Source organism: Spea bombifrons, chromosome 2, assembly GCF_027358695.1.
Source record: "Spea bombifrons isolate aSpeBom1 chromosome 2, aSpeBom1.2.pri, whole genome shotgun sequence".
In the NCBI taxonomy this organism is placed as follows: Eukaryota; Metazoa; Chordata; class Amphibia; order Anura; family Pelobatidae; genus Spea; species Spea bombifrons.
The window spans coordinates 111183311-111327489 of record NC_071088.1 but is presented as its reverse complement, the minus strand read 5'-3'; the positions used below and the strand labels follow the sequence as shown (position 1 = coordinate 111327489).

The following is a 144179-nucleotide window of genomic DNA, read 5'->3' as shown; positions in this document are numbered from 1 at the left end:
GCATGTTGGCAGAGACACAAACTCTAGTGACCAAAAAATTAAGTAAACCATCTATGCTCTCCTCTTGGGCCCCTCTGTAGCCTTGCACACTGTTGAATCCCCATCTTATGAAAATCTTGTATTCCTATGGAATCCATGTGACAGCTCTCTCCTGGCCCAAATTCTACCTCTCCAACAGTGTCTTTAGCAACACCTTCTCTGGTACTTGTTTATCTCCCCTATCACTCTTTGTTGGATTTAGCAGCGGTTACAGAGACTTAGTACAATAAGCAAAATGACTGGGATGTTACCATTCCCAGGATGGAACATTAGAACTTTGTAACAAAGTGGTTGTTCGCATTGGTATAGCATATAAACCCGTAGACATGCAGAGGAGCTTCACCATCTGCTACTTGAAGAAATAACTAAGGTGTCAATGAAAGGTGAGGTTATCATTAAGAGAGACTTTAATCACCCTGATGTAGACTGGAAAGACTAAACAGCAGGGTCAGCCAGGAATAGAGACATCCTAATTTCTTACAGGGACTGTGTCCTAATCAATTGGTTGAGGAGCCAACAAGGAGGGGGCTGTGCTGGATTTGGTATTTACAAATGGAGACTTGATTTCAGATATCACTGAAGGAAAGTGTTTGGGGTCCAGTGACCCTCAATCAGTGTGGTTTAAAATAAGGAGAAGTTACATTGCATTACACTAAAACCAAGGTTTAGAAACGTGGATTTTCCTAAAATGGAGAGACTGGTAGGTGAGTATATGATGGTAGGACATCTTAAGATGGAGTCCAGGAGAGATGCAAATATTTAAGAGATGCTCTGCTAAAGACAGCAGAACAGCATTTAGTAAGACTAAATGAAAAAAGGAAACTACTCTGCAGATTTGCCTAATATACTGAAGGAGAAGAAGCTAGCATTTAAGAAATATAAACAGACTCAGTCACTAATGCCAGGCGTAGTTCGAGAAGACTGAATGTTGGTTACCGTAGCACCACTGCACAAAAAAAGGTAGTAGGGAAGACTCGGGCCAACTACAAGACCAGTAAGCCTCACGTCAGTAGTTGGCAAATTAATGGACGCTAAAGGATAGGATTGTTAAATATCTGGAAGCAAATGGTTTCTCTCAGAAACATGAGGGGTTTACTTCAGGTAATAACATACCATATTTGCTCTGACTACAAGACTAAGATCCAGATCCCCTGTAGCGCTGGAGGCAGAGTGACATATCAAGGATCCTCCTCTCTGGTAGCCGGTGGAAGTCTGTGCAAGGACAACCTCCGCTGCTGCCGGCACTTCCTCTGAGACTAGGGATGCAACGGTAAGTTGGTAAGTTGAGTGGCATAACGGTTTTCTGGAGAGTGGCATATATGGGGGTTAAAAGGCATATCAGGGAAGCAGAGTAGCGTATAGATGTGTATAAGGGATATCGTGGGGGGGGAAGTGGCAAATAGGGGGTTAAAAGGCATGTCAGGGAGGCAGAGTGGCATATAGGGGTGTATAAGGCATATCTGGGGCAGAGTGGCAAATAGGGGGTTAAAAGGCATATCTGGGAGTGACATATCAGGGAGGTATAAGGTATATCTACAGGGCAGATGTGCATAACTGGGGGCAGAGTGGCAAATAAAAGGAAATGCAAACAAAAAAATAATTTTACTCATAGTTTTTATTAAATATGAAAAAAATAGTTTACATGTGAATTAATATTTACTAGTAAACCTTTTTTTAGTCTTATATTCAGGCTTTTTCTTTTTTCCCAAATTAATATTCAAATTTTGGGTGGTCGTCTTAAAATCAGGGTTGTCTTATAATTGAGCAAATACAGTGATTTATTTTTCAAAATAACATTTTTTTTTTGACTGGGTAACTAGTCAGTTGATATAGCCTATCTAGATTTCAGTAAGGCATTCCAAACCGTCTCCCTTAGAAAACTCTGGATAAGGCAATGGTTGAGTGATAGGAGGCAGAAGTTTGTAGTTAACGGTGTATATTCAGATGGTGTATATGCTTCTCATCTACCAAAAAACAAACATGTTATGTATTCTAGCCATTTTGTTTAGTGCCCCCCCAAGTATGCTTTAGCATCAGAGCTGAATTAAGATCTTTTTGTCCTAAGTATTGGGATACCCTTTACTCAGGAACAGAAGCATATCAGCACCTGGCATTTTAAGCAAAGCTCTGTTAAATTATAGATGAAAAACAATACAATGGGGTTTTCAAGTACAATAGAGGCTCAAAAAAAAAAAAGCCTGAGGGCCACATGCGCTGCGGGCTGAACTTTAGTGATAAACAAGTCTTGCCAGGCTTGCTAAGCAACAGAATCTTACAGATGACATGAAATAAGGAACCATTACATAACATGCAGAATTTATCATCAAGCCATCTTGCACAGATTCAATTACGGGTAAAACAACTGACTAGTAACCTTTTAAACTAATTGAGATGCATTTTGTTACACTATTTTCAACAATTATAGAAAACTGCTGAAAAGAAAATGTGTACTGTCATATAGCTGAATACAGCAGTGAAAACCAGCTACATCTTATGTTATTTTTGTGAGAATTGTTTTCAGATTTAAGGACCAGCCTTGGCATAGCATTTTATGCAAACTTCTTTTCCTTCATGTCTCATGATCTATGTGTTCAGACTGTGTTGGATTCCAACTGTAGGACCCAAAAGGAAAGACACATACACCTGCACTGCGTGTGCAGTAGACTGAACGTAAGCTTTGGCAGAATACTTTTTCCCCTGTAAAAATGTTATAACAAATCATAGGATCATTTAATTTATTATAAGCACTTTCTGTAATTGTTTCAAGAGATATATGGTTTCATCTTAATTGGCACATCCAAATTAATTTCCTGCCCTGAAGTTATCGCCTCCACAATAATAAAGGCATTAATCAACCAGCAAATTAACTATAGGGGAAAGATAAATTAATGGGGAGGGATATTCCGGAAGATGCTTAGAACAGAAAATTAGCATGACTACTTCCAAGTTATACATACAATCTGAGTTCTTAATAGTAATTAAGTAACATACAATACATAAGTATTAATCTGTAAATATAGGTTTACTTAGTTAACAGAACTATATGATACAGTTTTTAGCGTATACTAAAAATGTAAACACAAAAATGTCTACATGCTGGCGAAACATTTCTTACACATCCCTGTGGCCAACTTCACAACTCTATACATTTCCCCTGGCATATAATTAAATAGAGGATTTAAGAAATCACAGCTAGGGAGCATCCAACCACGGGCTTAGTCATTTCCTAACACTTTATGTAGTTTATCCACTGAAAGGAGAGCTAGCCCTGTATAATGCATATTTTAATGGATGGGGAGACTGGTGAAATCTCCCTGATCCCACTATCTACATTATATTATACTGAGCAAACCCAAGCTCTTTCTGAAGCAAAGCCTTTTGGGGTTGGACCTTAATTTATAGTGAAGTCAAGGGGTAACAATAGTGAATCAGACCCCACTGAGAACTTGGAGACATAAGCAGTGTCTTTGCAGACAAAATTTATCAGACATTTTCCACACATTTGAGGCTGATTAAAAAAAATAAAAACACAACATGCTGCACTCTGAAAATTAACTGCAGTTTATTAAGATAAATATATAAAAAGTACAAGTGATTTGATGGGGACCGAAGAACAGGTTTTAACATTTTTCAATCTCAATTGCAGGGCACAGTTGTAAAGTTTTCTGAAAAAGAGAAACTCTCCAGCTTTACATAGAAGCAGCATTTTGGAAAGATTTTCTCTTGTAAAGGACTCCTTTTCAAAGCTTAATGTGGGAGGCCCATTCAGTTTGATTTTTGGAGAAGAGATGCATTCTATACAGTATAGCCATTCTTTTTTAAATATAGCTGCATCGTGTAGAAAATATTTTTATTCTGTATCATAAAAACAGAAATTACTATGGCTCCAAGTACTTTAGTTTTTTTAATGTAAAAAACGTGAACAAAGAAAACCTTGTGCTACACAATTGTATTCACATTCTCTCCTCCTTTGTAAACATAACATGAACAAGCATCATGGTCCACACGTACTTTAACACAGCAGGTCAAAGTTCATCATGCGTAATATGCACAGAATGGTCACAGAGATCTGTATGCAGAGAAAAGAGAACAGCTGGTTATTAGTAAAGCATACTACTAATCTATTAATCATGCAATTTAAATTAATTGCCTAGCACCAATGCGGGCCATCACAACTGTATAATCGGTAATATTGATGTATCTGATTTCCTTCAGTTTTTAAAGCCTATGCGATATAAAGCCAGATTTACATCCTTGGCAGAGCATGGAAATGTGTGGGACTCTTTGTTTTGTTCACCAATACATGATATATATATATATATATATATATATATATATATATATATACACACACAAATAAAACCAGCTTAAACTAGATTGTTTTGCTGAACTATATGCCTGACATGCCAAACAAATTTAAATGGTTTTTCCCAACATTTTAAATAGCAAATCTCAACACACATCGTAACAACATTAATACAAACCTAATACGTGTTTTAGTGTGTGTCTGTGTGTGTAAAGAGGAGTATTAACATCCTACTTTTTGTCATTTATTTTTGATTAACTAACCCAACCCTCCATTTATACATATACTTTGCACCATACACAATACTTATAAGCAAGGCACCACAAGCCTTTATCAATTTCCCTATTTGTACTTTGTGTTACCAGTCCCTAAATCCATCTACACTTCTACACTTTGGCCCCCATACCTATTGTTTCAGTTTGTCCGTGATGTTAGTCTGTAATACGCTATTGCATAATGAAAGTGTAATTCTTGGCGTTATAGTAGTGCAGAAAATGTTAAATTGATAAAAAAAAAAGTATTTTAAGGTATACAATACTCATATGTTTAATGTAAGATGAGCAATGGTATGCTAGCTCAATGAACCAAGAGGTGCTCCCCGAACTTGAGTTGTGATATCAGCTGTAACTACCTGCCAGGGAAAAAGCCTTATCTTTTTAAACCAAATTGGTTTATCATAACCAATTTAGATACAACTGCCCTCAACAACCTAAATATGTTGTATTTTCCTTTAGTGCAAACATGAATCCCATACCCCTATAGCTTTCCGCTGCCAAAATATTACCTGTACGCTTACTGCACAGTTTGTCTTTCACATTTTCAGTTTCATGCGAAAAGAATTCAATAAGTTCATCCTCATACTCTTCCACGATACGTTCACACTTGGAAATAAAAGAAAAAGGAGGAGAGTTAAACAATTCCATTTCTCGTCTCTCCTTTATGGCTTTGTCTGTTTCCCTTGATAGCATTTCCAGCCAAATGCTATTATTTGGTTATTTAACATGTTTTCATACATCCCCCTCCAAGCCACACTCATTTTTTGATTTACACTGAGCACTGTACAGATTATGATACAACTTCACACTGTGATACAAGAAGAGAGAAGACGATACTTGAAAGTGTTAGCAGTCTCCGGGCGATTTCTTGCATTAACCAGAGCTGTGGATATGAGTCGGTCACCGTAAAACTGACCTTGGGCGGCACCTGCCAATCATTTGCAGAGAGATCAATCTCAAAGCATTAAGGACAGGAATGTCTAGTTTTCTGTGCAGAATGGACAGCAAGCTTTTGGACTCTTCCAGCAGAAGTCGGTCAAGGTATTTATTATGTCAACAAGTATATAAAACCTGTTTTGTTTAAATGGCTTTGGCTCCTAACTTTAAAAATGTAAGTTGAAGAATTGTAAAATAATGTCAGGAGAGAAAACGTGGTCTTGTGTCTTGTTTTAATTGACAAATACTTAAACATGTGATGGTCTAATGAAGTAAGGTTTCCACATTACTGTAGCATCAGATCAGTACTTGAATATGCATATAATGTTCACTCGCAACACAAAGAAAACTTGTATAATTTTATATTAGGTAGCAATTTGGCTTACATGATATAAGCCTCTGCTACATGTGTATTCCTCAGCTCCACTTCAATCACTATGTTTATTGCATTTTTCCAAAGAAAGCAAAAGCGAGCATTAAAACAGAACCTTATGCACAAAGACCGCAAATGGGGGCAATACTGTCATGGCACATGAATAAAAGTGTACATTCCAGAGTATGCAGAATTGCCCACCGTATTACATCACGTGTGGTAGTCACACGGCAACGCAATAGTTTTCCACAGCAAACAGACCATTGTTCATTAAAGGTGGTTGAATAATTTCTCGATCAACTCTCATTCACATTTAGGGTACATTAAACCCCTGTTTCCGGCAAAAACATTTTATTCTTCTATGCAATATGAGGCTATTCCTACCTCCAAAAGAAGCAAAACAAAAATAAGATTGCCATAAACAAACACTTAACTTGGTATCATTTTGACTGCTAGGCATCCGACCTTCATACATGACCAAAAAGAAGGCCAATGATAAACCATTGTTGTTGGGGGGTGTAAGGCAAGTAAACTTTTAAGATTTCTGTTTTTTCCTATTTAAATAACCTACATTTTTTGCGGTGTTACTAGTTTGGAGATCTGCCTCTAGTCTCAAAACTATGAACCCGCTCATTATGTATACATTTGTACATTATGTACAACAGCAATCAAGCTTACCGTAAATTTTAGGTTTGATATCACATCTCTATCAGTGTTGGTTGCGGAAGCATCCATTGTCTTTCCATCACGCGACAATACACGCACATACATTTTGCGTTGTGTGTCTGGGTCTGTTCTCTCACCGTACTCTACCATCTTTTCACACACACGTTCAAGCACTTCCATCAGATGAGCTTCTGTCCGGGCATATGGTACCTAAAATGAATAAGACTCTGACATTATACATCCATCCCTGGCAGGCGTGTTCACTAAACTAGAGGACTGCAGGTGCGTCGAACATTTGAACTCACCACTAGTTTAGTCTCATATGTGCATTTTTTGCTCTTTTACTGTAATGAATATTCTAGTTGAAGGACAATGAATTTCTCTGCCACATTCACTACCAGCTTTTCCTACCCGAAAATTTTTCCCACTGTGCCATTTTTCTTTTTATTATGCAGTTTTAAAAAACACACAAATGGAAGCAGCTGACGTGAATGTTACCTAAAAAAGGTAAACTCTTAACAAATGAGAGCAATAAACTTGTTAATATTTGACTCCTCAAAATTCTTCAAAGCCATTAGCCAACAGTGGCAACTAAATGCCCTCAATATTCATCCTCGAGAAAACCCTTTTTCATTTTCTTAACAGTAAGTTGGGATGCTGGGTATACACACAATGTATGTATTGCTTATATTAAATGTATACACTGTTAAATGGATTTAGTGTATGAAAGTGTAAAACGTAGGATTTTGGATTGATCCGTTTTAAATATCCTGCAATGAAAACAAACACATCTAACTTTATTCGCAGAATATGGAGGCAGTAGCTTCAGCCGATTAAACATTACAATCTGTCTATTCATTTTCATAAGAAAACAATGGATAGAGCTGCATTAGCTAAAATAGCATCTTTAGTTGAAGCTGATACCTATTATTATGCCAACACCTTTCAGATGGTTACAACTTGATTTTCTTTACTGTGTTGTCAGAAAAAAAGTCGTCATCTTCAACTAAATACTAAATTTATCTCGAGATTTTAGTTAAACTTCCAGGTTGAACCTTATACTGTACTTGTATACTTGTAGTATATTACCCAGTTAATGTTACATAATCACCACGAAAGGAATGCGAGTTGCGTTACTATACAGAGGAATTCCTTTAGCATAAGGTTCAAAGTTTAAAGAGAGAGTGGGAAGTTAAGCTATAACGTAACCTAGTTATGGACACCATATTGTTGAAATGTTTAAGAAAAGCTTTGTAAATGAGCCCTGGTAGTTCATAGATGATCAGTCTAATAATATGGGATTCCGGACGCTTTTCTGTGTGTTTGGTGAATCTACCTTTAGTGTCATAGTTTCTCTGTTGCAAAAGTGTGCCGTTACAAGAATTCATGTTAGGTAAAAACATTTTTTATCCTACTGGACAAGAAAAAGTCTAGAAATAAATGAGCAGGCAAAAAAACTATTTATATAACATATCTGGTACAAAAATGAATTTGCAAATAAAAGTGTGAATTTTAAGAAATGTATTGTTTTTGAAGTGATGTAAATTAAATTGATCGAATCAACCCCTCTCCAGCTTAAGTCTGATCATATGTGTTACAGACTGTTCTACACAGCCTACATAAAAAACAATTACATCAGCGGTCATTATGTCAGATGTCCTCTTTATACAATGCTTCTTGTTGGACCAAAACCCATTTTTTCTAGCTGGGAATATCTGGTTGACATTAGGGTATCACAGTGTTCTACAGCCCCATGACACACTAAAATATGTATTGAAACCTAAAGAATTAGTTTTATGTACGGAACTGCATATAAAATATATTAGATTTTTCTGAGAATATTGTAAGGAAGTTTTACTTTACTGAGAGGCTGGTAGATAAATGGAACAGCCTCACATTAGAAGTGGTAGAAGCTAATACAGTGTAAGAATTTAAACATGCATGGGACAGGCATAAAGCTTTCCACAATCTAAGATTAGACCAAGGACTGATTATGGTCGCAACATCAGAAAAAATGGGCAGACTAGATGAGCTGTCATCTTCTGTCAAATTTTATGTTTCTATGTTATAAATGGTCATAAATAAGTCCTGATAAGGCCCCGACCCCTAGTGACACGTCAACCCCTAAAGCAAAAGCGTCTCTTTGGACATTTTGAGTGGTATGCTTTAACAGTTGTACAGAACTGCAATTATTCCTAGTAGGACAAGGCTGCAATTTACAATGAATGCAAAAACCTCTTGTGAGACAGCAAGTATGAACCTGCCATAACCTACCTGCCCCTACAAGGCTATTTTTCCTGGGTTATTGTTTGTGTTATTTTTTTCTCAAGGTTTTGTTGACTCTTAAATGATGGTGGCCAAGATTCTCTGGGGACTTGTGTCAATCATTAGTGTTTGAACCTGTTTTTTTAGGCATTTGCCACACTATGCAGTCTCACTAAAAGTTCTCAGAAAACCAAACTAAATGTAGGTCGTTGAATACAAGGCTGATATTGTATTACCTCCGTTACTGACTGTGTGCCATCCGGGTTTATCCGGAAAGATCCTTTCTGGATGGTTTTCTTAGGATCCACCTGAGAAATCTCCCATTCCAACTCATCGACAAGTGCCCTGCAAGCTAACAGGACAGATGTGCCATTATTTCAAATTGCACAAAGTTACAAAAACAAACAATAAAAAGACGGTAAAAGGTATAAATTGTATTATTTAGTCTCCTTATTTTATCTACTTAAAAAACTATTTTGAGATAGTTCTAGTACATGTACTTTTGAGTTCCTTAGTTGTATCTCCACCCCCTATTTATAAAGGCACAAGAACAATAATTATAGAAAAAAAAAGTACAAGTGAAGCATCATTAAACACAATAGATTACGTATTCCTAAAAAATACTTAGACCGTCATATTACAAGAAACCAATGGCAAGACGTTGTCTACCCCTTGGTCAATCAACATGCAAATTAATGCAAAGATTTCTGGTTTTGGTTCTTACCGCCACAATGCAAATCCTGCCCTCTCCTGGCAAACGCACAGCTGTGAAGACTCACTAAAATAATTGGGAGGAGAAGCCAGCTGGAGCCCTGAGACATCATCTTTATGATGACTTCACCTCCTGCAGTAATAGAGCACAACATGTTAGTTCATTCTAAGGCAGTATGGCAATAATCTCGCTGTCTTCTTGACATTCAACATAGCGCTTGATACAGTTCGATACAATCTGCCAACCAAACGTTTATAGCTTACATTTGTGGTTTGCATTTGTAATCTTGGAACTCGCCATGCTGGTATTACAGTCAGGGGCAAAGCAAGTTAAGCATGTTCTCCCCCCCCAGCTATAGCTTTGCATGTATAGATCCTGTTACAGTCTTACCTGTTTAGCTTCTGTCATACTGAAATATGTTCCCTAAAATCTACTAAAATTAAAAGACTTTAAACATACAGTGATGTGAAAAAGTATTTGCCCCTTTCTGATTTGGGCATAATTGTCACATTTCAATGTTTCATATTATCAAGCTAATTTTAATATTAGACAAAAGATAACCTGAGTAAACACACTATGCATTTCTTTTACATGGGTAAAATTAACTCTTTAATTTCAATCAATGAAATGTTCATTTAATAACGTATATTAAATTTGGTTGGATGACATATAAGCAAAAATAGAACAAATCACGAAGGGAAAATACTTTTTCACAGCACTGTATATATGGAAAATAGTTTGTAAAATAAAGTTATTAGATGTTAGCAGGTCAATGCCCATTTAAATGACTTAAATCCACTAAATAATACTATGCAGGATATGGAAATGCTGGACAGAGATCAGTTTATTGATGTGTGATAACATTTTGAAGGGAATAACTTGAGGAAGGTGGACTGAGGCATCAGGGGGTATGCGGTCAGTGCAGTTTAACCACGCTTAGCACAAAATTAGCTCCTCAGCTACAGTGAACAGTGAGAATTCTGAATACATCACAAAAATGACCTCAGTCAATAAAATCAGCAGTTCTGGGAAAAAAATGCATCTTTTAAAGGGGCACCAACATTAAATGAGGTTTATCTTTGGATATTTTTAGGATGGTGCAATGAGCGACTTTACAAAAAACATATGCTATAGTTTGCAAAATTTCTCCAATCCTGCACTAATTACGTAATCTACAATCTGAAGACCGACATGTCCTATAAACCCATAACTGAACCCATTTTGCATGTGCAAGCATTCCTAAATTATTGGAGTTGGAAAACGAGACCTTGGTGTCATTTCAAATCTACTTTTACTTGATGGTATCCCACTAACCGAGACTCTCAAGTAAAGCATGACCTAGCTCCATCTTTTAAGGGTCACATGTATAAATATTTTTTAATTCATCTGGGTTTCTAGCCTTCTTGCGTGTGTGTAGAGGGGGTCCAATAATGAGGATAAAATATCTGAAAGCAGTAAGGAAAAGCCAAGGTATCTAGATGAAGTATTTACACAATCCTAGAATTCAGACTATAACTGCCCATTGTAATGCACACTTACAAATCTTATAAACAAATCTTATAAATCTCTGTATAACTACAGTTTTTATTGCACCTCCTTTTTATTGAATTGTAAAACAAGGCTCATCAATTATTGATATATATATATATATATATAAACACATTAATTCTAAATAAAAATACCTTGCTTCTATCAAACAGGTTATTTATATTAATAAAAACATTTTTAATAGAGCTATTATAGCGACATTTATAGCTAGGGGTTCCTAAAAGTGCTTAGAGAAGGCTAAGCAGATATTTAAACAACGTATGTAGAAAGCTCTACAAAAAAATATTTTCGGCCAATTTGTATTAATCAAACAAATCACAAGTTGAAAGCCACAAGTGTTAGGTGTGAATTTAGTGAGTCACTAAAACTACCTGTCCTGCCAGCTGGAGATTTGTGTTGTTATACATGCTCTACAGCCCCAGGAAATTTACTGAAAAGGTAGACGTGTGGCAACAAAATTGTTAAGGAAAGGCTTAACGCCACAGGGCATACTTGGTACCCCCACTGGATTATTGCCTCACATTTCCGTGTTACCGGCATCACCCACTGCTCATTTCATCCCACCCCAAAACCCGTTATTTATCCCTGCGTTACCGGATTGCTGTTCACACCGGCAGCTCCGATTAAACTAAACCCCAAGGACCCTAATTCTAGGGCTACCCCATAAAGAGCCGTAATGCCTGATACTTTCTAAAGCTACTCCACCAAGTGCTGAATTGAATACATTCCCTACCGTTTATTACACTATCTGTAACTGACATGTGTTTTCTCGTCTCTCCTGTCCCTAACACACTTTCACAATAAGCTATATTGTAATACATTGCTAACAGGCACATGATGGGCAGCTAAAATAGGACTCACAAGGCCCTTCTGGAATTGCGTGGCGGGGATTCCACGTGTGCGGCAGGTGGGGGTGTGGCTCCAGGCGGGGCGGGGCTTAAGAAAAACCCGTGCGTATCGCTCAGCGCTAGGCAACGGTATCCCTACATAATTGTTTGCAGAGGAATGATGTCGAATGCAGGCATTACATTTTACTTTTTCTGAGCACAAACATTGTTTCCTTCTTATTGTTATGTGTAAAGTACCAGTTATTGATTAAAAAAAAATGTCCTGCAAAAGCTGTGGATACAAGCACCAAAAATACAACCTAAGCTTATAAGGACACATGCTGTATGAACCAGTGAAAAAAAAACAAAAAAAACAGCCCCATATATTTAATTGCGTGGCCAAGTTCAGGTGCCCACATGCCACACTAGGAGGTTAACTAGAAATCCCAGGTGCGTGCCGGCTTCACAATCAACATGTCCGACACTGCCACCATTTCCCCCATACAGCTTGTCTTTGCCATCTGTTGTTTGCATGTTTGCATCATCTTTGCCCATGGCAACTTCCTTGTGCCCCCAAATAACCTGCCTGTGCCACATCTGTCCCTAAACAGTCACCCTGTCATTTCTGCACCTAAAGAGCCTGCCAGTGCCGCCTCAGCCCCCAAACACATTCACTCACTTATTTACTCATTGGTACCTGATATCAAAGTTAAATTAACATATTGCAACCATAATATAGCTCTGCATTCATCAGTTATAGTATAGCTCTCCATGCCCCACGGAAAAGATTTGTGTTTATCTGAGCAGGGGCGCTGGGTCTCTGGACGTGGGGCATAGGGACAGCACGGCGGGCCCCACCAAACTAGAACATGGAGAACAAACCAAATGTCCATTTCAGGAGTTTGAAATCCAGCAGCAGGTGTCTATGATGCAAAGGACACAGACTCAAGCAGTTTGCTGCAGGGAGATTAATATTTCATGTGATTCCCTTGAACAGGGATTGAAACTGTGTATCCCAATAAAAACAGGCTTTTATTTATGATTTCAGTTCAGAGAACCTTACTTTTTAAATTAATATGCAGAGCTGATTATTCAGAAAAGTGACTTCCAAGAAAATGGGACTTTCGGGGAGGAAGCTGGAACTGGAAAGACTTGCTTTGGGATCCTTGTCCAAACAAAACATGATGGCATAAATAGTGCTTGTTAGAACCAAAAACATTGGGCATAATTGTACCTAGCAGTCTACCCAAAGGCACATGATAGCCTTGGTAGTCACCTCATACAGTAAAATAAATCACCCATACAAGAGATGAGAAAGTGTCACCAAGATATCATGGACATGTAAGGTTAAATTGACATGGCAAGTGTTTTGCCTATGCCGGGGATGTGTGCAATCAGTTATGAGAATAAGCAATTACATATTCTGTGTCCCACCCAAAATGAGTGTTCCTAGATGTCACAGCCCATGTGCTCTGCTTTGTGAAGATGTATGAGGCAGCAGATGATAGAGATCTGTACCAAGCAGCAGAGCTCTCCGTGATCTTATGAAGAAGCACCTGGTGAACACATTTGTGGTGCTTAAGGGTCTTCTCTCTGGCATTTAACCCTTTGAGTGGCAGAGGTCAGGACAGTACCCTTGAGACTTAAATATGCTATGGTGTATGTTTTAAAAAATAAAGTTATACAAAAACAGTGTGAGAAAACTAAAATATTTAATATTTCTTTAAGGGGAAAAGAAAGCAAGTACAAAATCAATTGTAGGAACGTTTGTGGCAATATTAATAGATGAAATGTACATTTAAATGGGGGAGGAATGCACAAGTCCAGCATTTCAGGCAACCATTATTGGAACCAGGAGTGCATCATCTAGAGATTCTTGATATAAAAACGCACCAACGTAGAGTAAGTCCCACAAATGTGCCATATTGTATTATGGTCTGTACAGACAAGTATGCACATTCCAGTGTTTCAATCTGCATCTTCTTCCGCATTGTAATGAAAATTAGATGGGACAGTCATAAATATGGATTTCCTGATCATCTCCGACAGACACAATTTTAGATCCATTTTTGTTGTACTGTACACCCCAAACCTGAAAAAAATGAAAACATGAATGTATCAAGCTGCTACCTTTTTGCTGTGACTTAATCCTAATACAGGGTTTAACAAATCAAAGGACATGGAGACAGTATTACTGAAACAGCTTACAGATATAAAGCTTTCCAGGTTGCTCTTGTCCTAACAAATGACAAGGGCTTTGCTACTTGAAAGTACCCTTTTAATCTTGAATGCCTAGGTGTCCCCAAATATCTTTGGAAATCTCCCCTACAGTTCGTAAACTTCTAGGTACAGAGCTACACGTATTCAAAGGATATACTGCCCTAAATTTACACTATTTTACTCTTTGCTAGACTGAAAAGAAAAGGTATATTCTACTCCAAGTCTGATACAAAAACATTGGCATTAACAATGTAGCTCACCTGGTCTTGATGGTCCAAAAACGTGTGAACACAAGTTCTGGTGGCTACATCCCAAACTTTTACACTTTTGTCAGATGAACTGAAGATAAAGAATTAGATAAAACATCAGATACTGCAAACACATTATACACATCAACATAGATTCTAGAACATCAGGGTGCTTCTCTCAAGAAGGGCTGAGCTGTCCCTGTGTAATGCATATTTAACATCTGGAGATTTCTTGAAAAGGTCTGCTCTCGCTCTCTCCTCCTATTTAAGTATATAAAACTATATGTATGTAGCTCAGTCCTTTCAGCTGGTAGCAAGGTTAGTGAGTTAAAATGCTCAATTTGTATGCAAGCGCATGTTTTAAGGAACACAAGTTATTAATATTAATTATTCAAAATTAACTCCTACCTGGAAACAAAATGTGCATTATCAGGGGAAAAAGCAACACTCAGAACCCAGGAGCCATGTCCGCTAAGAGTGGCAGCCAAGCTTGCATGTTGTCTAATAAAATAAAATAAAAGATAATTAAACCAATAGGCAAGTTTAGAGATAAACATTTTTGCAAATTAAAGAAGAAAAAAAAAAAGACTAGCGAACCCCCACTTTCAAAAACTTACACATCATAGATCTTGATATATCCATCATCAGAGGCAGTGACTAAAAGTTGGGAGTCAGGGGAGAAGGTAAGCGACCTAATAGGCATTGCATGTCCTAGAGTGAATTTGAAGGGGTGGGGAAAAAAAAGAAGTTATCACACAGCACAGGATAAAGGAGTGCTCCTAAAATGCACGTAAACACAGAAACTGTCACTACAAGAGCATACATTTTATATCGCAATGTGATGGCGTGTATAACCCCCCCCCCCATCAAGGCTAAAAAAAAATGCTGGAAGTCAGGCCTTTAAAATTCTGTACGCATCGCACAGGTGGATCATGGGGGCTAATCACTTTTAACATGCTGCAGTTTTGAACCCGAGGGAGGCCAGTGTGAGAAGTCTCCAGGTTGAGACTGGATGCCGCATAATGGATTCTCAATAGAACACTTAGGAGTACAAATCACCTTCATATGTATGAAGAATTGTTTTTATTTTATTTAATGACAATTGACAAGCTGTGAGTGTCTGCTGTTAAGAGACGGTTTCTTTGGCTGCAGAGTGAAATAAAACTGACTTTATTTTGAACTTTCTGTGTCCTGTCCTGCTGTGAAAGTACTTTGCAAAGGTACACACAGCAAACTAAAAACGTATGCATCTGAAATATAGATAAGATATGTAATATAATGCCTGCACAGCAAGCCTACCAATCTGCTAGCAGATCAGATCTCTTTTGTGTCGTACTCCAATGACATCAGCCACTGCTGGTGAACCCTGATTTCAACAGTTTTGTTGTTAGAACAGCCATGTAGGGAAACAGGAAAGCGTTGTCCCATCAGAGGCACATTTCTCCACTGTCCAGCAACGGTTGTGCTTCCAAAGGCAAGTACAGGGGTCTTACCTTCCAACGTGTGGAGGAGTTTCCCGGTTGCAACGTCAAAGATATTGATAATGCCGTCAATTGCACCACTTGCCAAATATTTGCCATCTGGACTCTGGTTTCAAGATGGACAAATAAATCATACTACAGAAAAAAATATTGTTACAGGCAGAAAAAAACATTTTGGTTACCCTCGTCTAAAACTTACGTAAGCAATGCTGAGAATAAATTTGCCTCTGGTATCCAGAGAAAATTCCTTCTTTCCTGTCTCCACGCCAAAAATGTTTACTTTTCCCACATGGCTTCCAGTAGCCAAGTGCTGTGAGTCAGGTGAAAAAGCTACAGACCATGCGTCCACTGTGAAAACATAAGGATTCAATGTACATAACAACAGAATTATTCTAATACAAGAGAAGACTCACTGCCCTAAAACAATACAAATGTTTTATTTTCCACTCAAATTGATGCTAGAAATTTTCACTGAACCCACATGGCATACATAGAATGTAATTTGAAGAAAATTAAAGTAAAATTTTGTTTGTTGCAGGAACAGCTTACCTGGACCAGCATCAATTGAGCGAATCTGCTTGCCGCTATCAAGATCCCAGAGGCGGATGTGAGCATCCAGAGAGCTGGAAGCCAGAATATTTCCAGAGGGACTAACATCCACAGATACGACTCCCAGCTGGTGTCCTTCCAGTGAGTACTGTAGCTCTAGATTTTCATCAGTCCTATACAAATGTATGCAATTATAACACACAAAGGAATTTAGGGCTGCTGCAGTAACCAATCAGCTCTGAGTGGCAATAAAGTGGAAAACAATTTTATATATATAATAAAACCGTTCTAGCAAAAAAAGGAACAGTTTTTTGTTAACTATGGATTTCAGAAGTCAACATCCTGCTAAAGACCTTGAAGGCCCACTCAGAAAGTAAGGAGATAAGAAGCTACAGTCTTTATAGCCTTCCTGGTGGGCACTGATCTGACACTTGCATTAATAGTGCCCTCTACAACATTCTCAAAGAGAGAGAAATCCCCACCTGAGTGAATATCAACATTTTCTAGCCTTGAAAATACCGCAAAATAGATTGTGCTATCCAAACAGATTCGTCTAAACTCACCATTTCCAGACTTTCACCAGATCATCCAAAGAACCACTGATTACAACCTCAGAGCCACCATTCAAGTTTTTGCCCCAGCCTACTGACCATATGGCATCTTCATGGGCTAGAAGGTGGGGGGAAGAAAATCAAGAAAAATTGTGGGCTTTATGGTACATAATGGTAGAAGAAAGAAAACTAGGTTCATAGACGTCAAGTATCACTGCCACAATATGTACTAGTCTACCATTACAAATAATAATTTGGTTGTTTACCACCTCTGTGAATCTTTTCACTCCTACAGCAAGACGTTCTGACGTGATTGCATGTACTAGGCCTGACAAACATTTTGGCAAAAATATTATATAAATATAGTGGGTAAAAAGCAATAAAGTTAAATGGCAATAGCTCTGGTATCTTTTCAGTAGTGCGACTAGACAGCATCTACTTTATTTGTAACATGAGTTCCCTAATCACAACATGATTGGCCTGGTTATATATCATATAATAAATATAGATATATATCATGATATAATAAACCATATTTAAAGCATTTAACTGGGATTGCCAATAAAAGTAATTAAGTCCCTGATCTCTTTCACACATGTGGTAATGTCTTGAGTTGTTCAAACCGGCTGGAACATTGAAGTAGTATTTGTATTAGACAATTCCAGGGCACAAGTAAAACCAAGAACCCACAATGGATTTTGACAAAATATGCGACATGCCCCACCGTCATACAGACACCAAAATAATAAATCTTCCTCTTCCAGTGTGGTTCTGAGGCAAGTATTATAAATAAAAATTAAAAAAAAGTATTTTAGTCTCTCGATAGCATTTTATGTTTTAGACAGTAATTTTGGTGAGTCCACTCAGGCAGTGTACAACTTTAAAAACAAAAGAGCATATGTTAAGCTACCAGAAACCTGCAATTATTTACACATATCCTAAGTGTGCAGTCTTCATATAAAATGCAACAATGAAGCCCCTGTACTGCTAAATCTGGCCAGCTTGATAAAAAAAAATGACACATTAAGATAACAGCACTGCATCATCATACGGTGTTTAAGCAGGATCCAATTCTCAAGGTATTTAAATTTAGAATTTCAAGCAGTCTTTGGCTTACCTTGCTCTTGCTTGAATAGGATGCTATACTGCAGAGACAAGGAAAAGACACTGGTCACAAAAGGGCCAACACACAATGTAGTGCAGCTGTCATCTACAGGCACTTACCTGTGTGCTCATGTCCAAAATTTAGGTGGCCAACATGCAAAGTACCTAAAGTGAAAGAGACAAACTCATGGTCAGTGGCATGCTCTAGTATTTAGATCAGCCTGCATCTTTCGTCGCCATGTGCAGTCAAGCGACCATTTATTTGTTTTAAAAAACGATGCCCTTTCCATAACTCCTTATTTCGTCATACACCCCATACATCTCACAACTTTACCTCCCAGCAGAGTTTCCACTATCTTTTCAAGAATCTAGCTGGGCTCGTCGCTGTTAGTAGTCGCCTAGTTGCCATTCAATGCGCGTGTCGATGACGTCACAATGCGGCAGACATATTGTGATTGGCGGAACAAATAACGTTTCAACCTCAGTCTTAGTAACGTACTAATGCGACGGCGCGGGGACGTGTAAACGTATTTTAGACCGCGGATTGTCGTGTATCCAGTTGAGCACATTTAATGTACAATATAGCAACCCGAGGTGTCTGTGCTTTCTTACCCTAATGTCCCTTTTTTGAGTAGCGGAGAATGTCTGCTGTTACGAGTTTCTCGCAGTGTCCCATAGCTGAGTGATCAGATCTGGGTTATTGAAGGGAGGAATTAAGACTTTTTTTTTTTTTTTTTTACACACGCTTGTGTCTCATAGGGGATTGTGCGGACATTATGCTGGTATATTTCATGAGTAAAAGCATGGGGTGGCCAGGTTGCCCATTTTGTTGCTATGATTTAAACATTTGGGCCACTACCTGAAGCATTACCACATATTTACCAGAGTTCCTAGAGTAAGTATGAGTGTAGACAGGGTGTCTTAACAGCATTAAATGCCCTGGGCAATGCAATTAATGCTGATGTACACATATACACACATGCCTACCCATACACAAACACTGCCCTTATACATGCAAATGCCTGCCCAAATACATTGCCCTAACACACACGCTCATACACACACTGCCCTCACAAACGCCTGCCCAAACACACACATACACTGCCCTTGCAAACATCTTCTAATTCAAATACACATACGCTGCCCTTACGAATGCCTGCCTGTACACACATATATATATATACACATACACTGCCCTCACACACGCTCGTACACACATACACTCCTCACCGGTCACCTTATCTAATGACCTCCTTCTATCCTATCTCGCATCTGATTTCTAGCTCTCTTTTTTGAAGGGCTGCCCCTTCACAGTGCCAACGTGCCTTTAAGGCCGCGGTGGACACCAGGTCCCCTTCTTCGTTTTTCCAGGGGTTGCACTCCACAAGGGATATGCGGCCCCTTCCTTTCCTTCCTGGCCAGATCTTCTACCTAACTCCCCTCCTCACCAGAAAAAACGGGCCTTTTAAAGGACCCGGCTCCACCACCTTGGCTTTTTAGTGTCGATACAAAAACAGTGTACTGTGTCAATCCATTTTTACATTTTTTGGATCAAACAGCAATAAATTAACAGATATAGGAAAGGCTGAACTTGATGGACGCATGTCTTTTTTCAGCCTATGTAACTATGTAACTATGTAACTATATAATATCAAATTCAAAATACAAGTGAAAAAAAAACATGCTCTGTGAAAAAAACTATATACAAAAGTGCTCCCCAAGGAAGCCAGCGCTTAACCTCACATATTCACCATTGTGCACAGCGCCCCATCTTGGACCAAAGACCGGGGACAAATTGCAACCTCGGGGCTTCATGCTATCCCATGCCAGAGGCCAGAGGACCAAGCTTTCCCTCTCTCACAGGTGGTCGACTGATCTTAGCCAAAAGGCTGAGAAGCGATATTTGGAACTAACTGCCCCATACAGAGACCTGGCAGAGATGGGGAAGAGGGGCAGTAAAAGCTATTGTTGTTCCATGTGCCTTTTTTTCCACAGTTGATGGAATCCTCCATGGGAAATGTTGTGGCAATGTCTTTGGGGTGCAGAAGTCCAGGGTTAGGGGCTGTTAAAAAAGGGGATCTTCTGGAACTGAATCAAGTGTAGCTGTACAGTTTAAAGAAGTTAAAATGTGCATTGAAGTACTTAATTTAATATGCTTTATGTTTAGTTAGGCTGTTTTTTATTTACTCTTTGTAGGTAAATTATGTAGTGTTTGATGCCCTCTTGTGGTTAGCCTTAATTCTGATGAAGAATAGTGGAAATAGCTAATCACAGTAGTATTAAAGGGTGGAAGGTAGTGTACAAGGTACTGCAGGAACAGAGAGTGAGGCCCTGTCACCTTTATGGCCTATGAGTATAGAAACAATAAGACCAGAAATACACTTATCACATACACTGCTCTTTATATATTGAATGACTGACCACAACATACACTGTTCATTGTAGGTGTATGGACTGAACATATGCACTTCTTTGTTTTGCAGAAGTAAAGAGTAATCATATATATTGCTCAAATAGTGATTTCCCCCTCATTATTTTATTCAGATTTGTTTTTCCTTCATTCAATCCTTTTACAAGATGCTTTCCATCTATTTCTTTTAACCTTGTGTTCTTTATTCCTCTTGCCAAGCTAATTTTCTTTACTTCATTTTGCCCAGGCTTTTTTTTAGATACATTTATTTATTTCATGTGTTTGAAGAGGGAGAAACTTGATCTCCCTCTGATCTCTCTGTCTGCGGATTGCACAATGATCAGGGAGAAGGACTATTGAAAATACAATAGAAATTTAGCATTGGTGAAACCCACGTAACTTATAAGGCAGACATCTATATATCACCTTTAGCATGTACATGATAGGTCATGAATATATTAAACTGATTCATATCAGTATATTTAACTGATTCATAGAAAAGTCAGATTTGTCAGCTGCATATCCATGATGTGAATCTCCCTCTCCAGCACATCACAAAGGTGCTCTATTGGATTGAGATCTGGTCACTGTGGAGGCCATTGGAGTACGATGAATACAGTGACATTTTTAAGAAACCAGTTTGAGATGATGTGAGCTTTGTGACATGGTGCATTATCCTGCTGGAAGTAGCCATCAGAAGATGGGTACACTGTGGTCATAACGGGATGGACATAGCAACAATACTCAGTCTGTCACGTTTGAACGATGCTCAATTGGTACTAAGGGGCCCAAAGTGTGCCAAGAAAATGTCCCCCACACCATTACACCACCACCAGCCTGAACTGTTGATACAAGGCAGGATGGATCCATGCTTTCATGTTGGTTATGCCAAAGTCTGACCCTGCTATGTGAATGTTGCAGCTGTAATCGAGACTCACCAGACCAGGTAATGTTCTTCCAGTCTTCCATTGTCCAATTTTTGTGAGCCTGTGCAAATTGTAGCCTCAGTTTCCTGTTCTTAGCTGGCAGGAGTGGCACCCGGTGTGGTCTTCTGCTCCTGTAGCCCATCTGCTTCAAGGTTCGACGTGTTGTGCATTCAGAGATGGTATTCTGCATACCTTGGCTGTAATGATTGCTTATTTGAGTTACTGTTACATTTCTGTCATCTAGAACCAGTCTGCCCATTCTTCTCTGACATCAACAAGGCAAGCATTGTGTTTCCTCTACACAACTGCCACTTACTGGATATTTTTCCTTTGCAGACTATTCTCTGTAAACCATGGGGATGGTTGTGCGTTGAAAACCCAGTAGATCAGAGATTTCTGAAATACGCAGACCAGCCTGGCACCAACAACCATGGCACGTTCAAAGTCACTTAAATCCTCTTTCTTCCCTTTTCTGATGCTCGGTTTGATCTTCAGCAAGTTGTCTAAATGCCTAAACGCATTGAGTTGCTGCCATGTGATTGGCTGATTAGCTATTTGTGTTAACAAGCAATTGAACAGGGGTACCTAATAAAGTGCCCAGTGAGTGTTTGTATGTATATATATATATATATATATATATATATATAACTAGTTCCTGAAAAAGAACACAGTACATCAAACTTCCTGTGTATTACTTAATAAAAACTTATATGGAAGGAGAGTATATGAGAGTTTTTTTTAATATGAGCTTTTATTTATATTATTCAGTACATGCATCGAATTAGAGTGGTGAATTTTTAAGTCATTATACAGGAAGATCCCAATTACAGGCACAATCAAAACAAGGCACAAAGCAATCAATGTAACCAAATGACATAGTTGGTGAAGGGTGGAGAGTGCCGCAAACCATTGCAGAAATGCATTCTGTCACATATTAATGTCGTCTCTGAAAAGGGTATTGATGTTCATTCAGTAAATATACTTTACAAGCTGATATGGACAAGCAGATTCCTGCATGCAATTTGTTACATGTAATTACAAAAAATAAATGTTTTGAGGCTTTTTTTTGTCTATGGGAAGACTCTCTGATGGCTTCATGTTCCCCTAGTGTCTGAAGCCATAATTCTTATTAAAGGGAGCACCAACCAGGGACCAGGGATGCATGGCATTGATATGCGTACACACGTTCTCTCGCTCTGGGTGGAAACCCTGTCTGATTACACAACCTATGACCTGCCACATAAATCCCAACAAGTTATAACGAGTTGTTTTAGGCAGTGACCGGCAGGATACACTCATCGCCAGATCTTCAAATTCATGTTCATTGTGACCTGAATCTCCTGCCGCCAGTTTCCAGACAATTCTGCAGATAGGATATTATCGACTGTTGCAGATTATACCTACTTCCTTTTGAAAGGAAGCAGTGATCTTCATCCGGATAAATCTATCAATCAATCAAAAAAATAATAAAAGAAAATAAGTCTGTATCTCAACATGAGCTATTTTTAACTAAACGGATTCATGGTAAACTAGTGATGAATTTTTTTTTTTTAACCATGAAAAGTAACTTTTGAAATTGTGTTCCGACGTACTGCTGAGCTTTACAGGTTAATTAATAATTTTAAATGAAGTTTCACTTATTTAGACAAGAGGACACCAATGGATTCTTTCCTTTATGACAGCCTGTCCCCTAAAATATTCACACCTTTCTGTTTTACCCCCTTAAACTGACCAATTATTATTGTATAATAAGTTATAAACAAAAGAGCAAGCAGTATAAACCAGATTCAGAGGCTCAGAAATAATGAGTACAAGGTGACCAGAGGCCACAGTGTTTGAATTCGGTGTTCCCTGTACTACCTTTAATTAGGACCCTATCTGCAACTTGACTATATACGCTACCCTCATAGGTCATTTGGCTGTTTTCATAAAAAAAACAAGGACATTTCTAGCTGTGCTAACATAATTGCAAAAGAGATTTCTAATGATCAATTAACCTTTTAAAATTAAACTTGGAATAGCGAACACAACATGCCATTGGAACACAGGAGTGAGGGGAGTGATTAAGAGCCCCTGTACACCTATATATTCCATATATTCCATTTAAAATCAGCTGTTTCCAGCTACAATAATAATTTACAACATTAATAACGTCTACAGTCAGTGGCGTTGCTACAGGGGGGCAAGGGGGGGCAATTGCCCCCCCTAGGTTATTCCTTGCCCCCCCCGCCGAATTTGTAACCCCTTGACTGCTAACGACGGCATGGTGCCGTCGCTAGCAGTCCCAGTCAGGAGCTAACGACGGCACCATGCCGTCACTAGCACTACCTTACCTTGATGGAGGTCTGTGGACCTCCATCACCACCTACCAAACTGAAGGGCATCACCGGAGCCACCCGATCTGCCCGGTGACTTTATTAACAACTGACAATTGTCAGTTAAAGAGGTATGGGGGCATGCTGCTTAGATGCCTGTATCTCAGGCATCTAAGCAGCTACAGACCCCCAACATATACCATTGGAAAGGTAATCGCCTCGCCTTTCCAACGGTATATAGCTTGTAAATAATAAAAAATATTAAGTTAAAAAAATAAAAATGTAAAAAAAAATATTTGGGGGTCTCTAAAGGCAGATAAAAAAGATCAAAATTGCCTAGAGACCCCCAAATTAAATTATTTAAACAAAGTAGTTTAACTTTAAAAAAAAAAAAAAAAAAGTTTAAGTATTCTAGCTAAATGATCACTGTGGTAGCCAATGTTACCACAGCGATCATATAGCTATAAAAAGTCACATTCCCTTTTTAAAAATGTCCGATACTAATTTTTAATCCTATGATCCCTTTGATCATGGGGTTAAATTTAGCCAACGGTAGAGGGAGGCAATTTTTGAAATCCTGATGAACTGCAAATATTATTAAAATCAGCCATGTAGCCTGTGCGGTACGTGAGTAACCATCTCATCGCTGGAGCGCCTTGCATTTTTACTGCAAAACTTATTTTTTACTTATCTCCCTTTCCCATCATTTCTTTGGGATTGTAAGGGGAAAGAATGGTGTGTTTTTCTGTGAGTAAATGTATGGAAAGAATGGCATGTGCTTCTGCGAGTGAATGGAGATATGAAAGGCGTGTGAATGATCAGTAATTAGGGTTGAAGCCTTGACGTGGCATTACTGCTCACGTAGGAAGTTAAATTATGGCACAAAAAGTGCACATTTGCAAAAACAACATCCCTTGGCGCATCAAATGAGGGGCTGCATGTGTTTCTAGTACAAACCTGGAGTGCGCAAGACACAAATGAACATGTCGCTATGGATAGAAAAAACATATTTTCTAGCCAAAGCGACGTATTCCATCATTATTTGTGCACTCAACTTTTGTCCTAGAAATACATGTAGCCCCTCATTTGAAGCTCCAAGGGGTGTAGTTTCTTAAAATGGATGAATTGTCTGAATGAGGGAGAGCATGAGTTAATATGTGGATGAATTGTCTGAATGAGGGAGAGCATGAGTTAATATGTGGATGAATTGTCTGAATGAGGGAGAGCATGAGTTAATGTGTTTGTGCGTATCATAGATGTATAATTGGAAGGGCAAAGATGGCACTAGCAGGATGTTTGAGCCTTGGGGACCAAGATGGCACAGGCAGGGTGTATATGGGACAAAGATGGCAAATCGTATGTGTGTTATCTGGGTGTGCAACCTGTGATCTATCCCTGTAATTTAGGGGGTTTTAAATATACCATTAATGCCGTGTTTTTATGTGAATTCCAATTGATCTATACCTGCAAAGCTGGGTTTCTGTGTTATTCTGTAGATCCATATCTGCTATGCTATGTTTCCATACATTATTTATGTATACCTGCAAATACAGGGTTTGTATGTCTTGTTCAGTTGATTAATACCTGCAATGCTGTTTCCATGTATTTATTTGATCTATACCTGCGATGCTACGTTTCATATATTATTATTGTATACCTGCAAATACAGGATTTGTATGTCTGATTCTGTTTATTTGATAAATACCTTCAGTGCTGAGATCACAAGTGAATTTCAATTGATCTATACATGCAAAGCTGGGTTTGTGTGTTAATGTGTTGATCTATACCTGCTATCAGCAGCAGGGTCTAATATTTATATATATATCGGCAGCAGGGACTAATATTAATATATATATCGGCAACTGGGGCTAATATTAATATATTTGGGCAGCAGGGGCTAATATATATATATATATATATATATATCAGCAGCAGGATCTAATATTAGGCCCTTAAATCATTTAGTGCAAAAGTTGAGGTATTGTGTTGTTTAAAGGATTTCAAGGATTAGTCTTACTAAATTGTGGCTTCAGGCTTCCCATGTTGAATGATCAAGTATTGTATTGTCCAATAACAAAAGTATCATTCCAAAGCACATTACTTTTGGCAATATATATATATATATATATATGTTTTTTCAGTGGTATGATTTAATGGTGGAAATTATTAATGCCCCCCCAGTTTGACTGTGGTATCTTGTGTGCCCCCCCTATATATTGTTTCTAGAGTCGCCACTGTCTACAGTATTTCTGATCCATTTGAATTTTTTTTTTTTAAAGGACAAAATTTGCGTGTTGCTTCAAAAACAAGGACTTGTCATTTTATTAATTTTAAGTACCTGGAATCAGTCACCTTATATACCCGTGCATACAGCAGACATGAGTTTAGAGATCCGTCCCTTCTGACTGGCACATATCTAATTGTCAATAAGACTGTAGCTCATGCTTGGGTTAATATGGGCTTTAAAAAGAGGACTTGTGCACCAGTGCTACAGTTTGTTAAGGGTATCAGGTACCAAAAGTTTCCTTGAAAAACCACTCTGTTATCACATATTTCTGTATCCATCACCTCTGCTTACTCTTTCAAACAATCTGGATATGGGATGGAAAACATGTTTCTATGTATCAAATAAACCTTTTTGCACAAAACCTTCACACAACAGTTATACATACTTATGAAATCGCTAGCCTTTAGTCAAAGGTGATACCTTCTATTAGATCAACATAGAAATAGGTATAGTCATACAAACTTTTGGGACTTCAGAGGTCTCATCTGCAGATGGGAAAGATGACACTGTCATGAAAGCCAGGGTTAGATTGGGGATAAAAAGCAGCCCGGCACTTTAAGGCCAGTGGGCCCTACAGACATCCATGCAGCCGCACACTACCTTGTTACACTGTTGTAGTGTGCAATCGTGTTTTCAGCTGGTGGACCTGCATTGCTGCTGGAGTAAAGGTAAGCGTGTGGCTTCATCTAATGAAGTCTGAGACTGCTGAAAGGTGGTTCAACTGTACAGCTTTTCCTATGTTGACCTAAAAGGTATCAGCTTCCACTAAATCCTATCTTGGATGGAAACAGATACCCTCATTTTCCTTCTTAACAAATACTGTATACTAACGTACTCTTAACCCTGTAACTACCTGGCGCTGCCACTCTCATACCAATACTGTTGGCTTAATTTAAAAATGAAACTGGTGCTAGTGTTTTCATTGTCATACTGTGTTATATTTACAACCAGACTATTTTGAATCATCAAAAAACCATAGCAAAAAGAGTACATATCCAGAAATAGCAGTTACGTGACATACCCGGCTAGTGACATTAGCCCCAGCCTGAATCAGACGACTTAGTAGCTCCGCTGTGTGCTGGAAATGTACTTTGGCTTTTGCACATATATTGGAGGCAAATAAAGGAACAGTCACACACACACAAAACGTGAACAAGTGGATATTGCAGAATTAAAGGGAATCTATTGTAACAGTTGTCTATGTGAATTTAAATATGTGGTATTATAGTGTGAATTTTCTGTACTGTGTTTTTTCTTAACTCATTCGTGTAAGTGGTACACGGATTCTGGACAAAAATATCATCTGTTCAACTGATTCGAATAGTATTTACAACCAGGGCTGCTTTAAGATCAGATGTCCCAATATGTAGGTAATGTTACTATAATAAAACATTTTGACATGGAATGCAACAAATATATAATTTATTATCTAATGGCAAATAGGATTGTACACCTAGGTAACAGATTCCCTTTAAATTCCCCAGTTTGAGGTTAGTTGGGTGATGAGCACGTGGACTAGAGATGAGTAAACCACTAGAGAACCAAGTAAGAGGTTATTCAACAAATCGTCCAAATATGACATCATTTATTAATTAGTTCTAATCAGGGCAAGACCAACTGTTAACTACTGGAGGATGAAAAATGACTGTGTAGGTGCAGTGAGTAGTGTTTTTGTGTGTGTCTGTGAATTGTGTGAGTGCCAGTCTGTGTTGAGTTGTGCTCTTCTATGTATTCTGCCTGTGAATGGTGGGAGTTGTGGGAGTATTGACTGCTGTAATTGGGATTGATTCTCAGGGTTGTCATTTGTGTGAGTGCTGTAACTGTCTGTGAACAATGTGTTCTGCTGTAAACGCACATCTATAAGCATTGTGCATTCTTGTGTGATTGTTGAGTTGTGTAGTAGGTGTATGTGTGTGAACCTGTGTGGGTGCCTAAGCGATATGAGTTGCTTCAGTATCAGTGTGAGTTGTGCGACTGCTGTGAGATTTAAAAGTGTCTGTCAAGCTGACATGAATTTTTTATGTATTTATTCCTCAAACAACTAACCATAGCTGTGAACTGGATTATGTCACGTGGTACCAAGTTTATTTACATATATGCAGCCCCTGACCCCCGATACAAGCCACATTTAAAAACATCCTGGGGCAAAGTATAAAATATGAAGCAATCACCATGGCAACAAATAGACAGTTCTGTTAATTGCTTAACAGTTTGCACTTGGCATCAAAATTCCTTTTTAAAAAGATATATCATTGACTTTCATGTAAACAGGCAGATTGTTTACCTCTTTTTTTATTGTTCATTGGTTTACTCATCTCTTCTAGTTTAATGGCTGACAACATGTTACTGTGCACAAGGTAGACATGCAATAATATTACAAGGAATGTGCCAAAACAGATCCAATGCGATAAGAAGGCCCCAAAAAGCATGGCGGACTAAGGCTTTCTAGTGCCCTACGTGAACTTTGTCTCTGGCTTCCCTGAATGCACTTCCTTACGAGGATAAGTAAATTATCTCGTGGCATATAGCTTGTCTATATGGTAAGGCCATCCACGATAAGTAATTAAATACATGAGAAATGCTTCTTATGAATATCTAAGTAAAAAAATCTTAAAGCTCTCTAAATGTTTGATAACGGCCACAAAATGTGATGTAAAGTAACAACTTGGTTAAGGAAATTAGGTTTTTCAAGGACTTATGTCACCAAATTCAGAGCACTTTTCCTTTAGTGTAATGGATCCTTTGACTTGTTCCCAGTAACATTTCCAATATTGCAAGCACATGCACAGTCAGTTAAAGCCCCTTGGTTCATATTAGATCAGTATCATTCTAGGACAGGTCTTTGGTATGTTTGCATGTGCCAAGCCATTGCAGGCTTACAGAAGCAACAAGACAGTCTGCACAAGAATGCAGACACACTAACAGATCTGCATGTAACCACTCAATCCTTTCTGCAAATCAACCATATTATTTAGGACATTACCATGCATTCTTATAACTAAAATGAGCTTCTGTTAAAAAGTCAAATGATTTTTCTTAGTAAAATGCTGCTAATAAGATGTTTGGGGGCTACAATGCTTTTCACACTTAACCAACCTTCTCTTCTAATTATCATTTGTGTTTCACACTAGCCAGTATAATCCTTATAATTGAATCCACAAAAACCTGTGATCCAAAAAGATGCAAAAGTAGGCTCTTTGGGGAATACATTGTTTTAGGAAGGTGAACTATAGGATAGTATAACAGCATTTTGCTCAAAAAAGAATTGCTCTTATACATTAGGATGTATTATATATATTGGTCTTCCATTAAAAGTGCAATTCAATATTACCTTTTATCATATATCATGCTGTTAGATCATGTCATACATGTTATAAATGATAACTTCACTCTTATAACATCCTACATGCACCTGCTGCTTCCATGGGAGTGAGCCTCACCATCTGCAGTTCCATGGACCAACAGAAACTGCTTCTCCTCCAGCTTCTGAATATCATTCAGCACAGAGGCCATCTGAAAAAATTACATTTTTGCCATTCAGGGACACACTACAAAGTGCATGATATTACACCCACAGGCGTATATTATATAAATCACGTATACACTAACTCACATATACACACCATCACATTCACATACAATGCATTTTATATAAATTATTAGGAAGCAGGAAATCTGCAATTCAGGTGGTGGAGTTTGTATGAACAAGTATGCGTGATTGAGGGAATGAAAGAGTATCTGTGAATGATTAGTATCTGTGAATGAGGAAATGAATGAGTATATGAAAGAGTGAATGAATGTTTGTGAATGATGTTTGCAGGAGCGGGCAAGATTGGACACATGTTGCTGGAGCGGGCAGCATGGGACACATATGTTGCGGGAGCAGGCGGGAGAGGAACACACACACGTTGCGGGAGCGGGCAGTAATGGTCAGAAATTCAGTGGGAGCGGGCAGAACCGGGATTAAGAAAACAGTCCTGCGCAGGGCTCTAGTCCCTACTACAACACACAATGAATTAAATATAATGGGGGGGGGGTGTGGCAAACCCTGAATAATTAACATACTGAAGTTACCCAGAATCAGTGTGTGTCCTATATCCTAAAGTACAGGCAGAACCAGGTTAGGCAGTCTGTGTTAAATAAGTTTTATGTAGTCTGGAGTAATTTTTTTACTACCAAACAGCTCTTTGTATGGCACCATCTGTCCATCTAGCTCCCTGGTACCTCTGATTATGGTGCAATGTTTCTCTTTGCCCTCTCCCTCCGTCACACAAAGCACAAACATGCCGTTGCCAGCTGAAACAGCCACAGGCTGCTTTCCTCTAAACCTTACACTTGTTGATTAGACTTATCACTAGACTTAGACTTATTACACATTATATGTTGTGCTCTTGGTCATTAAGGATCATTGTTTTGTGAACGGCATATAATGTTGTTTATTGTGAATGGGTTAATAAACATCTATGGTAAACTCCAGCTTACTTTATTTGATACAGAGAAAGACTTTAACCATGCTCTCAAAAACATATGCACATATATGTGCAGATATAGAGAAATTTATTAATTACAAGGAAAGTTGATAGAGGAATTTGTATGAGTTTTGTGGTTTCAACTCCAGGACTTAATTTAACACTATGAAGGCACAAGCCCAGTGATCTACTGCTACAGAATGAGCTTGGCTGGTCCTGAATAATGCATATTTAAAGCAGTGATAGTTCTTCACTAAATAATATATAATAATAATAATAATTATTATTATTATATGGAAGACTACTTGGCCCTTCTCGCTGGAGAAACTTGAGAATTGAGGCCACAACTCTCCTACCAGTTCTGCTTTTTGTGAAAACCCCTAAAGTTTGTCTCATACCTCACTTGTATACATACCATGTAGGCTGACGTCTCTTGAGATGGCAGTCCCAAATATCTTTCAGAAATGAGTGCCGCTGTGTCAAAATCATATATAATGCATTTATACATTTTGCATACAACACATGCTGTAACAGTAATGCTTGTAAGGCTTCCTCAGAAAAGAAGTTAAATTGGGTTAGATTTCAAATATTGCAGGCAAAGCTCAACTTTCCAAGTGTTCAGTAGGAGGTATGGAGCATGGCTAAATGTTAGCGAATCCCACCTCTGATCATTTTTCCCATCTACATGCATGTTTGATCATGCTCTGACACCATCCAGCCTCTCTTTTATTTATAAGTACTAACACATTTTACTGCGTTGATGTCGTCGAGGTCTACATATAGCCTAAACTGTGTAGTGTTAGTTCTGTATAGTATTTCTGTTTGTAGTTTCCTTTTTGTACTCACAGTGAAGATGGAAGTTAGTGACAGGAGCAACAGCTACACCACATGTAAACATATCTTCAGATAAAGCCAGAAACTTCAAGGCCAGGAACCCTCCATATGCCTAAGAGAGGAGATGGAACTGATAAGAACATAGATATGTGTTTAGATTCGTTCGCTGCTTAGTTCCATGTCTTGGAAATAGATTTTGCATGTACAAAACTATTCCTGTATACTGGACAAAAAGCTTTTGTCTATAACCACTGTTGCTCTCCAAAATATAATCTTTTTGTTGGCTTACTATAATTCTGAGTAACTAACTGAGCTATTTAATATAGCACAATACAGTAATCATCATACCTTAAGGCTAAAACGCAGCTTTGTGCTTTGAGTCAACACCCAACCAAAATGATTAAGTAGGCAGGCCTAAAGTACAAAGTAAAGCATGATAAAATAAATCTCATCAATAGTTTGCAGCTTCAGGCCATTAGGGCCACAAACAGACCAGGAATTATTTCTATCCTTGTCTGAAAGAAGCAACTTGAAATTTTTTGTAACTAAGATTGTGCTCAAGCTAGTATGTCAAAATCGTGGCCCGGAGTTCAAAACCACCGACCTACCAATTTTCAGGCAGGCACCTGGACAACACTTACTTAGAACAGAGTAATTCCCTGCATGTTTAGTCTTTCTCTTCCTAACTGGTGTTTGTTTTGTATATTGTTTTCTAAATGGTGCAAAAATCAGGCATGCCCTAAGTACCTCTAACATTCTTCCATGGTAGGTAGAGAGCTTTCATTACACAATGACCTTCAGCTACAAATTCCTTACCTTCCCAAAAACTCCAATTCTTTTTTTGTCCACAAATGGTAACCGCTTCAGGTGCCTGGAAAGAGAAAACACACTTAAAAGATAGTTGAACGCCGTCTGATCAAGTTTTATTTGGATACATTTACAGAAAGTAAAACTCATGTTATGTGACTGACCAGGCTACTGCAGATGTGCAAACAGCATGGTCAAGTAAAGCAAAGCCATGTAACCCCCAAACTAATAGCTCAGTGCCTGGCAGGTGCCTGGTCAGTACTGTGATATTTTGGATGACTTCCCCTGCTCAAACACCCCTCTGCGATAATTTTCTATGGCAAGGCGCAAGGTACGAAAAGAGTAAGAACACAGAACACAACCATGTGTAGTATGGGAGACAGCGGCAGGGCCGGCCTTAGGGGTGTGCGACCTGTGCGACCGCACAGGGCGCCATGGTTGCAGGGGCGCCTGACCGGGACTTAGATTAAAGCATCGTTTTTTTTTTGTTGTTTTTTTTTTAAACTTTATTTAACATCATTGATGTTAAATAAAGTTTAAAAAAAAAAAACGATGCTTTAATCTAAGTCCCGGTCAGGGGCGCCGAGCGGTTGCTCGTGAAGTTCTCGGCAACCGCTCGGCGCCCCTTACTCTCCGTGACTCCGTCGCGGTGCCAGCATCTCGTGTTGAGCGCCGGACTATACCGGAGCTCAACATGAAATGCCGGCAGAGCGAGAAGACGGATGCCTCCCGCTCTTACCGCAGGACTCCGGCAACAAGGTAAGTGGGGGGGGTAGTTTGAAGGGGCAGAGGGGAGGGGTAGTTTGAAGGGGTAGAGGGGAGGGGTAGTTTGAGGGGGGGTAGTTTAAAGGGGCAGAGAGGGCGTGTAGTTTGAAGGGGCAGAGAGGGGGGGTAGTGAGGGGGGGCGCCAGAGGAGTAGTCCGCACAGGGCGCCACAACGCCTAAGGCCGGCTCTGGACAGCGGCATTTGTCAGACCATTTCTTGCACATGTTCAGTAGCACTACCACCAAGCTTAGATCACATTAAATTAAACTGAAGTAGCAGCAGCCAACCATATATATCTGATGTATAGCATTTATGTGATTGGTTACCTTTACCTTCACTGATTTCAATAGAAAGGCTACAGAGCATGTTCAAGTTTTAGTAAAGGCAGCTAGAAGATGAGTTAAATTAGATAGGATCAGCCAGGGTTATGTGCTAAGAATGTAATTATAGATATATGAAACATTGTTATTAAATATATGTGTATATGTATGTACATATATATACATATACACATATATATATATATATTAATAACAATGTTTCAGTTGAAAGCCAGATATCTTCTTCAGATTGTGGTGCTTCTGAAACAAGAAACACCTCTGAATTCACCCTCCTTTTACAATTCCACCAAAAAAACCTTTGTTGTTGTCTCTTAAACTTTTTTTCTGCTAAAATGCTCAGGGAAAAACCTAGAATCTTGCCCAGAATCCACATATTACGTATATAGGCTTTTGACATACTGGGCCAATAGCTGGTAGTCTTTAATTTCAGCAGAACCCAATCTGTGGTCAATGTCATGAAGAAGCTGCATTCCACGGTTCTTGGACCCTCTGCCATCAAACTGAGCCAGAATAATCCGGAAAGAGCTGACAAGGACAGATTCCCATCCAAGAGAAAATTCTTCTGTGACCTGCTGTGAACCAAGAGCCTCTGGCCTGCAGAGAATAAGAAAAGGAAGAATAATCCTTACACAGACTTTCCACATACACCAGTTGGATGGTTTTTAGTCAACTATTTAGTCAATTACTGAGTTCCGAAGTGCCCAGTCACTCTGGAACTTCTGAGACAGAATAATAAGTGTTATAAAGCTGCTTCCATGGTGTTGAACGTGTGTTCATGACTGAGGATACCTACATTGCAACATCTCCATGGATGTGGACTATAAACTGACAAATAGTCCTCTCCAGTAGGAGATGAGATTCATACACAGGGAACAGCACAAAAGATCCATCCACAAAGTCCCAACTTGTTCACATTTATTTTCATATATTTGAATAAAGAAGGACAGGCACTAGTTTTACAGATTTTAGGACAATTACTGGTAGATAATATATTTTTTTCTTAATAACTGTATTTATTGGCTTTTTGACAAATTTTGCTCTGTATGTAAGAAAAATTCCTGGTTTCAATTTCCTCTATGTTTTCCTATATATACAATACTATGCAAACATTTTAGGCAGGTGAAAAAATGGTTTCAAAAATTAATAGTTAACATGTTAATAGTTTATTTTTATCATTTAACAAAATGCAAAGTGACTGAACGAAAAATCTACATTAAATATATGTTTGGTGTGACCACCCTTTTGCCTTCAATGCATCAATTCTTCTAGGTACACTCGCACAAAGAGACTGAGAAGAAAGAGTGATAGAAGAGAAGAAAACATAGACATGATAGTTATTATCTGCATCTATTGTTTTAGATATTCTAAAGATGTGTCTCTTCCTCTGTTATGTAAAATAAGGGCATCTGGGGGTGATAAGAATGACAAGAGGTAATTGACTGCTATATGACAGCCAAGAAAATCTGGGGCAGGTTCCAAATGCGAGAAATGGTGAGCTGTGGTGTTTATGGCTGCAAAACTGACAAATGTATAAACATGTATAGATTCTGTGTTCATAAATTTACATGCAACGTGTTCAGACGTATTAGCATTAGAGACGTATTTTCCTTATAACCTCACTGCCCTGAAGACGCTACTTCTGCAAAAAGCAGCTGGTAGAGCAGCTCTACTGGCACACGTTAAATGATGATTAGCAGTTACATTAAAAAATGAGCATGCTGGAAATGAATTAGAATAAGCAGAACACAGTGGAACATTAAAATGTACTTTTCATAATTAGATAATCTTTTTAACTGACAAAAGTCAGCTGCCGTTTCCAGGCAGTTTATACACTAAGAGGGTATTGAGACTTATCGTACTCTGGATATGTGGTTTAACACGCCTACTTCACAAACGTAAAACAATAAATTATTTACTCAGCAGACAGCTAGGAAAAATAAATACGTACAGCCACACAACCAAAGGGAATAGTGAGTCTTGGTACCCAGAGGGAAGAGTCAAACGAACCGTGAGATCTGGTAGACAAAAAAACCCCCCCAAGGTTACAAATGTACAAAATATTGAACAACTCTACAGTGCACTTTCAGATAATAATATTCCTTATGTACACCCAAAGGACACATTTACATAATGACTTGTTAAAAAACAGCGGAGAATTGGTGCACCGGCCATGCGTTTGAAATATTAAATCTGAAGGGTTCATCCACAGGCCAGTATTCACATACGGCTATATTGTTTCTAATTCCCCTAGGTTTTTATCTTAACTAATAAAATACAATGAATCAGACTTTAAATAATAAACAGTAATATAGTTCAAACATAATATATAACAGAAAAATTGTAATGTTTTGCAGCACAGACCTCATTCACAGCTCCCAGATGGCCTCCTCGTGACTGACTGAAGATTTGTGCTGGGATTTGACAACATATCCCTATGTTCTGCCTCAATGCATTGTGAAGTGGTAAGGTAAGTGCTTGGTCCTGCCCTGGCCTGCTCCTAACCACAGTTCCCAAAGTAAGTGTCCTGTTTGGGGCACCTGACATATTCTAGGGTATGGTTACACTATTTTACCTCACCGTAGTTGCCCACATACACTTTATGTCCAAAGCTATGCATCTGTCTTATTTATTGAATTTAGAGTTTCAGGGCTGTACTGAAGAGCTAAGTGACATTAAATGTAGCACTGTCATAGGATTCCACCTTTGCCACAAGTAAGTTCATGAAAATTCTGCCCTTCTAGATCTGCCCAGGTCCACTGTAAGTGCTAATATTGTGACATGGAAGTGTCACAGCCATGTAGAGGTAGATCATGCACACTGACAGTGTTGGGGCAGTTGAGTGTGCACAAAGCAAGGTCCATAAAGACACAGTTTGATGAGTTTAGTGTGGAGAAACTTATGGAGTCTGACCTTAACTCCATTGAACCTTTGGAATGAATTGGAAAGCTAATTTCAAGCCAGGACTTTCAAGCAAGGCTCTTTTGGTTATTTGGGCACAAATTCCCACAGACACACTCCAAAATCTTGTGGAAATCCTTCCCAGGAGAGTGAAGAGGAAATCCATATTAATACCCATGGTTTTGGAATGGGATATCTATTAAGTTTATATACTGTAGGTGTGATGATCGTGTCCACCTACTTTTGGTTATATAGCTGGATGTTTTATTCTGGTCTTCAAGAACTCTTGTTGTGCAAAGTAATAGAAAATATAATTTGAACGAAACATATACTTATGATCTCATCGCCCCTGTCTCTATGAAAAAAATCAAAGCAGCTGTATACAGACAGTATTCAAACAGTCACTATGTATGTACTGTGCTTACCATATTTATCAAGCCTTATGGACCTAAACTCTATCTCTGGAATATCCTTGGTACTCAGGGATTCTCTCAGCATCTTGTTATCTTCAATGACAAGGAAATCTAATCCATTGAGAAAAAACATTGGTTTACATTGTAAATCTATTTACAAACATCACTTACCCAACTAAACGCCCTCAATCAGAATACTATTTTATGCAGCTGAATGTATTGCAAACATCATATTAGGTAAGGGTATTACAACTTAAAAGGAAATTATGCCCAACAGAGTAAACAATGGTGTAATAACGAAATACTAGGTCACCCTGCAATGCTGCTGTTATATTATACAGTACATTATACTATACCTCGCATCACCCTCCACAAAAGACAAAGCAAACATTTTTCAATTTCCTATTGCATTGGAACCCTAATGTCAGTCTAACTAGGTAGCTGTAACATATACTAGACTTTGTATTTATTGTTCTGACTGTACATATACCATGTTTCTACATAATTAAGCCATTTGCCAGCAAGCTTTCTATGGGATTGCTCACAAATACATGCTGGTCCTGAACAGTTGTTGAACAACTGTATATTTTTGGACCATGTTGAAAGTATGTTTACATTGATGGCTTTTTGATCTTGTGGAAAATCAGAGTTGTCTTTATGTCTACAACATAGGTTGTCAAAGTACCTCTGGAATGGAGAAAAATGAGTTTTCAACTTACCTCTAGGATTTTGAGTATGATGTACAGACACCTGTGGAGTTCCTGGGCCTACAATAATACAGCACATTCACTATATATAATGACCTAAGAAAAGTTTGATTTGCGCTCAGACAACTACAGTTAATAATGTTAGTGTTGAAAATTTATTAAAGAAGGTGTAGTGTTAAGATGTAAGTAAGTCAAAGTAAAAAGTAGAGTAAGCTTCAATGAAGTAAATATTAAAGTATTATAGACCTTGTCAAAACATTAAGATGCAGGTAACTTTTGATTTTAGAGATTTGCACGTTTGCCTGCAATATTAGTAACATTTTTTCACCTGCAGTTCTGGATACAGAGGCAGCACATTTGGATAAAATATTTGGGCAGTGCTTCTCCAAATTCTGGATAAAGCAGTGACTATTTATATAGCGTCTTTCAAATTGTGGTCAATATGAATCTGCAATGTGAATTTGGAATTTGTTGATAAAGTCTTATTATTTTAGCTGTGTTCTTGGTCTACCTTTTTTTGTGGGAGATGTTGTAAGAGTTGACCACCAGCATGTTAATGTCCATCAATCTTTATGTCACCTTTGCAGTATAGGATGAAGTAGTTGCAATCAGAACTGAATATCGCATCCACAAAATTGCAGTCTGGGAACAGGTCACAGGTCACACAGCTCCGGTCTAGAGACCCTGATGTCTCTACACTAAAACAGATAAAGCAGATAACGAGAACAATAACCATCCATACCCTAGTTTTCGATGATATGCAGCAAGGAAAATCTGGTTTATGTATGTAAACTGTAAAAGCCATAAAGTCAACAGTGGCGTAACTACAGGGGTTGCATCAGGGCCCTGTGGTTTCTAGTTACGCCCCTGAAAGTAAAATATCTACTTCCATTGGTATATTTATGAGATGGCATCAAAATGATGGTTTTTGTTTTCCTATAAACTATATTTTCATTATTAAAAACTGGTATGTATAAACTGAAAGACATAATTTTGGAGAATGCTGTAGGGACATTTTCTACATAGATAGCTTACCAATTAAAGTAAATTCAATAGGTATTCAAAAACAGAATCATATAACCTCATATACCATAAAGGTATACAGCACAAACAGGCTTATCTTTGTGCGATCTGGCTCATTTAGCAAGGGAAAGTAGTGCCTCCTGGAGTAACTTTGAATGATCTACAGTTTACATGGTTCATTCCACCGATGATATACCAGGGGGCAGTATTGTACAGAAAAATCAACTCTTCTCACCTATACAGGTGTCTTCTTCTGGCCATTTCTTCTGTGCTCAGAAAGTAACTGATGAGAGATACATACATATATACAATGGTTTACTTTCATGTTATTTTTACGTGGTTAGGCCCATGTAAAGACTATATATTAAATTACCCAGGCTCTTATATATATATATATATATATATATATATATATATATATATATATATATATATATATATATATATATATGTCTTCCATTTACGTAAGCAAAACCTGACGTCCCCTTTTACCAGGAACCTAGTTTCAATTAAACACTTTCACTATACAAACTAACAATGACTTAAAAACAAGATACAGGGCTCTACATATACAAAATCTAAAGAGGACATACACTATATGAACAAAAATATTGGGACATGTGATCGTTACACCAACACGGACTTTTATGACATCACATTCTAAATACATAGATAATAATATGAAGTTGGTGCCCCTTTGCAGCTATAACAGCTTATGCTGGGGATCGTTTTTGGAGAGTTTCTGTGGATTTTTTTGCTCTTTCATCCAGTGGAGCATTTGCGAGGTCAGGCACTGATATTGGATGAGAAGGTCTGGCTCACAATCTCGGTTCCAGTTAATCCCAAAGGTGTTTGGTGGGGCTGAGGTCAGGGCTCTGTGTGGCCCAGTCACGTTCTTCCACACCAAACTCATCCAACCATGTCTTTATGGACCTTGCTTTGTGCACTGGGGCACAGTCATGCTGGAATAGAAAAGTGCCTTCCCCAAACTGTCCCCACAAAGGTGTCCAAAATGGTATGCTGAAGCATTAAGATTTTCCTTCACTGCAAGTGAACCATTTTCCCTCCTCCACCAAACTTTACAGTTGGCACAATGCAGGCAGGCAGGCAACTCAGACTCGCCCATCAGACTGATAAACAGATAAGCGTGATCCGTCACTCCACTGAATGTTTCCAGTGGCGGTGTGCTTTATACCACTCGATCCGACGCTTGGCATTGTACTTGGTGATGTGAGGCTTACATGCAGCTGCTTGGCCATGGAAACTCATTCCATGAAGTTCCCGCCGCACAGTTTTAGTGCTGATATTAATGCCAGTGGAAGTTTGGAACTCAGCTATGAACTCAGCAGCACATTGGCGACTTTTACACACCATGCGTCTCAGCATTCGGTGACCCCACTCTGTGACTTTACATGATCTTCTGCTTTGAAGCTTAGTTGCTGCTGTTACTAAATGCTTCTACTTTCCAGTAATACCACTTACAGGTGGCAGTGGAATATCTAGCACGGAGGGAATTTCACAAACTGACTTATTGTAAAGGTGGAATCCTGTCACAGTACCACTGAGCTCTTCGGTACGACTCATTTTTTCCACAAATGTTTGTAAATGCAGACTGCATGGCTAGGTGCTTGCCTTTATACACCTGTGGAAACGGGCCTCATTGAAACACCTGAATTCAATGATTATGAGGTGTGTCCCAATATTTATTTCCATATATTGTAGCTCACATAGGCCACTTGGGAGTCCTCCTAGAGTCAGCCCTGTTATATTGTATAGCAGTGGGAGGTATAAAGGTCACAACATAGCCTTCTCCTGCTGTATGCTTTTTTACAGTAAGAGACATTTTGTATGAGAGAAGGTGCATTCAACTTTAAAATTTAACCTGTACAAATTCTATTTCTATATGTTTTAATAACTCACACTGTTCGGGTCTGTAAATTATAGGCCACAATCCTTGTCACATCCCAGTCACCAGAGGTCAGCATGCGTAAGTTTTCTTCCTTGCTGCCAAGCTGAGGACACATGGAATTATACTTACATAGGACACTCAGACTTCTTATATCATATAGATAAACAATCCAACAGTTATCCATATACCTCAGAAGCATTGTAATGCGATTAGAACTCATATTAGGAAATTGTTATCTATAGAACAGATTGCACAAGAAACAGGGAAGGCATATACACTTACAAAAATGCCTTTGGAGAAGTGGCCTGTCGTGTAAAAGAATAACCAAAAGTGTGTTGACATCTGACCATTACACCTATATGAGCTTGTTGGACATCCCGTTCCAAAACTGTGAGCATTGATTTGGAGTTGCCCCAATTGTTCAATGGGGTTAAGGTCAGGGCTCTGTGCAGGACACTGGAGTTCCTCCACACCAAACCATGTCATTATGGATCTTGCTTTGTGCACTGGGGCCCAGTCTGGTGCCATTATACCTCCTCCACCAGACTTTACAGTAGGCACTATGGTGCTGCTTTGCGGCTGAGCTGTTGTTACTCCTAGATGCTTCCACTTCACAATAGTAGCAAGTACTACAGTGGATGAGGCAGATGTATCAGGGCAGAAACTTCATGAACTTCTGATGACAGTGCCATATTTAAAGTCACTGTGCTTAAGTTTATACACCTGTTAGCAATGGAGGTGTCCACATACTTTTGGTCATATAGTGTATAATTGTACAAATTGTTTTGTGGACTAATTGGGGCCAATGTATAGTTATACATGACATAAAGGTGAAAAAAGTCTTATTAATGGAATCTGTTTTAAGAGTGATCACCTTGTCTTTATTGTATTGGATGTTTACTATGGACTATGTTTTATAAATGTTGCCTTGTGTATTTGTAATTATTGACTCGATAATTACATACCAATGTGGTTGGAATTGGGGGTAATCTCTCTGGAAATTGATAAACCATGTATGTAATATATACTTTTTTTTATTTCTTATAACTGATTTGAGTTCAAAGGTACTTGATGTTTTTGCATTTTATATAAAACTAGGACTGGAGTGTTAGTTTAATAAAGAAGACAAATTACATAATAGCAAGGGTTTTCTCTGAAGCATTTACCATCCTCAAAGAAAAAAAAAAACAGTATTTCCCTTGCTTTATAGAAATTGTGCTCTACCTGAGTAGACATCATGGCAACATGTACAAATTCCCCCTGTGCGCCTTGTTTCACAGACACTGGGAGAAAAATAGCATCTTTTGAGAACACAGGATCACCCTGCAGAGAGAGAGAGAAAGCAAAATTTTTCCTGAGATTTCAACAGACAAGCAGAGACCGAGAGCCGCAGAGCAGCAAGAAATAAAAAGCATCTTGGATGTCCTTAAATAATACATGTTTTGATCTATTGACTTTACCTACCAAACTGCTAGTACCATTTTTGAATGTGTTCTCACATGTTTTTATGTATCAGCAGTAGAAAAAAATCATATATCAAAATCATATAAAACATAATATGTGTAAGATACATAATGACAAAATATAGTTCCCTCCCTGCTGTATTATTACATTCTCATGCATTGCAGAGGCGTCTGTGCCTGGGGACATTTTCCCCTTACATTGTCTGGGGTAACAGCAGGTTTTCCCTTAGTCCTGATTCCCCAGGTAGCTGCTTGAGTCACCTAGCAGTAATGCCAGCCTTATGTGTGAATGAGTCTGTGACCACCATCATACACTTCAGCCACATAAAGGTAGATGCTAACGGTTGCGAATCCTTTGGTATCATATGCCTTTACAGACAAGTGTCTAGGTATAGCCAATACAGATTTTTAACTAGCCACCATTATCCCAATATTATTAATATTTACAATCAATTGTCTCAGAATAAACCAGGAATCCATACACTCTCAACATCCGAAAGCCATGAGTCTGAATTAATTTACCTGGATACTGATCCATCTTTCTGATGAAGCTCGGTACTTCTAAACATAAAAAGGAATAATATTAATTTCCTATAAATGATATATATATATAAATGATTGAAGTGGTTGTAAATTTTACTTATTTTATTGGTATTCCTTTTTTTACAGCTTCATTACTGTCTCTGATGGGAAAACAATTGTGGTTCTATATGTGGTAATGTTGATGGCAGTAACTTTTGGTGATTAGTAACAGAGACAATGTTTTAATGACAGAGGGTAATGCTGGGTGTAGAATTTGAATTATGCTACTTTTAATGATGCTAACAGGATATTGGTTTGTATGTGACATGATTAAAATATTTTTGTAATAGTATTGATGAGGATACAAGAATAATATGTATGTGTAGAGTGTTGTTTATGTGCTGATGATATCTTTAGTCATGATAATACCAATTGATGAAAAGAAGCAATGATTATTTATAATGGCAGAGCCATAGATAACATTTAGCCACAATCACTAATCAACAAAGGCTCCCCTAAAACAGTGGTGCCCCAGAGAATTGCTTAGAAAATCATGACCTCTTGTATATGGGATCCTATACAAGAATGGCAAAAATCATTAGGTAACCATGCTTTTAGTGATTTTATAAACACGAGGCATCTCTTTCCATGGATAGTTCGAAAGTTATTAATAGGAAGTTTCACTGACCTCCATACAAACACCAGTGGTGGCATCACAGAAGGTGAGAACAGACAGGTTCTGCGGTCGGTTTAACCACTGTACAGCTAGACTATCGTTACTTATCCATCTAACCAAGGTGATATAATACTCCCTATAAAATCAAGAGAAAATGCATTGTTATTTTGTGGTGCCCTCTATGCTAGTAATATTTCCCCTAAGACGTTGTATATAAAAGAGCCTGCCACTAGTGACGTTACCCAACAAGTTTCACAATCATATGTTGGGTCATGTTTCCTTCCCATGTGCCTCCAAGAATAACTCATCTCCTATGCACTGTGGCATAATATTATTATGGTGATATTGTAGTTCCAGCCTCCTCACACTCATTGCTTCTTCAACATTGCCCAAGGACTATCCCTATAATGTGCTAATGCAAGGGTTCCACAATTTCTCTCTACTTTCTTATGTGGCCTTGGGAGAAGTCTGTATAGCACACTACATCCAGCGCTTGAAGGCTGCATACAGGCAATGAAATATGTGTATCCATGTGTGATGGTGTGTATAAGCGGTTCCCTGAAGAAAGGGTTAACCCAGGACTCCAATCTAGTTGATTGGTATTGTCAGGATCTGCTTTTCGCTGCCTGATACATGGCTTAATCATTCATGTGGTATATCCATCTGCCTCAGCTCCCCTCTCTCTGCCTCAGCTCCCCTCTCTCTACCTCAGCTCCCCTCTATTCTGCTTTCCAGTCCTGCTAATCCGTCTGTGTACCTGTCTGTACCTACCTACCCATCAATATGCATAAAGGGGTGCAGACAGAATCCCCAGTATCCCCTGCACATGGGCTCCTACCCGACCTGCTCGCCCGTTTCCTGACTGGTATCTGCTGCTGTAGCAGTTACTGGGGTTAAAATAAACACACCTTCACTTATACAGGGGTTTTCTTTCTTCCATTTCTGGATCTCATAGAGGCTGTGACAACATTAAGCAGCCTGGGTTTATGTTGTTTGGAAACCTTTTATTTTGCCCTTAAGTGGAGGTGAGGTTTTGTTATATGTTTGACCTGTATATTTTATGTCACTGTGAATGTAACAGTGTTGCATACTTTGTATGCTAAGAAGATTTGGGAACTCCATACAATTGAAAATAAAAGTCTGCAGAAAAGATATATTTGGCTGGTGTTCCATCCAACAAGGTCCACTCCGTTACACCATGCCAGAAAACTAGTAGTTTAATTACTTTTTAATTGATATGACTGTGCTCAAGCTGGGCTATCCACAAAGTGTTGTCTGTTTGCAAGCCTCAAGGACCTTTGTTATGCACTACTGAACTATGTCCAAGAAGAGAGATGTGCTCCTTCAGAAGCAAAGGTCCTTTAACGCAGTTAGACAACCAAATGTTGAAGCTGTAGATGAACTGAGGGAATCTATGGGACAATACTTAACTCCCAGTTTAGGGGAAGCTATCTTCTTTCTTTAACCACATAGTACATTTCCTTATGTAGTACCTGTGCTGAAACGTATCAGAAGGAAGGAGCTCTACAGAATGGGATGGACCATTCAAATTAACAGCATAAACCTTTACCCATGGAATTGGCTGTCCAGCCTGAAATAGAGAAGAACCATAAAAATGTATATTACAAAGGGCAGAAGAGTGAGTTATACGTGACATGAGTCGGTAATTCTTAAAACATTACCATTAAAGTCAGATCTTTTACCATTTATCAAGTACCAGCAAAGTAAAGATGACATGCATTATGTGTGTATCACCGAGACTAAAAGATACATTTCCATTGCAGATATACTACAAATTTCATATACATAATTCAGGGAGAACAGAGTATCTTTGGAGCAAATTTTAGCATTATTTTTAATAAAAAATATGTATAGAATGAAAATAAATGATTCCAATTCAGAAATTGAATCTGTATAAAAGCTTATATGTTAAAAGGTCATGCTTTTAGCTGAGCTCACTGCCTTTTAATTTTGGTTGAGTGCTTTTACTTGTGGGTAGACTGAATCACTGACCATTTGGTGTGGATGGTTCGTCCTTACGATAAAACTTGTCCACTAGATCTTAGAAAAAAAAACTAGATTCTTGCTGACCTTGTAATTTTAGGGGATGGTAAATAAATAGCAATAGTAGGGTCTTTAGCTTCTTTGTAACCCCTGGGGTTAAGTTACGGAGAGTAGAGAGATCTCCTACTCTATGGCTTTGTGGGTCTAATGCACCAGGGAGAGAGGGTACTGAGGAACAATGTCATATCCTGACAATCAAACCATATTGGAAACCATACTGTTTATTCCCAGAGAAAAAATATAGATATTTTTTCTTACTTTAGGCTATCGGGTATTGCTCTCCACACTTTTCTATTACCATGTCAGGTGTTAAAATTGGGGGGGGGGGGGTGATGAGATAACATGAAAAGGTATAAAAAACATACCTTTGGGTAGGCATATTTCTTGCTGGATGGGTAATCAGCCCCAACAAAATGTGGTAGCTCCATGTTGGGTACTAGCGAGTTATTGATGGAAAGGTAGGCAAGTCTAGTTCCATCAGGAGACCACCAAAGGGCAGAATAAGTGTGCAAAATCTCATCTGAAAGACACAACCAAGACAAGTTACAATTTCATGCTCTCATTTCATTATGGGTACAATATTCATGAAGGTTATCTGTAACTACATGAGATGAATAGTGCACCGCACAATACACCATCCCTGTGCTGAGCTCCCTGGTGGACCAAATTGGGTTCTGAGAGTACCTTGGGCTCAAAGACCTACACCTTAAAGTGAGAAGCCCAAGCTTTGCCTCTATCACATGTACTCGCTTGATCTTAGCCAAGCAGAGAAAACATGATTTTTGTTTATTTTAAGGGATTAACTGGGAAGAACACTTAGATATAAGAATTAGGACTGGGATGCACTTTTCATTTGGTGACCTTAGATTTGGTACTTTTTGATTATTGTTTTTTTACTTAGCTCCATCCTTCACCCGTTGTTATTGTCTACACTAGTTTGCTGTGCATTAATAAACAGCATACATACCAAGAAATAATGAAGTTCTTTTTTTTAATTTTAAAGCATGAGAGGTTGATGAGGACCACTGAAGTCTTCAAGGAGAGATGGAGTCCATAAGGCACTACTGCCTCTCCCTATATGCTTCCATATGAGATCAGCAACTGTGGCATCATAACAGACCACCAGAGTCTCCATTAAAAGCATAAATATTAGTCTCAACCAAACAAAGGCTGTGATATGGACTTGCTAATGTACAATGTACACAATCACTTGATAAATCAACCAATATCATCGTAACTATGTTGTACCTTGATAGGTCCAGTCAGTGATGCCATTCAGCACAGTTCCTGGCTTCCCTGATGATGTTAGTCGAAGTGCGGGACTTAAAGCACTCTTCTGATAGTAAATATCATTATCATAGACAAAAACCTAGAAGACAGGGAGAACACTATATCCATATATACAATTGTTTTGTTTTATCTCTCAAAAAGCCCCTAAAGGAAAACTGTCACACCTAAAATAATATGTAAAGCTTTTATTTAATGGATTGCACACTTGCAAGAGCATGGCATTTCTATCCTTATGTGTGCTAATTTGAATGTTATTGTTATGTTTCACTCCACTCTATTGTATCAGTGATATGGAATCTGCTAGTGCTCTATAAATAAAATGTAATGTAATATCAAAAATATTTTAGGTGAGAAATCACTCATATCACACAATAGAAAATAACAGATTGTTTTTTAATTAATTCGTTTTGTGATTAACTGGGGAGAACACTTACATATAGGAATTAGGACTGGGACGCACTTTTCATTTGGTGACCTTAGATTTGGTATTTATTTTTGTACTTATTTTTGTACACCAATATGCGATTGTCATAGCAAGTTAAAAACAATAATTTTTATTTAGCATACTGCAGAATGCAATTAATGTTTTGCATAAGTGTAACAGCGCCTTAAACTGACTTCCTCCAACATATATCTTCCATGGTCTTTCAAATGCAAGTTAAAGTTTCTTATTGAATAATTTGCCCCTGTATTTGTAAAAGTTCTCTGTGAATAAAGGCATACTGAATAAGTAATGTTCTCCGTGTACTCACCAGCTGACTTCCCTGAGGTCCCCATGCCGCATGCTGCAAGGTTGTTTCATTTGTCCGTGGGGGCATTAGGTCCCATAGCTCCCTGTGAAAAACAAAATTGGTAAAATGCATTAAGGGGGTTCAAAATGTGTGAGCTGTAGAAAAACAAACCCTAATGAAGAATGCATCATTTTAAAATAGGGGTTTGTTGTTTTTTATTAACATAAAAAACATTACACAACTATATTTACATTAAAACATTACAAAACTATTGTACAGTTAAACAGTGTGCGGGGTTATTGTGATGAGTAATATGCGGAGTGAGAGGGGTCATGGATTTATGATGGCAAAATTAAGATTCAAAGCAGGAGCAAAGAAAGATACACAGTACCTCAATACTTTGCTTGTGATTGTGTGTATACATAACAGCTAATATGATGCTTATGAAATGCTTATATATGTATGGAAATTTCCATGAAAGCAAGTGGCAAGTTTATCTTCTTCAGTTCCTCTATTGTGGTTGCTGCATCATATGCCAGTTAGATGGCCCAACCAAAGACCTATGTTTGCAAGTCTGACCAGATACTCTCAGGAGTCACCTGAACTTGGAGTGGCTGAATGGTCTTCCTTAACTTGGGGAAAAAGGTAAAACATTTCTACCCAATGTATCACCTTATTGGGAAGATATCTCCCCATTGTTCTGACATCTGAATTTCATGGGGGGCTTAATGCGAGCTTGCATTAAGGACATGGTGAGGCTTCACAATGGTGGTACATGAGTTGTGTGACTGTGTGTCTGGGTATGTTAGTATGGCGACTGTGTATGTGTGTGTCTTGGAATGTTAGCTTGTGTGTTTCTGTGTGGTTTGGGTATGTTCATGTATGTGTGTAGGCGTATGTGTGTGTCTGGGTATGTTAGTGTGTCTGCTTATGTGTTGGTATGAGTGTCTCAGTTGGTGTGTTAATGTGAGTCTCTGGATGAGTTTCTGTGTGTGTTAGTGGTGAATGTCTGGATGTATGAGTTAATGTGGGTGTCACATAATAGATGTTGGTGCATTTTTGGTGTGTGTGTGGAAGGGCAGCTTTTCTTTTTTGGACCCAGAAAGCACAATGTTTTGGACCAGCCCTGTGCTTGCCTGCACTACTTCCACTAGAAGGTTGTTCCACATATATATTACAATAAATAACAAGATACATGGGGTACAGATGGTCTATGCCTGTTCACCAAACATACCTCTGTGCCCACAGATACTTCTTCTGTGGCCATGTTCTTGTGTGGTCCTTCCTAGTCTGTGTAACAGTGCATAGGACTCCTCACTTAAAACAACTTGGACTCTGCAAGCCCTACCGGCAGAGCTAGGCATAGACGTTGCACCAGCAACCTCTATTTCCTCACTTTGGACCAAATGTATCAATTTCACTCCCCAGTAAAATAACAGTCCATCTTGCATCCCAGGTCAGGACTGGTACACTGAAGGGATGTGATTTTTTGTTAAATGTGTGGTGCACTGAGTGAAGAAGTGTGAAGGGGCTAGGACAGTGGACCCATTTACGGCTGTTCTCCCCGGGCTAATAGGATTAAGTTGACCATTTTAATGGCCACATCCACTCCAAGTTTCAGACGCCTCCCTTCACTCACCTGGTCATTCCACTTCCTATGAACAGCAAATTGGCCATCACCTAAAACAGGATACAAGAAAGAAGCAAAATATATATACCCTACACACGTATAGCAATCCTTAAATCTATGCTTGCTTGATTGGTACATTATTCTGACTGTCCTTTCTATTCCTATAACCACTTATTTGAATGTTTAAAAGTGGTGCAGACAATGGCGATCCATTTCAATACATATGTTCTAGTGTGCCAACCGAGTCTGATGCTCGAGACATAATTTGATTTATACATTGGTTCTACAAATATTTTCTGCAAAGTTCAAATTACAATAGAATGGGGATTAAGTTGTTGGCTTTCCATGCCAGCAAAGCCATGTATCTGTAAGATAACCCACTGATAGGGAATAGATGTATTAGAGGCTGGCCACTGCAGAGGAATAAAAAAAATACTATAAATTACTTGTACAAAGTGCTTCATTTAACATTTTAACTGCCAAAGTGTAAAGGTTAATTAATTTCTAGGAGTTGATTTACAAGCACCTGACAGAAAGGGTATGACTCTAACAATGGTGTGGCACTGGCAGACAGTGTAAAGAGTGGTCATAGCTGATGTAGCATTTCTAAAAACGTACATGGCATGTCTGTGATTAATTCACTTGCAGTTGTCACGGTGGAAGGGACATGGTTTATGGATGGGCAGTGGCAGGATGAATTAAACGGTTATGCGAGGAGACAGAGAGACGCGTAAGTAATGTTAATTAGATTGTCTCAAAAGAACATTACATCTATTCCGAAACTCTTACCTGGTCCTGATGTTGTACACGGCATAGGTAGCTTTGAAAGACAGTCCTACAACCTGTAGCAGAAGTAAATTAAGTGAAATATACAGCATCCTGGGTTTATACAGGCAGTGTGAATTCACAAATCTGTATAACAATAAATCGCTGTCATTGGCAATTTAGCTGCATATATATAGCTCAAACCCTACCCTAATGTGAGTTTTAGCATAATTGAATGAATTATAGATATCGTTGCCCAGCGGGCTGCAAGTATATCTGTGTATAGAGCTGTTTTACTGAAGGGCTAAAGGGGCAGCTACCCTGGGCCCAAGTTTACCTTAGGTGGCCATGGCAGTTGCCCCTTGAACCCCATCATCAACCATGGTGTAATTTTCCCCCAGTATATGTACAACACCAGCATGCTTAATAAAGAAAGGACAAATCACAGTGAGTTACAGGTTGCTAGTGGCATGTGCCATTGGGACTGATAGGCCTCTGAGGTGTGGGATTTGCCCAGGGCCCTGTCAATGCATGCCCACAATGCTATCATAGCCTAGTCAACAAGCTTTAGGTAAATGCCTTTTTGCATATGCATGCGGTAGTACATTTTGTATATTAAATGTTATACTTAACATTTGACGGGTCAAATGGAATAGAAGATGCAATAGGGAAATAACTATGTATTGATTGCTGGTCCCAGGTAATCTGGAATGTATGGTCACCCTAATTTTGTTGATTTTAAGGTGCAGTAGTTTGTTTTGACCTGATTAGACGCACATTGATTTTGATTTTTAATTTAACTATAAGATGTTGTAATACATTTGATTAAAAAAAAATAGAAAAAAAATATTGTGCACTAATATATACACTGCTCAACCATAACATTATGACCATACCCGGAGCCTACCCATGCAGGACGCGGCTAGGACTGTCCCGCTGATGTCAGTGGGCTGCCCCGTTGACATCAGGTGCGTTCTTGCAGATGTTAGGGGTGTTCCCGCTGATGTCAGGAGGCATTCCAGCTGACATTGCAGGAAACACCCCCATTTATAGGGAAATGGGCAGGGAGCGGAGCTTGTCAATACCCCACTGTCGCGACCCGGAGGATTCGGGTGTTGACCCAGAGAACCGGAGAAGCAGTGCTTCTCCCAGAGTTCTCTGGGTCAAACCCGGAGAGTTCCCATGTATGATTATGACAGGTGAAGTAAATAACACTTATAATCTTGTTATGATGGCACCTGTCAGTACGTGGGATATATAAGGCAGTAAGTGAACATTTCATCCTCAAAATTGATGTGTTAGAAGCAGGAAAAAAAAGGGCAAGCATAAGGATCTGAGCGACTTTGACAAGGGCCAAATTGTGATGGCTGGACGCTCTTATGGGGTGTTCCCGGTCTGCAGTGGTCATCAAAAGTAGTCCAAGAAAGGAAAAGCGGTGAACCGGTGACAGGGTGATGGGTGGCCAAGGCTCATTAATGTACATGGTGGTCAAAGGTTGGCCCATATGGTTAAATCCAACAGACGAGCTGTTGGCTCTGACAGAAAGGTGTCAGAACACACAGTGCATTGCAGTAAGTTGCGTATGGGGCTGCATAGCCATAGACCTGTCAGTTTGCCCATGCTGACATCTGTCCACTGCTGAAGGCGCCTACAATGGGCACGTGAGCATAAGAGCTGGACCACTGAGCAATGGAAGAAAGTGGCCTGGTCTGATGGATCGTGTTTTCTTTTACGTCACGTAAATCTCCGGGTACGTGTGAGACGCTTACCTGGAGAACACATGGCATCAGGATGCATCCATGGAGGTCCCACTTCACAATTTACAGGACTTAAAGGATCTGCTTCTAACGTCTTGGTGCAGATACCACAGCATACCTTCAGAGGTCTAATGGAGTTGATGCCTTGATGGGTCAGGGCTGTTTTGGCGGGAAAAGGGGGACTTACATAATATTAGGCAGGTGGTCATAATGTTATGGCTGATTGGTGTGTATGAATACATATACGAATCTACTAAGCTAATGGTAAAAAAGGTTCTAGCATCTGTGCAGTAAAAATTGACATAATATTTTGTGTTGTTACAGCCGAGGTCCAAAATGTAGTAAATAAATAGCACTGCAGCAGCATTTATCAGAAAACCCCAAGGAGTAGTAATAGCATGAAAAGTGGATTTGTTTTCCTTTCAAAATTGCTCGTGTACAAAGCATTACTAAGTAGTGTTAGAAGTTATATGATTTATGAATTTGAGCTGCACCATTGGCCACAAAGCAAATTATAAATAAGCAAAAAGCTGTAAGAATGTGTTTAAAAACGATGGCAGCAGCGAGAAGCTTTTGCCTTTCCTGTGCCAAAATCCGGGCTCTCTTTTATCCGATAATCAATCCAGCTAACAAGCCTCTTTCGGTTATGATGTTGCTGGTAATATCTCATTTGAACAGATGGGCTTTCCATATAGTTTAAGCTTTCAAAGTAGTGAGCTGTCGTTGAATCGGTTCCTCGGGTTAAAATTTGCAATAGACTGGAATGTGCTTTGCAGAATCTTTCCTTAAATTTACAAATAGCTTGGTCTGCACAAGCAGACGTTGCATCATTGCACCATTACACATGATCGCACATGAAGCATTTTTCGCAAAAAACAAGTCTTGAGCTTTCAAGGAATTATGTTCAGTAAACTTGCAAAACTGTTGAAGTAAGGTGTAACGCTGACATTTTAGCACAGACAACACCAAAAGAGAGATTTGTTGGTTCCCGACGAAGGCATTTTTACACTTGTCGACAACAGCATTTTCAACATTTCTACTATGTCTCTGTTCAAATGTAATTTCCCTCTATCTCATTTAGTATACCCACACAAATTATATATAGTATTTTTTTAGGACAAGTAAGGCTTTCTTTTTAAACTATATTCATCCATATAATCATTTAATATAAAAAAACATTATTTTACAATTTTACCTCTTATAAATTGTACAAATTTGGTATTCTGATTCTTTAGTTTCAACAGCACTCCCAGGTTTCAAAACTGCTACATAAAAGTATATGTTTATAAAACGTAGTCAATCCACACTATTGCACTATGGTCATTTTGACATGTTTCATGGATTTCTTTCGACAGCAACCTCATCCACAGTTAGCAGTAAAAAAATAGCTTTTTAAAATTGCTGGTTTGGGTTTCTTGCCCAGGGTGTGTCAATCTACAGAAACAACCACCAGTTTGTTTTCTGCAACATTTCGCAATTTCAACAATACCCCATATGCACAGGTTTGGCATATTTTGGGGAAGCTACTTGGCAAATTCGAAAATGTGCATTTTTTTTTATTTTTTTTACTGAGGTCTTACATGGTGAGTACAGAGATCCACATATTCCCTATCCATTACCCAAATTAGACCGTCTACCCACTTTTTTTATTGTACCCAAAGACTAGCCATGGTACGAAAATGCTTGTTTATTTTTTTTTTTAGAAAATTGTAGTGAGTGGCAGTATTTTTTTAATACTTTTTCATTTTACTTTTCTAAAACATTTTAAATATTGTTTTAACTCCCCCCCCCATTTTTTATTTATATATCTATATATTTTTGTACTTCTCCCTAGAAGAGAGCTGTGCACCATAACTAGAGATCCCATATGGGGTCTTCTCACACACCAGAGATCTCTTTTAGATGTGATTTCAATAGTGTGATCAGCAGCAGGGAATCATGCTAGGAGACCCAACTGCAGTCTCTACAGGCTCCAGGCCGCCATTAGGGTGAAGGGATCCCCTGGTGACATCACTGGAAAGAGAATGTCCGGATGGAATGTCTGAATGTGAAAGCGTTCCCTTTGAGCGCTGTGACATTCAACCATTCGGGCTGAAGCCATAGCCATCTTCTGGGGTCAACTGGAATTCTGGGATGTAGTACTATGTCGCAAAGAGGTTAAAACAGATCTAAGCAGTATGTAGTGATTAAATACTCCTGGTCTCAATTGCATTTTTACTTTGAGGGTTATTCATACAATGATTCTGGTGCACGGTTTTAAAAGTTGCCATAGCAATGAATGGAATGTTCCAGTTGACTGGAACATTCAAGTTGGTTGGTATGGTGATATAAACAAAGAAATAATCTAGAATATCACATTACTGACAATAATGGCCTGGTCTGCAGATAAAGGAGGTTTAGACAGTTCTTTATACAGTACTCTATTGTATGCTCAAAGATAAAAATGTTTTTTTCCATGGTCTTACCTTTTAAGTCAGTCAAACATTTACCTTTAATCAAAATTGTTGCCTTTGTTTTATACCAAAAAACGATGATTAGCATCTATAGGAAGCTTACTATAATCTTATCATCTCCAAGAAATGGTTGTTGCTCTTTTTGCTGCCTTTGTCTGTAAGAACCTCCCTGTTTTTTTGTTACAACGAAAAAGATCTTGTCTCTCTCTAGATTTATTGCAATTTTTCTACTGTCTGGACTGTGGCAGCTCCAATTTGACAGCTTTCTCCCCTTCATTATATCGATTTAAACTACAAACCCTATTTTGCTATTAAAATACATGCCACAATTTTGCTTAGTTACAAAGAAATAATGCAGTGATCCGTGCCCATGTAGTGCCAGCTGTATAATAATTTACTGAAGCTGTGATGTATGATCCGCCAATACAACCCTTTTTTCAGATGCCTGGAAAATGTTTAATCTATTGTTTCTATTCCGTGCCAGAAACATTGTTGTACCTGTATGCTCATAGACAGAATCAATTATAAAATACAGGACGGGTATTGTTTGAAGATCGAAAAAACACACACATCCTAATAACATTATTCTTGTACTTTCCAGAAACGTCATAGGTTACAGTTCTGTGATTATTACTCATCCTTCAAATACTTAATTATTGCTTCCATCAAAGTCCAGGTAGTTTTAAAACAATGACATGTTACATAGTTCTAGTAATTGCAAGAGGGTAAAATAATTACTCATTAAGGCTTATCATCAGGCTTATCATGAGAAAATAGGCTTCACTTTATTGCAGCCAGACAGGCAGGGGCAGACTGACCTATCGGGCACTTGAGCATGGGCCGAGGGCCTGCGAGGGTAAGAGGGCCTGCGAGGGTCAGAGGGCCTGTGAGGGTCAGGGGGCCTGCGAGGGTCGAGATGGGGTCTGCAGGGATGTCATATACCGGCGCCCAGTACTGGAGCCACTCCCACTGCCACACCAAAAGGCCTTTTCTTTAAGAGGAGAGAAAAGTAAGGAAAAGAAGAGGAGGAGGAGGAGGTGGCAAAACAGACTAAGACAGAGAAGAAGGGGGAGCTGCAGGAGAGGAGACAAACGCAGGAAATGTAAGGAAACATTGTGAGAGTGTTAGAAAACATGAAGACTGCACAATGGTCCTCTGGTGGTACACACTAACACACATCACCACAGGGGACCATGCCATTTTGTTACCCGGGGCCCTGGATGGTCTCAGTCCGTCCCTGCAGGCAGGGCGGTTTGTGCCATACAGGGGTCATTCAAATGTAGTGAATGATCCTCTTTCCATAAACCGTTGCATTCCTGCTGAAACAGCCCTCAGATCTCCAAAACAAACGATCCACTCAGACTTCCTTGCACCGATGCCTTTTCGACCAACCGTGGTTATTGTTTAAAAACGGGGTAAAACGTGACCAGCTATTCCCAAAAATAGGGTGTCCCCAGACAGCTGGGAACCCCAGCTATCTGTGTACCAAATTGCGCTGACAAGGTTCCACTTGGCCCCGAGTAATCTCCCTAGAAAGAGTGACATTATGAGCATGTGGGTATGGCTGGCTACATGTGTGTTGTTCAATAAACCAGTTCCTGTTCTACTCCAAAACTGGTGTTGTCTGGTGATTGGGGTAAATTGCTATATTTAGCTATTCGTGGAGGTTCCAGTTCAGAGTCTGATGGAGATACCCTGCTGGGGTATCAGCGAGTCCATCACACACTACAGCTGGATTTTGAAAAAACCATGCAGAATCTGCATTTAGTGTTAATGTGCACAAACTAAGTTATGCTCCATTGAGGAAAGAGATGGCAGTCATGGCAGAAAATAAGGCAAGGGGAAAGGGACAACACCAGATACGAACCCACAGCACACGATATAAACCCACAGCACCAGATCACTAAACACAACTCCACAGCACCAGACCTAACCCCACAGCACCAGACCTAACCCCACAGCACCAGATACACCACCATAGCACACAACATACAAATTGCACCCAAATGTCCTATATCCATGCAATCTCTTTTCCCTCTTTATGTATTTTCTTCTTCCGCCTCTGCTTCTTTTTCTACTTTTATGTATTTTCTTCTTTCATGCCTACCACCTCTGCCTCCCCTTTTTTAGTCTAATATGCCTCAATGCTCACCATCTCTTTTCCCCCTTTTTTGTCTTATATTCCTCAATGCCTTTTATCTCTTTCCACCATTGTGTCTGACATCCTCGTTAGTGCAGGGATGGGAGGCACATGACATTAGAGAGACTCAGCTGACCTGCCACTACCCCTGCGTAGTGTTTGTGTCATCTGAATGCAGCCAGCAAGCACAAGGTGGCAACGGCATGGAGAAGTGAACAATCCCCCCCCCCGGACACCCATGGTTTTCACTCATCTATATATATAAAATCTGTTGCACTTTAGAATAATCCTCAATAAATGTACCTGTTCCATCACTGCTGTTATCACAGTTCCTACTTAAAAGGTTAACACGACTCCTTATCCATCTTTTCACTGTTGTATGTTCTCAGAGGATTAGCCAGAGACAGTGAAGATAATCTTAATTCAGTCTATGACATTTCATGCAACAATGAAAACCTGAAGACTTGACTTCTAGTCAAGGTAAGATGATATCAGCATGTAATTGTGAAAATTGAACTCTGAAGCAGTAGAAGAGAGGTTGCAGAATGGAAATGTTCTACTTCAATCATTCCTTTTTTGAAAAGGTCAAGAAGGAACAATGCTACAGTAAAAACTGGCCATAACAGCTTTTCCTGGTTTCAATCCATTTATAGCTAAATTATAAATACACAAATATTTGCAAAGCATTTATAAATTAGGTTAGGATGCAACCAAATCTATCTGCTTGCCCTAGGACCCAGATTTCACCCACAGGACTTGCCCTAGCATCCAGATTGCACCCACACAGGACTTGCCCCAGTACCCAGATCACACACAGACACATAACTTGGCAAGACTGCATCCACAGTACTTACCCAGCACCCAGATTGTACCCACTGTGGTCTTGTTTCAGTCAGGGCTCCTCTCAGTCTGGCTCATGCACACCCTTTATCCATTCTATAATCTTTAGGCTCAAAACAGTATCAGTAATGGATAGACCGTCAGAATGCACATATATATTCTTCCCTTACAAATGCCTGCCCATAAGGACACATGCCTACCCAAACAAACACTCATCCACACATAAGCATCCTGGCTTACACTTGGCCTTTCATCCACACTTGCTTGCCTTTAGACAATACTTGCTCTAACATATAAACAAACACACACTCCCTATCCTCTTTCTCATAATTTCTCCCTTTTCTACCCATCTCTTCCCTTTTTCGCACTGGAAGCACAGACACAACACAAAATAGCTTTAGGTATAGAGTATAGTCATTTACCAGCATATATTATTGTTATGTGTAAACGCCAAACAACATCAAAGCTAATGATACAAGTAATTTAATTGCTTCTCTTTGCAACAGTTTAACTCTATATACATAACCCCATCATATTTTTGTTATCATTTTTTCAGTGTTTTCTTCTGTCCACTGACTGCCATGTACATGCTGTTTTGGTGGCTTTTAGTCTGGACGCATGCTTTATCTTTACCTATGCAATCTATTCATTGTTATATGGTAGCCAATATATTGAAACAGTAGTTTTGGCAGAAAACACTTACCTGCTGCATGTCTAGAAGCATAAGCACATTCTGAAGATCTGAGGAGACCTCTGCACTAGAGGCTTTTAGAGACATCTGCCAGGGACAGGAGCACCAGTTAGTACTACCTCCTAATCTGAATAATGTGCAATAAAGGAATGACTTTCTTTAGAATACATTTCCACATATTGCATATTACATATGAAATAGTTACATTATTAATTAGGTTGAAAAAAAAGACACCTAGTCCATCAAGTTTAACCATTCCACAAACCCAAATTAGTTGATCCTGAAGGATCAGAAATCCCACTGAGACAGTAATATCATCTCAAAGGGAACAAAATTCCTTCTTGACTCCAAGGCAGTCGGACTCACCCTGAAAAACATTACCTTATCTACTTTTACACGTTATAACCCTGTATGCATATCTAGAAAAACATCCAAAGTTTATTGAATATATTGATTAAATTGGCCAAAATGATTTCACATGGCAGTCTATTCCACAATTCAATCACCCTAACAGTATAGAAACCTTCTCTATGTTTAAGAAGAAAGCTCCTTTCTTCCAATCTTAACCCCTTAAGGACAATGGGCGGTCCCTAAACCCATTGAAAACAATGCATTTTGAGCCCGCACATGTACAGCTTTGTCATTAAGGGGTTAAGGGATGCCCACGCGTTGTCTGGAAACTATGATTTATAAAGAGAAAAAAAAAAATCTCTGTATCGACCTTGTACATTCTTGTAAAGGTTTATCATATCCCAATGAAGATGTCTTTTCTCCAGAGAAAACAATTACAATTTGGACAGCCTTTCTTCATAGCTGAAATTTTCTATTCATTTAATCATTTTTGTAGCCCTTCTCTGAACTGTTTCTATTTCTAGTGTGCTGTTTTTTTGAACTGGTGCCCAGCAGTCTTACCAAAAACTTATAAAAGATCAAAAATATCTTTTGATCTCTTAAACCTATTCCCTTGTTAATACATGACAGCATCCTGCTTGCCTTAGCAACAAATAAATTGATAAGTAAATTAAGTAAATAAATAAATATGGATGATATTAAGGTTTGATATAAGTTTAGGCATTTTTATGGGGAATTGGGTAATTATGCGGGTACTTAAGAGTAGAATATATGAAAGTTTTGGTTTGGGGTGAAGGTGAGAGTGAGTATTGACATAATCAGGGCCGTCTTTAAACCAAATGGGAACTGGGGCAAGTTTCTCCCATGGGCCACCCCAGGCCATTCATACTTGAGTACACAGCAGAGGTCTGTGCAAAGGCAGACACAAATCTCACATTCACGTTTCCTCCATCGTGGTCTGCATGTTGCCTGCTGCCTGTTCCACAGTCCTCTACATCCAGACTATGGTGGTTGTTGAGGGAGCCCAAAGATTAACTGCCATGGGCTCATAAGGTAAATATAGGCCCTGGGTAGCTGCCCCTTTTCCCTTTGTTAAATATGACCCTGGTTTGTAGTAGAATTAGTGCGTGGATGTCTTGTGGCCAGTTTATGGTATCCAAATCTGGAGAAAAGATATCAAAACGTTCAGGAAATTCTACCCTGGCTATAGATTGCGTTCATACCAATGTGATGTTACTCAGCAAGGTACTTGACTTCTTTGTCTCCACATTGAGCTTAATCAGATTCCTTTCTCTGCATTCCATGATTATCTCGGAATCTGAGGAAAGACAGGAGATTTAAGAAGTCATAAAAATAATGTTGCAAACACGTGAATATGTGCTTTTGGGACTGTGGTGTCCAAATTAAATGCTCAAGGACTGGAATGAATTTGCTCCATGTTTCTATTTTTCCATTATTTATTTACACATCAATTAGAGAGTTTAATGAGGACTTTGTTTTTTTATACTCTTAAGATGCTCTGGAGAAATCTACGAAAAAATCTAGTAAGCAGTTTTAGCACTTTTAACACATTTGCTATTATGTTTAATGAGTCTTGAAAGAACTTACACACGGACTTCGGTTGAGTGAAGATGTTCACTTCATGTGTCTATACAAGTGATAAGTTCATCCTCAATTGCAAATCAATCCACTGTCACAAATGCAGTTTGTGGTATCCAGTATCATTTATTATGAACAAAAATCAATAAAATGTTTAAATGCAATGGTCCTTGCCCCATCATCCCTTGATGGAATTGATCATTAAGTGTACTTAAAGTGTTTTTTATAGTATGGTATCTCCTTGCATGTGGCTTATTGTCATACTCACGACTTGTCCAATAGAGATGAGGTATGTAGACTTGGTATTCCATACTCTCCAGATCAGACAATGTCAAACTAGACTTCTCAGGTAGCTTTTCATTCTCTTGGAAGTGTATAGACATATAGACAAACATTACATTTAATGTCTAACCATTTAAGTACGTAATCACAAGTATTTTTCTTAAATGTGTTCCTATACGAACAATACGGACACTGTACTGTTACATTTCAGTATTTAAGAGGATCTGTCCCCTATACAACTCCAAATATGACTACCCAAATATTGTGCTTTTTTCAGTGATTATTAAAATGAACAGGACTATCTGACCCCAGTAAAACTTACCCTGGTGGCAGTTAGTGACAAAGCCCACATAGCTCATTACTCTCCCTTTCCCTGAACTCCTCTGCATTATCTTCTCCCCTTCCCTATATCCAGCACTGTGCTCAGTAATGGAACCCCTGAACAGAGTTGGTGGGCAACCAGGAACGAGACGGCAGTGTAGACTACCACAGAAGGATACTAGACCACACTCAAAACAGACACAAGGTGTCTATAGTTATACCCTATGTTGGATCTAAGAGCTAATTATTAGTAAGCTCATCCCTTAGACAACTAGAAACAGGACTCATGTCTTGCTATTAACAGCATCACAAGGGCAAATTCAAGAACTCACCTGGAGATAGAAGAAAGATGGATAATAACACAAGCGAAAGCACTACAGAGATCACCACCATTGCCAGGCCAATCCCACGCCAGTTACGAGGTGGAGCACCTGAACTACTCAGGTCCTGTAAAAATGAAGAAACAATACACTTCCACATAAACAGTAATCATTGATACATCTGATCAATCCTAAGTATCTTGAAATGCAAGTATACAGGGTAATCTGAGATCTCTATGTGTTTTAAGGCATTAAGTTGCAGGTCAATATGGCTGGCCGTTAAACCAGCAGGCATAGCCTGTCAATGGTGGGAATGGTCACAAGCAATTCCCACCATTGACAGGCTAGCAAATATATGTTGTTTTCACCAAACCTCACACTTACGAATAATCTGCATTCTCCATACTTTGCTTCTGTAGATGATTATACTGTAATGAGATGCATTCTGGAGAGTTAAAATAAATATTACAAATTGAATTTTGCTCTTGTGCACCATGGGTAATTGGGACAAAGACATCTAAACACTTTAGGCCACGCAAATTGTACATTAGATTCTGCCAAGGTCTACATGAAAGTGTAAATTTGTCTATAATTTATTAAAATAGTCAGCAGGGTTCCATTGATTTCATATTAAGAATTATATGTCTAGGGAAAAGGAAGAATTTATCTGAGCTTAGCATTTCTACATAGAGGTAATATTAAATTACATTTATTTATATAGCGCCAGCAGATTCTGTAGTGCTTTACAATCAGACTTGGTAGGATAAATGTAAAATCACAAGCAATTAACAAAGTGGTACAAAAGGAGAAGCTCTTGGGAGCTTACAATCTAGTCAGTTGAGAGGGAAGTGAAACAGTAGAAGATCGATTTTGCCCACAGCTTTTGCTTTCAAGCACTGCATTGTTGAATGTGGTTACTATTAACATCATTTTTATATTAAATCATCACAAATTAAGTTGAATTGATAAATTCATTTCAGGGGTGGATAATCATCAGAGTCTCCCTCACCATCAATACTGAATGCAATTTAATCTTGATTACCATGTAGGAGTCATTTGTTTCAGCTATGAATAGCGTGTCAAGCCCTACCAAGGTTTCTCTCAGAATTATACTATATAAATCTAGCATGTGTGTACAGACCTTATTTTATTCCTTGGGTGTGATAGGTGTAAGGTGTGACTGGAGCAAGGTTTGAATGTGTGAGGGAGTGAAGTGTGATGTGGGGTGTGAGGATAGAATGAGGCTGTTTTAGTGAAAGTGTGAATATGTAAGTTTATAAGTGTGTTATGGTGAGTGAGTAAGTCTGTTTTGGAGAGGGTATATTAGTCGCAATGAGGAGGGGACAAGGGACTGGGGGGCCACTTGGCTTTACCTCTTCTGCCATTACCTCTTCCCACTCCCGTATCCAGAATTTCACCCATGCTGCACCCCTTCTCTGAAATTCCCTTCCTCATTCTATCAGACTTTCTGAAAATCCACTTTTTTCGACACACCTACAACCTTTCTTCCTAACACTCTCAGCCATCATCCTAATGAAGCCATCTGAATGACCAACAAGCTCTACAGATCATCCTGATTTGATGAACTCATCCCCATCCAAGCAGTCCTCTCCAACTGTTTCACTTCCCCTGAACCAACTAGATTATAAACCAGCGAGAGCATGGCCCTCTTCTGCTTTTGTACCAGTTTGCTATTATTTTAATTTATTTTACTGACTCTGTTGTAACAGTGCTACGGAATCTGCTTGTGCTAGCCCCCAGGCCAGAAGGAGCCAGTCCTCTCCTGGTTATAACATATTAAATTAGTACTACTTTCTCATTCACTTAATGAAATTTCAACTTCACTCTCATGAAAAGATGAACCTAGGAGTCTTACGTTACATATAAGAGTGCTGTTCAACATCGATAAACGGTTAATTGCACTCTGTGGTATGGTAAGCACATAAACAGTGGTTCTGTCATTCTATTCCTCCCTCGAAAAGGTTTAGTCCCATAAAAACGGCAAAAAAGGGACTGTTTAGTTTCACATGCATCCTCACCAAGAAAGAGTGCATACTTACAAAGTACTTAAATAGTCAAATAAAACAGGCAAGAAAGCACCTCTATTGAGTACAATGGGAACTCTAGACTTGGTAAATATCAGTTACTATTTACAGAGTCCGGACTCTTGCACTGAGTCTATATACAGAGCCGCAAAATGTTCCAGTTTATCACACTATAGTTAAGTTACTCCTAGCCTCGATTTAATGATTGTCATATAGACTTCTAAATAGCAACCAATGAGGGGTAGACAAGTAGTGCATAAAAGGACATTAATGTCCATGATCAGGTTTGTGGAAGTCATTGGTACCTGTGGAGAGCTTACAGAAATACCTCCTTTATTACTGGGTGAAGTTATGCTGTGGAAAAAATACTTTATTCCAAAAACCATTCCTACCAGGGTCTATCACTATATTTTGTTGTGTGTGCAGGTAATATATACGTAATACTTAAATAGCAGAAATTTAATGGAAACTTTTTTAAAGACACATACTTTCCAGTTTACACTTCCACTATTTTACGTTGACCCTCCTTGAAAGACCCAGGGATCATTTATGGATGGGTGTTTTAGTATTTCTGTTTTTAAAGAAATTGTCTGTGCATCATCATTTAAATTAATTTTATTATATGCTATTCATAAGTGATACTTCTACTTAAAGGAAATAAACATTACTACTTTTGTTATACATTAGTATTAGTGTCAGTAACCATTAAATGTTAGCATTTAATGGAAAACTGGACAATATTCAGGGCAAGAAACACCAGATATATTTGTCAGGCTCCCGGCCACGTCGGTACCCAACGCGGGGGGTACTCACGCGTCTCAATAATATAATACTATTGTTAACATTCCCACTGCAAAACTATTATGTGTTTTAAAAACAGAGGAAACTACACTTATTTTATTAAGTTACATCAGCTACTCCTTTCAGTAATTTTATTACATAAAGTAACATTATCTTTCCTTATAGGGTAGAAATGGTGATGTTTTAAAGCCAGCCCTTGCTACAAACACACCAGAACAAAATGATTTTCTTTGCCTTAATAACATTTAGCTGCCGGATTGAAATACATGCTGCATAATGCATATTGTTTTCACTGGGAACTCATAAAATGACAAAGAAAATATGCTGCAAGCAGCACTATAATAATTCTAAATAATAAAAAGCACTGGAATCCTTCCCGGAGGTGTCATGTTATAGTAATACATGCTGTAGGGTAGGATTATGATGCAGCTGGATAGGGCAAAAACATCAAGTGCGGGTTAAATTATAATGGGATGCATCCAAGCTCTTTGTGTGTATTTTAATCTGCATTTATTAGTAATGAGTAATTTTGCATTATATACTACTATGAAGCACAAGTTATGAGAGTTCAACAATGACAGGATTGAGAAGAATCAGTTGGGAGCAGGACCAGCCCTAGGAGCCTACAGCTGTAGGCTAACCATGTCTATTACCACATGGGAGGGAACCTGGATGACTTCACCCCAATCATTTCAGCACCCCAGTTCACAGGCTGAATAATGGAGCTACCTTTGAGCTGTCCAGGTACAGTCGCGGCCTGAACCGTGGGGCACGTGTGACAGACTCAGTAAGAATATGCTTATTGTGATTCCAAGTTAAACCATTAGAATTTTCTACAAGTGGCCAAGCTAGCTATAATGCAACATGAGTCAAGCTGACCAAAGCCACGGTCTGGTAAGCCTCACTCAAGCCGCCATGAGCATTGCTCACTGGGACCAAACTCCTGACAAGGAGAATGAGTTTAAGCCTCTCCTCTTACCAAACTGTGGCCAAGCTAGGCTGTGGGCTTGAGACAATGCTGGTTTTGCATAATGGGAGAAGCGCAAGAGAAAAACTGTGAGTTAGAGGTAGGTCCCAGACAGGTAGTCCCTCAGGCAATCTTGAATTATGCACAGTGACCGCTGACTACTGAGAAGCACCTGGCTAAGCTTGTTGGCTCCACAAGCTGTTGCTGGCTGTGTCTTGAACTTGGCTTCCTGGCTCACCTTTCCATATGGGCTTTCCGTTTTGAGTGATGTAAACTAAAATTGTATCCAGCGTTGTAAAAAGACTATTTTTGTGTCTGTTTCTATACAATTTATATTATGCTTACTGAGTTTTAGGCGTTGGACTTGGTTTAAGTAGTATCACATGTCAACCAACTGTCCTTGATGTTTTATCTAGGGAGGAAAGAGAAATTTGAGGTCTAAAGTGAGGATGTCCCTTCTAGAGACACTAGGGAGTGCCACATTCTACTTGGAAATTCCATACAAGGTTGGGTTGGCTTCAGGGCCCAATAGCCCCAGGCTGATTCACATTCTTCATGCAGAACCAGGCACCCGATGTTACTTTGCCCACTCTGGAAGGTGCTCAGTGGGGTATTGTAGCATGGCACCTTCCATGCAACTGCATGCAAACAAAATCAAACTCAGACACCAGACAAGGTAAAGTAAGCTCTTATTTGGGAGAGTGTGTGTAAAAGGGTTGAGTATCTGAATGAGAGAGATTGTGTATGTGCAAATGTAAGTTAAGTAATTAGGGTGCGGGCTGATATAGGGTGGTGGGGGTTAAAATAGGGTGGTGGGATCTTGAAGCCACTTAACTGTTCTTGTCCCCCAGGTGAGCTATAGGTCATCATAAAATAAATTGATGTTGTGGTTGGGTTTGATCTCATATCTTGATCTATAAAAGCTAGGTACTGCACAAGTTGGGAAGAGCTATGTTATCTTGTGTTGGAATGGTTAACGGACCATTTCTGTTCTCTGCAAAGGAAGTGTACCAGTGATTGAAAGCCAGTGTTTTATTGCTCCAAGGTAATCTTGCTACAGTATTCAGTGGGACGTGCTGCTTATCGATGATGTGCCAGAAAGTGTTGGAGGAACTGATGACTATTAAATCAGTTCTGTCTGCCTTTCCTTACTCAGCGGTTGCTTATTAGCGAAAGACGACAGTGCTGCATAACAAAGGCTATCTACAGCGCTTACTAGAATGGCAAGGCACACACGCTTTATCCCCCTGAAGTTTATATAAGTAGGACAATTACTTTTTATGCTTTTTTTTAAAATCAGAACATAGATGGAGGGGGTACCTGGGATCTTCTCTTTCCAGGGATGAGTGATGACAAGCATATCCTCTGTCCCGGAGACCATAGGCCTTCCCCAGAAGCCCTATGATATCATATGATACTATGATATCTGTATCACCTGGGAAAAACCCAGGTAGACATGCAGGGCAGTCCCCCAGTCAAACTGACTGTGAGTCTCCAGCACGTTAGGTCAATCTACAATCGAGCTGAACTTGACTGCTGTCAATTTAAACAAACCAGTCAGTATATTAATGAGTTTCGGATTGTTCTGAATCAACTCGCCTCCTTCTGAGAAATCATGATGACTTCTCAGAAGGAAATTTGCCAACTTGACAAAATCAGCTTTTTGTGCATAAACCAATTGCATTGTTTTTTGTAGCAACTCGCGGCTGTCAGGGAGCTGTCAGTCAACTTGGCTTCAACTGTGGTCAAGTATACTTTAGTGAATAAACAAGTTTCTCATTTTCAACCAACTCAGTCCAGCTAAACAACTTTCCATGAATACATTACAAAGGCCAACCCCAGTGAGCTTCTGTTGCAAGTGGAGCTTGGCAGATCCTGTATAATACATAGCTGAATAAATGAGATTTCTTAAAGTCTCCTCGTCCATTGAATTATACATTGTACAGGGAAAGCTCAGCGATTCTTGCTGGAGATACTTGGCCCCTCTTAACAAATAGTAAAGTGAGGGAGTTGAAACCACAACCTTCCTGCAAACTCAGGAATAAACCCCATTGTATAAAGCTAGGCAAATATTTAAGCTATATATGAACATTTTGAGAATAACTAGGCACTGAAATTGTGGGAAACTAAAAACTGTGTAATAAGTGTATGTGTTGGCATGCAGTACTGTGTGAAAACAGGTATCAGAATGTAAGCGACCTGTCACCATTTTATAATAGAGATCTGCTTGGCTGGGCTAATTGGCTGTGGGTGTAGTAAACATATTGGAAGGTTCATATTGGAAGATTCAATTTTAGATATTTACTAAAACTAGAATTGACAAGATTTATATCTGACCCTATTCTCAATCGAGATGCACATTACTAGGTGGTAACCTGGGGCATCTGCTATATCATCAGATGGCCGATGATATAGAAGAATGTCAACTAGGTCTCTTCAGCTGAAAATCCTATGGACAATTAGAACGTAAGTAGAGATAATGTGCATGTTAACGTTTTACTACAACTAATGCTTGAAATATATCATCAGTCCAACAAACACTCTAATGTGAAATAGACATGTTGATAGACACCATAACTTCAACAATAATGGTTATGTGAAGTTTTGAGAAATCACGGTGGACCCAAATCAGAACCTTTCTTCTTTGTACACATGTAGGTGCAAAACACGAAATCCACAATGGTTCTTCTAATTCATCATTGAGTAAAATTACTTTTAAATACTTAGCATTATCTGAAACTAGTCACTTGTGATATTGGATATTTAATTTAACAGTATTTTTACACAAGGCTGGACCACATGACTATGTGAACACACTGGATTGTGTACTATTGTAAATATATTTGGTATAGTCAAGCAACATGAATAAATGCCTAATACTGAATTAAATTAAATGTTGGCACTAAGACCCACGAATACTTGGGTCTGTTGGTACATATTCAAGATGGTGTGAACCCCAGTGTTAAATTCCATCATTTTCTCAAGCTTTATATTAAACCTCAGCATTGTGTAAAGATTTGTGTGAAACCTCAGCCTTGTGTGAAGCACTGGAAGCACTGGCGTAACTACAGCGGTCGCTGCTGTGACAGGTCCCGTGCCTCTAGCGGGCCCAGTGCAACCCTTGCTACCCCTTCTTCCTGTCTCCCCGTACCGGTTTAAAATAGTTTAGAAAGGGCCCCAACTTCACAAGCCACAGTGCCACCTTTGCCCCCAAACAGCTTGTCTGTGCAACCTTTTGTCTCCAAACAGATTGCCTGTGCCATCTGTTCCCCCAAACATGTATGTGCCCCCAAACAGCCTGCCTCTGGCATTTCTGTCCCCATAAACAGCATGTCTGTGCCACCTTTGCCCCTTAAAAACAGCCTGCCTGTGCCATCTCTGCCCCAAACAGCCTACCTGTGCCACCTAAAAAGCCTCCTTGTGCCAATCATTTATTAATTCATTCATTCAGTGTTTCTGCTGATTGCACCATTCCATTGATTGTAATGGTGATAAGAACACTTCTTAAACTGTGCACCAAATTCATAAGACAATTTGTATTTAACCATTGCATTTTACATTGCATTTGCATTGTGTTACACAATAGCATTCTCTGAAGGTTTGTGTTGCATCTAAGCACTGTGTGAGGCTGTGTGTGTGTGTGTGAAGCATGCTGTTAAACCTCAATGTGGCATTAAGTCTGGTTGTTTTGGAGGATGAAGCAGAAAGTGTAGACAATAAGGGAATAAATGGAGTATCGATGTTTCATTTAAGAGGGGGAAACAAGTTCATCCTTTGCCTGTGGCTCTTTGAAATTCTGTAGTGGCAGCTAAACTGCATTTCAGACATATGAATCACCTGCAAACACTTGTGCTGACTGTTAACCTACTGCTAAAGGACTGCAGTATATTAAATTATTATTTAATATAATAAAAAATAATAACCTACTTTTTGTAGGTAATGATGATTGTATTAGCCAGCTCAAATGTTGTAATTTCCATACAGATAAAATTGTGTGTGCTAATAAGAATATTCGGTGGTAGTACACAGCATACATTCTAGTAACAGACAGACAGCTAGAACATTGTTATTTGTATCGTTGCTGTGTGTCTGGTAACAAAAGCAGTTATCGGTTACAGGGGGTAAATAACAGAACCAGGTGATTGATCTTGCAGTTATAGGGGAATAAATGATAAGATGCATTTAGCAGGAAGGTTGGTCAACGTATAATTAAGTTTATAAGGCTGCAGAAGAATAATGGGTGTTTTCCATCTCACAGACTAATGGTTCCTATTTAATATGCTGTAAAGTTAATTTGCCCTCGCTCAAGTAAACTTCCATTCAAGAATACAAGAAGAATGTGCCAGAGAATGGCAGTGTTAAAAGCATGCTAAACAGAAGCCGCTGAGAGAATGTGCGGTATACAGCAATGAGCGACAAGAGCAATCTACAACCAATATCAGTCACGTTTACACTCTAATAAGAGTTTACTAGCTGTATAAAAGGGCAACCGGGTCTCAAGATCCAGCTGGTCATTGTGATGATTAGTAATGTAGGATTAGAGTGATTTAAGTTGAAAGATTCATTGGGATAATGTATCACATACAAATCAATCTGTGGCAATCACAGTGAGCAGTAGAGGTATTGGTCCTACAATATATTATATTTCTTCCCTTTGAGTGCCAGGTGGACCATATATATATACCTTTAGCAGTAGGGGTTAAACCTGCCTCAGCCGGTAACCCTGAGCTGATATTATGGTCAGATTCTTTATAAAACCATAACATATTAACATGCAATGTGTCTTTAACCCATTAATTGTGGTATTCATTGTAATATATTTCTCAATCGAGTAGAAAAAAAAAAATACCCTCATCTTCCAGCCTAATCACAAACACATTTTATGAATGGATGAATGAATGAATGAATGACCACCAATACTGACCAATTCTGGACCAAGGTTCTGCTGAGTGGTGACAATCATCGCGGCAGAGTGGCTTCTGTGCTGTGTTGTGTAGTTGGTGTTTCTTGTCTCCTTTAGCTGTGCAGAGAAAGAGGATTTTTAAATGCAGCTCTGTGTGTGCGTGTCTCGTGCAACAAGCGAAGGCCAATCTTATATTGACTAAGGGAATTAATCAGAAAGCAAAAAAAAGTACTCTCTCAGCGAAATTACCAACTGTGAGGAGGAGGGGAATAAGACAGGAATCCTACGCGGAGAAGATGGAAGGAGGGCAAGAAAAAAGCATTATCGCAACATAAATAATAGTATTTGCGCTCCCCTTTTTTTTATTTCCAAAAGCAATTATTATGCAGTTGTAAAAAGCAAAATACCACAGCGTATAGTAACAAAAGGTTCATTCTCAATGTTTACAATTAGAAGATACTAGTATAATACATGTGCATGTTTAACCCTTTCAGTGTGTTGCTATATTGACCACCACTCTCGTATTGAAAAAGGTTCAATTAGCAAAATCAGGCACATTTGGATGTTAAATTTACATTTTTCTGGTACCATATTTTGGTCGTGAAAATAAAGTTTGGGTTTGAGCTAATATTTTTCATTTGTAACTCGAAACATGTATTGTATAAAAGGTATAAGTATGCTTTCATAATAATTTTGGGGTATGTCATGGATGCTTTTTATTGTGCATACATTTAAAAAATGAGAAATATTTGGTATTGGTTATAGGAAAACCTTACATTGGTTTAAAATTCTAGTGTAATTTGAATTTCTTTTTTATTTTATTGTATTGCGTTTTCCTTGATTGTTACAGTAGGTGACTTTGTGTATTTTGCTGAGATTGCTCATATTCGCTCACATCTATAAACCTAGCAAATCTCCTGTGAAAACACACTGCAGAGCTGCTAAGTCCCTATCCTTTGCTGCTTCTGCCCCAGCCCATGTAGATGGCTACAATTCCAATGGCATGAAGAAGCAGCAATAAAAACGGCGGGGCCCTGAAGCAATTGCTCCGTGTGCTCCGCTGTTAGTTTGGCCCTGTGTAGGGGATAAGGTTGATGAGTTTAATCAAGTAGACTTCAACGTGCATTACAAAGCTTCTGCTGTAGGAGTAGCTTTGTCTCTTTTCTTTCTTGTCTCCTAAATAGATACGTCCATTTCGGGAGAATGTAGGATTTAATTCTCCCTGCCCCACCAGGCAGACTTTCTATAACTTATATGTTGCAACAATAATCTATTACACACGTACATACCGGAAGCCCAAAGTATATGCAGCTCTCTCACAAACACACTATATTGATATTCCAGAAAAAAATAACATTTATTTACTATACATATGTGCCGGGTGTCCAACATACCGTACTGTGCAAAGGTTTTAGACAGGTGCAAATATATGCTGTAAAGAAGGAATGTTTTAAAGAATATACAAGGTGGTTATACCTAGAGTTGGGCGCAGGCCAACTCTTCGTGTTCGTGTTCGTCTTCGTTTTTTGTAGAAGGGGTTAATACGGGGTTAACACGGTAGGGACTACGCAGCAGCAACGAAGAAAAAAACAAACACGGAAAAAAATCTACACGAGTATTCGCCCAAACCAAACAGAGGAACAGGTGAATATTCGCAGAATACGAAGATTTCCCCCCCCCACGAAGACGAACACGAAGACGGAGAGTTGGCCGGCGCCCAAGTCTAGTATAAACCACTGGTTTCTGGAGCAGTGGAACCGTGTTCTCAGGAATGAGAACCTCCAGAGGTTCTAAAAGATTATGTAATTTCGTATCTTTTTCTGACCTCATCTTGTGTATCTCCACTGTGCTCCAGTGACTCGGCTTTCCAGTCCTTCAGCCTGTTTTTCTGTTCCTGGCCTTCTTTTTTCCTTCTTCTGGCATCCAGTATCCTGCTTCTGGTCACCGGTAGGGTCCATCTCTATCGGTGGGTGACTGCAGGTTGTTGCCACTACTACTTCTTGTAAAAATAGCATATAATACATATATATATATATATATATATATATATATATTATACACAAAATTTATCTTTGATGAATATGATTGTTTCTTGTTTCTTAGCTACATTCCTTTGCAAACTTACATGTAGTTGCTTTAAAATAAGGTGGTATAAAATAAAAATAGTTGTTTGAAAGCCATCTTAGTAAGTGAGGCACCCAGAGGGGTCACTTAACTATATATATACATATATACATACACTATATACATATGTGTTCACACTCACTGTGTGTGTAAACACATATTGTTGGATAGTGGTAGCATGTGTATAAGAGTGTAGTGTTGGCACTGTGTGAGTTTATTGTGTCCTGTATTGCATTAATGTGAGGGTATGTCAGCATATGGAGTGTATGTATTAGTTTATGGTGTTACCCATAAACTAGGACAAGGAGCTTGAGGACCCCCACCATAAGTCTCAAAGGGGAGCCTCAGCATTTTTTGTTACATCACTGTCTGTTAGCTATGGGGGCGAAGAAATACCGCACCCAGGCACCACAAACACAAACGCCTTATGGGAGGCAGATCATGGGCGCAGAAATAGGTGAGACAATAGGGTGGGCATGTGACAGGCTGACAGGGGAGGCATGAGGCCCAGTTGTTAAGCCTGTATTGGGCCCCAAGATTTCTGACAGCGCCCCTACTCATTTGTATTATTACACAAGAAAAATTCAAAACATCCCGGTCAACAGTTATAATGCCATTCATTTTAGTGTAGTAATTAACATGTAATAGGAATTTTCTGCTTGGCTTAAAATTATTAAAATAAAGTTGGGTGTTTAGCGCTCTCTAGTGGCCGAATCAATAAATCTTAGCCCTGTTTTTATACTTCACATAGAGTATACGTGCACCACTGATTGATAGCGCTTCCTGAATGTTGAGTCTGCTGAACTGGACATACCTACTTCTACCTTTAAACGATAGCAGCTCCAGACATTTTAACATGTGCATCTAGGAAATAGTGCAAGCAGAAATTGTAGAGGCTAATACAATGCCCATTGGATGGGCATTGGAAGACCAAAGGACTTTACATCAGGATAAATGGGCAGACAAGATGGGCCAAATGGTTCTTATCTGCAGGCAAAGTCTATGTTTCTATACTATCATACCTGGGAACGCCCAAATCTTTCTGGTCGCTGACATCAGCGGGACCGCCCACCGACATCAATCAGGAGGGGGCAGTCCTGGCCGCTTCCTGCAAGGGAAGGCTCCGGGTAGCTGGTGTGAAGAAGTTCCCAAGATTTTTTTTTCTTAAGTACATTCTCTGGTCTTGATATCTACAATCTGACTGTAAGGAGAGTTGACTTTCCGTTAACTGATGGGAGAATGGTGTCCATACCTTAGAATTAAAAGTTTCACTTGAGTCTTGAGTGTCTCAAGGAAATTGCTTGATTCAAAGGCTTAAATGAAACAAACTGAGGTAAAGGTATTTAAGTAGTCTTGGTTGAATTGCTGGTTTCAATGCAGGTTACTCAGGACATAACAGGAAGGATGCCAGCAACTACCTAACCCTTATAAACACCCTCATCAGGGTATTACTTCTACAGAAAAACATTTTAACTGCCTCCCACTGTTTTCAACAGATGATATACACCGATCAGACATAACATTATGACCACCTGCCTTATATTGTATAGGTCTCCCTATTGCCCCAAAACAGTCCTGACCCATCAAGGCATGGACTCCACTAGACCTCTGAAGGTGTGCTGTGGTATCTGCACCAAGACGTAGCAGCAGATCCTTTAAATCCTGTAAATTGCAAGGTGGGGCCTCAATGGATGCATCCTGGTGCCATGTGTTCTCAGGTAATCGATGCACACGCACCCGGCCATCCACATGATGTAAAAGAAAACGTGATTCATCAGACCAGGCCAACTCTGAGGGCGAAATGTTCACTTGCTGCCTAATATATTCCCACCCACTGACAGGCGCCATGATAACAAGATGATCAGTGTTATTCACTTCACCTGTTAGCGGTGTATATAGGATGTATATCAAACCTATTGCACAAACATATGTGTCTGGAGTTCTTTGTATTCAACTATTTCATATTACAGCAACGGTATAAGGCAGTGTTCTTTTAAAAACCTGCAGCTGTAAAAAAAAAACAGATAACAAAACTAACATACCACTCCCTTGATACACTTCATAGTCATGAAAACAGTATTTGTATAACCAGCCTTAAAATTATACATTTAATAAGGTGGACAAATCTTCAGGATCTACAATTATTAAACTCTCTCTTAAATTTCAAATCCAAGAAGGGAATATCTGTGTCTGATATAATGTTCAATACATTCCAAATGGTGAAACATAACATTACAAAACGTGAAAATAATTACTTTGTGTAATATACCCTAACTCATTCTAGATTGTTAGCTTTTTTGAACAGGTGCCTCTTCACCTTTTGTTTCTGAAAATCCAAATTGTTATGTTCTGTACTAGCCAGAGTCGGCACTCACTAAAATTACCAACAACCTCCTCACTGTTAAAACAAAAGGCCACCCCTCACCACTTATACTGCTGGACCTCTCTGCAGTCTTTGACACAATTGATCACCCCTTCTTCTACAAACCATTTACGCTCATGGCATCCATGACACAGCTCTTTTCTGGCTTTAATCCTACCTCTCTGACCGTATGTTAAGTGTCCTCTTAATTGGAACTTGTTCCTTTCCTCTACCATCTATCTGTTGGGTGTTCCTCAGGGCTCAGTTCGTGGGCCGCTACTCTTCTCTATCTACATCTCTTCCCTATACACAGATGACACCCTAAACTACATTTCCTCTCCTGAACCTTCAACCTCTCTTCTAACTCGCCTCACGACTGTATTATTACCATCTCAAAGACTGAGCTTATGGTTATCCTGCCATCCCCTCTGTCCACACTTCCTGACATCTCTGTAACTGTTGAAAACGCCATCATTCACTGCCTTGGTGTCACACTTCCTTCATCCCTTACATCCAGTCTCTTTCCTTCATCCCTTACATCCAGTCCCTCACCAAATACTGACGCCTTCACCTAAAAAAAACATCTATTGAATTTGCCCATTGGCCCATATTTATATACCTTGTGATATACCATCTGGATTATTGCAACTCTCTACTAACTGGTCTCCCCCTCTCCTGCCTTTCACCACTCCAATCCATCCTAAACACTGCAGCTAGACTAATCATTCTCTGTCACCTTTCCACATCTTCTGCTCCACCGTGCCAATAGCACAATTGGCTCCCTAAAGCCTCCACAATCAAATTCAAACCCTTGACAAGAGCCTTGACAGAGCTCTTAACAACTCCGCACCCCACTATATCTCTGCCTTCTTATCCAAATAGGCTCCTAACCGTTCGCTTCCTTCCTCTGAAGAGCTGCGTCCCTTCTTCTACCATCATTACCTACACTATCTTTCTTCTATATAACTGAAAAAAGCACACGTTGTATGTTGTTCCAATAAATTAATTTGCAGTTTAAAGTTTTGATGACCTCCCTTTGACAAATGTCTCACTACCTGAGAACTGACAATTTAAGATGCTGTCTATTCTGTCATTTCACACTGAGGTTCTGCATATCAAAGTGAGGCACAAGTAGTCTATATGTAAAACATGGGGAAAATACTCACAACAGACAGTTCAACATCTATATCTAAGAGCTACGTCACCTTGGTATATGACCATTAAAGTGGTGTTCTTTATTGACTTTGGTTCCTATATCCCTGCATTGCCCATAGGATAAAGTGGTCTTGCCAGTAAATACAGGCAACCTTTGATTCTACAGCTAGTGTGTGCATATTTATATTGCTAACCTCATTCCTACCAATTTAAGAATATTTTTAATAAATAACATTCCCATACAAATTACATACACTTTTAACAGCCGAATGTTCTGAGCTTTTAGAAAACAGGGTACACCACAGAAGAAAGAGGGACGGAGAAACATGGGCACCAACGAGGAACTGTCCCTGCTTAAGGGAGACCAGCAACAACAGGTGCCAGCCCTCCTCTGCATCTAAGCCAGATCTCCACTTTGGAAACATGCAAATTATAACATTGATACGTGATCATAAAGTAAACATAAAATGTCAGTATCTAAATGTCAAATTAGAGAATGACAAATGTAGGAAGTGAACGAAAAAGAAGAAAACAAGAATAAGTAACATCATCCTATTAAGAAAACAAGATGATGTTGAGCTGCAACACAAAGCCATATGTAAAAAATGTTTTTTGTTGCATTGTGGTCTTGAATGTAATCTGTAGGATAACTTTTTGTACTGGGAGGAGGAGTATCTCCTCTTCCCAGTGCAGAAAAGGCTCATGAGATTTCTGTCAGCCTTAACTCATGATGCATCTTAATCACATGAGTGTTAAACTACACCCTACATATTAACCCTTCCATCCCTGTGCTGGTTAAAAGATTCATAGATCAATATGAATCTTGAAGATGAACAATTGTATAGTAATTAGCACAGATTCCCCTCTGCACATGTAACTGGCGCTCCTGCTCTTCAAAAAGCACTCTATTACCGGTCCCAGGATACACAAAGATCACTCTGGATCTATGAATTCAAATGTGATGTCCTGAAATGTGGTAGTTTCTCCCAAAATAATCTGAACATAAAAAACTTGTAATGCAGAACAATGCATTGCTCAGTCACCGCACCTGCACAGAAAGTATTAAATGTGCAGAAGAGCCCTACGGTACATCTATACACCTCTTCTCACTCCTGCATTCAGGATTTCACCTGTGCTGTACCATTCTCTGGAATTCCCTTCCTTGTTCCATCGGATTTTCTCCCTCTGAAAACCCACCTTTTTTGAGAAACATACAACCTTTCCACCTAACACTCTCAGCCATCATCCTAATCAAGCCATCTGAACGACCAACAACATCTACAGATTATTCGGACCCAACTCATCCCCATCCAAGCAGTCCTCTCTTATTATTTTACTTCCCCTCAACCACCAACTAGATTGTAAGCTCACAAGAGCAGGGCCCTCTTCTCCTTTTGTACTAGTTCATTATTGTGTGTGATTTTAATTGTAAGACTGATTGTACCATAAATAAATGTAATGTAAACACAATATAGATCAAGGGTTATCAGTGAGCGTTATTATATTGTATTTGGAAATATATATGTTTTAGGCACTTTTGCACGATTGCCTGTGAAAACGAATCAGCTGACAACCCTGTGTATCACACAGTGATAAGCTAGACCGTTCCTTGTCACATGAACTAGCATTCCTCCCAAAATCAAAGAGGGGGTATTGTCTGATGTGTGGCTTTGTGGCAGAGCTTGACTGAGGCTTTTTACATGGATTTATGACCTACTGGTAGCTGTAAAGCGAAAGCTATACAGTATCTAAAAAAACACCCTGTAGAACATGGTATGTGAAAATGCACAATGTTTTGAAAGGACTGCTTCTTCTTTGCTTATTTAACCAACCTTCCTTCCTGCTATGTTTGCAAGCAAACACTGCCCCTTTTGCTGCCCTGTTAGTCAAATTAGCAGGTTAATGTACTATCGTGCTAAACGGTGCCAGCAGGGTTCAGTCTACTCGCCCCGTGTCTGTATATCATGGTGACATTATGCATTTTTTTCCAGGACACATATACATTTCACATGTTGCAGACCAACACATGTAAAGTGAATTTGGGACTATCATCTCCCAAAAAGGAACCAGATACTTAGTAGTACATCCCATATACTACAATGCAGCGCTTTATATATGCTGGCCCATACCCCTAAAAATTAAATTATTTTGTTTTATTTATATAGCACCAACAATTTACGCATCACTTGAAATCAGGACATCTGTGTTGGTGGGCGTGACAAGAGGCCTCGTCAGCCCGGGAAATGGGAGTACCGGGAGGCATGGCCACCTGCCCGTGTTACCCAAATAGTCATCTAGCAAGTCAAAGTGAGAGCTGTAATGTTGGTATGCGCTGCAGCGTAACTTTCACCGATTCTTCATCTCCCTGGTGAAACTGACGTGACGCATGCAACATGTGTTGTGATGTCACGTAACACATATGCATACCTCTCAACTTCCCAGGGTGTATCAACTGGCGCTCTTCCTCTTCTAGGACTGTAGAGTAAGTTCATGAAGGGCAAGCCTGGGACTCAAACAGCCATGGTCTGCTTGTGGCAGCCTCCTCAGGCAAGATGTCCTAACAGATAGGTTAAGGTGTGTCATAGATACTCTGCTGGACACAGGGCAACTGTCATATAATCCCAGTGGGAACTGACAGAAATAAACAAAATGGCATTTCCTTTACAACTATCCAGTGAGTGGATGATGTACAAATTGAAAGGAGTTTTGAGGACACTGATGGCAGATTTGCCCTTTCAAAACTTGACACCTATGGATTCTACGTGTTGCTGGACAGTTTTTTAATTTATGACAAATTCATGACACAGAGCAGGTCAGGGTATGAATTCTCCGTCCCACCAAGCCAAACTTGTCATGGGCACATATACTATACGGACAAAAGTATTGGGACACCAGAATTGGAGGCATAGTATTGAGACATAACAAAATGTTTTGTACAATGCTATGTTTGGGAAAGACCTTTTTCTATTGGGTTTGGTGTGGAGGAACTTGACTGGCCCGCAGAGCCTTGACCTCAACCCCATCGAATAACTTTGGGATAAACTGGAACGGCCTGACCTCACAAATGCTCTACTGGATGAATGGGCAAAAACTCCCACAGAAACTCTCCAAAATCTTGTGGAAAGCCTTCCCAGAACAGTGGAAGATGTTATAGCTGCAGAGGGGGACCAACTTCACATAAATATCTATATATTTAGAATGTGATGTCATAAAAGTCCCTGTTGGTGTAACGGTCAGGTATCCTTATTCTTTTATCTATGCCGTGTATCACAGCTCCTAAAACTCACAGGTGTCCTAATTGGGAAATACTGCAAAGCTATTTAGGACTGTTAAAAATAGAACTGCAAGTAAACAGACAATCAGACACTCGCCAGTGATTTCAGTCTGTGTTGTGATCACAGGAGTGTGGCCTTTGGTTTCATTATGCTTCACTGCAAATGAAAAGGTAATAAAGCCCCTTAAGGAAACAAATACCCGTATTTTATTTCCATACTAATGCTAATCAGTGTGGGGTTATTCATCATACTCTGAGTGACACACAAGGCCCACCCTGTTTGATCACAGATCTAATGTTAGTTACTAGGGGGTTCCCAGCATGAAGCCACCCTAGGTAAACACTTTCACACACTGCGGTGACGTCAGCATCACATGACCGCTCCAGCGCTGGCCGCAATCTGCGGGGGCTGGAAGTTAGGCTCCAGGGAGGGGGAGGTGCGATCATAACCATTAAGTGAGTTCACAGTCGGGTTTTGTAACTAGACGAGAAGCAACAGTTTGCAGAAGGTGCTTTCTTTTGTCGTTTCGGGGAGGTGAGTAACCCAGGGATTTATAGACTGTTGGGCGGTTTGCCACCCTCCTGTTGTTTGCACCCGGCAGAAGCACGGGGAGGGTGTATATTTACGGTAGTGGGACGGGGCAGCGTCCCTTCTGTGCTGGATCACGGGGTGATTTTTCACCTGAAACCGATGCTGCGCAGTGCCGTTTCCTCCCTAAGATTTGAAGGGTTAATCTGTCGGTTACTGGCCGTTCACAGCTGCGTTTCTTTATAGACTCTGCTGCGCAACACGATGGCGGTGGAAGGCGGCATGAAGTGTGTGAAGTACCTCGTGTTCATCTTTAACTTCTTGTTCTGGGTAAGTCGCTTTTTATTTATTTTTTGTGTAGGTTTAGATGACTTTTTTTTCTTTCTTTTATTCCTCCCCTCCCTTCTCCTCGTTGTCCCGTGATCCCGTGTCTTGTTATAGTGGACACGTTGCAGTCTAGGATGCTTGTTATTGGTCTGTCAGGGGGGGGGAAGTATGTTGGGATCCCGCAGCTATAATCAGCGCTTTTGCCTGTGGTATTAACCATTTCCCTCCGTACGCGCTGGTGGGCATAGAGCCGGCCAATCACAGCGCTTCTTCGTACACCCTGCGATAAGGGCGGGGTGGTAAACGCCCGAAGCCTGGTGCACGCTGCTGTCCTCTGGCTGACACCCAGCCGTGGCTCTGCCATAACCGTGACAAATAACATGTGTTTCTGTCTCTTTAAATCACCCTTCCTCCAATAGTCAAATTAGTTGGTTGCCTGGCCTTGTCTGATTAAACTAGTCACATGTTATTAACTCTTCTTGGGTTTTAAGCTTCTTGGTAGTAAAGAAGTTAACCGTGTGCTCTGCTGGTTTAGTAAATCTCTCTAAGCTTGCGTGTGTGATCCCTGTTCCTCCATTTATTAAAGGGAAGTAGCTAACTGGATGTGATCTTGTGTAATCTCCTGCTGATCACTAAAGTATGGCCCAAGCTTACCCGCCATCTCTTGTGGGTCAGGTTGCTGTAACACAGGTGAGTCAGTGAGGTCAGCTGACTCGACTGCACTCCAGAAACCATCTGTCTTAATCTCAAGTATTACCCTTACCCAAGTCAGACAGGCAGGGCTCACCTACAGTATTTATTATTGTTGCTAGCGCCTGTGGTGTTTAACCGTTTAACTTTGTGACACATCTTAGGTGTTTTATATTGCTGTGTGGTTAGTGTGAAAAAAATGGAGGTCGATGGTCACCCTGTATTGCGTGCCTATAACAATGGATTGAGAAAGCAGGATACTCGATTGTTTGCCTCCAAGCTTAACAGAATTAAAATAAGGGGCTACCGGTGTACTTCTATGTGAAAATACCATTAGTGCTTGTGTTGTAATGTGACTATAAAGTCTCTGTAAATGGAACAGTGGGGTATTTAGACTTGAGCTATGGCAAGAAAACAAGGTGTAGCTGTTCTCCCCTTTAGTAGACGGGAATATGGGTGTGGGCAATTAACCAGTATGCAGACAGAGTACACAGACAGAGCCCCAGCTGAGAAATTATAGTGACTACACAGCACAGTAACAATATTCTTGAATTATATCTCAATTACTGTAATAGTGTTGTTTCACGCATGACGTTTGTGGGTGCACATAATACAGAGGGCTAAAAGCGAGTCAGTAGCAAACTTAATGATGGGATATTTCCAGGCATCCAGCCGCTGCCCACCCCTTCCAGTTACTTATTTTCAGCGTAGTCCTTCATAGAACAGGAAGTTTCTTAAACGTTCCAACTCCTTCAACCAGAAGAATGTGCGAATGGTCTAAAACAGTACTTCAGGCTATAGCACTAATATGAAACAAACACTCCAGCTTAATGTCCTATGTGAAGGGTCTGGCTACTGGTTTAAATAAACCTTTTAGCAACTTTATGGTTATTGGTAGTGCTGTGTTTTTTCTTCCGTAACCTAGGTATTTTGCCGGTTTAGGACTAGATTGAGAATTTACCTTCTGATTGGCTTTTAAAAATAAAATTTGGTTTTTCCATTTGGTGTCCGGTGGTGATGTCTTTTACTCCAGTGTGGCATGGAAGGCATCTACTGATTATTTTATATAGCACCGTCGTATTCTGCGACACTGTAGAGTTGACTTAAATTTAAGAACTGAATTAGAATCTGAAAAAGGAATATCTCTGGTCTTGGCACAGCAAATGCCATGGCTCAGTAAAAATGTGCCTAGTGTTGTCCTGGCTGTTAAATTAGAGGTAGTAAGGATTTCTGATTGGAAGCTGGAAGGGTCTCCAGTTTGGGTCTAAATGTTTTAGTGAGATGACTGTTCAAGGGACAGTTTAATGTCCCTGGCAGTCCTAGTAAAGAAAAATGCATATTATAGTACTAAAAAATGGGCTGGGGAATGATAAAGCGCTTAAATAAGTAGAAGCTACAACTGCCCTCTTCCTCCATGGTCGGATTCTTGCCACTGATAGGCTGCTTCAAGTAGCCAATCAATAGCAGGAAAGCAGGGCTTTCCGAAAACTCGCACGGGGGGTACTAGCTGCCTGCAGGATTGGCTCAGCCAGTGCCAGTGCTGGAGCTGACCGGCGGTTAGTATATCACATACATGGAGATGTGTTTGGCATTAAAAAGCTAGAGTGGGGGGAAAGGGGCAAATACACATGGAGGGTTCTGCATCAGCAGAAGACACAGAGCAAATTTAACAGACCCTGCCAGCAATCGAATGCATTCAGGTGCATATGATGGCTGGAGCTCCCCTCTAAAATGCCTGCGTTCCATAATGTTGCTTGCTGTGTAAGCCACGTGAACGGCTTTAGGGGTTCCTGCTTCAGTCTAACAGTCAGATTTTAATTCTGATGACTGCCAATACTTAACCAGAGCTATACATTTAGCTTGTGGCTACAAAAACCTAAATCGTTGCCGACGAGAGTCTGTTTTATGTAGTTTACATTCATGGTGGGGAAAACAGATGCTTTATTTTGTGGACATAGTTTCCTAATTCTTGAAATGAGGAAGTCTCTTATCTCGTTGCTGCACTGTCACTAATGACATAATGTTGTCATATTACTTAAAAGGAAACTGTAGTGGGTACAGGAAGAGATAACTGATAACTACACGTTTAACCCTTTAAAGGCCATGAACATATAGCGCACAAAGCACTTACATTCTAAGCATGGACCTTGAGCACTAGCCTGTTGCATTGTTTAAGGCTTGGCAAAACATGTACGGCATCTGCCAAACCATTACTTTTAGAGATATCGACCATTTAATTGCTGCTAACTTTCCAAGGACCATTATGTCTTCGCATATATTGTGCCCTGATAATTTGTTACAGGGGTTCGAGCGAGCCTTTACTTGAGGCTTTACTCCTCGCACTGTTGGATGCGTACCCTGCCTTCTGTGCAAGGAGTTTGTGTCTAGATTCGGGTATTAAAAGGCATGAAACAAAGGGGGTAAGATGTGTCTGTGGGTGGATGATTAAGAAGTTAGGACAGGAAAGTGCTGAGATGTGTTAAAATCTTTCATATGATAACATTGTAATTTGATTTTGTCGTTGTACAAAAGAGCGTGCTTGTGCACTACATAGCTTGTCTAATCTTTGTTTAACAAAAATTGAGTTAGAGTAACAGCGCTAGCAGGTTTGACTTACTACAGACCTCAAGGGCTGCAAACAGACTAGAAATCCTGTTCAACTTAAAATCCGGGTTGTTTGGGGTCCCAAGGCTTGTGTATGAAACTCAGCCCCCCCTTCATGAAATAGGTTCTAATATGATTTAAGCTTTACATGGATGTCTGGATGCAGGGTCTACCTTTTTTTATGTTTATACAATCATTTTTTTAGGGGTGATCTCCTCTTTACGTCTCAGTTATAGGTCTTTCCATAAATGTCGCTGTTAAGATGCGTCGGTGTATTTGTAGTTTTAAGAGGAAACTATAGTGGCATCTTGGAGGCTCAGATGGAGAATCAGCGGCACCGAAAGCTTACAGCATAAGCTTGCTTATAGAAATGTAACAAGATAATTCTTGTTTGTTTCATGCTAAATAGTCCCCACTGAGACCTGATGTCGTCTTTCTCTCTTGGCTTCTGCACAAACATACTTTTAATGACAGGGTCTGAGCGTTTTGGCAGATTGAAGCTTTGTAGCAAACTGCTCGCTGTATTAGAGTTGAGCCCTCTGTATTCACTCGTCAACAGAGCCGCATCATGCGCTCCCTGGCAGTGCCTCGATCCCCCTTCATTCTTTTTCCCAGGACTTGGCACTGCCATTGTATGTATGAGTGTGAATAATCTGCCTTGGAACAGAAGCTTGCAGCCTGGGGTCTTGCGCTGCATGGATAGATTGCCCTGTATGTAAAGGCATTGGGGGGGGTCAAATTTGAATGTTGCCCAGCTTCCTGCATTTAATCTGGCTCTGTTGTCAAAATATATTGTGTTTTAATGTTTGCCAGACTTGCTTGTTGCTCATCAGGCGTTGCAGCCTAGAAGTATTAAAGGGTTCTTCAAGTATGAAATATGTTCTGACCTACCTTGCTAAGCACTTTACATTTTATTCTGCAAAGGAAAGCTCAAATGTTGTCTTACAGTTAGATTAAGGCACCCGCTCTCAATGAAAAATGGCAGGATGTTGGGCAAATGTTGGCACTGGGAAAGAAGACAAGCTTTACTTTGCTTCACAGATGGTTGGAAAAAAATTGCTTCTCTTTAATTGCCAATATGATCACTTGACAAACTTTTCATGAGAAGCTGTGCTGGCAGTCTGGTTAAAGAAGTTTCCATATTTGCTTCTGAAACCATAATTTATGTACAAACTTAAATCTTTAGTTCCATCCTGAAGTTAAAGGAAATGACGCAACCCGTACGTCACTATGATCTGATTGGGAAACGTACATAATGTACAAATGTGCTATTACTCACTGCTTTGGTGTCTGTCATGTTGGCATCATATGACAGGTTTAGTTTCTGATAAAGGCGGTTCGTACTCCCGTATTTTCTCCCTTCCTGGCGAGTACAGTAGTTTGCCTCCAGGCATTTACTAGTTTTCAGTGTTATTTTTAAAGTTAACTGTCTATTGCCGTTCTAAACGCAGAGTAAACCCAAGTAATAGTTTTTTTTATTGATAAATAAATGTTTACATAGGCCATAAAACCCCACCAGATGTCTATTGCAAGATGACGGGTATCTTCCTGTTCTCAGGATTTACATGATTATTTCTCTTCTTCAGCCCTTTTTTGGCTCATAAAGCTTTTGCAAGGGTGGGCATTTTATTGAAGGGGATACCTGTTATTGAGCCAACATAGAAAAAAAAATAATTACATTAATCAGTGTAAAACTAGAAATTAAAAGAACCCATACTATGTGTAGCGTACTCACTGTAGACCATGAGCTGAGGTCCTAATTAGGGTCTTAGATGTGTCCTCCATACCCAGAAATGGCTTTTATAGAAATCTTAATATAAATTGTTATTTCTGTTTGTAGAATATTACTGGCGCCTAGTTCTAAATTATTCATTAATCCATTTCCAGTTATCCTTTGCTTGCCTGCATTTACAGAGCTACAAAGACTCCATAACTCTTCCTTTAACTTTAGACGCCCCTTTTTGACTGTAAATCGGCAGGGTTTTTATCTGATGCTGGCTTCTACAGAGCATATTTTATCTGTGTTGGCTGCATGGATCAATATTTACCTATTTAACCAGCTGGCGAGTGTGGAGAAAAACCACCCAATGACTTGACGTCTCCTGCAATCATATTTTAACAAATATAAGTTACCTGTCCTAGCATTATAGGTATACATAAGAAGCAGGTTAAACGTCCACACAGTGTTTTTAATCTTGTCAAATGTAAACTTGTTAACATGTTTTTATTGAAGCCTCTGTAACCTTATAATAAAATTGCTAAAGGTAGCTTTAAAAGAAACGTGCGATGGATCATTTTATGTAAAATGTGTGGACTTTAAGAAACTCACGTGAAAGTTAACAGAATTATTTTTGCATGTTAAACAGACCTTTAAATCCTTACATCCTGGTTATATGCTAACGTGGGTGATTCTGAAAGGTTGATGGATACCACTGTACGCCCTCATGGTGGGGTAGATGGCTTTTTTGGGGGGCTTTCAGTCCTGTCCACTGGCACAGAGCCAAGTCCGTCGCAGTACAAAAGAGCTCAAGCCAAAGCTTGGGCAAACGGCTTCAAAAAGCTTTACATTACACGCTCTACTGGCTTTTGGCAGTAACTTGCAGGCCGCAAAGGGCTTGTCAGGCCATTCTATAAAATGCATAAATTTTAGTGTGTGTGTGTCTAGAGTATGACTTATATTGCGAGACTGCTAAATGTAATTTGAGTATTTGTATTGGTGTATGTTTAAAAATTTTATATTTATTTCATATATGATTATTGGTGGCCTGACACAACCTGTTTGCAGACAATTTCAGCCAAATGCTTGTAATCGCTAATCTATAGAATGCAAACCTAGGGGTTCAAAATGGATTGTTTTCAATGGGTTTAGGAACCGCCCATTGTCCTTAAGGGGTTAAATATCTTCTCCCATGAACGCAAATCATTCTCCACTCTACTCCCTAGTTTCTCAGTATTACATGATATATATTTCAATTTTGTCCCCCACCCCTGAATGGAATTTACTGGTATCCCCCAGCCCACTGGACAAGTGACATGTTGGTTGTGATGTCCCTTGCAGCTATGTAATAACATGGTAATTTAGGGTGAGAAAAGAACTAATTCCATCAACTTCATATAACATTCACTTTTGTGACTGCTAATCACAAGTGTAGGCATGTGATGGTTCTTACATTCTTTTTGCATCATGGGGTTCTTTTATGCGTTGGGCTAGTCTGACCAAAGATTACTCCTCCCCAGCTAGTGGAGGAGTTTTGTAATCACACCAGTCCATCTTAAGCTGTGTTCTCTCTAAAAGCACCGGGTACTTTGTTCAGACACTCCTTCAAAATACAAAATTATTAGTTCCGCATTTCATTGGCACGGTGCTTGTGACTTTCTGGAGCTGTCATGTAAGAGCATGACCTCACCTGATTCAAGGAACCACTATTGGTTTGTGTAATTATTGCCTCTTTATTTAACATTCTGACTTGAAACAGTGGGAGGCATTGCTGTAGTTCTTAATTCCGACTATCTAACTTTCTGTAGTTCAATGTACAGATCGTGTGCATTATATCAGGACAGGCTTGACTAGTCATGGGCTTGCAGTTCGGCATGCAGGTGTTTACATGCTTTGAAGATTGCTTTCCTCACACCATTCTAGGAGACTATATAAAAAGAGCCGCTGGAATGTTCTTTTCAGAGCTCTTCAGTTATCTCTGCGCTGGACTTTCGTCATCCAATTGATACGGATAAAAATAACTGATCTAATGGTTCGAAGTCTGAAATTTACCATGAGGTTGACATGCCTGCTTTAGGGTATACATGGTTTTTATAACCAGTCATCTGGTCTGAAACAATAAGTGGTATTCACACAGGGAGTGCGTGCGGCAGACTGCCCTCTTCACTGCATTTAACTAACACCGTTTTGTAGAACCTTCCCCTCTGTCACATGCAACAGCTTTGCTATGCTTTACTGTCATTCCTTATTAAGGTGGAAACATGTATATGATGTTGCTCTGCTGACCCATCTGTTCATCTTTTGGCAGTTCATTAGCCTGAAGGGAGGTGATTATCTGTCCTTAGGCATATCCTTCTCTATACAATATTTATCTTGGACTGTTAGTGGTCATTGAGGGAAGACATGATTCTAGAACAGTTTTTCCTAGTGAAGTTTGAGTTTGGATATTTTCTTCTGGGAGCTGCTCTTTAGACTTCTAGATATGGTCTCTGTTATCCACATTTTTTGAGATGATAGACCCTAGAATGTACTTTGTATCAAGTACATGCTCACCTGCCTGAACATGGGTGGTAGGCTGGGTACATGATATTCCCATCCGCTAGTGATAGGCTACATGCGGCACCTTAAGAATTACAGTGGAGTTCTAAAAATGCCATCTGAACTGCATCAGGAGAGCATGAAAAGACAAATGCTGTGTTTCTGGGCAAGTAGTTACGTTTCATGTGCCCTTGGTGGATTCTTGGTGTGCGTTTTTGTAGATGAAGCTGTAGGTAAACAGTTTGTAAGGATGTTACCTGAACGCCATTCTTGTGCACGCACTCCCAGAGGGCTGTGTGGGTTTGTTACTGCTTTGTGTGCTAAGAATCTAACATTGCCCTCTATACGGTAACTCTTACTGTAAATGGAGAAGCTGAAAATGTCAGCATACACCACAGTAAAACATAATTGTAGGAAGGTGAGATCTTGCTAGGGCCATAAAGGCCTGGGGAGAATTCATGGCATTTGGGGTGTGGGGGGGGGTAGTGTCATATTCTGGTTTCGAAAGGTTTACTAAGATGTGAAAGGTTACAGTAGCTAGAAATGTAAAGGATGCCTGAAAATATTAACTTGTCAGTTTTTATATCTGAGTTTTGTTATGTAAAATTAAAGCGCACAAAAGCAATTTTACAGAACAGCTATATCTGTCCACTGCCTCTTAAGACAGGGCTCGACAAATCCCAGGCGCCAGGTCGCCATGGCGACAGAGAATTTTGTCCTGGCGCCTAGGTTTTGTCAGCCTCTTACATCCAGAAAAAATTGTGGATGTAAGAGGCTGAGTCACCACACGGGGGCGCTGCTGCTACTGTCTGCCCAGAAGTCTGGGCAGACTGCACAGCCACTCAGAGCCCGCCCCCGAGCCTGAGATCACTCCCACGGAGTGAGCCTGTAGGCTGAAAACGCGGTTGCTGGAAAAGCAGCACTCATGTTTTCAGCTGCCACAGGCAGCCTCAGGGAAGGGGTTTGTGTGTTGATTGGGTCCCCACACAAGTCTGGGGACCTCACCCAACACCCCCCAGCTGCCTGATCGCTCCATGGGAGCGACAGCGCAGCGTTAACCCCTTCAATGCCGCGATCGCGGCATTTAGGGGTTAATTCCCGTTTTGGGGACTTTGCTGCTGGTGGTCTGCCTGGAAGCTCAGACAGACCAGCAACAGCAAAAACGAGCCCCCACAAGCCCTTTGATGACTCCTGTAGGTATGGAAGCCTACAGCAGTCATCAAAGAGACTCCCTCTGCAATGGCTGGTCCATAGACCAGCAATTGAGTCCCAGCTGCCAGAGGCAGCATCAGGGACAGGGGAGAGGGTTCTTCGGTCTCCACATGAGTGTGGAGACCAGCCCCAACACCCCCGCTGCCTGATCGCTCCCTGAGAGCGACAGTGCAGCGTTAACCCCTTCAATGCCGCGATCGCGGCGTTTTAGGGGTTAACTCCCATTTTGTAAGGGGCTCTGCTGCCAGTGGTCTACCTGGAAGCCCACAAGCCCTTTGATGATTCCTGTAGGCATAGAAGCCTACAGCAGTCATCATAGACTCCCCCCTGCAATGGCTGGTCTATAGACCAGCAATTGCTTCCCAGCTGCCAGAGGCAGCTTCAGGGACAGGGTGAGAGGGTTCTTTGGTCTGCCATGAGTGTGGAGACCAGCCCCAACAGCCCCCTGCTGCCTGATCACTCCATGAGAGCGACAGTGCAGCGCTAACCCCTTCAATGCCACAATTGTGTATGACACATTTGTGGCATTGCAGGGGTTAACATTTGTCCCCACAAGCTTTTGGGGACTAAATATCTGTCAATGCTGTGCTCCAATGGAACATCAGCATCGAAAGAGTTAAAAAAAATGAAAAAAATGTATTTAAAAAAAAAAAACAAACAGCACTGACCTGAAAGCCCAGGGTGCTTCCAGGTCAAACGCTGTGAGTTTAGTAAGTGGGCTGATGATGATCGGATCCCTCCTGACCAACTGTTAGTTTAAAAAAAATCCTGGCTCCTAACTTTTTTACCTGGCGCCGAGATTCACAACAAATTTGTCAAGCCCTGTCTTAAGATGTACCTTGTAAAGCAAACTTTACACGTTGGGATGCCTTAAATTGCTTTACCATTTATCTGCTTAAGGTAGCAAGTAGATGAGACTGCACTTCTGTGAATTTACAGTCCCCTACAGATGTCTGTTCTTATTGGTGCTAACCCAGGTGTCTTGTTTTCTTAGATCTGTGGAATTGCTTTGATTGCCCTGGGAATCTACGTGCAGATCCAGCTGAACAACTCTATCATCATCAAAAATGCATCATCTTCAGGCGCTCCGATAGTTATCATTGCCGTGGGAGTCATTATTTTCTTAATCTCGTTCTTCGGCTGTTGTGGTGCAGCGAAAGAAAACTACTGCATGGTGACAACGGTAAGACGCACGGTTGAAGTATCTCGCCTTCCATACTGTGACTTATGATGTATAATACGGCCACTGTGATATTTAGTGAGGGGTTCTGGTATGGCCTGGTCATACGAATACCACTTTGTAATGTTTAGAAGAATCAGATGCAACTCTTGTGTGTGAGCAATGTAGCTAGGGCTGCCACTTCCTTGAAGGTTGTGTTACATTACTGTATATTTATATAGAGCGCTGTTAGTCTGTAACTTAATTTAAAATCACACACACTAACAAACCGTTACAAAAGGAGAAGATGGCCCTGCTCTTGTGAGCTTCCATTCTAGTTTTTGGGGGGGTTTTTTCTTAGTGTTTTTAAGCTTCTGGGGGCTGCTAAGTAATTTGTAAAGCTGACATTTTATTTAAAGATCAAACCAGATGGGTTTTATGTTAACTGTCTTTGTTTGTTTCATAAGAGTCAAAGCAGTTTGGTGCAATACGTTTTTTGTTTTTTTTTTGTCAGTTTGCTGTCCTCATGGTCCTGATCTTCCTGGTAGAAATTGCTGCTGCTATCGCTGGATATGTTCTCAGGGACAAGGCAAGTCCAATTTCATTATCTATATATAGACACACACACACACACACACACACTTTAACTGGTCTGTTAAGGATGTGCTTTTCTGATGACATAACAACCCAGAAGTTCCACAATAGGCTTGAGTCCAAATTGAGGTCTTTGTCTTATATTGGTTTAAAAGCTGGAACTGAAGCAGAACAATCTAAAGTTTTTGTCTTGTGGTTTTTGAGTACAGCATTATTTATCCGCAGACCTGACTTTGCAAAGAGAATGCACTTAAGAGTCCTTTTGTAAATGACTTGTAACAAAAATACACTTCGAAGACTTCTTGAACCACCCTTCTCAACATTTCTTAAAATGTATTTCTAGCACTGCATAATTGATGGTGGTCTCTTAGACCAGGGCTCGACAAATCCCAGGCGCCATGGCGACTCAGAATTTTATCCTGGCGCCTAGGAGTTTGTCAGCCTGTTACATCCAGGAGTCTGGGCAGACGGCACAACCACTCAGAGCCCGCCCCCAAGCCTGAGATCACTCCCATGGAGTGATCCTGTAGGCTGAAACCACGATTGCAGGAAAACCTGCAATAGCGTTTTCAGCTGCCATAGGCAGCTTCAGGAAAAAGGGGGTTCAGTGTTGATTGGGTCCCCACACTTGTCCCCCTGCTGCCTGATCGCTCCATGAGAGCGACAGGGCAGCGTTAACCCCTTTCAATGCCGCGGCATTTAGGGGTTAATTCCCATTTTGTAAGGGGCTCTGCTGCTGGTGGTCTGCCTGGAAGCCCAGGCAGACCAGCAACAGCAAAAACGAGCCCCCACAAGCCCTTTGATGATTCCTGTAGGCATGGAAGCCTACAGCAGTCATCAAAGACTCCCCCTGCAATCGCTTGTCTATAGACCAGCAGTTGCGTCCCAGCTGCCAGAGGCAGCTTCAGGGACAGGGGGAGAGGGTTCTTCGGTCTCCACATGAGTGTGGGGACCTGACACAACACCCCCCCTGCTGCCTGATCGCTCCATGAGCGCGACCTTAAATTCCACAATTGTGTATAACACATTCGTGGCATTGCAGGGGTTAACGTTTAAACATTCTTAAAAACAAAAACACAACAAAAAATAGCACTGACCTGAAAGTCCAGGGTGCTTCCAGGTAAAATGCTGAGTTTAGTAAGTGGGCTGATGATGATCAGATCACTCCTAACCAACTGTTAGTTTAAAAAAAAAAATCCTGGCTCCTAACTTTTTTTAGCTGGCGCCTAGATTCACAACAAATTTGTCAAGCCCTGTCTTAGACTGTTATATCCTAATGCTCAGTATCGCTTGGGTATGGAAGGAAGATATTGCCATGTATGTAGCCAGGTGTTTTATCTTAGTAATATACGTTTTTCCTCCTCATAGGTCCGTGTAGCGTTTGAGGACACGTTTATAGACAGCATGAAAAAATACAATACAACGAAAGATGTTACAGATGCTGTTAACTCATTACAGCAAGAGGTGAGTTTGTGCCTTGAATTGTTTTTTCCCTCTGTGCTGGGATATCTAAATGTTTAATGTTAATATTCTGTGTTTGACTTTAGTTTCACTGCTGTGGTGGCAACAGCTCCTCAGATTGGGCAAAGTACGGACCCTATGCCAACTCATCTGTGGTTCCGGATTCCTGCTGCAGGACGCCATCCGTTGGGTGTGGAAAGAATGCTTCCAATATATACACTGAGGTAAGTTTGTTGTACTGCTTTGGTTTCTCCTTGTAAATGCCCTACCACATAGTTAAACTAAACTAGTCAGGTTATTTGCTAAGCAGAAGAAAACTAGCTTATGTAGTCAGCTTCTATCTAGTGTATGTAGCTTGTTTGAAGGGGAAGCTTACAGCCCCATAGCCCTTACTAAAGATTTATTTTAAAATACTCAAAGTACTTGAACATTGAAAGATACCACACAGCAATTGTACATTAAAGTGCATATGATAGTGTCCCTTAAGTCCCAAAGTACTTGTGATATCGTGGTAGAAAATGCAGAAAAATTTGCCATTTCATTCCCTTGTGTGCCAAAGTGAGGGGGAAAGTAATGAAAACCAATTTTTCAAACTACCTGCCCCCCCCCCCGAAATAAAATTTAACCAGGTCACATGTTCAGCCTGTTCTTAACAGGGAATACTTCGTGTCATGGAATAGGTTCTGACTTGGGCTTGAGCTTTTTGTCTCTGTAATGAACCTGTGGCTTTGTCCTTTACAGGGTTGCGTGGAAGAAATAGCCTCCTCGATTAAGAAAAATGTAGCTATTGTTGCTGGAGTGGCTCTAGGAATTGCCTTCTTTGAGGTGAGAACTTTGTATAGATGTGGTATCTGTTCAGCACTGACAGCCAGTGTCCCTATGTGGTACTTGGAGTCTTTAGTACCCTTGTATTGTTATTGGCATTTGCAGGTTACCATGTCAAGTTTCATTAGAGATGCATGATGAAATGTGTGCCATTTATCATTTTTTCTAAAAGGCTTCTGGTCTTATTATAAAGAGCTTGCGGGCAGTTGTGGCTACACAATCCACAGGCTTCCATTCCATAATTCTGGAGGAACTAGAGTTTGCCGGAAATTTTTAAGCCATGGAAATTTTTTTTCTAGGGAAAAATTATTTTCAGAAAAATTGAAAAAGTGGTTCTAAAAATTTAAATATTTTATTACACTGCATTTCATGTTCCCAGTGTATGTAAAAGCATCATGCTTGAAATAAAAGTACAGCTTATTCACTAAATAATCAATTTGCTTTTTAAAACTTTTTTTTTTTGTGTTGCAAATGGAGCAACACGTAAAAAACAGGAACAACCCCCCCCCGATCTTCGCATCTCTATTTGCAGGCATATATTTGTAGTTTTATATCTCGTGTCACACACAAAGATTTTTCTGACAAGACTGTTGAGGGCCGAGTAGATGCTTGAATGGAATCTGTGAGACTACTCCATGCAATTGAGTTGGGCAGAGAATGAACCAGACTTCCATTTAGCAGTAACTACTGCCTCCTTGATCTTCTTTACCCCCCCCTTTACTATCACCCCCTTGTGGATTTGTTTGTAACTTTATTTTATTTTTATTTTAGATCTTGGGAATTATCTTTGCCTGCTGCTTAATGAAGGGAATACGCAGTGGCTATGAAGTTATGTGATCTGACTTCTGCACCGTGATTTATGCCGTGATCTCACTTGCAAAAGAGACAATGATAGAGTCTGTCATATCCATCTGAATGTAGCAACGTCCCGGACACATGCTACTTTTTGATTTGATATGGCTAGGCGTATCTTGTGTATTTGATATAAATACTTCTGTCACCAGTTTTTATATTATATATATATATATATATTTGTAGATACTTGGCATTGCGTCTCTCCTTTGGATTAGGGTTTCGTGTCTTTCTGTTTGATTCATGGGTATACAAAATTCTAATTTAACAATTTTATATTCCTTGTTAAATTTTTTGAAACTACACACTGCTGTCACCTGTTTGTGGATATAGAACTGTTGAGAATGCCAGAGAATGTGTATTTTATTTTGAACCACTTCCAACCAGTTTTCACTGCAATGCCCCAAAAGTTCCTTTTTAAAAGGATACAAAATGAAAATATTACTTAGTGCCTTAATGCATTGTTGGCATTTTTGCCTAATCCGTCCAATACTGTAGAGCTGAACATTGCCCCATAAGTGCCACCAATTCAGTGACCATAACACATTTGCAGCACTGTGTCCATGATGTCGTTTTTAGTAAAGCAATGTAAATGATTAAAATAAAGTGAAACCAACGGCTCCTTAACACCTATTTGTCTCTTGACTATCTGATGCAAATCCTATAGAAACGGGTTCAGCAATTTGGAGAAACTTCTGTGTGTTGAAGTTTGACAGGTACAGACTATCTATCTTTGAGGTGGAAAAGCTATATATAATTTTGTTTTATAATGCATAACAAAGTTGGCGAGTACAAATGTTCCCTTCGAACTCCAGAATTGGTGAATAACCTCAGTCTATGTTTTTTTGGGAATTTCAGACACATGAGAGCATCAAACACTAACCCGCGAAATCCATATCCACATGTAATGCACAGTAGACCCCACACTTTTCTTGAATGATTTCAGTTAATCGGTAAACCATGTTAAGTTTGCTGGCACGTTACCACAGTGGGCTGTGAAACTTCCACCTGCGTATGGATTCCCCTGGATATTTTCTCATTCTAAAATAACTCATCAGATTATACTTGAGTATACGTTATGAACATTACATTTTGATGCATCTGTTGAGTCAGTCTTTAATCAGTGTTTTTTCTACTTGTAGGTATTTAAAGCTCAGGTATCATTATTAATTGCAGATAATCCTGTGATGAGATGCTTGTCTTTGGTTAATTGCACCACTAATTTACGGGGTGTGTGTGTATATAATTACACAATTCATAAACTTGATACTATTGGTGAAGTTCTATATTGACTGGTCACTTTTTTGTGCTGAATTGATGGCCACCTTGTGGCTTTTTTTTCCCACCTAAACAACTTTATGGTTCATGTCATATATAACCCTACACCTGTGTTGATCCATTATTACAGTTAAGCCATTTTCCATCTGCCAGGTAAGTGAGAAGCACATTCAAGTTTCAGAGAATGGAGTGACCAGGACTATAGCATCATTGGGCATACAGTTACAATGCTTGTGACGTCCTTTTAAATTCAAGGAAATTGATAGATGGGATAAGATTAGGACGTTGTAGCCCCGTTGTGGGTTTGCAAGTTCTTCTCTCATTAATGGAGGGAATGCTCTTTTCTCCTGGTAAAGAACACCCCACCCCCTTCTTTCCATGCAGAAGACCACAAAGACATTGTTACTGTACCACAGTAATGCCAGAGACTCGCATATCAAATTATTTCACGTATGTACCAGATACTTATTCAGTTTTCTTGGCTTGATGTTTTTTCTGTAAGACAACGGCACAAAGAATATAAATGTGCCGCTTGCTTCACTAATATACGATGTCCCAGTGCCTTTATTGTGCCCTCTGTGATACCACAATTCCTCGGTCTCAATGAGCATCGTATCTTACTCATTGCTTATCTTTAACTAGTTAATGATGTATCACAAAATAAACATATAAGTAGCTATCTGTCTTATTATTGATCTCTTAACAATGGATATATTATGTAATGTGGAAGTTAATACTGTAGCTGTATTTAGATATGATTGGCTGAAATCTGATAAATATGTACTTTTCTGGTAATTGCTGATTTTCTTTATCTACCGTATTTCCCTTTAAGTAAATTTGATTTATTTAAATTATATAACAAACATTCTGTACTTGCAACAAAAAAAGAGCTTGACGGCAGTGTATATATAAAGTGTTACATCATAATGTTAAGTAGGTAATGATATGAGTAGTCTTCAGTATTCAAGCAGAGATTCCCTAGGGACACTGGCTCTGTATTATTGCCTGCAGTATACTCATCTGGCAAATTAACGCTTCAGAAATAATTTTTTGAAATCTTCAAAATAACGGCTGGTGGAGAAAACTGAAGAGCTATGAGCTATTCAATTAAGTGCTGGACAGGTACCACCTAATAAAGCCAAGATAAGGATATGTTAAAAAAAGAAAAAAAAGGAAATGACTCCAACATTATGTATTACATTTATTTAGAGCACACCACCAGATCATATAACCTTATTACAGTAGGGTGACAATAACATTGAGACCTATTGGTACTGTGAGAGCAAAGGGCCCTGCTCTCGTGAGCTTACAATCTATTGGATAACATACTATTGCTTGGGACAACCTTTATTGAAAAATGATTTTCAGGCACTTCCTGTTCAACTCTGCTATGCTGTTCACACATCAGGGTGCTCTTGTTTTGAAATATATACCTATTGCAGGGTGTTTTTTTGTTTTACACACCTTTTTAGACTCTTATTGGCTAAATTGAACTGATGCACTATGAACAGCCAACCTGGCAAGTTTTTCATACACAAAAGTACCTGGGGGTCCTTGTACAAGGGCTGAAATCTCCCTTCATAATGCCTCGGCATTGCAGAGTTAACTCAAAGTTTCCTACATTGGGCTAGAATGGATCTTCTTGCAGGTGAACTTCTATAGGCTTATTTTGTGTAACTAACGGTGTCACCTGTGAATGTAAATGTTTCACCCTACATGGCTCATATTAACGATCCCCTCCATCTTGGGTCAAGGCTAGTTGCTAGTGGACTTTCTGTTCTGGTTTGGGGAGGACAAAACCTAGCACTGCATCCACTATAAAGGCTGGCATATAAGAGGCAGGTAGCCAGACTAACTTGGCGTCCCAGCCTGGGCTGTATCTTGTGCGGGGGTATGTTGCTTGTAAAGCATGCTCAATGCACTTTGGCACTTTGGAGATGTCAGCATCACAGATGAAATTCATGATCAGTCTTTGCACTTTAAGATCTAAAAGAGAACACAAGGTAAACAAAATGATTATTGATTGGTGATGACAAATCAATGCCGCAGCTATTTTTGGCTAGTAATTAGAAGGGACACCCAGTTTTTTGGGCCCATTCTACATGGGCTGTAATATATCACTTAAACATAGGACTGGTGTCTTGATTGGGAATTTTTTTTTTTGTTTCCTCTAGGCCTAGTTGTACCATTTATGCAACGTATTAAGAATTTTAATGTAATTTAGAGTTAATTATTTCTGAGAAAACTGGTTACTAGTTTGCATAGTTATTGGTGACCACATCCAATTCTGATTTGTGAACATGGCTATGACTACAACAATCTTGCTAGCAAGACCACGTGAAAGGCCTAAGCAGCCACTTGATATGCTTCAATTGTAGCAAATCCACTCATATACTTGCTGCTCATCAGTATTTTGGGAATAAGGTTTCTTGATTATAGGACTGTCCAGGGCTTTCTGAGCTGAGGTGTTTTGTATTTGCAATCACAGATTTTTGTTTAAATGAAATTATCATGGATATAGTTGTTTTGAATGAGCCACAAAATGTACAGGCCCAGCATCATGTTTGAACCTGGACCCATCTGCCATAGCCCATCCTCTCTTCTGGGTTTTGGGATATGATATCATATGCTGGCGCCCGCTTTAGAAGGACATGCTGCACCAGGTGCATGGAGTGTGTGTCTTTGCAGCAGGGTAGCTACCAACCTCCCTAGAACTTACCGACCTTGGTCACGTTAGCCTAGGGCAGTATACACTACTAGCGTTCAAAGAACCTTGGGTTCAGGTTAGCAGTGGTGTTACATGTCATAATGAAACATACACTTTTTAAAATAGTTCTCTCCATAGCTTCTCTGTGTTTCAGGGGTCATGCGGTCCCAAAGCTGCTGCAGGGATCTCTCAATAGAATCCAAATTTGTCACCGCGGTCTTAAAGAAGCCAGGTTCTATTATGCAGACCTTGACTCCGAAGTGCTGCATGTCTCGTCTATGGTATAAAAGAGAAGTAATAGGTAAGCTTCTTGTCCTTACCAGCCACATGATTATATACTGAACATGCAAAGCCTAAAGATAAGTTTTCGGATTAGGCCCCAATACCTTGTTAACAGTTCATAATGCCTCTTTGTTGTAATGTTGACTAAACAATGCACGGTTTATGTTCGCTGAATGGGCTCCCACAGCTTTCAATGCTTTAGTGTTTTGGCCAATTATAATTTTGTGTAAAAGGAAAGTGTTTTTTAAAAATAGAAAAACCCGATTCTTTGACTTTTTTTTTCATATCATCCTTTCAATCGTGAAGTACCACACTATATTTTACCTGTCAATCTACCGTGATATTCAGGTTTGAATTTCCCATAAAACGGGCTAGATATATACCTAAAAAACTTTTTGCTGTGGGAGACAAAGGCATACCTCCCAAGTGTCCCTCTTTAGGTGGGACACTTCTTTGTGTGCCAAATTCCAAGTCCCCTTTTTCTAGGTGTTCAATGCTATAGTGAGGATAACATCAGGAAATGGTTTTATAAAGTACGTGTAACTTTTTTTTTCTTTTAAATACCTTATATAATAGTTATCAATAGTCCACATACTGACACGTCTTAGTAAAGCCCTGCCCTTGGGCCGGGCCTGTAACCAAACCATCCCTTTGAAATGTTGAGAGATGTGCTAAGGGAGAGGGGCTTAGGGAGACTCTACCCACTCCTACATATGATTTCTCCATATCTGCCTAGGCTATGGCCAGATTTTATAATTCTCAAGCCAGGCATGTTCATACTTCAGATTTATCAGATATCACTCATCTATATATGCTGTGTATTGTGTGCATCAGAGATGGAGAGTCTAGAGATAAATCCATCTTTTGTTACCGTAATATCATACTAATTTAAATACATACTATAGATGTAGTATGTAGTGATCTGTACCTCAGGCTGTCTGAGAATGCCTCCACCGCATATTTCGACACACAGTATCCACCTCCATTGGCTGAAAGCCTCCCAAGAATACTGGCCATATTCACAATACGTCCTTGTGCCTTCTTAATTAGTGGCAGAAAGTCTAGCGTCACAGCAATTGTCCCAAATGTGTTAACTTCCATGACTTTCCTGTAGTCCTGTACTGTCATCCATTCAGTGGGTCCTATAGGATTGGCAATGCCAGCATTGTTGACTAGCCCATAAAGACCTATAGTATGGACACAAAGACATTCATGCTGACACATCAGAGTCTAAATCAACTGCCCCCAGGGCTAGTGAAACATTAGGCAGGGTATAGCTGGGTTGTGATGAGACATGGAAAGAAGGTAACACTGAATTTTATTTCTTAGCCTCTAACAATATGGCACCAAGGAAACTGCTTATCTTGCCATCAAGGACAATTTGTTTTCATTCTCATTATGTATTTGCACCATACATTGACAGACAAGGTGATAAATGATTCTAGTATTTTATTTAAAATAAATGGGGCGCCATTTCCTACCTTTGACTCCCACCTCAGATGTTACCCATGCCACCGCACTTCTGATGCTGTCTGGGTTGGTAACATCAAGTAGTGTAGACTTTAACCCCACAGGACAAGCTTTCTGAAGCTCATCTGCCCCTGCTTGCGTGAGGCAACCTGCCAGGACCTGGAAGCCCTTCCTGCTCAGTCGCTTGGCCAGCAAATTCCCAAAGCCTGTATCACAACCAGTGATGAAGACATGTTTGTCTGAGAATCTTGATATTGTCTGCCTGTCCCGTAGAAACCACCCAATGGCCCAAATCATGGCGAACAAAAGTATATAGCACCACATCGGGAGTCACGGCAATCCTGCAATGAAGAGAACTGTTAACAATTTAGGTGATGGCCAAATAAATCATTCAAATCTAACCCTTTATGACCAAAGGTCTTTCATACCATAAAGATCAGAGCTTTTTTGATATTTATACCAGATGTTTTTTCAGCTATGATTCCCCTTATGCAGATTATAGGGGTTTTTTTTCTCAGGGAAAGCTGGGCTTTATTTTTAAACCATATGCATGAGGAAGCTATTTTTTTCTTTTTTTGTTTTAGTGGTAGGTATACAAGGTGCTGGAGCTCTTTTTTTATAGTTTATATTTTTGATCACTACAATATATACAGCACTCTTAGAGATATCTTTGGGGATCTGTCCCGCATCTAGAGGATGCTGATGATGGTCTCATGATGATATAACTGTGGTACCACTAATTAGTTTTTTTTTACTTTGATTTTGGATATTTTTTTTTGTTACTTCTGTTCCCCACTGTAAGTGATCAAACAATGATCAGGAATCAGGGTTGCACAGCACTGTATGTCCAGTATTTGTGATCAGCCATAGAAACTCCAGCATTGTCTATACAGACCTTGTGTGGTCACTACTACTCAGATCAATGCTTTTGGCATTGACAACTCTGTAAAGGAAAGCCCATTTCAAGAGTAAAAGCCTACGGGAGTGGGATTAACCTGAAGCCGAAAGCAGAGATGCTGCTAACAGAGGAAACACCAGCCTGTCAGCAAATGGCTCGGGACATACTATTCTGTCCTAAGGGTCATCTTGATGAATTTTTTGGATGTAAAAGTACATCCAGAAAGTTGGCAGGTATAACAAACACAATTGTCAACATTTCCGAATTGGTCAGGACAACCCCAACAGCAGGACTTATGACCTGTCAGACGTGCCACGACTACTAGGAATTGCACATACATGACATCCAATTTGGGATGAAAAGATTAAAGAAAAAAAATTGCACAAATCTGGTAATGATGGGATTCCCATTAAAGAGAACATTTTGGAATATGATAGGTGCATTTAAATAGTCCTGATTTATTTACAATGAAAAGTTATGCTAAAAAGGTGGGCAGCCACTTTCCACTTATAATTGTATGCACACAAAACATTGTTTTCAGGGATTGAATTATTTAGGAGACAATAAAAAGTCAGGTTAAATGTATAATTTACAGGATGGAATACGACTGAACAGAGAATGCATTTAAAGGGGCACTCACACTTTTTTTTTTTAGCAACGGATAAAAAAAAAACCAATGTTTAAGAAAGTATTTTGTTCTTTCTTTTTGTAAACAGGACTGTTTTTGTATAACCCACTAAGGACTGGGCTGTTTTTACATTTCTGCGTTGCTCATATTTAGCTGTAATTTTCTTCTCTCTCGTTCACTTTACCCACACAAATTATATATTGTTTCAGGACATGAAGGGCTTTCTTTAGATACCATTATTTTGATCATATCACCTAATTTACTATAAAAAAAAAACACCTTTTCTGACTTTTATTTGAAAAAATATTTTACTCATCTACAAAGGCTAATGAAAAATCCTGCTAAATAGATTGTAATATTTGTGCTGAGTTTTTGCAACTTCTAGAGCAAAATATGTCACTTCCAAACAACACCCAAATATGTGTCCAGAACCATCTCCTGAGTACAGTGATACCACCCAAGCATGGGTTTGTCAGATTGTTTGGGGGCTAAAAGGCCACATTTGGGGCATGTGCAATTCAGTTTTTCTAGGGTGTCTGGTCAGCCTGCCTCCATGCCCTATTTGGGACACTATTGAAGCCGGCCAATTCAATTTACCCCCATCAAACCATTTTGAAAATCAAACACCCCAGAGTATTTTAAATGGTGGTATTTTCACTTTTTCCATGGTAGGATTTTTTTTCGAACATACAGCCCTAAATTTAGGACTTGCTCATAAGCTTTTTGGACTCCCCCCCCACACACATTTTGTGGAAGTGGGTGGTTCTCCGGATGGTAACATCACTGGAGAATTATTTTACATGTTATCACATCTTTGTTTATTTTTTTGTAAGTATTTTTATCTTTTTCTTATTTTTTATATATTTTAATGTGAGTAGTAAGCTGGGCTTCATTACCGTGCATGATTGAATGCAGTTCTCCGGAGGGTCTGGGGTCTCTCTAAGCTCATGTAATGCCATGATGTGCCAGGTACGTCATTGGCCGTTAACTGGTCATTTTTTTCGTGACGTGTCTGGCATGTCATCGGTCGTTAAGGGGTTTTCGGGAACGTGCTTAGTTGCTATTTGTAAATGGTTTGCGTTAGCCCAATCTAGGCAAATACCTTAATTCATTCTCATAGTTCCTGTGGTAAACAATAAAATGGCCCAGTCTCAAATAATCAAAATCAATGGAGGAAGTTAATTTTCATTACCCGGACTGGCAACCTTATCTGTCGCTAAATCACTCTAGGTTCCCCAGAAGAAAAACATTCCAGCAGTCCCAGCAGGAAACTGCATAGCCTTGTTTTTATTTTATATTTTGCGGGTTCAATGACATGGTAAGATAACTATCTAATCTTAAAGAAAACCATATTTAATATTTCAGACATCTAAATGAAATGACCATGTATATAGCACTTGTATTATTTTTATGTAATAAACCTTAAAGGGAAAGACTAAAATGACAGATCTGCTCGGGTTTATTAGCTTAAAATGCTAAATAATGCAATATTAAAATATACAAATTCCAGGGTAATGTACCTTTAAAAGACACTCAAGTTTGCAAATAATATAAAACCAAATATTTCTCAATAGCCTTTTCACTGTCGACATCTAATGCTTTGGCATAAAATGTCTGAGCTCTCAAAACAAAGTTAACACTACAGATCTACAGAGATTACATGGACTCCAGAAGTGGTGTAATATAAACTAGAATGTCTGAATGTGAGAAAGTATTTAAAAATTAAAATCATATTTCATGGTGAACAGGACCAGATTATCCAAAAGGCAGACTAAATAAGCACCCACAAAATGCTTTTTACAAATTCAAAAAGGAATGGGGCCAATTGACACCTTTTACTTTGTTGGTTGTTTTTTTTGGTAACTGAGTTTGACCCAGAGTCTCTAGATGAAGCCTTGCTTCCAGGGGTCTCCAGTTCAATTTCTTCTTTTGTCAGACAGTAAATCAGTCTTTGGTCATGCCCACCACTTCACCCTTTAAAGACTTAGTGTTGCCGTGTTGCTACACGCAGCAACCCTTTGCAAAGCCACTTTCCCATAACACGGAGATCTTCATGCCTATGGGCAACTGGAATTCAATTTTAGCCCTAAGGATGAATATCTTCCAAAAAAACATATAATGGTGGCTGACATTTTATTTTGCTGTGGAGAGTCTATCGCTGTGGCTCTGTCCTTTTGTGGAAGTGCACAGAGAGGGCAGAATAATGCAGATAGATTTGCAGAGAAAGCGAGATGCAGGAAAGCTTCTTTTGCTTCATTATTCTGGACTCCCAGTGAACTTCCACAAAAGGGTCACGGAGACAGCCTATCTCCTGATGTCCGGAAAAAAATGGACCAAAAAATGGAAGGAAAAATTAGAATTTTTTTTGGTTCACTTGCACAGGCCTAATAATCACATAGCAGCCAATGAATGTGTCAGCTCATTGGACCATCCCATCGGTTTTTGTGGCGATAACTTTTCAAACTTTGTACCAGCATCACTGTTTTATCCCACCACCCATATTTGTGGACCATTTGGGTGTGGTATCAGCTTTACATTTACATCAGCTTTAACTTTACATTTTGTTAAATAATTGTTTTTGACAGCAACCCCAAGATCTAAAAACTGTCTGCTGCCGTTTCACTTGGTCTATCACGACTAAGCTATTCTGTGTGGTTCTGATATTCACCCTATTTCTATTTTTGTTAATAGAAGAGGGTCATTACTGGTACCACACAGATTGCCAGCACAGCCACCCCAGATCCTCCTGTGACCACTTCTAGAATAGAGTGAAAACCCTACTTAGAGAAACAAAAGAATGTTATTCCATTAGACTGCCCCCCTTTCACCTTGTATACCCACCAAGGCAATTATTTTAAGAAGGTGCCCCTTTTTCATATATATAAATATGACAGTGCAGGCACAGGAGTATTGGACTGTATGGGTGTAAAAATCCCAGAAACTCCCAGGAGGGTGACTATTAAACTTCTCAAGCAATCCACACTTTATATTCTAATATAATAATTTTGAGGATTGCATACCACACAATGAAAACATAGTAGTCCCAAATACTAATCTATCCATATATTAACTCAGCTTCTTGATTTGGCATTTTCACTGTTGATCTTAGTGCACATCTGTATTATGTCTATTAATATTTTATATGGCAGATACGCTATTACATCAGACTATTTATGTGGCAAATTATTAAATAGTGTTAAGATATGAACCCCCTAGGATCCCAGGGGGATGTCGCGCACAGATCTGGTGGTTAAAAGGTTGCAATTTTTTCCTATTAATCCAATTCCTTTTAGGCAGCACTTGTCACTGCTTCATTTCACTTAGTGGAGCCAAGAGTAGAATATTAACAGATCGCTATGTTGTTATTTTTGTCTGCTAGTGATAAGGAATTGTAGCAATACATACAGTGCGCTGTGATATATGTGTTGTTTATTAAAAGACTTACCTTTCCAATTTCCAAGCTTCCTGCAAGAAAAAATCCCAATGTTTGGGTGCAACGGACCCCCAGCACACCGTCACTGGATGTCAGTTATTCTTCTAGATTTTAACCTTTCTTTCTAGTGTGGAGCCTGAGCTGTTCAGTGAAGACATGCAGTGTTTTGTAGCCAAAGTCCATCAGCTTTAGGAGAGATTTTCCTAGACTTATTGAAAAGAGAGGGAGGTGGGGAGGTGGTTGACATTTAACACTTAACGGTGTTCAGCTATTGAGATTGTATAAGCTGAAGAGAAGTCATGGTAACCTAATGTGGTCAGACTCTGCTGTTTCTAAGCTCTAGAACCGATGTGACTGTGGGGTATAATAAAAAACACAAATTGTCATATAATCAAACACTATAAATTTACTGAAAAATTGAACATCAATGAATAAGATACATGTATAGCATAGGCAGTCTATATATATATATATATATATATATATATATATATATATATATATATATATATATATATATGTGCCAGTTTAATGGCCATCTGTTTTAATACACTTCAAATCTTAGAGGGGGACCATTGATGTCTACAAGGGGAATTAGTAGCCAAAGGGCCAAAAGTCTGCATCGACCTGGCTCCACTGTGTCATTTCTAGTATTTTCAATAAATGAACTCAATCAAACAAAACGCACACAAAACAAACGTACAAGCTACAAAGTACACATGTACCCAGCGAGATATGATTATTTATTTATAGCAATTGCAAATCAAAACCCACAATAGCCATATGCTCTATACAATCAAAATCCCTACAACCATCTTGGTATTTGTCTTATGATAAAAGAACATGCAAGAGCTTTGAGACGATTGTTGATTGATCATTAGTCTCCGTAGGTAACCTTAGAGCAAAGACTCACTTGTTTACACTATCCCTTATTGACGGAGACATATTGTTCATCTAAAATTGGCCATAACATGGAATATTGTGCAAATACTGTTCATTAAGATGCACACAGGAGAAGTAGAGCTCTTTGTTCTCCGGAATATTCACTGAAAAGCCTCTGGCTTCTATTCAACTGCCCAGATTGGAATGAGATGTGGTGTTTACATTCTCTGGTTTCCTGGTTATAGAAATGTCTGAATGAAATGTATCCTTCATGATAAAAATGATATATATAAAGATATTCTGCCTATGTATACAATGGGTATGACTGGGACGGCTCACAATACAGATCTTGTCTGATCCAGTTGGGCCTATTACACACAGAGCTCAGAGCAACTATTACAAAATCCATGAGCCTAGCCCTCCATAAGATCCTCGGGCCCCTGACAGACAGCGTGGTTGCCTTGTGCACAATCCAGATTGGTTTGCAATGCATAGTGAATTGAGGGAGTTTGAACTACAACCCTCCTGACAACAACAACTTTAGGGAATAAACCCTATCACAACTTCCACATCTGCCATCCGTAAGGCGATGGTCAATATTTTTTCGAATAGTGAAGTGTAAGGAAGTTTTACTTTTCTGAGAGGATGGTAGAAAATTGGAACAGCCTCCCATCAGAGGTAGTAGAGGCTAATACAGTAAGGGAATTTAAACATGCATGGGCTTAAGCATAAAGGTATCCTGAATCTAAGAAAAGATGAAGGACTGATTAAGATTTGAGCCTTACTTTAGGAAAAATGGGCCGAATTGTTAGTGAGAACCAAATCTTCCTAAATGTTATTATACTGTTTCTTCAGGGCCGGACTGGCCCACCGGGATACCGGGAAATTTCCCGGTGGGCCGGCAGGTCCGTGGGCTGGGACCAGGGGCGGGCTGGGACCTGAGCGGCCGCTGGGTGCCGATGCGGCCGGCCGGCGCTACTATAATACTTTTTTCTTAATTTAATATGGCAAGCTGGTCCGGCTTGCCATATTAAATTTTAAAAATGTATTACAGTATCGCCGGCCGGCCGCATCGGCACCCAGCAGCCGTGTGCGATGGCCGCTTAGTGATGGGAGCAGCGTGAGGGGTGAAAGCTCCGCCCCCTCGCACTGACCTTTCACCCTTTCACCCCTCACGCTGCTCCCATCACTATGCGGCCATCAGACCGCCGAGAATGTAATCTAAACGGCCAATGCGTGCTGATGCCGCCGGCCGCCTCTGCTTTAATACTTTTTTTTTTACTTTATATGGCGAGCCGATCCTGCTTACCATATAAATAAATTAAAAAAAAGTGTTAAAGTAGCTCCGGCCGGGGGCATCAGCAGCACCGGCCGTTTAGATTACATTCCCAGCAGTCTGATGGCTGCATAGTGATGGGAGCAGCGTGAGGGGTGGAAGCTCCGCCCCTCGCACTCAGACTGCTGCAGCACCGGATGTCAGGTCAGTGACATCCTGTCAGGAGAGAAAAGAGAACAGTGTGCGGAAGTCAAGAGAAGTAGAAGGTGAGTAAAGTAATGTATTTTTTTGTACAAAATGTATAATATTTTTTTGAATGTGTTAAAAACAAAAAAAATCGGCATGTGTGTGTATGTAAGTGTGTCCCCCTATATGCCACTCTGCCTCCAGAAATGCCTTATACCCCCCTATATGCCACTCTGTCCCATGACATGCCTTTTAACCCCCTATATGCCAGAGTGGTATATATGGGTATAAGGCATTTCTGGATGCAGAGTGACATATAGGGGATTAAAAGGCATACGATGGGACAGAGTGGCATATAGGGGAACATAAGGCTTTTTTGGAGGCAGAGTGCCCCATGATATGCCTTTTAACCCCCTTTATGCCACTCTGCCTCCAGAAATGCCTTATACCCATATATGCCACTCTGTCCCATGATATGCCTTCTAACCCCCTATATGCCACTCTGCCATATAGGGGGTTAAAAGGCATATCATGGGACAGAGTGGCATATAGGGGTATAAGGCATTTCTGGATGCAGAGTGACATATAGGAGGTCAAAAGGCATATCTGGAGGTATAGTGGCAAAAAGGGGGTTAAAGGCATATCACGGGGCAGAGGGGCATATAGGAGGGTTGAGGCATATCAGGGAGGCAGAGTGGCATATGGGGGTTAAAAGGCATATCATGGGACAGGGTGGCATATAGGGGGGCATAAGGCTTTTCTGGAGGCAGAGTGCCCCATGATATGCCTTTTAACCCCCTTTATGCCACTCTGCCTCCAGAAATGCCTTATACCCCCCTATATGCCACTCTGTCCCATGATATGCCTTTTAACCCCCTATATGGCAGAGTGGCATATAGGGGTATAAGGCATTTCTGGATGCAGAGTGACATAGAGGAGGTCAAAAGGCATATCTGGAGGTATAGTGGCAAAAGGGGGGTTAAAAGGCATATCACGGGGCAGAGTGGCATATAGGAGGGTATAAATCATATCGGGGAGGCAGAGTGGCATATAGGAGGGCATAAGGCTTTTCTGGAGGCAGAGTGCCCCATGATATGCCTTTTAACCCCCTTTATGCCACTCTGCCTCCAGGAATGCCTTATACCCCCTATATGCCGCTCTGTCCCATGATATGCCTTTTGACCCCTATATGGCAGAGTGGCATACAGGGGGTTAAAAGGCATATCATGGGACAGAGTGGCATATAGGGGGTATAAGGCATTTCTGGAGGCAGAGAGGCATATAGGGGGTTAGAAGGCATATCAGGGGGGCAGAGTGGCAAGCCTGGGGGCAGATGTGCATAACTCGGGGGTAGGTTGGCAAATAAAAGGAAAAAAAAAACATGTCTCAATCATAGCTTATATTAAATATGAAAAAAATAGTCTACATGAATTAATAAAGAAACAAAAGTTTCTTACCAGAATATCGTGAAGAATAATGTGATCACTGTTTTGTTCCACTGAACTTTTTCATCTAAAATGTTCGCAGTAGTAAATGTTTTGATCCCATTATGTGTAATGTATTTAATTTATTAGGGCCTTTTAACACTTTTGCTTTCTGGCATTTTAATACAAATAATGAGATAAAAAGAATGGCGAATAGTGTGAGTCGGGTATGTATAAGGGGTGCGTGTGGTTAAAGAGCGCGACCGTGAGATAAACTATATGGGGCTGGTCTCCAAATTTTTCCAGGGCTGCTTTTCAGTCCCAGTCCGGCCCTGTGTTTCTTTCTGTATTTGCTATAAGTTTAGCTACAAAGAAGATGTATCTTCAATAAAAGGATATATGCCTAACACTATAGACATTAAAAAAAATTCCCATCAAGTCTCTCAGCATGAAAGTGTTTGCAAAGAACCAGAAAATTATGTTTTATGGATCCGTAATCTTGCACAAGTTTTATAGCTCTTTATGCAAGCTTTATGCATGTATTGTGTGTTGTGGATCAGCTATAATGTAATGTTAAAATGAATGTGTTCATTAAAGTCCAGACGCAAAACATAATCTTCTTCCACACAAAAAAACCACAGCAGGGGAACTATATTTAATCAACACCTTTGATTACAAAGCGGCTCCCGCTCCATGCCTGGTTGGCCAGGGCCTGCCGAGACAAAAAGTGCTCTTCATGTTGGGTATTTATTTGCTACGGCTCCCTTGTTTAGCCCCACGGTCATGGTTGCAGTGATCAAAGTCAGACATAGCGTAGGACCCATAAGTTAAACTATTTATCACGGCCATATTTAACACAAGCAATAAAATGAATATGTATACACAAATTAAACAACACTATGCATCAAATGTGTTTGAAGACAAATAAAAGTATTTACTTAAAGAGCTACTAGTTTCATGCTTGTTTAAATCTCCGCCCCTTCATCCCCTAAAGTGCCACTTTGGCCAATAAGGCTGAAAGCAGCCAATCAATTAGCCTAACCTCAAGTACCCCACCTTAAAATAGGGGTACAGGCATATCACATTACAGGAGAAATGTGTGGTACTGGAAACACGGATCTCCCCTTGCAATGTAGCTATTGGGGGCTAATGGGTCAAGCCCAGACCCAGTAATCACTTCAGATGTAGATATTAACTCATAATGCTAAAGTGTGTGAGATCAAGGTTCACACACAAAGAACAATTCACTCCAAGCTCTAGGCCCTTCATGTGACCAGCATACCAGAAGTTCACTGATTATCCTGGAGATTTAGGGTTCATTGGCTCCTACTTTTTCTGCTCAGCTGCTTTTGTTAAGTTCTCAGCCTGATGCGAATCAGGAGGGGGATTAGCCATAGAGTACAATGGTACAATTAATCTTCTCACCAAACTGGAACAGCACCTCAATTGCATCTTGCAAAATCACAAGAGCATAGATTCTTGCTTTGTCTTCCTTGTCCATGGAGCTGTATGTACTGTAGATCTGCTTCAAAGGTCCCAACACCGATGCAGAACAAACATAGAAATGGCTGGTTTGTCATTTCATATGGTGGTTTACAAGCATCTGTTGGTAATGTCACCTGCTTGACCATGTAATTGATGGTCCATCTGACACTTGAATACATTTATAGGGATCTGTCACTTTCCCAAAGTGGAATATGCAAAATATATGTACTAGAAACCAACATCCACAGGTGGCAGTTCCTTTTAAAGGATCTTCAACCCAGACTGATTTAATTGGAGATGTAAACTGAATGTGTAATGTAAAGCAATGTGTGCAGCAAATAACGTAATTGTCTCAATTAATGTTTAAGAGATGGAGAATAATTTTCTTCTCAGTTGGGTCTTATAAACAGAATTTGACTGCGGATAAGCATTTAATCCATCTAGTCCGATCACATTTTCCAGCTCTGAAAACTCAAAAAGTATTTGATTCCCTGGTCTTGTCTTATAAACAGGATAATCTTAGGTCTATCCCATGTATGTTTAGGTTAACCTCTGTAACCATTTTGGTTAAAACACTGTCCGCAGCAGTGTATTTTGACCTTGGCTGACTAGGTAAAGGGTGGCTGGTCTCAGATGTCCTGTTGGATGATCAGGGCTGGTCCTTCACATATTGGCGCAGGCAAAAAACCCCTTCATCACTCCCCACCACCAACATGCCATGTCTTTTTTATACGGTTCGAATGGCAGTGTAGGCGCAGATCACTTGTGATCTCCCACACGTTGTGGATGCTTAGTGACTGCCCATGACCCCCTAAGTTCATTCACCGATATGACACTCCTTTGAATATACCTTTTAAAATTATCCAGGGACATTCTTCACACTGAGGTTGCATTAGCACTTGCAATAGAATGAGACATTTTAACGCTTCCACACATCTGAATATATCACTTGAAGAATAACTTTGAGGACTTTGAAGTAGAGGTTATATTGAGTCATAAACTGATACAAAACTGTGTCACTCTAAATATCTTAAATGGCTTGATTTAAGATATTTGTTTTTTAAATCATAAATAGGGTACATCATGAGTAGCTTCTCAACACGTTTAACCACCCAGGACACTTATGTATGTTCAGTACTGTGTTTTAGGCAGGTGTGAAAAAATATTGTAAAGTAAAAATGCTTTTACAAATAGACATGTTAATAGTTTATTTTTTTCATTGATCAAACAGAAGAAAAAGTAAACAGAAGAAAAATCTAAATCAATTCAATATTTCATGCAACTGCCCTTTGCCTTTAAAACAGCATCAATTCTCCTAGGTAATAATACAGAATAACTTAGTATGGTAACAATAATGCTAATCATTATTAATACACTCAGAAATTCCTTTTTAAGAAATGAGCCGTCATTTCTATGGTTATTAACTGCGTTTTTTTTTTACTGTATCAGAAACTTGATGGGTCATTAAGTCAGACCCATTATTTCCTCAGTGGCTCTAAGAATACTCTGCACATATTCACAGTTATCAATCCTGTTAAAATAGTCAGATGTTATGCAGAAAGAATCCATCATTTTGAAGTGGCTGTGAATTGTTAAATATGACCCTAGACTGATAAGAAACAAACCGGAAACCAGATATGATGAAGAAACAGTATTAAGCTGCTGCTGCTGCTAATTTACAAGTTAGTGGAATGGAACTGAATAACAGCCAACACTTCCATACTTGTTGAGGGTTTTATTTGTCCATGTTATAGAAAAGCAATAGTGAAGGATCCTAAAATATTTCAGAAAAAGCAGGAGTGAGGTCAGGGGTGACCTAACACGATGTGACCCGCAGTAGTAGTGCAGCAGCTTATACTGTGTGCAAGGAGAGTGTGTGAGTGTGTGAGAGAGAGAGAGTGTGTGTGTGTGTGTGTGTGAGAGAGAGAGATGGCCCCTGGTGCAAAAGGTGCCAGCTCTCCTCTGTTAGCTTTTGAGATGCCTATATGGGAATAGGCCTCAATATGCCCCTAGGATTTCAAGCACCTGCTTTCTGGTTTGCTATGACGCAGCTGTGTTAGTAGCACATTGTCAACACAGGGGGTCTGGTGTTGAGACAACCAAAATACTCCAATCTCACCTTATGCGTATACAATATCTGCAGCCGTCATAACTTCTTGTTCTCATGATTTGCATGATTATTCCTTCCCATTATGCTTTTATAAATGAATTTAGTTAAACTAATCGATGTGAACGTGCCTGTACTCCTTGAAATAATAATACTTATTCATGTTTTTTTATTTCAAAAGCAATAGCTAAATGTTATAAACGTTATCTTAGATGCTAAATGGTAACTAACTGGCCCGGACTAGCCTCCAGGCACACAAGGCAAATGCTCGGTAGGTTGGTGCCTGTCAAAGATTCCTCCCTAACTTTAGCGTCCAGCCCCATGCTGTAAAAGTGCAGCTTGCGGACGCGCGCTTGTGATTTCTAGTCCACTAGCCTGAGACTGGCAGGGTCCATTTTACAGCTCCGATCCAGCTCCTTTGTGGAAAAGACAGCCCGTATCTTATATACATGTTACGGGCAAGTACATGTAGCTTTGCTTTTGATTGCTGTCATATCTAACGACAAGCGAGGAAGCTGCCTTCATTACCACGAGATAAACAGTGACTTTGTACAGCAGGGCAATGCAATAATAAAAAACATTAAAGTGAATCTGCTACTTCCTGCATTTTACACTTCATAAATCCCGCCATATTTATACATTAACAAGCCACCATATGTGAAAGCTGCCATCTTAAATTTCTATATTTCTCCCATCAGCATATCCGTCTGTTGTTAAGATGCTGGTAGTTGTTGTTCAGGCACCCTTGCGATTCTTGGTGGAAAGAAGAGATTATCAGCTTAAATGTTTTTAAAAGGACAACCCAAATCCCTCTCTTTGATTTCTGAAAGCTCCGAATGTGTGCTGGGTATTAGTGTATCACGGCGTTCCTACAGTTACTGTCTCTTTAATGTCTATAGAAACAGCAGAAACGAGTAGGCCACAAAGTTTCAGTGAAGTCAAAAGCTTCTGTAAAACCTTGTCCCCTAGTCATGGCCTAACAATAAGTGCCCCCCTTTGACAATGAGAACTCTTGGAAGTTAAGCATCAGGACAAGAAATGTATTGCATAACGCTGGATTTGCCAGTTCTTGCCACAGATCTCATCTTTCATAAAATGAACTTTTACATTAAAACAATTATTTTGATTGACAAGCATATAGGTACTTGCAATAGATGAATTTATCCACAGTAAACCCATGAACGCAACAGTCGCCTTAAGCAACAGAAACAAACTGCTATTTTGTCACGTCGGTTGTGTAGCCAGCAAGCAGATGGTTGGAATAGCTTCTTGCATAATACCAGCTGACTTTCTTATCAGTGTATAATTTCACCGAAATGACAACAAAAGGACGTACAGACCTTAAAATTTGTGTTGACAGAAAACAGCAGGTGCTGTAAAATAAATCACCCCATGATGCCACTCAGCTCCTCCCGTCTGTTCTTAAAAATGAACAGAGAACAGGATAAAATGCTTAACAGCAACAATAGACATCTGCCTTCATACTGTATGAAGACCTACAATGACACATGCGAATCTCCAAAAACTGAGTGCCCCGAGGCAGCGCCTTCCTGTCTCTGTCCTCGGCTGGCACCGGCATGTTACCATTATAGCAACATGTCAAACAAAGCGGGAGGAATATAACTGAATACTGGGGACAGGTTTTAATTATCTTCTAGAAACATATACACAGAATCGTTAGTATGCAAAGAATTGTTGTGCAAGCTAAAATCATAAACAGGGGCCACTTAAGGCCTTCGTTTACACGCCATATGGTACAGGGCATAAAGGCCACTGACAACTCTACACATGACTGTAGCAGGGGCTTAGGTTGAAACCCTCTAGGAAGTGGTGAAGTCTCGACAATGGTTGGAGCTTAGTGGGAAACGCAGTAGTGGGGCCACTCCTGCATCGTCTCACTGTTGCCCATCAGGTTATAAAGTTGAGAACAGAATTGGGGCTAAGCAGTTACTAAAGCAGATCATAAAAGTGACTCATGCAGTGGTGTTAATAACTATTTATACAACAGTGAAAACAAGGAAATGCAACAAAAGACATGCCACTATACAAATCCCTCTCCCAAGCATTTTGTCAAACAACAGGTGCCTTTATCTATGGAATGGATCCCAAGGCAATTGTTGCTTGAAAAATATATTGCCAATGCTGCCCCTAATATCTGAAATTCCCTACCTCAATCCATCAGACACCACTTTGCTGTCCTTATCCCCCATGCCATCAGGTGCCTGCTCTCCCTGATAACAACAACAAATGCGATACTCTTCCCTGAGATTACATTGTTATGTGGAAATAGCTTTCTTTGCTATGATTTTCTGTGTTGGGTTGGTGTGTGATAATGTGTATAATAGTCCTTGTGAACCAGAACAAATATATCTTTAAGGCATTGGTTTAGCATGCTGCACTATTTTACACTGCTGTTTTTTCCCATTGTGTAGTAGATGTAATTTTGTTTTAATAAGAGACATATTAACAGAGATATCACAAAGTAGAAATGATTACCTTTCTTTCCAGGCGAAGCATGTCAAAGTATCATTGCCCCACTGCAGCCTTCCGCTGTTCTTCTTCACTTGTGTGACGTTACTGCTACTTTGACTGCCTTTTGGAGCGTTTCTTTGGAAGGCATGGAGGCTCACACTTCCTATGTATGCATAGCACTCAGCAAATAGGAAATAGGATTGCTGACAGTTTCCCACAACAACAAAAAGTAGCAGTGACGTCACCCAAGAGAAGAAAAAGAACCTTGAAAAGCTTCAGAAGTGGTTAACCTGGAATCTATATCTTTATTTCTAGTTTGTGATAGTTCTCCGTTAAATAACCTATATATTATGTAAAAACCAACAAAAGAAAATAAACATTGACACACATGTTCAGTGCTTTTAATACTTTTATACAAGCTTTTTTTTTCTTGATCTGTGCTACCTGAACCTTAACCAATCTCCCAGTGTGAAGTGGTTTAGGGTCCTTGGCACAGAAATTAAAAGCAAAGACTAAACAGTATTTCTATAATATAGAAGCATCAACATGTTCAGCTACCTTCACGTAATACTGTTTTTTGGCTTTTCAAATAAGAATGTCCAAATCCGAACACCTAATAATTCAGGAATTCCAGTTTGTTCCATGGCACATGCAGACCATGAAAGGCTTGGTGTTAAGGTTTATAAGCCATATTCCACAGTTATCAAATATGTCGGTTTTTATGATGCAGAAGGCTGCATCTGGCCTTTATAAACATATTCTAGAGCAGTTGCTATAATGCGCATGTCTTTCTCAATACTTCTGGCCCAATTCTCCACGTCGCCAATTTCCTACAAAGAAAGAAACACATTTTACATTATGCAAAGATTTTAGAAGTAATATGTGGTTATCGACTGCATTTTTTTTTTTATTTAGCCCTCAAGCCTATAGAGTTTTTAATGTTTTCCCTGCATGTTGTTCTTGGTTGGATACAGATCTTATCTACTAGGTTTGCTTCACTGCCTCCCATTACAAATATACATGCTCATTAGTATAGTGCAAAGCCAATTATAGATACTATCTATTGTTATTTGGACCTCTGGGAAACTCATAATAATTCCATTGCATCTTTTCACAATAGGTACAATGTTTTGCAATTCCTTAAATGTGGTTTATGTTTATAACAACTGAAACTGAGGCCAGTAAAAAAAAAACTTGGTCAAATAGCAAATGTGGTGCTTTCCTTAAGCATACCTGGAAACTTCTGGGCTCCGGCTACCCGAAGCCTACCTTTGCGGGACGCGACCAGGACATTGCGGGGAAACACCCCCATTAAAAGGGGGTTATGGGCAGGGAGTGGGCCTTAGTTCTCTGGGCCAGACTTGGAGAGTTCCCAGGTATGTTAATAAGTGACAGAATAGGACCCCACATGTAGCAATTCCCAGTAAGTATATGATATGGAGCCAAAAAGGCATGCTAATATTTATCTGAAAATACTCAGAGAAGGCTATTACAACTTTCTCTTCAAAGGGGAATCTCTTCTACAGAGGTGCGGAATTCCAGTCAATAATGGCTACTTAGAACATACAACATATGCATCAGCTAACAACTGCACATCTACCTCACAGCTAAAGTTTTGTGTATCATCTACTGGTAAAGCCATAGTTTATTTCCATAAGGATGGAAATTAAATATCCCCTATGGAGCTACCGGAGGATACACTGGAACTCACACGCCTGAAAACAAAACTGTTTATAAAACAAAGGCAGCGTTAAGAATAAAGAGAGAATTAAACGCTATGTGCACTTTTACCTCTATCCAGCAGAGGGAACTAAACTATAATCTAATGAGTCTTTTAGGTGACCTGGACCAAATGCTATGTTACATTACCCACATTTTCTTCAAATAAGCTCGTTATTTAAAAAAAAAACTTGCCAATTGTTAAAGCATTGATAACTTATGTCTTGTACAATTATTGTACTAAAACAACTCACTATCTGTGGAAATAATTGAAATAATTGTGCTGTTTTGTGAATAATAGTTTTTTGCACAGAACTCACTTTCAGAGCTTGGTTAAAGTTCTCCACCAGACTGATCCACTGTGTTGTCTGCTTCGCAAACTGCGCAGCCTGAGTCTGCAGTGTTTTTACTTCATGGTCCAGCTTTCTTTGGTTCACGTAAGCTTGTGCCACACTAAATAAAAAAGGGGAGAGAGGAAGGGTTTATAAATATAAATAAAAAAGCAATAGTGAGGAGACAGAAACTATTTACAATCTCACGGTGGATTGAGCGTTATCCGTTATCATTCATATTTAAACATTGAGATCCCTTTCCTTCGTAAAGCTCTAGGTAACTTTAGAAAGGCTATAGCAGAAATACACCATATGAGCATCCCTGGGAACTTCCCAGGATAGGCTACGTAGAGCTCTCCTTCTTCCAGGGAGCGGCATGATGTGGAGATATGGCTACCACCAGACGGCCTTTAATTAGCTGGAAGTGGGAGGGGACTGCATGGGGAGTGGGTGTGGCAAAACATTACTCCACTACCAAAGAGAAAACTGACCCAGAGACTGTGAGTCAAGTTCTGGAAAGTTCCCAGTATGCCGGTCTAAGCATATGCTGCTTTCTTAAACAGTTTAGAATAGATATGAATGGGAGAGAAACCCTCAGTCTTATGAGTAGTAAGTGACCAAAGGAAGGGGGAAGGGCACAATAGCAGCTGAAAACAAACTGTGTGTTAAACACATGACTTTTATTAAGTATCCCCATTGGAACTATGCATTACAACAGTTAAGGCCTCTTGAAGGAGAAGCTCAAATGGATAGTGAAATAAGGGGGTAAAAATGCTAGGTAAGCCCCTGTGTTAGTGAATAAATCCCATGTATCAGAAAAAGACCATAAACTATGCACTGGACTAAAAAAAAGCTAGTTAAAGGCTGGTTGTATGTTGCTAAATCTAGAAGTGATCTCAACAACAGAGTAAGGCAGCATCATATGTTCCTCTTTCATTTCCTTCCCATTAGGTCTCACCCAAACAAACACGTCTTGACACACTAGTCCTCACTGGAAGCTCCTAAAGGAAACTGACATCACGCGGCTCGGGATACATGTTTTCCACCTCGAGCACAAAAGCATTATGTGCATATACTGGTAAGAACAGTCACCTGCTGACAACCTCTACTTAAAGGGACAGTGAAGCTTTGAAATTTGTGTAAAGTTTCGCATATAGTACTAATGTTTAAAAATAAGTGTATGCATTGGTATCACATCATGATCTGAATCATGTGGTATACACAGGGGCATAACTAGAAACCACAGGGCCCTGGTGCGAAAATTCCCCCAGGCTCCCCAACAGCTGGTATGTACCATAACTTCCCCCAAACAACTTGTCTGTGCCTTATTTGCCCCCCTTCCAACATACACTCTGGCACATACATGCAAACAAACATCCATGCCCCCGCTTATCTCTCACTGCTCCTGCAGCTTCTCTCCGGCTGCAGCCTCAGGGTCACGTGACATCATGTGACCCCGATACGCTTCTATCTCCTCGTACCAGTTTAAAATAGTTTGGAAAGGGCCCTTCCAACCTGGTGCAGGACCCTTTCTAAACAATCTTGAAAAGCTGGGGTCTATTTTGATCCTGGTGTGCATGTGTTAATGGGAGCGATTTTTCTTTTCCACTGACTGGCAGCTTCAAGTGGTGAGAATCATTGGACCACAAGAGAAGCTGCAGCTTCATTTTTTTTCTTTTGTTTTTAACAACTGCATATTAAAGTACTCATAAAGTACTCTAATATGCATACTTCTTTGGTGGGGCTGTCAGTGACAGTAAACTGCCCCTTTAAAGGACATATGTATGACTGAGGAAGGTCACTAGAGGGTTAAAACATGTGTTTTTATTCAGATAAACTACAAACTGCATTAAATGGCTGAAATTATGGCTGAAATTATTCTAGTCGAGTAGTCGTTATAGTGATACGGAACACATTAATCATCTTTTTCCAAAGTATTTTGGTTCAATTTAATGATGCAGGGAGTGGTGCATTTCGTGAGTCTGACTGTGATAAACGCCAAAGCGCTCGGGATAACATTTCCCCTCTCAGCACCCCCTATGTTTTGTGTATTGCTGCCAGCCCGGACTACACAAGCCACAAAGTGTTGTAGGGTGTGACCATCATACTCTGTAAGGTGTGGGCTATTTCTGACAGCCAGGGCCGAGAAACACACAAACTGCAGGACTGAAAAGATTAATGGGAGACATTCCTGAAGCAGGAATCGGATTTACACTCGGAAATTTTCTATGAAGAGCACTTACTAGACAAGAGGCACCAAAATGAGGTCCTCAAAATCACTAGTGGTGCTGACTCTCCCCCAATGAACACAACAGAATAAACAAGCTGCTTAATAATTTCATGTGTCCCTACTAAGAAAATAACACAAATGTCAAGAGGAGAGAATCTAAAAACCGTTCCGCTTGATAAATAACTTTTAAACTATATTACCTATGACTCTAAGCCAAGTATTGGTAGGATGAGTGTTATCAGAAATATCTATCAAGAACTGCTGGAGAGTCACAAGATGGCATTTCATTGTAGATATATTTGAAAGTATTCTTACAAGGTATATGTTTCTTCAATGCAAGAATTTTGGCAATGCATGTGAAATACAAATAATAGTGCGTTACAAGTAAGCATTGTCGGGTGATGCCCTATGCACGTTATTGGGTCTATATCTTTTTACAGAATTGAGAGGTGACTACACCCCTCTTTTATTATAAAGCAATGCTGTCTTGCATTAGACTATATAAAAAGGAAATATGAAGAGCTATAAAAGAAAGTTATTATTGGCTTAAACACAATAGCAGATCGACAACTTGACATGTTATAAAATGTTTGTTGAAAGTTCTTAATGTGTGGAGAATTGTACAATGCATTGCAAATCACAATGCTGCGCCCAGTATCGGTACTTTTGAATGCAATTTATATATTTATACTGAATGATGCTAGCAGGTCGATATATTATAATATAGAAATTACAATTAAAATCACATCATATTGAAGTGTTTTTACCAATACACAAATGGGCATTAAAGCCTGCACTGTAAAGTAAGTGAACTTGCATTATTGTGTTGATGATGGCAGATGTTTTTTTTTTTTCAAAAAAAAAGGTATTCACCAATCCTACTTTAGTGAACCATTTCTTTTAATGTAACCAGGTATCTAGTCATCATCACTATACCCAGGACTAGAGAGAGACATTCATATTATAAGAAATTAAACTAAGAAGTTCAGTAAAACTAGCTAGGAAATTCCATGGGCATGTACACCCAACTAATTCTTTCTAGGGTGGACGAATCTGTTTAGTTTTTTATGCTTTTGTATATTTTTATGTATATAGGGCCAGCAGGTGGCTATACAGTATAGGGAGGTACAGTAAGAGCTGTTGGTATACGCATAAAAGGTGGATAACAAAGTATGTGCATGTTAAAAAAATCTACGTAATCTTCCAGCCTAATCACTTCTTGGTTCATTACATTGCAGAGTGGCTAAAAAATATGTCTTTCCTGCAAAGCCTGCATTAATAACCTGGTAATGGACAAGTTAAAAAACAGTATGTCTGCTGTCCCCACACCAGCTGGCTTACTACAACTCACCCCACATTCAAGTGATCTACCAAAGCTTCTGTCAAAGTGGTAGCTGCTGCAATGGCTTCTTTTCTTCTTTTCTCTGTGGTTAAAAAATATGTATTGGTTACGATTATGAAAACATATGTTGAACTTAGTTACCAGTTATTTGAGCTGTTGTCACTTCTCAGTTCATAAGACACCTGACATATAAGGGAAATTAAGAGGTGAAACAAAGTTTACAATCTTATGGACATGCCGTCCGTGTCTTTCAGGAAAGGAACCCTACAGGTAGGCCACCCATACAATCAACCTTGCGCACACTGAATGGGGAAGTCCCAAAGAAAACATACAGATTTGCAGCAGGGTTGATGTTCTTGGAGGGATAAGCCAAATGGCAAATGATTTAGGTAAACTAGAAAAATGATCGGATCAGCATCAGATCCGGCCAGGAAAAAAAAAGGCGAGTAGGTGATATACTGCGCCACTGGCTCGTGCAAGAGTTCAGTAGGTCTAGATTGTAAGCTCCTTTGAGCAGGGCCTTCCTTACCGGTTGTCTCTGTAAGTGAAATAAGTGAAATTGTTATGTTACATACTACTTGTGTCCGGTCTACCCACTGTACAGCGCTACGGAATTTGATTGCGCTATATAAAACAATAAATAATAATAATAATAAGAGTCTAACAAGACCCCTGTGCACTTGCGCAGAAAGCACCCCCATTGATTCCCAGTCACTGATTGGCTTTGTGTGAAAAATCATGGAGGAGATGTGCGCTGCAGCTTCTCCTAAAGGTAAGTAATTACATTGAATTTTATTTACAGGTTGAAGAATGCATATTAAATGTACCTACAACATATTTGTTGTTGTTGTTTGTAGGGCTATGTGAGACACTTGAGAGTCCCATTAAGTTGCAGACTAGGAACATGCGACTTTACTTCAAGGAATGGGTGCCAACCCTACTGCACCCCAGTTTTGACACAAGAAGTAAAAAGGCCAGTAGGGACACAAATCACTTAATTGTCTAATTCCACTGCATTGCTTCTCCCATTGAGCTGTGAGTTCAGAGGTCGACTAACTACAGAGTTCGCATACAACCATGTCTTTTATACAATAATACCGTACAGCCAGCTGCTTTAAACTTGTTATACGTGTTATACGGCGCTTTCCATTTCGAAACATATTACAAATGAACAAAATTGCTTTTCATGGGGAAAAAATGCTTTTACGTCACTGGGTCTGGCTTTGGCTATATCTAGCGGTAAAGACATACAGCGTTTTTATTAATTACAATAAGTAATTTTAAAAATAAAAAAGTATAATAAACGCTTCCTTAGCATTCACTTCCGCCATCATCCGCGATTGGCATAGAGAAGCACCAATCAGGTGCCGAATTAAAGAATGCGTTACTCGCGTTACTATGGTGAATTCTATTGTCTCAGCCACTCATGAAGTCCCCAGCCGAGGCCAAGATAATAGTATGCGGTTGCGGGCAGATAGTTATTCCTCAAATTCGTATGAGAAGCCCGGGCTCACCTTGCAGCTCTTTCCGTTCATTTTGCTTGGTCTGGTGCTCTTTAAGGAGGCGGGAGAGCATGACGGGGCCGGTAATGGACCGAAGCTACGGGAAGAAGAAACACGCCTGCTCAGGCGAAATCGAGCGCTCTGATAGGAACAAGCGATGGGCGGAAGTGAAGAGAGTATTTTCGCAGACCGTAACTTCATCATCGTGACAACGATGGCGCCGCCACTGCTACAGTAGTCTTATATTGACCATGACGGGCCGGTGTAGTACATCACAGCAGACGCACAGCTACTCATAAGGGGTTCTGAGAAGTATTGTATACTATTGGAAGGTCTTTACTTCCCTGTAGAGGAGAGCGAGGTATCCTGTATTTAAGCATCGCTATTGCAATGAATGGGAAACGTTATATATTCTGTGTGTTTCTACAATTAAACCAAACTATCTTCCAGCAATTCCGTGTAACGTCTATTCCCAGTCTGTCTGTCCGTCTGTCTGTCTCACGGGTCCCTGTCTTGCAAGGTGAAGGGCCAAACAGTTCTCTTAAAGTGTCTCCCTGACCCCTGTAAGAAACTATTGAGCAGGACTGCTCCTTAAAGACAGGATTCAACAGGAATGGATTTTTATGACTTTTATAGTTTTTGTCCAGCAGTATTTTTTCTCTTCTGTATTTAGAGTACCTCCAACGCTCCTGCCTGGAACAATTACCCTTCTGTCGAGCTGAAATGTGTACCAGTTTGCTGTTGTCATGCAGACATCCAGAGTTGGCGCATTGGTTCGCTCACTGTCCAAAAAACATTCCACTCCACACATAAATGTAATGTGCTACATAAAACTTACACATCATCTGTGCATAGAATCCATACGAAACATCTCCTTGGAGCTTTACAGTGTCACAACATATATTGGATAAATATGGGATGGGGTCTGTTTTGCAGGATAAAAAGGTATTTAGTTTTGATGATTTCATTATTTGTTTTAGCATACACAGAGAAACAATGAAGAAAAGATACATTTTTCTAGATTTACCATTATAACCTGTGATTTATACATGAATCACTAGCTTAGCTTGAAAAAAATAACATAAAATATATATATATATAGGTTTTCATTGGTAAAGTGTGTGTGCGTGGTAAGTGCCGCCTAGCTATATCTATGGCAATTTGGAATGTGGAATGTGAGGATAATACTGTAGTGCTCTGGAAAATGAATATAAGGTAGAAAAGAAGAAACTAGAAAAGTGGGTGTAGGCAAAGTACTATGTACATGTTGTCAATCATCTCCAAGTATACGTACCACCAAAAATACCCTCAGACGGATATGCAGTTTATTAAAAGTGGTGTGGAATAAATCGAAGATTGTTCATATATTAAAGGGCCGCTCCTGCAATCATATGTGTTTTAATGGGATATCTGACTGTGATATGTATTCTTCACTGGTGGGGCTGTAGGAGGCGTTGGAGTGTCTCTTTACTGAATAGGTGCAACCAGAAACTCCTGATTGTAGCCCCTGATGCATGGGAGCAGTGCCTGCCTATATGTGTAGCTCTGAGCAGATGGATGTCATGATGGAACCCAGATAGAGTGGGCCACGGATTGGCCTATGGTTATGCAGATATATTACTTACTAACAAAATTGCAGAAATGAACATCAACGTGGGATGAGATGCTCATCCGACATATGATGGGGTGAAAAATATCAAACAACATAAAGCAAATTGTTCTTTTTTTTCCTGGATTATTATGTGTTCTTGATAAGGCATCCACAACCTTTCACTGGAGGCAAAGGAGACAGTTCTATTTAAAGGGATGGTGGAACATTCTGAATGGAAGATGATTAGCAATCTGGGTGACTGGCCATGCTATGTTTAGTATTTACAAGTAGTATAAATAAATAGTAATTCTGACTCACATGGGACATAAGTCTTAAATTTCTTAGCTCAATTATACTTGAGATCATAACAGGGAAATGTACACCAGCACAAAGAACTTAATTTAATTTAACTTGCAGAAAACCATAAAAAGTATAACATTAGGCTTTCAATATTTAGACATATTGAATGCATTAATTTACTTGTCCTGACGCCCCTCTCTCTCCTCTGCGAGCCCTCTAGCTCGGTCTCGGTGCCGGCTTGTAATGCTGAGCACCGGAAGTGACGTCAATTTCCGGTGCTCAGCATTACAAGTCGGCACCGTGGCAGAGCAGGGAGACTCGCCGCAGGACTGTTTAACGGTAAGTACAAAGGGGGAGGGTAGATAATTGCGTCAGCGAAGTTTAAAACTTCGCCCCAGGCGGCATTACGTCTTGGACCGGCCCTGGTACCACCTATATGCAGACAACATCCTAATCTATATTTCTTCTCCTAATCTTTCACCTTCTCTTCTAACTCACCTCACTGACTGTCTTTCAGAAATTGCATCATAGAAGGAGTCCTATTACCTAATGCTTAACATCTCCAAGAGTTTATGGTAATCCCACTGTACACTCTGTCCACAATACCCGACATCTCTCTTGCTGTTGACAACTCCACTATCCAACAGTCCAAGTCCTTGTTGTCACACTTGACTCTGCTCTTTCCTTCATCCTTCACATCCAGTCCCTCACCAAATTCTGCCACCTTCACCTGGAAAACATCTCCTGAATTCACCCATTACTCACACAAGAAACACTCCCTACTAACTGTTCTGCCCATCTCCTGGCTTTCACTGCTCCAATCCATCCTCAACACTGCACCCAGACTCATCTTTCTCTGTCACCATTGGCCATTCCTCATCTGTTGCTCCCAGTTGCCCTCCAGGCCGCCCTGAATCCGGGCTGGCCGGGCAGCCGGCAGACGAACATTCATGGCAGCCGCAAAGTTAAAAACTAAGCGGCTGCCACCAAAAACGATGCGTGCGGCAACTGTGGCTGTGCGTCGGGACTTGATGTCAAATCTCGGCGCACAACACTGAAGCCACGCCCACTGTCTTCCGCACCCGGGAAGGACAGGACACAGAAGAGGAAGAATGAAGAGGAGGAGGAAAAGTGACAGTGCCAGAGGAATGGTAGGAAAATATCAGTAAGTGTGTGAGAGTGATGGGTGTTATGCTGTAGTTTATGATGAATGTTTGTGAATGAGGGTTTCAGATTGCATGGAAGTGTGGGGGGATAGCATGGCATAGGGAGGCTGTCTAGGCATGATAGGAGTGTGATTGCTGTTATCAATTTTTTTTTCCGTCCAATAATTCAATAACAGTATTAATAGATATATGGCTGCAAACAGCAATCACACGCCTATCATGCTAAGTCAGCCAGTACATGCTAGAACCTGGGCATGATAGCATTGTAATTGCTGTTAATTATATGTATATATATATATATATATATTAATATTGTTATTGATTTTTTTTGTCTAATTTTGTTGTGTTACTTTTAATAAAGAATTTTAAACGTTTTTTTTTTTCGGTTTTGGCCAAATTTATGCTGAATTTCATTAGGCGCCGGTGGAGTGACTGCTATCAATGTCGCTTGCAGCCGGTTTGGTGGTGCAATGGGCCACTTGACTAGACTTGCCCCCCAGGCCTTAGGCTGCCAGCCCTCCCCTGGTTGCTCCACTGTGTGAATAGCTCCATTGACTCCCTAAAGCCTCCAGAACCGAATTCAAACCCCTGACCTACAGAGCCCTTAACCACTCTACACCCCCTATTACTTTACCCTCTTATCCATATATATATATTCCTAAATGCCCTCTACCTAAGGAGCTGGGGATGGAAAAAGAGGCGCTATTCTGCAGAATCTATCAATGCATTTGGAAGGGTCAAAACTGATCATTTAAAGGGGCCACTCAGCTCTCTTATGTATTAAAGTGTGTAAAATGGCTGGAGCGTCCCTTTAAGACATTTACCTTGTGTCTTCGAAGACAATGCCTGGACATGCCCTTATTTTTCCTTCGATTGTAAACAGTTGGTTATTGTAAACAACAGTTTTGCCAGTAACAACACACATCAACCCAACACCAACAGTGATGGTAATTTGTGTTACTTTTAAAATGGAAAGGCCAACATTTTTCCTATGGCGTGCAGGTACAGAGCAAACCGACTGTGTGCTACGCAGGAAAAAATAAATATTAACGGTTCTAATTCTGCTGACTGAGGATCATAACATTTGCAGTTTAACAAGAGCTGGAAACCTACCTTTTGTAATCCTTGAATCTAATTAAAAAAAGAATATTGTAGCAAAGCTAGATTCCATGCAAAGTGACATACTAAAAAAAAAAAAAATGCTAATTCTATCCAAATATATGCCTTCCTTCACTTTGCAAATGACAAAATGTTGAGAAACTAAACAGCGTTGCTTAGTATCCCCAAGTATCTTTACCTTTTCATTGTGAGATTAGGAAGTGATTTAAGGTATTCCGGTACTTTATCTACATTTTGGCAGGGTTAACATAAATTCTTGAGGAATGAATATGCTACGGCACCATAAAATTAGTACTTCACCCCTGTGATCGGAAGTAAGGCTCCCAGATATTAAAGGTAAGGATGAAGATACGTGCTCTGGTTTATGGCTAGTCTACTTGGTGACCTCACCCTGTTGTGAAACCCCACACGACTTTTAATAATCCAACTGTATTGTCTGGCTGAGGTCCAGCAGAGCTGAGGTGTCCTGCCAACAATTCCATGTCCTCAAGTCTTTAGAGAGTTGGAACAGTTAAAAATAGCCAGCTAGGAAAAAGTTACTAGGCTTGAGACCCTGTGAAAATCTCACTGTCATTTGCTCCCAGGGACCTTATCTAGAAGAGAGAGATCCAAGTCATCTTTTCTTTGTTTGTAAAATACTTACTGCAATAAATTAGAACAAGAATTAAAAAAAAACTAAAGAAATAGAAAAAAAAAGTTGCCTTAAAGCCACGGTTTATACATCTCCTCAATGGAAAAATAGCAGAATCCCACCCCATTTGCATGGAGTACAGCTATCATATAACTAAATGTACATATGCTGGTTGGAGCGTATCCTTTTAGATAGAGAACGTCTATAAATTATGATATATTGCTGAGTTAAAGGCATTAATGCAAATGCATTTATGATAAAGGTTTGTATAAAATTTCATTTATACAATGAGAAAATATTGGAAGTTATGTGTGTGAAACTTTGCAGCTTAAATACATGATCCAGTCACAGGTCATCATTCCTTTGAAGGCCCTGGATCCATGGGTAGTGTAGAAGAAACAAAATAAGTAAAATGAAGTAACAATGAAGGTATAAGCAAAGTAAGTCAAATTCAGAGGTTAAGCGAGGTTAAGAGGTTAAGTTCAGAGTAACTCGGAGTAACTCGGAGATCTTGACTGATGGCTTCAAACAGAACTTCTGATATTAGGAACCTAATGTAATGAGGTCACTAAAAGGTGTTCAACTGAAATCCTGCTTCTTTTCATTTCATACCTGGTCTAACAGGTCTAGCAGAAATAAAATAGGAAATGGTACCTATTTGAAAGTATTTTGACTTTCGCACATTATTCGCAATATTTAGGTAACCAGGACTAAACTAAATCGGGAGCATTTTGTTGGTTGCAACAAATTAGACCTTGCTTGTCTGCGGCTTTGACATTCATTAGTGATGACTCCTAAGCCTTCCCGATTTAGCCTGTCTGGTGCAAAATGAAGGTCATATCAATAACAATTTTTTGTGGCTATTTTAGTTCTTGATATATTTGTTTAAGGTAACATGAAACCAGCCAGAGCTGTCATGTATAACACTTAGGAAAAAAAGTCAATAAAGACCTAAGTGATCGTTCAGGCTGCTCATAAATGGGAAAGTGCATTAACTTCTGAGAGATGCTTCAGCTGAGTATTTCAATTATTTAAAAAATACTTTTTTCATTACCATAAGCAAAGCTTTTTAGTACATACATTCTGATTGATACCAAGTAAGCTGCATTTTAGCAGCCAGTAAAATGTTAGCTTTATGGCGAATAATAAGCCTAAATAAGTAATATTTTTGTCATATCATGTGCCTTGTGGACAGCTACATATGCTCCATAAAAGCATATACTCACACTCACTTTGTGTATATACATATATATATATATATATATATATATATATATATATATATACACACATACATACATACATCATGGATCCATCCTATTTAAGCTAAATATATATCCAACCACAATATACTATTTATAGATTTAACAAGATGAGCGCAAGGTGTTTGCGGCTTCTCAGATAAAACCCATGTTATGCTGCTGCCCTTTTCTTCCTTAAGTAAACATGAGAAAAGAATTGTCGAACATTGTCATTAAATGTCAGAGATGACATCGGGGTCTGGATAAGACCCTCTTGGGTCTCTATTCATCCTCAACAAAGTTCAGGCATTCATTCAGCACGATAACTGGTATCTGCACCACTGCCAACACAGTGCCGCTTATATGTTTGTTAAAGACCAACTTATGTGTTTAGCTACATATTTAACATTTGTATGTCAGCGATCAGAAAAGACCAACAATCTATTTATGAATGAGTTTATTTTGATTTACCTGCTAGTGTTGTCAGTGGTGTATTTATGTGGAGAGCTGCTCCAGGCCTGTCACAAAACAGTACCCACTGCCCAGAATTCAACAGCCATCAAACATTCTCTTGAGTGCAAGGAAAGGTCATAAATCCCAATGCTCTGCATCTGAACGAAGCAAGTAGGAGGCTTTGAAAACTAGCCACAATAACCCATAGCCCAAACATTGGGGAGATCAAACGTCTCTTTTCTAGCCAGCCCATTGAACAGTGGAGCATCGGGACGCCCAGTAGGACGATCTAACCCCAGGTTTTTTCAAGAGAGGGGCTGTCATCCTAGTCCTCTACGTACTTTTACCCTAAAAGACAGTAGTGTGTGTATATATATATATATATATATATATATATATATATATATATATATATATATATAAACCTTGCATCCTAAAGTACATTTGGCCACTATACAGATATAAATGTACTTGCAGATAACAATAGTGTGTAACTGAGAGCTGATTACCTTTCTGTGGTTACCTATATATGAACCAAACTAGTGGATTGCATACTAATGTTTTCACAGCCTTGTTGTTATCCATATCTCTATATGAAGCACATGGTTGTCTCCACTGTACGGACGTTTTTCTGAGATATTTCTGGCATTGCTGGGCTAAGCAACTAAAATGAGCCTGATACAGACTCACCAGCAGATGTGCCTGTCAATCAAACACACAGTTTCTACCACTCAGTCTCTCTAACCCTTTCTCTTCCAGGGCAAAACAAACACTTAGATCATCTCTTGTTTGCTGCTAAAATCCAACTCTTCATTAAAAAAGAAAAAAGAATGCTGACCCCCGCCCCCCCATACAATTTATGGGATTATTCTACTTGTAGTTTAGTTGTAGTAACGTGATAAATTGTGAGAAAAGTTAACTCACAGCAGATTATACTTCTACAAGCCCTGATTGTTACTCTCAAAGGGACTGCAAGTCTAATGGAACCAACACAACTCAAGCTTCACGTCGTGTGAGTGCCCAAAGGAATCAGTATCTACAACATCCTGCCCATAAGGCTCGGTTACAGAAGGTTAACGTTTTCTCAGCATCTGCTCATGTGAGAAAAGGAGAACCAAGAACTGAAATGTTTCAGATATAATACATTTCATAGTTCTTGGCATATTGTATGTCCATTAATTAAAACTACCTAGATCAGTATGATGGTTTTCGAGAAACTTCAAGTAAAGGTTCCCCTCATCGAAGCTGATATTTGTGTCTCAGAGTGATAGGGAAAGGATTTTGTGGTGTCCTGCCTTGAAGTTCTCTCCTTTCTCCCCAATCGTTAAAAGGCTGCGTGAACCAAAAGAAAGATCCATTGATTAAGTTAATAACAAAGCTTAGTAATATAACAAATTTATTGATACCTTTAATTAAAAATAGAGTGGTATAATTGATGAAAGTATGGATGAACAGCATTTATTTATTATTTAACTCGTTATAATATATATTTATCTGTTTAGAATTTGATTTTTTAAGATAAAAAAAAAGTCAAATTACAGATAATTTGAGTTATAAACATAATACAATGACATAATAAATGCTAAGTAGCACTGGAAGGATGGCTTATATTATATTTGATTGTTTGTCTTTATCGGTATGTGTTGCTGTTTATGTCAAGTACGATTGATTATAAACAACACTACGTAAAGATCAAGGTAGATATAAAAAAAAAAAAATCGATTGTTATGTCTATATATGCTTGTTTTTTGTATGTTTTGGTACTTTTTTGAATAAAAAAAAAAAAAAAGGCTGCGTGAACCAATAACAGTTTTGTTATCTAAGCTGAAAATGACGCACACTTTAACCGACATCCATTTTCTATTCTATACGTGTGTAAAATATTCATGAAAAGAAGAAACCTGTAACTGTCATCATTTAGCAGTTACAATAAGTCAAATCGGTTTTCTAAAGTTTGGGAAAAAGCAGTCAAAGTGAATCAAATCTAAAGGATGTAATGTTTAGAATTATCAGGGTGGGATATATATATATACACCAGTGTATAGTGCAAATTAAAAAATGCAAGGGTTAAAAGTTTAAGGGTTAAATCAGGAAGATCCTCAACACTTGCACTGCTGCTAGTGGATATAGAGTCCAGAGAAGAAATGTGACGTTTTCCAGTTACGTAATCTTCCCAACTCCTTAAGGAGTCAAATCATTAGCCTGCGGACACATTTCACAGTCATTGTGTTCATTCGGGCATCCTATCTTCTAGCATAAGGAACATTAGTATACATAACAAAGAGCTGCACGTGACGCCACACGCTGTCTCTGTCCGTCCTTTGGCAGAATGCAGCATCAGCAGCTCATATTGTAGCTCCTGTACATACCGGTAATATCTCCCTAGTGCATCCCCGATGAGGACTACAAGGACCATAATGCAGTGTTACCGCAATACCCATTGGCGATATTAATAATTACTCATCCTCTGCTAATCTTGCTGGCATCACCACATGAGTGCTGCGATTGCTAAGAAGAGTGAGGTCACAAATCGTGTAAGCTGAGAAGTGACGTCAGCATCTGGTGAGTGAGGTGTGCTCCCTCGGTGTGTGAAGTGGCATCACCCTGATGATCAGCAGGCTGGAGCCATATGTCATCGGAGAGGCTGGAGTGAGCTTCTCGGATCTCCTTCCACCTGCTCCCTCCTCCTACCCCTCCCCTGCCTGCCTGCCTGCCTGCCTGCCGGGGATTCTGTGCTCTCGCAGAAAGAGGGGCTTGTCCCGGTGGAAAGCAGCGCTCCGCCTGGTCACAGCCTTCAGTGCCTTATCTCGGAGTCTGGGTGACAGCAGACCGGGGAAGTCAAGCTCCTGACCTGGCAGAGGGAAGCCTCCTTTCTATTGCCCCCACTACCTCCACTCCCATCAGTCTGCAGCATGCCTGCAGCATGGCTTACACGGCTCTACCTCAGCCTCATGGCTATAGACAGGATCGCTGCCTTTAACCTGGATGTCAAGAACACTATCATTAAGGATGGGGAGAAGGAAAGCTTCTTTGGATTCTCGGTCGCCCTACACAAGCAGTTGAGACCCGAACCCCTAAGTTGGTAAGTGCTGAGTGTTCTATCGCCCGACCTGCAAAGTTCTAAGCCACCGATCTGATGCTGTCTCATCAGGGCAGCATGCTATAGCTCATACCCTGATGCTATCCTAATCCATCACTCGCAAAGGACTAGCCTGGGTGGCCACCTCCTTGGAGATGTATATCTATTGCCTTGTACAGTAATGCTGAGTAAATCACAGAGAGCCCCTTCAGAGCTTCTGGGGTTAATACTAACCCTCTCAGTGCTTTGTGGGGCTGCACTCTGTCAATCAAAGCGTTAAATTTACTATCATTTGAACAATCCTTTCCTTTTTGGATCATACACCTTTTGAGCAGTGCCAAGAAGTCTCGCACAGGGCACCTTCTTCCTCTCTCTCATCCTTCCCTGGTTTATTTTAAGCTTGGGATGTTTACAATCAGGTTATGAGTCTGAATGACATTGTGGAGCTTTGACTATTTCAGAATGGTTGGTAACATCCTGATAATATTTACACTGGCAGACTGACCAGTAACTGATTGCAGGATAATGAATTATTCATATGTCTGTCCAAATAACTTAACTGCCTGGTGCCTGGAGCAATATATATATATATATATATATATATATATATATATATATATATATATTTTTTTTTTTTTTTTTCATGGAGAACAAGAACATTTCTAGCTGTCACATAATTGTTTCTAATGATCAATTAGCCTTTTAAATTTAAACTTGGATTGTTTAGGTTTAGGTACCCAATTCTAGCAGAATTGTAGCTACAAAAACTTGACACAAAGTACACTTTTAGAATCCACACTTCCATGTCTTATAATATTGAGATCAACTCTAAAACCAACTAAAGGCCATGTCAAAAGACAAATGGACTGTGGGCCATTATGTTACCGAAATTAAATGCTTTAAACATTAATTAATATTTGGTATGGAGAGTGGGAAGTTACATGTAGTTGAGTACATCAACTAAGACACAGTTTTAATTTTGAGCATTGTCCTCATGAACTTTTAATGATTTAATGCTCATTTTCCACTGTTTGGTACAACAAATTTGCCAACGATTTATAAATAATAACTGTCCTTTAGTCAAAGTTGATTCCTTTTATTGGGCCAGCACTGAAACACATGTACAGACAGTAATGCTACAGATCCTTTAAGGACTTCAGAGGTCTCTTCTTGGAATGGAGATAGAATGAAGAATCTGAAGGAGAGTCATGTAGCGTTACATTTTGCTTTGACCTAATAAAACAGTATCAGCCTTGAAAACTCTATTTTCTCAAATATAACGTTCATTGATGTCTACTCAATGTGGTATCACAAGAATTCCTCACGAGGAATCCAACAGATTTCTTGAAGGAGTCTTGAGTGTTCGCTGTAGCATCATAGAAATCTTAGCAATACTTAAGCTCCTGGATTTGACTAGATGTCTGGTTCTCAGGGCTACTGCTCAGTTCCTTAATAAAGTGCAATTTAGTCTTATGCCTTATTTCAAGGAGGGTATTTTTCATAATATAATATGATGGACATCAGTTTTATACACGGTAGCTATGAGACCCTCAGAACACCACAGATACTTGCAGACAGCAGAACTGTCCTGAGACGCAGGTGTCACTGCACACATAAGGATGTTGGGGAATCAGACTTACCTGTTACTATATTGATTACCTTATAACCCATCTGCTCCCAATTGCCCTTTTGTTTTATAGAATCACATTTAAAGTATAATTATAGTGTGTGCAGAATAAAACATATTTATGTGGATCAACCTGATGAGTAAAGTTCTAGTAGGTGTCCAGTGCCCAGACAAGACCAGTTTAACCCAAACTCTGGATCTGAAATTCTCTGGAGGAAATGTGCATTTTTTAATATGTTAGTCATTTCACCCAATCACATTAAGAGGATTTAAGGATCTTGTTCGTTGTTCTAAGTATCTTCTACATTTTCCTTTTTGAGAAATAGCTTTATCTCTGCCTTCCTCTGATCTTCCTCATTATGACTCATACCGAAACGACTTGGTTAGTGGTACAAATCTGCGTTCCTAGCTGGAATTCAGATATTTTCAAGTATAATTTAGAAAAGTAGAAAAGTTTTTTCCACATGTAATTTCATTGATGATAATCATGATCAAGCAGTTGGATTTAGTACATAGAGTTTGCTGTCCTCTCCATCAGAATTAGTCATGGGGACATGAGTAAAATGTTTCTTGTTTAATGTGGCTACAAGTGTCTCAACACACTCTTTACCCTCTCAAAATATCATTAAAGGATATAAACCCGGGATAAACATGACGCTTGGTGTTACTATGTCTGTAGTGGTAACGTTATATGTGGCCTGCCAGCTGTCCTTCAATATATAGTTCCTTCCTGGTGTGGTGACTTCTCTGCTGGAGCCTGAAGAAGGGTTAAAGGACACCAGAAGACTTTGTTAGTTTTAGCTAAATACTGTACAACTGTAATAAAAAGGTGTTGTGTACAAGCTGGAGCGTACGGGACAAGGACAAATGCCTGACTCCACAGTCTCCTCCAGAGATCATTTTTTCCCAGTAAAAGCTAAACATAGAGTGGTTAAACATTTATTGTTTTTTCTCAGCAGCAAGTTGTTTGTTGATTCACTAAAACCAGAGCGTTGTGTTTTTACCCTTGAATTACCAAAACTGAGCTTATTGGATGTGTCCAATGACAATATATTGGTTTTTGTAGGCTATAAGCAAGAGACACATGTTGTGTGTTTCTGCATATGGCCATCCGCAGATTTTTTATTGTTTTTTTTTTTGCAAGGTGGGAAAAAAAGCACTTTTTTCACTTAAATTGTGCAAACTCATTACTCCATATATGGGCAGCGTATATTTTCACAAATAAAAATCCACCTATGAAAATGAAGTATATGTGCAAAAGTGTGGTATGTTTGAAAGCTTATGTGCAAAAAAATGAGAGGCCACTATAGATGAAGTTCCATCTTACCTAAACAGTATTTCGAATGAGAATATTTGAAGTATAAAGAATACGTGTACGTTGTGTTAACACATAACGTGTATGTTTTTCTTGTATGCTGGAAGGCTGTTTAGGCAACATAGGCTTCCACATCCTTAAGTTCTTCTAGATTAGCCGTAGCTGGCATGTCACATCTGCCGTGAAACTGCAATTCCCACAATGCTAAACTAGTCTGTCTCTTTACGAATGCTGCTCAAGAATTATAGGAGCTGTAGGTCTGTTGACTACCCCTGTTGTATGTGGAGATAAACAAAAAGGGATGATAAGGCTGAGCATTTTTGCTTCTGCAAGAGTTCCTCCTGAGAAGAGTCAGTACTATTGTGCACAGCAAGTTCTCAGATATGTCCAATGTGTCTTCTGACTGAGAGGCACGTCACAGAGATGGCACTTCGGCCTTTGTATTGTGCTGACCACATTCATGGCTTATACCTTAATGTCATGAACACGTGTGTCCACATGCCTTGTCCATAGGATGATCACATGAGCAGAGGACAAGCAGAAGTCATTCGTGCTTATGAAAATGTCCACCCCAGTGCCTTTTCTGTCTATCGCTGCATGTCAGCCATTGTTTCCAGGACACATATACATTGCACATGTACAGAGCAGCACATATACAGAGCAGCCCTGAAGCTGGATTTATAAACTCACAGAAGGAAATCTGTTATATATCCCGCATTCTGTAGGGTAGCACGTTTACATGTGCTTTTAGTAGCATGTGGAAAAAAATGACCAACATGGTCACCCTATCTGTAAATGACAGAATCAATGGAAGTTATGTGGACGTTGCATTGTTAACAACATGAGTCGCAGCATATGTACGATGCAGAGGAAACGTCGGATTGCCTTATGGAGTCACAAGCAAATTTTTCCCCTAAGTGGCAAAATCCAAAAAATAGCTTAATTGGAGTTTTATTTTGCTTTCTTTTGGATCAAAAGCAGAAAGGATAGATAGAAGGGTTGAACTTGATGGACTTTTTTCAACCTAAATTACTATATTACTATGACCTCTAAAAAATCAAAATAATGCACCGTATGGGCGGCAGCACAATATTATAAATGTAACGTGACTTTAGTAATAATGTTAAAACATCTCATAGAATTTATCCAAAGACCGCATTCAAGAACAGACAAAACAAAGCCACAGGAATCCTGTTTAAAATGGCCCCCTATGCCTAATAAGGGTAAGCGTTCATTTCAGTCTCCCTGGATTATAGTCTGTGTCTGTACTTGTTTGCTTCTTCATAATGTGTGTGTGTATATATATATATATATATATATACTTTAAATATAAACAGTCATTTCCCTTTATAAGCAATATTGTGGTATCTTCAAGTAAACCAAGACAAACTGTGGCCGGGAATAACCTACTGTCTTTAAGTCTGATACAAATACTTAAATGGATTTCACAAAGTACAAGAAGGACGTTTATTTAAAAGGAGGAGAAATGTTAAAATAAGTGATCATACTCTAAAACCAGAGGGTCATAGGTTTTGAGAGGGTGGTAGATAAATGGAAGAGTCTCCCATCCGAGGTTATAGAGGCTAATACGGTGGGGGAATTTAAAAACGCATAGGGTAGGCATACAGCTATCCTGAATCTAACTTTCCAGCTAAAATGGGCAGACTAGAAGAGCCGAATTGTTCTCATCTGCCGTCAAATTCTACGCATAGGTTATTACACATGCGGGTAAAGTAGATGTGGGCCCATACGTTAGTAAAAATACATGCGCATAACTGAGGACCTGTAGCCGCCATCCCTTTTGAACGTGGTTTATCCAAAGAAGGGGGTGTATAGAGTTTGCTGATGTCCATCAACATGGGAAATTCATTCATTAGAACGATTTTCTCAGCCTCTGAACATTCCATAAAAGAATATTGTCATCGAGGCACTAAACATTTGCTATTCCCAGCAGGGTGGAACTATCGCAATCATAAAGCATTGCCACAAATATGTATGCGAGAGGGAAGGCTATGTGTGTGAGAAAGCGAAAACCTCTGTAAGAAAAACATTTTGTCAAATATATGTTATCAAATATAACAATGTTAATGTCTGTAATGTTACAGACCATGAAACCATGGAGCTCTCTTAATTTGTTGGCATTTCAGTAGCTCTGTAATTATTAATGTCTTCCTGTAAACATTATACACACATATATGTCTACATGCGAATGTATATTAAGGGAGTGTGTAAAGAGGGCTTATGTGCGGCTCATGATTTATCCAAGACAAAATAAGACCTTTAATGGCACATTCATAGTGCAGGGATGGGTTGGGCGTCCAATTTGACTGTAACACTTGTTTCTGTGTTGGGACCTTGGGTACATGCTTTAGACTGAATGAAATGGTCCAGAAAGCCCCAGTGCCTTTCTTGTTCAGTTTGTTGGCTAAACAATGAGGCTTGTTCTGGGGCATTTCCATATGTTTAAAGTGCAGCACTGTATTATATTTCTGGTTTGAGATATTTAACCTAAGGATCATATTGACCCCACAGGCCTAACGCCAACCTATGTGTAAAATCTGTACCAACATGTCTGTTACAGTTGTAACAGTAGGTGTTCACAGGCAGCGGTGGGTGTTTACAGTTAGTGGTAGGTGTTCACAGGCAGCGGTGGGTGTTTACAGTTAGTGGTAGGTGTTCACAGGCAGCGGTGGGTGTTTACAGTTAGCGGTGGTTGTTTACAGTTAGCGGTGGGTGTTTACAGTTAGTGGTGGGTGTTTACAGTTAGCGGTGGGTGTTCACAGGCAGCGGTGGGTGTTCACAGATCAGGCCCTCTCCAGTATGATTTCAAGTAGCTGGTTGTGTGAAATGACTAAACTAAGCTGACCACATTATGTCACTTAAATAATGTATTGTGGGGACTGGATCTTAGTTAGTCTCTCTCAGAGGGATCTAATCCATTGGGAGAATCACTGAAATGCAGGGCCAGGTCTGCCTTAGACAATTCGAGCCATGCAGGAATGTGTGATGTTGCCTATTATAAATAAATAGGCAACATGGCTACAAGGTTACAACTCCTATCATGCCCAGTTCAGCTAATGATAGGAGTTGTAACCTTCAAAAGCAGGTGACCCTAGTTTGTAAAACGGGTGCCATATATTGAAGTGTAAAGCATTTCTACGTAGAGTGTGTTTCTTTAGCATGACTTTAATCCTTTCTTATGTGTGCATACCCTGACATATGGGTTTCCCTGTATAATATATAAGGTGTAGTAAATTCAGCAAAACTACAAATTTGGCATTTGATGGGGAACATCGTGTCCCGACCCCACATGCTGAGGTTTAGGCCTGACTTTGCAGCAGCAGAACTTATACCATCCTCCCCATCATACCAAAGAACATAACCTAACATGCCGAGTGATACCAGAGCTTTGGAAAAAGAAAGGCAAACACTGAGGTTACAGAAGTTTTAAACACACCAATGAAACAGGACACTTTGATGTTAACATAACATATTGTTTGGCATTTCAGTTCCAGTAAGATAGCTCTAATATTGATACATTCTCTACACTAGGCAAAACATCACACTACATTCTTTATAGAAAATAAAAGCTTTTGCAAAGCGCAGAAGCATGCAAAAGACCCATGCAAGATGTAGTTCAGTGCTTGGCTTCTTACTGTAAATATTTAATAATATAAAACATTTATGTTTCTTGTTTTTTATTACGTTGTCTGTTTTATTTTTCCAATAACTTTGAAGTTGTCAGCAACTTAAATACCAATTTCTAGTTAATATTTAAATATTTAAAGAAGCACTACTGTTTATTTTATTTCGTCTGTGTATTATTCTCTTCTACATTAATAACCCATCCTTGTATGGCTTTAATTGTCTGTCCTTTTCTCTGCTGTTTGGGATTGCTTCTGTACACATTACTGATGTCAGACATTATGCACAGTTTGCAGTTTTATGCTTCTGTGAAATAAACAAGAAACATGGACTAAATAGTTACAAATCCGATATCTCTAAATATCTCTATATAAAATATTTTATTATATAAGCCTAAAATTTCCAGTAGCGTTTCAAATATGCATCATGAAGGGTCAACCTTCCTAGTGCATGAAGGACTGTATCATGCATAATTAAATAATTTTGGTGACTTCCAAGAAATATTACAGTCTTGGACAGCGGGCATATCTGACACCTGCCATCACTCTATACAAACCTGATCTGCTGCTTCAAGTGAGCATCAAAACGTAATGCGAATATCCGGGAATTGGCCATGCTGACGTTAGGTGGCCGCTGGCCTTAAAGTGCCAGGGCCACCTTATTATCCATAGCCCAGTCCAGATCTATTATACTGTACAGGGACAACCAAGCCCTTGCAAGGGCAGCTTGCTGGAGTTGATTAATTATTATGTATTGGAAGGTTAGCAAAACCAAAACCTTCTATAAAATCCTGCTTTAGTGAATAAACCTGCAAGTGTTTGCCTGCGCATACAGATGGAGGGGAAACTGGTGAATCTCCTAGGAGTGTACACTTCATGGCTGCATTTTTCACGAGTGGCGAATTCTTTGATGTAAATGGATGTCGTTTCCTAGTTCTTATTAATTATTGGTAGATTTTGTACTTTTTAAATCCTAGGATTGGAATTCTGTAAAAACAATCTGTATGGTGTCAGTCAGTCAGTAAATCTATTGAGGGGAGAGCTGATTAATGTGATGGGGGAGGGTGTTTCATGAAATGGATACTTGCCATGAGTGACATTATTTTATTGTAGAATACACCAAGTTGTCCTTTGTTGTGTCATATGTCTTCATTCGCTATAGCAGTCAATGGCGTTTTTGTTAGTGGGTGCATTTCCCGCTATAAACCCATAGATTAGCTCATTATGATGACACAGTCCAGGCACAAGTAGCACTAATCCAATGCTGCTACAGCTGGCTCATTGTGTCGCACCCATCGGGGCAGGAACAAATCATTGGTAACCTCCATTTAAAACTACAGCTTTCATTTCCTCCCAGAAAATTTGGGGGCTACCTGTCAATGCTGGGACTGGGGGATTGGTTCCGGCTGCGATCTGTCGTATCCCCAAATCTGCAAGCACACCAGGATTGCATTACTGATAGGGACACAGATTTTTGACAATTACCTGCAAACGACAACACAACAGAAATAACAAAGGGTCTAAAAAGTGGCCAAAAAAGCCATCGGTTAAAATATTTTTCTGCCTGACATTGTTCTAAAAAGCAAACCAAGCCGCAAATTGTATGTGAATTATTCAACTTTGGGCCCTTCTGTGGGTCGTAAATAACAATATCAATAACCAGGGCCGGCCTTAGGGGTGTGCGACCTGTGCGACCGCACAGGGCGCCATGGTTGCAGGGGCGCCTGACCGGGACTTAGATTAAAGCATCGTTTTTTTTTTTTAAACTTTATTTAACATCATTGATGTTAAATAAAGTTTTTTTAAAAAAACCGATGCTTTAATCTAAGTCCCGGTCAGGGGCGCCGAGCGGTTGCTCGTGAAGTTCTCGGCAACCGCTCGGCGCCCCTTACTCTCCGTGACTCCGTCGCGGTGCCAGCATCTCATTTTGAGCGCCGGACTATACCGGCGCTCAACATGAAATGCCGGCAGAGCGAGAAGATGGATGCCTCCCGCTCTTACCGCAGGACTCCGGCAACAAGGTAAGTGTGGGGGGGGGGTAGTTTGAAGGGGCAGAGGGGGGGGTAGTTTGAAGGGGCAGAGGGGGGTAGTTTGAAGGGGCAGAGGGGGGGGTAGTTTGAAGGGGCAGAGGGGGGGGTAGTTTGAAGGGGCAGGGGGGGGTAGTTTGAAGGGGCAGAGGGGGGGGTAGTTTGAAGGGGCAGAGGGGGGGTAGTTTGAAGGGGCAGAGGGGGGGTAGTTTGAAGGGCAGAGGGGGGGGTAGTTTGAAGGGGCAGAGGGGGGGGTAGTTTGAAGGGGCAGGGGGGGGTAGTTTGAAGGGGCAGAGGGGGGGTAGTTTAAAGGGGCAGAGAGGGCGGGTAGTTTGAAGGGGGGTGGTGAGGGGGGGCGCCAGAGGAGTAGTCCGCACAGGGCGCCACAACGCCTAAGGCCGGCTCTGTCAATAACATTTTCTTGCAATTACAAATAATTGTTCCCTGCTAGCAGCCACGGCTCATTGTTGCGTCTTTACACTTTTGCCCTCTGACTCTGTTGACATGTGTATTCGTGCCTGGAAGGAGTTAAATAAACCTAAAAAACATAAGGCAGGTGCAGGAAGGGAGTGCTGGCCAAGTAGGGAATCCGGTTAATATTTTTAATTAAAATGCATTAAATAATTTCCAGAAGCATTCTTTAGTGGGAGCGGCAATGACCCTCCCTAGTTTAGGCTTAGCTGGGTCTCCGTTGCTTTATTGATTTTGGAAAGGGATATCCTTGTACGCAGAGTTAAGGGAAATTAAAACCAAAAGGAATTTTATTCAATGCCTTGTCACAATGAAATCTTCACGTGAAAATCATAAGGCTTATAGGGAACCAATTCTATAGCATATAGTAATATCAGCCACTGTATCGTATATATCAACAGAGGTTAATCCCTACATAATGTCTCCCATCCCCCCATACAAATCTGTCAGTAATTGGGTAGTAAATACCGCTTGAATAGGGTGATGTTGTCATTTCCCGATCACTGACAGTGGACATTCTCTGGATAATAAAACACACAATCCCTGCAAGACAAAAGATTTTTTTCCACCCCACCCCAGTACACTTGCTTCTGATAAAGAATACATAAGGACATGAATGCATTTCATCCATTCATATGCAATGCACTAAAGATAAAAACTATCTACATGTTCAACTATCTAGATTTCACAATTGGCTCTGGTACCGTTAGGCTCACTCCCTGGTAAGGTTCTTCCAGATAAGATTTTGGGTTTGTCCATGGACAAAACAGGACCCCTCTGTCTGAGGCTATTACACATCCTAGTTTTAAACAGGGCAGAAAGAAGTGTCTGCTATCAAGTGAAACACTCTAGAAAGAGGGTTTCAACAGATTTTTAGGATCACAGACCTGCAATTCACTAAGCTCCTACCCCGTGACAGTATATTTACCTATGTGACAACATAAAGAATTAATTACCAATACGTCATTCTTCCACACTAATATATTAGGTATGTGGTGTACAGTTATGGTAGATGTCCACATTTGTTGTCTTCATAGTGATGGGGCGGTGCCAGGTGATGGAGATTTGTGAGACCTTTATAGGGCCCATTAGAGGCCTAGAAAGATAAACATTTTATTTCACTCAAAATTATTGTTGAAACCGAATAAATTTTGTTATCAAATATTTGAGCCGAGAATATTTGAGAATTTTTTTTTAGAAAAACTCATTGACCAAAATCCGCTTTATAGCCTTCACATCTACTGCGGTAGATTAGGTTGTAAAAAGATTAGCTAAGGAAGTCTGCTTTTCTGATTGAATTATTTAAAAAGAGACCATAGGAATTGTTGGCTTTACCCCTTTTATGAGCGTCTTGCTGTCTGCTGCTGTACCAGTAAATATTGTATGAGGTGCTAAATATTTCGGATTAGGAAGTAGTATTTTTCTGACAATATGCTCCTTTTTCCAAAGTCCTTGCTCGTTGGTCTGTTTTTGTCAGCTAGACAGAATCTCATACCTGAGGAATTATTTTGGTTGTCGTAATTCAGATAAAACATATAGATGTCCTAAGTATGTCCCCTCCAGTGGAAATCCCCCCTGTAATTAATATTGAAGATATTGTTCCAGCAATAATATACAATGCTTCCTTAGTCATAGAATCCTATACCCTTTGGAAAGGTTTTCCTTAAAAGATGCTGTTCTACCTACCTTTTGTAACTAAGCAGAAAAACATTCCCACTACTGCTGAATGATGAATACTTTTCACAGGTATAATTCACTAATCATGCTCAGTTTGCCTTTATTAATCATTCTTAATGGAGATGCTTAGTTGTTGACTGACCCACGCATTCACTGATGAATAAAATTACAGATCTGCTAGGGTTTATTTGCATACTGGAATTTAGATTCTGTGAAATAGTGGGAGTGAACCTTTAATTTACAACGGGAAGAAATGTCAGCAAAAGCAGGGTAAGAGATAAGAAACAGTGTTTCATATGTTTTGTTGGAGTGACATTGAGACATTGGCGCACAAAGTGGACCTTAGGATACTGCAAGTTTTTATTATTTTTTGCAAGCATTTTTAAGAATTAACAAGCCACTTGTGAAAACGTTATTAAAATATATTGTAGAGAATTACTGTTGGATAAAGGCAGAACAGAATTTCTTTTTTTTCTTATGTATCTCCTTTGTGAAGTGAATTATGGTCACCATACCTGAAGTTTATCGTCAGGTTTTGTCAGCGTGAGATAATTTTGCCATATATGGTCTAGAAGCCAATAACCTGAATTTTAATATGCCATTATTTAAAAAAGGGGATAGTAAAAGGTCTTAGACCATTATATGAGAAAGTCCAAAGAGCACCATGCTACTTGGCTATGTAAAGAGAAGCTTGGACTACAAGCTGCTTGAGCAATGGGTAAGTGAATCATAGGGATTAGTGTGCTGATGAGTGGTCAATGCGCTCATCACTGGATAGGCTGTTGACAGCAGATCTTCCTTTGTCTGGACACTCAATAAATGATTCATGATGCTAAAACCAAATATTGATCAATGGGATCAGCCATTTGTCATACTGCCACCTGGTATGGGGCATAAATATTCCAGACTGCACTTCTTTGTATTTTCCCCCCACTATAATTGTATTCCTTAGTTTATTTGTACATACATCACAGATAATATTTTGGGATAACAGTAATACCAGGTGTGATCAATTGACCATTATTGTCTTTTCTTTGCAAAATGAGCCAAGCATGGGTACAAATATTAGTGAAACAATAACCTATTTTAGTATACTACAGCATAGTCCTCTTTAAAATAAAAATTCTGTTTTTTAAAATAAAAACAAAATAAAATATATTGAATGAAAACATGTGAATCCCATATACATTACATCGCATACCACCTAAATAACAGACGTTATTTAAGCAAACTACAGACCGTATGTTTCTGCACAGTATCAGTTTTTGTTTCATACGCTAATTACAGTATCCCTCTCATGTTTTATGTATTAACACATTAGAATTGTCTGCCCATGTACAGCTGCTCTGCTGTATTAGGGTTTTTTCATAGTCTCCAGCTCAGTGGGCGAGTGGGAGTTTTGCATCCACATGAATATGACCATAGCCTAATTGTAAAGTATATGAATGGTGATAATTCTGCTCCGTAAAATGCTTTATGTGGCCTTTACTGTCCCATTTATGGGACTTAATGTTGGTAAATATTTGATAAAACGTGGTGTAGATAAAAACCCCATACAAGGTTATGTATACGGGGCACACACAATGAGCTAACATTCGTTTCCATCCTCAGCTGCTCCAAAAACAGGCTTCATCTCCAGTGACCAAAGGGAAAAAATATGTTAGTATGAATTTACCATAGATGTTAAATTATTCTTTCTCTAGGGCAGTGTTTAATTTTGTTCACTTCTGCTAGGACATTATACTGATACAAATTAAACAGTGATCTTTACAGCAGAAGTAACAGACTGCAATTTTAGAATGGGTTGCTTTGTATGTTTCATTGACTTGTGTATTGAGAAATACGCAGGTGCTAGATTGTTAGAATACAGTTACCCGGCAGAAATAATCTTTCTTTGTCAAATACCAGCTTTCTTCCAGCTGTGAGTTTATTGTGTAGCTCCCCCAAAGCAGCATCCTCTAATATTATCCTCATCACAGACGCAAAACCTTGCCAAGATAGATAAACATGGAAAAATACCCTTGTTAATTGCACATTGCGTTCCAACCTCCCCCTCCAAACGGCCCTGGAGGGTGTGCAAGTATGAGGCTGGCAGCAGATGGAATTTGGGGAATTTGTGGCACTGCCAGGGGTTCCAGCCGTTGAGTGAGTTTGACGGAAAGCATCAACCATCTGAGAATAATTCTTTTGTTATCTGGGACACCTACACTGAGAGTGTTTCCAGTCTCAGCTTACCACAAAAGATTTGCATGTGTGAACATGTGCTTTTCTTGCAAGCCTTGAGACTTGCAGAATTGAATATTCTAGGTTTTATATATGGTGTATATATATATATATATATATATATATATATAGTATAAATACAGTGAAAGAAATAATGCATGAGTAAAATGCAAATCAATTTATAACTTATTTGAAAAGCGTTATTCTGGATTTTTTTGCTGTTATTCTATCTCTCACTGTTCAAATAAACCTGCCATTAAAATTATCGACTGATCATGTCTTTGTCAGTGGGCAAACGTACAAAATAATCAGGGGATCAAATAATTTGTTCCTTCACTGTATGTATATAGAGAGAGAGAGTGTACTGCTGGCACCATCACTAACATCATAAAAGTATTTTTTCACTGATTGAGTCAAAAAGGGGAATATCATCAATACATTCATACATGCATGGCTGTAGTCGATTACTTTTCCTTATAGTGTCAGAATGGAAAGTTAAAAATTCCACGGCTGTGGCCACACCTAACATTAATATATACAGGGTAAAAACACACACAGAAATACTCACATACATAGACAGACAGACTTACACAGAAAATATATTGTTAGTTACCAGGTCCCCGCGGAATGTTAAGTGGTCCAGTCACCAACAGAAACATTCCATTGCAGTCAGCTCCAACTGTAAATACCGACATCTCACCCTTTCTGACAGGTGCATGCAACATCACACACGTTTACAGACTTCTGATTTTTCCAGTTGTCCAAATTACACTAGACTTTGTATGAGGCATATGGATGTATGGATTGCTGGGGGGATGATTTGCCTACGTCACTATAATTAAATGGATAATACAGTTTTTGTGGGTCAAAAGATGGTGATTCACAGCTGGCGTGCCACTGGCCCTTCATGTCATGGTAGGGGATGGGTTCTTTTATGGTTCTATTAGGGTAAAGTGTCTTGTCTGAACTCACATAGGTGGAGCAATCAATGAGTAATGAGATTAACACGTTGGTGATTCCAGACGTCCATAATTCTTTGAGGGGAGACTTTCGTGGAATATGAGTACGTAACATGTCCGTACACCCACCCTTGTTTTAGCCTTCACATCTCTGCAAATTGGGGCTACAAATTTAGATCGTTTTATTACTTGATCCCTGTTAACTCATGTCAGAAACCAAAAAATAATAAATGCATGCCAAAAATGCTCTCCTTTTATTTTGGTTTTAAATGGTTCAGTGTGGCCCCTGAATGGCACCTCTTTTTGTAATAAAATCTAGCCTGAAAGTTGGGATAATTCCATCATATAATTCATCAACTATGCGTGGAAGCAAAGGGTTATATTTATAAAGACCAAAGCCTAAGGTAAGAAACCATTAGAATATTCCCATTGATTACCCCTCATTTTAGAACTGCTCTCTGGAAATATGGCAAAAATGCGATAACATGGAGAGTACCAACCTAAACTCACCATTGAAAGACAGCCGCTTAGTGGCCTGTCATACGGTGCATCTCGGAAGCACCTGAAGTTTTGGTATTACAGAGGAAAAAATCTCGATCAACATTATCAGTCTGATCCTGCCATAAGGGCAGTCCAGAACTAAAATGCGAGGCAAATTTTCTTCTGCACGGGGGAACCAACAGCTCCAGAAGTATGTTTTAGCTTTCATGGACCTAGCCAGTGTGGTTGGTGGTCCCTCTAGGCACAAGAGAGCAGGAAGGTCC

General features: G+C 39.7%; 8 protein-coding genes across 13 annotated transcripts in view; 2 read left to right on the top strand and 6 right to left on the bottom strand.

Moving 5' to 3' along the window:
• Positions 1-3584: 3584 nt before the first annotated feature.
• On the bottom strand, positions 3585-11794 carry CNPY2 (canopy FGF signaling regulator 2). The gene is made up of 6 exons (XM_053457671.1): positions 11715-11794; positions 9585-9704; positions 9097-9212; positions 6608-6805; positions 5130-5226; positions 3585-4108 (listed from the first exon to the last, which is right to left on the bottom strand). Exons 2-6 carry the CDS (start codon positions 9682-9684, stop codon positions 4065-4067), a joined length of 555 nt encoding a protein of 184 aa, XP_053313646.1. The 5' UTR covers positions 9685-9704; positions 11715-11794; the 3' UTR covers positions 3585-4064.
• A 1848-nt stretch (positions 11795-13642) lies between these two features.
• Positions 13643-18307, bottom strand: SKIC8 (SKI8 subunit of superkiller complex). Its single transcript, XM_053457670.1, has 10 exons — positions 18221-18307; positions 18114-18141; positions 17009-17114; positions 16446-16618; positions 16096-16244; positions 15909-16002; positions 15033-15126; positions 14824-14916; positions 14428-14506; positions 13643-14039 (listed from the first exon to the last, which is right to left on the bottom strand). The coding sequence occupies exons 1-10, from the start codon at positions 18230-18232 to the stop codon at positions 13950-13952; spliced, it is 918 nt and encodes a 305-aa protein (XP_053313645.1). The 5' UTR covers positions 18233-18307; the 3' UTR covers positions 13643-13949.
• Positions 18308-22180: 3873 nt separating this feature from the next.
• On the bottom strand, positions 22181-49719 carry LOC128473800 (inactive dipeptidyl peptidase 10-like). Its single transcript, XM_053456033.1, has 22 exons — positions 49684-49719; positions 49371-49423; positions 46973-47054; positions 46179-46299; positions 45296-45450; positions 44360-44457; positions 42879-43002; positions 42191-42229; positions 41430-41528; positions 40217-40308; positions 38532-38579; positions 37853-37971; positions 37286-37333; positions 36579-36677; positions 35204-35270; positions 33655-33849; positions 32158-32212; positions 31354-31453; positions 30923-30981; positions 29479-29551; positions 27060-27133; positions 22181-22880 (listed from the first exon to the last, which is right to left on the bottom strand). The coding sequence occupies exons 1-22, from the start codon at positions 49717-49719 to the stop codon at positions 22758-22760; spliced, it is 1959 nt and encodes a 652-aa protein (XP_053312008.1). The 3' UTR covers positions 22181-22757.
• A 7469-nt stretch (positions 49720-57188) lies between these two features.
• On the bottom strand, positions 57189-73774 carry LOC128473799 (inactive dipeptidyl peptidase 10-like). The gene is made up of 5 exons (XM_053456031.1): positions 73691-73774; positions 60113-60227; positions 59446-59541; positions 58802-58896; positions 57189-57314 (listed from the first exon to the last, which is right to left on the bottom strand). The coding sequence occupies exons 1-5, from the start codon at positions 73772-73774 to the stop codon at positions 57189-57191; spliced, it is 516 nt and encodes a 171-aa protein (XP_053312006.1).
• Positions 73775-78195: 4421 nt separating this feature from the next.
• Positions 78196-92866, top strand: CD63 (CD63 molecule). Of its 2 annotated transcripts, XM_053455607.1 has the most exons (8): positions 78196-78266; positions 78507-78590; positions 88343-88531; positions 89022-89096; positions 90470-90565; positions 90649-90786; positions 91304-91387; positions 92159-92866. In XM_053455607.1, exons 2-8 carry the CDS (start codon positions 78525-78527, stop codon positions 92222-92224), a joined length of 714 nt encoding a protein of 237 aa, XP_053311582.1. In that variant the 5' UTR covers positions 78196-78266; positions 78507-78524; the 3' UTR covers positions 92225-92866. The 2 variants fall into 2 exon arrangements, with proteins under 2 accessions (XP_053311582.1, XP_053311583.1); XM_053455608.1 differs by lacking the exon at positions 78196-78266 and having other exon boundaries at positions 78491-78590.
• A 2278-nt stretch (positions 92867-95144) lies between these two features.
• On the bottom strand, positions 95145-113056 carry RDH5 (retinol dehydrogenase 5). 2 transcript variants are annotated; one of them, XM_053455604.1, is made up of 5 exons: positions 112792-113056; positions 97988-98317; positions 97435-97693; positions 96337-96500; positions 95145-95503 (listed from the first exon to the last, which is right to left on the bottom strand). In XM_053455604.1, the coding sequence occupies exons 2-5, from the start codon at positions 98298-98300 to the stop codon at positions 95280-95282; spliced, it is 960 nt and encodes a 319-aa protein (XP_053311579.1). In that variant the 5' UTR covers positions 98301-98317; positions 112792-113056; the 3' UTR covers positions 95145-95279. The 2 variants fall into 2 exon arrangements, with proteins under 2 accessions (XP_053311579.1, XP_053311580.1); XM_053455605.1 differs by lacking the exon at positions 112792-113056 and adding an exon at positions 102948-103285.
• A 95-nt stretch (positions 113057-113151) lies between these two features.
• BLOC1S1 (biogenesis of lysosomal organelles complex 1 subunit 1) lies at positions 113152-120131 on the bottom strand. Its single transcript, XM_053455606.1, has 4 exons — positions 119905-120131; positions 118400-118472; positions 114807-114939; positions 113152-113597 (listed from the first exon to the last, which is right to left on the bottom strand). Exons 1-4 carry the CDS (start codon positions 119963-119965, stop codon positions 113487-113489), a joined length of 378 nt encoding a protein of 125 aa, XP_053311581.1. The 5' UTR covers positions 119966-120131; the 3' UTR covers positions 113152-113486.
• A 9136-nt stretch (positions 120132-129267) lies between these two features.
• Positions 129268-144179, top strand: part of ITGA7 (integrin subunit alpha 7) — a 63954-nt gene continuing 49042 nt past the window's right edge. For 2 of the 4 annotated variants that reach the window (XM_053455600.1, XM_053455603.1), the window contains exon 1: positions 129268-129475. In XM_053455600.1, coding sequence (XP_053311575.1) covers positions 129306-129475 — 170 coding nt within the window. In that variant the 5' untranslated portion in view covers positions 129268-129305. The remainder of the gene's footprint in view (positions 129476-144179) is intronic. The other 2 variants (XM_053455601.1, XM_053455602.1) reach the window with 1 other exon arrangement.

What these genes read in the sequence shown, in the direction of transcription:
- LOC128473799 (XM_053456031.1), bottom strand. Translation starts at nt 73,774, where the DNA reads ATGGCGTTTTCAACAGTTACAGAGATGTCAGGAAGTGTGGACAGAGGG. An exon ending in CATCTTTCTTCTATCTCCAG is followed by an intron (nt 59,542 to 60,112) that starts GTGAGTTCTTGA and finishes TACACTTCCAAG; the next exon opens with AGAATGAAAAGCTACCTGAG. An exon ending in TGCTGAGTAACATCACATTG is followed by an intron (nt 57,315 to 58,801) that starts GTATGAACGCAA and finishes TGTCCCTGGCAG; the next exon opens with ATGTCTCTAAAAGCCTCTAG.
- CNPY2 (XM_053457671.1), bottom strand. Translation starts at nt 9,684, where the DNA reads ATGATGTCTCAGGGCTCCAGCTGGCTTCTCCTCCCAATTATTTTAGTG. An exon ending in GCACACAGTCAGTAACGGAG is followed by an intron (nt 6,806 to 9,096) that starts GTAATACAATAT and finishes TATTCATTTTAG; the next exon opens with GTACCATATGCCCGGACAGA. An exon ending in TATCAAACCTAAAATTTACG is followed by an intron (nt 5,227 to 6,607) that starts GTAAGCTTGATT and finishes TTTATTTCCAAG; the next exon opens with TGTGAACGTATCGTGGAAGA.
- LOC128473800 (XM_053456033.1), bottom strand. Translation starts at nt 49,719, where the DNA reads ATGGGGTTCAAGGGGCAACTGCCATGGCCACCTAAG. An exon ending in AGAAGAAGACACCTGTATAG is followed by an intron (nt 37,972 to 38,531) that starts GTGAGAAGAGTT and finishes TATCTGTTTTAG; the next exon opens with TGTAGAGACATCAGGGTCTC. An exon ending in CATAAGGCTTGATAAATATG is followed by an intron (nt 35,271 to 36,578) that starts GTAAGCACAGTA and finishes TTTGTCTACCAG; the next exon opens with ATCTCACGGTTCGTTTGACT.
- SKIC8 (XM_053457670.1), bottom strand. An exon ending in CTGGTGAAAGTCTGGAAATG is followed by an intron (nt 16,619 to 17,008) that starts GTGAGTTTAGAC and finishes ACATTTGTATAG; the next exon opens with GACTGATGAAAATCTAGAGC. An exon ending in AATGCACATTTTGTTTCCAG is followed by an intron (nt 14,507 to 14,823) that starts GTAGGAGTTAAT and finishes CTTTATCTTCAG; the next exon opens with TTCATCTGACAAAAGTGTAA.
- RDH5 (XM_053455604.1), bottom strand. Translation starts at nt 98,300, where the DNA reads ATGTGGTGCTATATACTTTTGTTCGCCATGATTTGGGCCATTGGGTGG. An exon ending in GCATTCTCAGACAGCCTGAG is followed by an intron (nt 96,501 to 97,434) that starts GTACAGATCACT and finishes TTTATACCATAG; the next exon opens with ACGAGACATGCAGCACTTCG. An exon ending in AGAGAACTATTTTAAAAAGT is followed by an intron (nt 95,504 to 96,336) that starts GTATGTTTCATT and finishes GTTCTCTTTTAG; the next exon opens with ATCTTAAAGTGCAAAGACTG.
- BLOC1S1 (XM_053455606.1), bottom strand. Translation starts at nt 119,965, where the DNA reads ATGCTCTCCCGCCTCCTTAAAGAGCACCAGACCAAGCAAAATGAACGG. An exon ending in TGAACGGAAAGAGCTGCAAG is followed by an intron (nt 118,473 to 119,904) that starts GTGAGCCCGGGC and finishes TTTTAACCACAG; the next exon opens with AGAAAAGAAGAAAAGAAGCC. An exon ending in GTAGATCACTTGAATGTGGG is followed by an intron (nt 114,940 to 118,399) that starts GTGAGTTGTAGT and finishes TTTTTTATTTAG; the next exon opens with TGTGGCACAAGCTTACGTGA.
- CD63 (XM_053455607.1), top strand. Translation starts at nt 78,525, where the DNA reads ATGGCGGTGGAAGGCGGCATGAAGTGTGTGAAGTACCTCGTGTTCATC. An exon ending in ACTACTGCATGGTGACAACG is followed by an intron (nt 88,532 to 89,021) that starts GTAAGACGCACG and finishes TTTTTTTGTCAG; the next exon opens with TTTGCTGTCCTCATGGTCCT. An exon ending in TAGGAATTGCCTTCTTTGAG is followed by an intron (nt 91,388 to 92,158) that starts GTGAGAACTTTG and finishes TTTTTATTTTAG; the next exon opens with ATCTTGGGAATTATCTTTGC.